The sequence below is a fragment of the Lepisma saccharinum genome, chromosome 16, assembly GCF_977018435.1.
Source record: "Lepisma saccharinum chromosome 16, izLepSacc3.1, whole genome shotgun sequence".
NCBI lineage: Eukaryota > Metazoa > Arthropoda > Insecta > Zygentoma > Lepismatidae > Lepisma > Lepisma saccharinum.
This window is the reverse complement of record NC_139244.1, coordinates 22,938,400-23,082,578: the sequence shown is the minus strand read 5'-3', so window position 1 is coordinate 23,082,578 and position 144,179 is coordinate 22,938,400. Positions and strand designations below refer to the sequence as shown.

The window sequence follows — 144,179 nt, the reverse complement described above, 5'->3', positions numbered from 1 at the left end:
TATAGGTGGTTTCAGAGATATAAAAAAAACAAATATAAGATTTCGCTTTTTTTTTGCTTCTGAGGCTAATCGCGACGCTAAGGGTAAATGGCGAGGAAATGTAACGGAGGACAAACAGTCCCAAAAGTTATGGGCTGCATGTAAGTTAATACCACAGAGATATTACAGTAGGTGTAGGTTCTACCACCAGAACTTTTCTATCATAATAATACTGGTTATGCTGTACTGTTAGCTAAAGATGCTGATATTTGAGAAACTTAAAACTTTACTCACGACTTACTGTTGCACAAGATCCGATGACAAAATTTAAAAATTGTAATCGGCCAGACAGGGATTCGAACCCTGGACAGATAGGTTAAAAGCCTAACGCTATACCAACTAAGCTCTCTGGCACAAGGTATTATTTTTTTGAAAAGTTAGTTATGTTAAGAAATATATTGAAACACTTGAGAACACTCTTGGTCTGGTTCGACAGAGAAGGAGACAACATTTCCAAATTTTTACAGACTGGGTGTATTTTTCCACTATAGAGGCCTTCACTATATGTAATTCGAAACGCTAAAGTTCAGCTAGCTTCCAAAATTGAGGTAAAGATTGTGTTTGGCGAGATTAACAAGTTACAATTATATCCAGTTACGGACAAATAAAGCTAAAACTCTCAGATTTACTGTACTAGGCAAGTTTTAGTAACATTTTCTTCACTTTAGTACAAATACCAAAGAAATAGGTATATTTTATTTATAATTTGACAAAATGTACTAGTATTTAATTCACAAAGTTAGGTAAAAAACAGTATTTTTAAAAAATATTGTTACTGCCTTCAAATTTTATGTTATTTAGCCACTAACAACTGGTTTACACTGTTTGGCATCCTTTAAATAGGAAAAGAAGGAATTATTTGTTTAGTATTTTACTACTTTATATTTATTTAAGAAAACAATTCTACAGTTTAACTTAATTTTAACAAATTGTTACTAATTTATATATCAAAGTTATGTTATTTAGAGTGTATGAAGGCGTATAAAGTTAATATTTGTACTTATCAGTGCAACTAACAATTATATTTTACACACAAAAGATGATGTTTACAGTTAAATTATTTGAATCAGAGAATAATATTTTACAGTAATTGATTCATTCAGCACTAGTCAGTACCTTTATGCATCAGAAAGTTTTCTTAATTTTCTATTACGCATGCTATTTTGGGCTATTTTTAAAATGTATTTCTAAGGCAAACTGGTTTAATTTTCTGCTTATAATGCAAAGTTGACATAGTTTTCGCACAATGCATTGTACATTTGTTATATTCTCTACTTACAATCCAAATATTATGCTTATTTAATGTATAACTAACTAACTCTCTAGCCTTCTTAAACCCGAAGGTTCATGGCTGCAGCAACACATGCCTTTCATCTGTCCCTGTCCTGAGGAAGATCTATATACTCCTTTCCTTCCCTACCAATTTCCTTTAGGTCCATCTCTACATTATCCCTCCATCTTTGTTTTGGTCTTCCTATTGGTCTTTTACCATCAGGTTTCCCATCAAGAATCCTGTATATTTTTCTTTCCTCTCCCATTTGTACCATATGATCTACACACCTAAGTCTTCTTGATTTAATCATTCTAATAATATCTGGACATGAATACAAATTATGTACTTCTAAATTATGTAACCTTCTCCATTCATCTGTCCCCTCATCTGTTTTAGGCCCAAATATTTTCCTAAGGATCTTATTTTCAAATACTCTCAATTTATGTTTTTTTTTTCAATGTAAGGGACCAAGTTTGTTTACTGTATCTAACTTTTATTTTTTGTAATTAACAAAAATTAAAAGCTTATACTGTAGTTATTATATTTTTTTCTATCAGCTTATTTTGAAATTAATATTATTAGGTATAGTCTTTGATTTATAACTATATTGCTTTTTTATCAATTTATCTAAGAGTACACGCAGACAAACATATGTGTACACAATTTTATGTACATAGATATGCCTTTTTTCAATATTTTAGTATGAATATTGCACTTTAGCTATTCAAGCAAGGGTAGGAAAGGTAGGATTTCTGATAATTTGTTGCAGGATTTTGTTTTCCAAGTATAGATGAGAACTGAGCTGGGAGACTGTTTTGAACCTTTTCATTAGAGTTTGCATGTAAACTGTATGCAAATTGAGCACTATTGACTGTGCATGCTTCTAAGTTTTGCTGTTATTTTACATCAAGTCTGTGAGTCTGTAGACAGTTTTCCCTTTTCAAGTAGTTTTTATTGATTGTATTTGTATATGTTTTGGGGACTTAGCAGTTTTATGTTATGAGGCAGTTTGTTGTAGAATATTTTTACCGGATTGTTTTGAGATATTGAGTGTCTGCTGTTTTACTTGTAATTATTTTCCTTCCTGTGTTGTGTATTTGACTATATTTTGTCCAACTTCGTAGTATTTAGAATAATTGTTATTGACTTGTAGATGTAGGGAGTAATAAACCTTTGCAAGATGCCCTATACTTTAGTCTGAACATTATTCTTAGTGTTCACTTTTAAAGCCTTAGTATTCTGGTAGTATTATTAATGTAGAGGTAAATTAGGCTAAAATGTAGGCATTTTCTGATAAATTATACTCACTTAGTTGTTTCAGCAGGTAGAAGTTGCATGATGGTTTACTGCTGATGATGTTAATTTGCTCTTCTTATGTACTACGTATGATGTAGCTTACTTGAGTAATTGGTATTTTCTACTGAAAAAAGGATTGCTTGTCTATTTTATTTCTATGTTGTTGAGTTTGTCCATAAGCAAGCCATGTTTTTACTCTATCCTATGTCTTGGAAGAATCTAGATATATTGTTTTTGCAGTTTTATGTTTCTCTAAGGTTTCACCTATGTAGTTTTTTAAACTGTGCTATGGGTGTGACTATTGATTTCTCTTTCTGTATCCCATGTTGGTTTCTGTGTATTCCTCTTGCTGCTTGAATTTGACTTAGGTTGTTTGCTTTTTTTTCTTAGATCTTTTATTCTTAGACCAACATGGGATACAGAAAGAGAAATCAATAGTCACACCCATAGCACAGTTTAAAAAACTACATAGGTGAAACCTTAGAGAAACATAAAACTGCAAAAACAATATATCTAGATTCTTCCAAGACATAGGATAGAGTAAAAACATGGCTTGCTTATGGACAAACTCAACAACATAGAAATAAAATAGACAAGCAATCCTTTTTTCAGTAGAAAATACCAATTACTCAAGTAAGCTACATCATACGTAGTACATAAGAAGAGCAAATTAACATCATCAGCAGTAAACCATCATGCAACTTCTACCTGCTGAAACAACTAAGTGAGTATAATTTATCAGAAAATGCCTACATTTTAGCCTAATTTACCTCTACATTAATAATACTACCAGAATACTAAGGCTTTAAAAGTGAACACTAAGAATAATGTTCAGACTAAAGTATAGGGCATCTTGCAAAGGTTTATTACTCCCTACATCTACAAGTCAATAACAATTATTCTAAATACTACGAAGTTGGACAAAATATAGTCAAATACACAACACAGGAAGGAAAATAATTACAAGTAAAACAGCAGACACTCAATATCTCAAAACAATCCGGTAAAAATATTCTACAACAAACTGCCTCATAACATAAAACTGCTAAGTCCCCAAAACATATACAAATACAATCAATAAAAACTACTTGAAAAGGGAAAACTGTCTACAGACTCACAGACTTGATGTAAAATAACAGCAAAACTTAGAAGCATGCACAGTCAATAGTGCTCAATTTGCATACAGTTTACATGCAAACTCTAATGAAAAGGTTCAAAACAGTCTCCCAGCTCAGTTCTCATCTATACTTGGAAAACAAAATCCTGCAACAAATTATCAGAAATCCTACCTTTCCTACCCTTGCTTGAATAGCTAAAGTGCAATATTCATACTAAAATATTGAAAAAAGGCATATCTATGTACATAAAATTGTGTACACATATGTTTGTCTGCGTGTACTCTTAGATAAATTGATAAAAAAGCAATATAGTTATAAATCAAAGACTATACCTAATAATATTAATTTCAAAATAAGCTGATAGAAAAAAATATAATAACTACAGTATAAGCTTTTAATTTTTGTTAATTACAAAAAATAAAAGTTAGATACAGTAAACAAACTTGGTCCCTTACATTGAAAAAAAAAACATAAATTGAGAGTATTTGAAAATAAGATCCTTAGGAAAATATTTGGGCCTAAAACAGATGAGGGGACAGATGAATGGAGAAGGTTACATAATTTAGAAGTACATAATTTGTATTCATGTCCAGATATTATTAGAATGATTAAATCAAGAAGACTTAGGTGTGTAGATCATATGGTACAAATGGGAGAGGAAAGAAAAATATACAGGATTCTTGATGGGAAACCTGATGGTAAAAGACCAATAGGAAGACCAAAACAAAGATGGAGGGATAATGTAGAGATGGACCTAAAGGAAATTGGTAGGGAAGGAAAGGAGTATATAGATCTTCCTCAGGACAGGGACAGATGAAAGGCATGTGTTGCTGCAGCCATGAACCTTCGGGTTTAAGAAGGCTAGAGAGTTAGTTAGTTATACATTAAATAAGCATAATATTTGGATTGTAAGTAGAGAATATAACAAATGTACAATGCATTGTGCGAAAACTATGTCAACTTTGCATTATAAGCAGAAAATTAAACCAGTTTGCCTTAGAAATACATTTTAAAAATAGCCCAAAATAGCATGCGTAATAGAAAATTAAGAAAACTTTCTGATGCATAAAGGTACTGACTAGTGCTGAATGAATCAATTACTGTAAAATATTATTCTCTGATTCAAATAATTTAACTGTAAACATCATCTTTTGTGTGTAAAATATAATTGTTAGTTGCACTGATAAGTACAAATATTAACTTTATACGCCTTCATACACTCTAAATAACATAACTTTGATATATAAATTAGTAACAATTTGTTAAAATTAAGTTAAACTGTAGAATTGTTTTCTTAAATAAATATAAAGTAGTAAAATACTAAACAAATAATTCCTTCTTTTCCTATTTAAAGGATGCCAAACAGTGTAAACCAGTTGTTAGTGGCTAAATAACATAAAATTTGAAGGCAGTAACAATATTTTTTAAAAATACTGTTTTTTACCTAACTTTGTGAATTAAATACTAGTACATTTTGTCAAATTATAAATAAAATATACCTATTTCTTTGGTATTTGTACTAAAGTGAAGAAAATGTTACTAAAACTTGCCTAGTACAGTAAATCTGAGAGTTTTAGCTTTATTTGTCCGTAACTGGATATAATTGTAACTTGTTAATCTCGCCAAACACAATCTTTACCTCAATTTTGGAAGCTAGCTGAACTTTAGCGTTTCGAATTACATATAGTGAAGGCCTCTATAGTGGAAAAATACACCCAGTCTGTAAAAATTTGGAAATGTTGTCTCCTTCTCTGTCGAACCAGACCAAGAGTGTTCTCAAGTGTTTCAATATATTTCTTAACATAACTAACTTTTCAAAAAAATAATACCTTGTGCCAGAGAGCTTAGTTGGTATAGCGTTAGGCTTTTAACCTATCTGTCCAGGGTTCGAATCCCTGTCTGGCCGATTACAATTTTTAAATTTTGTCATCGGATCTTGTGCAACAGTAAGTCGTGAGTAAAGTTTTAAGTTTCTCAAATATCAGCATCTTTAGCTAACAGTACAGCATAACCAGTATTATTATGATAGAAAAGTTCTGGTGGTAGAACCTACACCTACTGTAATATCTCTGTGGTATTAACTTACATGCAGCCCATAACTTTTGGGACTGTTTGTCCTCCGTTACATTTCCTCGCCATTTACCCTTAGCGTCGCGATTAGCCTCAGAAGCAAAAAAAAAGCGAAATCTTATATTTGTTTTTTTTATATCTCTGAAACCACCTATACTATAGAACTACATTTAATGAATTTTGCAGTCCTCCTGTTTGATCTGTTAAATAATCCAGTCAATAAAAAATATACTTACATAGAAAAATCTGTTTTTCAGATACTTTAATCGGGTAATCTGCTTTTGCGTACTTCCTCAGAAATATAGTTCTTGCCACATTTATATAAATCGAAGTCTAGTTAGAGTTGGCCTGTAAGTACTTCTGGTACATGTAGTTACTTGAAAAAGCAAATATTGGGTGTATAGAAAATAGCATTCTTGTGAAACAGTAAAAAATCAACCTCATTTCCTCGTAATATTAGCTGTAAATGCTTCTTGAAGATTAACAAACCTCTGGCGTGTGGTCCTACGTCACCTATAATCCTTTATAAAATTCGTGTTGTCCTATAAATTATCGATAATCATACTAAGTCCCTAGTTACAGCCTGAGCTTTTAGTTTCAATCATAGAATTTCAGTGTTCAGATAGTGATTGTAGCCTCGTATAATAAACCAAATGGAAATAACCCAACTGTTGATGCACCCAAAAAACCAGTAATACTTCAAAAATACGTTGAAAAAGGCTATAAGGCTAAATTATTCTTCTAGCATAGAAAAAATTTAGCAAGTGGACCTATGGTCCATATAGTCAGTTGTCTTTGAACTTCGTCTTGTCCTGTGAATTGTCAATATATTGATAAATGGTTATATTTAAAAAAGAAACAATGTTGGTAAGCGTCCAGTTATGGACCCATCGGTAAAGGGATTTCAGTCTTTATAGACACATCATAATTTTCGTTACACTAAAAAATTGCCCTCGTATAAAAGCAAATAGTTGAAATGTTAAACATTTCGTGTACTTTATCCAGTAAGCCTTAGCTAGAAATACAATAAATGCGTTACAGACATAAAAATTAAGCAAGCTTTGATATTCTAGTGGCACATAATAAGTATAAAATATCCTTTAAAATACTCTGACAAATAGTTGTGGGTTGTCTGAGATCAAAATTTTCAAGTCCTCTCTCCTGCATAAATAGGCTCTAGAATTCACTAAGCCTCAAAATAATATTGGGTACATAAAATAAAAAGCAGATGGAGAGTGATGCTGATCGCATCATCTCCAAACAGCAAAAACAAAAATATATGGATGGAGCCCTTCCTGATATATTTAGAAAACTTTACCTAGTATAAAAGTAACAAAATACTCAGCAAACTCTAAAATAAACAAACTTTCCTACGTAGCAGACGTAACCTGACCTAAATAAATACATATAGAAATACAGAACCAAAAATAGCATAGTGGAAATCAGTAAACCCTAATAATAATAATAATATATTCTGTGGCTTACATTTTAGCTAAAAGTACTTTTTCTTTAGTGTTTTTGAAAAAAATTAAATAAATACTAAACTCTAAATTAAAAATTTGTAAATGTATATATGATACGAAACAAAATAAATACAAATTAATACATACCCTGCAAAAAATCAGTAAAATAGTTGAAAACATCTCTTTGTGCATCCAAAATATAATAACAAATCCTTCCTGACTGGATTAAATTGTGTTATTTGAGTAATAATAAGCCTAAACTTGTAAAATAAAAAGGTAGAACTTGTCAAAACATACTTTTGCATCCAAAATATAATTCAAAACACATCTAAATTGTGTTATTTGAGTAAACTAGAGAATAATCCTGTAAACTTGGAAAAAATCTCTCTCTCTCTCTCTCTCTCTCTCTCTCTCTCTCTCTCTCTGTGTGTGTGTGTGTGTGTGTGGGTGTGTGTGTGTGTGTGTGTGTCTTTGAGAGTCCAAAATGTAATAAAAAATGGTGCCTGAATAATATAAATAGTGTCATTTGAGTAAATATTAGGCTAAACTTGTAAAATAAACAAATAAAAGTTGAGAACACACACTTTGTGTGTCGAAAATGTAACTAAAAATCTTTCCTGAACAGATAGAATTGTGTTATTTGAGTAATAATAAGCCTAAACTTGTGAAATAAACAGATAGAAGTTGAGAACACACACTTTGTGTGTCGAAAATGTGACTAAAAGTCTTTTCTGAACAGATTGAATTGTATTATTTTGGTAATAATAAGCCTAAACTTGTGAAATAAACAGATAGAAGTTGAGATCACACACTCTGTGTGTCGAAAATGTAACTAAAAGTCTTTCCTGAACAGATAGAATTGTGTTATTTGAGTAAAAAATAGGCATAAACTTGTAAATAATAAATTAAAAATTGAAAAAATCTCTTTGTAAATACAAAATTTAATAAAAAATGTTGCCTGAATAGTACAAATAGTGTTATTTTGGTAAAAATTAACATAAAGTTGTAAAATAATAAGTTAAAAGTTGAAGAAATGTCTTTGTGAGTCCAAAATTTAATAAAAAATGTTGCCTGATTAGTACAAATAGTGTTATTTTGGTAAAAAATTAATATAAAGTTGTAAAATAATAAGTTAAACGTAGAAAAAAATGTCTTTGTGAGTCCAAAATTTAATAAAAAATGTTGCTTGAATAGTACAAATAGTGTTATTTTGGTAAAAAATTAACTTAAAGTTGTAAAATAATAAGTTAAAAGTTGAAAAAATGTCTTTGTGAGTCCAAAATTTAATAAAAAATGTTGCTGATTAGTACAAATAGTGTTCTTTTGGTAAAAATTAACATAAAGTTGTAAAATAATAAGTTAAAAGTTTAGAAAATGTCTTTTTGTGAGTCCAAAATTTAATAAAAAATGTTGCCTAAATAGTATAAATAGTGTTATTTTGGTAAAAATAAGAATAAGCTGTGAAAATGTTTGACATAAAGTCAAAGTTTGGTAAAAAATAAACTCAAAATTAAGTTAAATAGCACACAGTAACATACATTTACTACCTAAATCAATAATCAAAGGGTCCTAGGTTCGTTACCCCGTGATAAAAGCAAATGGTGAAAACTGTAGGCCCCGTCCCTAATAGCTCTCCCTTCCTCATAGTACAGATAAAAAAAAACCTGCGCTAAAGCGTCCTGTGCCTTGGAGGCAAACCTGAGCGGAATATTAATTGGCGGCGGAAACCGCATAGCTTCAGAGATTTGACCCTTGCTGCGCATTCTCAGACATCCTTTGTTGTCTGGTTCAATCCCTCCCCTGCCCTACAGTATTGCATAGCTTTCCTCTGTTCTTGCGTACTGGTTAACCTTGAAAAAACCGGTTCTAAAAACCTACCGACGCGATCTCTGATTGGTCAATTGGGTTCCTTCTTTGTCCTAGCGTTCTGACGTCATTTGACCTTGAACGCAGTTCCCCCAAATTCCTTTCTCCTCTACCTGCGCTGAATATTAATTCATTCTCTCTGTCTGGCATCAGAGCGGAGTCGAGATTCTGAGACAGTATTCTGTCTAGCGTGTGAGATCATCGTGTTTCATACCATAATAACATACATTATTACATAGTACTAATTAATAATATTACATATCGTGGGTTCGAGTACCGGGACCGTCCCCAATCGTAATTGAACCTGTACTTACACCCATTACCACCGTTCATAGCGGTTCATAAACCATAGAAAACTTATTTTCAATATTATAAACATTAATATTATCGATTTATACATTACATACTTTGCAGTAATGAATATAAAACCATATGCATAGCGTTTAGTACCTCTAATTACCTTCTATATACATATTTCTCATAAAATAAATAATTATATATTCATAAAAAGTTATAAACAAGCAAACACATAAATGTAAAGTACTCTAAGTACATGCAAATTAGTTCTAAGTACATGCGAATTAATTAAAACCCGTGCAAATTAGTTATAAGTACGTGCAAATTAAAGACCACCCATGCAGCGACCGACGTTAGCGCGTTCCTCTACTACTTGTGCCTCCACCGGGCATCGACCACGGAACCCCTTGATTATAAGGCCGAAAGAGTGGACGTAACGAGTTACTTTTAACGCAACTACTTTTTCGAGTAACAGTAACTGAGTTGCTTCTTTGCGTTAACTGTAGCGGAATCTGTTTTCAAATGCATGGAATTTTCTTCTCTCAGAATTTGCTTACAAGTAAATCATTTTCTGAAAGAGGACATTTTCAGGTATTTGGAGACACGACAGATTAAGCCGTGTTGGCTACTCTTTACGAGTGAATAAGAAGGCGATTTTCATGTTATTCCTTTACAAGAGCTTAGTGGCCGCCCAAACAACCCCGCAATCTTCACTCGGTGCTCCTGTATTATCCCAGAAAAATGCATTGGATAGAAATTCCCGCTCTTTTTTTTATCAGTGATCTAAGAACAGGTATCAAAAATCAGAGCAAGCTGCATTCTACAAGTCAACAGGCACCACAAATAACTTCTCTATTCAGTATTCGTTATTATTTTTTAATATGTGGGAGGTGCTTGAGTGGATTCCCAGTAGCATGTCTTAAGACTATGTCTGCGATAATGATCAGGGATATAGTGGCTTAGGCCAAAGGGGTCCGGGCAACTTGACATGTGGTTCCCCTCCGAAATACCGAAGGAACTTACTATTGGGGGGGGTACCTTTATACACCATTTATCGGAACTTACTGAGTATAAAGTGCCTACAGTCGGATTCATAACAATCAAACTTGGTAATTCAAGTAAACTTTTATTACTAATATTAGTTTTGCGTGTGGTATTTAAAATGTAACTTACCACCGAATATTATCATGGAAGTCAAGGCTTTTCATATTGAAATAAGAGCCATAATACATTTCCCACATTGCTTACATCTGTTGTGTGTTTGACTCAGAGGTGGCGATTTGGTTCCAAACTTGCAGGGGCAAGGTGCCAAAACTGGGGGAACAAGGACAGTTTACTTTCCATTTATACATAAGGTTTAGCATAGTGCAAAAGTATCAAAAAGTGTGGGGAGGGCAAGAGCACCCCACGTCCCCCATAATCACCGCAACTGGTTACACGTGACAAGGAAGTTGATTCTCTTAACTGTTAAACGCTTCAAAGGGGCCCAAAACTTAGTAGGAAGTGGGACCCAGGGGTTACCAGACGTCCTCTTAAACCCGGACGTGTCCTCTTGTTCGGGTCCTAAAAATGGTCCCAGCGGGTTTTTAGGAAAATGAGGAAATGTTCTCTTTATGGGGTTATACACAACTGCTTCAACTTCAAGATTCGTAACAAATTATAACACCATTAAGCCTTGTTTCCATAATATGAAAAACTAAATATGCTGACCAAGGCAGTAATTTATTTTATTAAAAACATAAACTAAACGTAACGTTTCAACCTTCTAGCAAGGTCTTCCTCAGACTCTGTATCAAGTACAAATGTAACAAGAAAGTTCCAGATCAACTTTCGAATAGTCTGGAGGGAGTAATGTTTGTGTATATATAATGCCCTGTTTTTGTATCTTGTTACATTTGTACTTGATACAGAGTCTGAAGAAGACCTTGCTAGAAGGTTGATACGTTACGTTTAGTTTATGTTTTTAATAAAATAAATTACTGCCTTGGTCAGCATATTTAGTTTTTCGTACCAAAATTTTATAATTGTAAATCGTTGTTAATATTGACATTGTTTCCGTGTTCAATTTCAAAGTAAGGAAATACAACACTCTCAGTTTCAAGCGAAAAGACAAGAAACTTTTCTTCCAACAAAGAATGAATATAGTATATGCAGTTAATTATTATGTAATATTCTCCATTTCCGTGTTTCTTCATATCTTTTAGGTTCTCCTAAGTACTTTATTTTCAAAAACTCTCAATTTATGTTCTTCATTTAAGCTAGAGACCAATTTGCACAACCGTACCGGCATAGTAAATATTAGAATATTGAAACATTTGCCTGAAACAGTGTAAAATTATTTTACAGGTGTGTGTGATCTACAAGCTCATCAAAACAGTAGTAAACACAAAACTTTCGAAGTGCTGCATTTAAAAATGTCCTCTTTTTTTTAGATTATGAAATCTAAAACTGTGATCTTTTTTAAATTTTGCCACCTGGTAACCCCAGGGGGAAATTCTCACCGTATCCACTGATAATAAGTCGTTCATTCTACATTTCTCTTCTGTCGCACAAGGTACCGTAGCATATAAGTTAAATGTTATTATTATTTTTGTGAAGTTTTTCTTCTAACTGAACTTTTTTTGGACATTTCTGTAGAACCAATTCTTCTTTTCCAGTGTGTTTTGAAGTGTTTTTATCATGATCTAGTAAAGTAAAACCATGTTTCATGAAAAGTCTAAGATATCTATGTTCGGTGGTATATATCAAGGAAATAGCATCATAAAAATTATGATTGATAATGTCGAGGACCACTAATGTTAAAAGTAAATACCGCGTCCGTAAAGAAGCAGCTTTTTGAGGGACAACTCCATCCAACCTGAAATTTAAAGTTGGATTCGAATTACTGTGGAATGAGGACCTCTTGTCTATTAGGCGTCCAATGCTTCCGAAACCAAAGTGGGGAGCAGAGTGGACTTGAGCTCCCCCGAATTTTCAGGAGTTACTCATCCCTCTCCTTTCTTTTAACCTGCAGACATTTGAGTTCTAATTTACCGTATACGTCCAAAATTTTCAGCTTGTATAGTTTCTTGATCTCTACCTACATTGTGAACTCAGGCGAATCAGATCACCAGCCCAACTTTTGTAAGGTTCGGTAATATTTTGCCTAAAATTACTGCGCTAGAGGGCAGATGTGCAGGTCAACAATTGACGATAAGCATAACAATTATTTGGTTTAAGGACATTTTAGTGAGGACCCAAACCCAGTGCCCCTCCAAAAATGCGTCTCTGACGTCAGTCTCCATCTGGATTGTCATTTCCTATTGTTGCATTCTCTTCCTGCCTTCCGGTTCAAATCTGATACAGCAACTTCCGATTGTAATATAATTCTACATCATATATCATAATGGCGTCACTTCCTGTTATATCATGGCTGGCAAATTGTGTCTCTGTGAACATTTTATGGTGGTTTTCATGGAAAATGCATATTTCTTACACTCTGAGTCATTACGTAAGACAATGTGCACATCTATATCACTTAAATCCAAGGTATAGGATTGTACGTACTTTAACATCAGTGTAGACCTTGAGGGGTATATTCTCAGTTCTTCTAATTTTGTGTCGCTCTTTAGGTTATTGGCGGCGGAGAGCCAGAATTACCATAAAATAAAACTGAGGAAGGAACGGAACACTCAACAAGGAACATTCACGTTCATCTCGGAACTCAAACCCAGAACCTCCGATAGTCGCAACTCGATGTTGCCACTAGAAGTATCATCTGCAACTGCATGTTGAGCTATCATGCGATTTCTGTATAAAGCTTATCTCAAGTTGTAAACCAATAGTCAAGCGCGACGAGGTCCCGGGTTCGATACCCGGCGGAGGCAGAAGTGGTTCGGATCCCACTTTAAACTGTAGGTCCAGTCCTGATTAGCCATAATGTGCATAAAGTGGACTTAAAGCAACAAAACAACCAATCGATCAAAAATCAAGCACGACGAGATTAAAGAGAAACTAAATTTTTAAAATGCACAAATTTTAGAAGGAAAGGTCTAATGTCTAGTGGTCGACTAATTTTAAAAATGCATTGATAGTTCACGAATTATTATTATTATTATTATTTTTGATACGATTGGTGAAGAGTCGAAGTTTGGTTTATGGATGTAGTATGTTATTTTTGTAGGCACTGAAAGGATATTTTCTTAATCGGAAAGCAATAAGATTAAGCGACGCGGGTGGAAAGTCCTATCCGAAAAAAATAGTCTGGAGGGGAGTATTTTCGTGTATATATATATCGTCCTGTTTTGTACCTTGTTACATTTGTACTTGGTGCAGAGTCTGAAGAAGACCTTGCTAGAAGGTTGAAACGTTACGTTTAGTTTATGTTTTATAATAAAATAAATTTCTGCCTTGGTCAGCATATTTAGTTTTTCATATCATGGCAGCAAGGCTTAATGGTGTTAGTAAAAATAATTGTCGTATTTCTCACATGAAACATTTACGCAAAAATTGACGATAACTTGCTTGTACATTTTTATCCCTTTACTATTGTCATATTTTCGGACCTAGTATATTTTTATTTTTATGATATTTGTTTGATGAAGGGAGGGAGGAATTAGAGGATCAATCCTGTATGCGAGTGTAAAACTCATATACATTAGAAATAGTACTGCTGATCTAGGCTAGCGTACGAAATAGTTATTTAAACTGGATCGTGTACCCTTTACTGTGAGTATTTTTTTCCGTATGTAATAAATCATCGAAAAAATGAATTTATATTGTTTAAACTGAACGTCTGAGGAATGAACTGTTTTGCCAATATTCATGGTGCCTGGTATAGTATTTTGGTAGATATCGTTCTACTTTTAATTCTATAGAACCATATTTTATTTACATGCCCGATAATCACCTTAGAGGTAATAAATAGTAGTGGAGATAACCTATGGAACATTCAGCACAGTAATTATGGTTCAGTAAACGTACTTATATGTATTTTACACATGTCGGGACAATTGTTTGCAATATTTATAAAAAGGAATGGTGACTAGTCCGTTGGAAATTTCAATTCAATTTCATCTAATCATTATTCATTATCATAGTCGCGGTTAGCCAACAATGGAAAAATGTGGCAGGAAATGAGAAATCATAAAATTAATGTTCTTAGTCTTGGAGCTCAAACATTGAGCTCAAGCGTTTTAGTTAACATAAATTTTAAGCATCTACATTGGCAGCCCAAAATTATCAAATGAATATTAAGAAAAATATATGTCCATTTCTGTCGATATATATAATTGAACTACCTGCTAAGGGATGCCTTGGAGGGAATGGTTGAAGGAGGAAAAGTCCATGGAAGAAAGAGATATCAGCTTATGGATGATATTAAATTAACTGGGTCGTATGCTATTATGAAGCGTAAGGCAGAGAATAGGGAAAGCTGGAGATTGCAGTGAAAAACCTGCCAATTAGGCAGAAAACAAGGAATGAATGAATATAATTGACGTCCAGTGGATATCCAGAAATGGATATCTTAATTCGGATATCTAGTGGATGTCGAATGGATATCCAAAAATGTATATCATGAACTGGATACCTAATACCGTGCGTCCATTTCGATCTGCAGCCGAGAGATCGGGAGAAGCGTGGCGGGCGGCGCTGACGGAGAAGCCGACATTTGCGGCCTGTAATGCCCGCTTATTTTTATAGACATATGCAGACATTTATATAAATATTGCAAAACGATCACTAACCTGTGTTATAACACGCAAAAGTTCTTCTGTAATTCATCCAAGTTCTGCTCTTATATACACAAATAAATACGCTATAGAAACGATGTTAAGAGCCACAGATAAAAAAGCATTTTAATCATGGTTTTGATCAGTAACGTCCTGCTTAAGTTTATATCCTTGAAAGAGTTTTGTGGCGATTGGAATCGTTTGGAGGTTTCGAATGTGCAACACTGTATCAGGATTACACTGCAGACGAAACCGATAAAAGTGAATGGTTTTCGTGAGCTTCCTCGCAATCCGAAATATCCGAGCTCGACGCCGTGTTTCACAGGAGATGGGAGTGTCAAAATCATCGGCACATACAGCCACTAAGCTACTAAAATTAAAACCATACTCTTATAACACAGGTTAGTGCTCGTTTTGCAATATTTATATAAATGTCTGCATATGTCCATAAAAATAAGCGGGCATTTCAGGCCGCAAATGTCGGCATCTCCGTCAGTGCCGCCCGCCACGCTTCTCCCGATCTCTCGGCTGCAGATCGAAATGGACGCACGGTAGATGTCCAACGGATATCCAAAATTGATATCTTCAACCGGAAATCTAATATATGTCCAGTGGATATTCAAAAATTGATATCTTGGACCGGATGTCTAATGGATGTTCAATGAATTTTAAAAAAAATGGATATCTTGAACCGGATATCTAATGGTTGACCAATGGATATCCAAAAATGAATTTCTTGAACCGTACATCTATTGGATGTCCAATGGATATCCATATCATCCATCCATCCATTCAAGAGGTGTCCTGTATGGGGAGTACCACAATACGTCATTAAACTCAACGTGAATCATCGCCGGAGACGCTCTCTCGAGGCAATGTCCTTTGGGGAAGCAGGTTCTTTTCCCTAGCGGCCTAACAGTGCATATTTGCCGTGGCCTTCAGGGAATTGTTGTGATTTGCATGCAGCTGTCGGCAGGAAGGAGAAAGGAGTGGGTGGGCACGTGTAACAACGACCGGTCGCTTAAAGACATTTTACTTCCCAAGGCAATGATGAATGCAAAATTCCTCCACAGTTGACGTCGTAGAAGCAGAGAGAGGGAGGTGACTAATAGATGGCTAATGAGTAAAAGTTCTATTTTAAAATTATTTTCTTTAAATTATGCACGTGCAGCAGACCTTAATTGGGTCAATGTCAACTCTTGTGTTGTTTCCTTGGGTTTTCATAGATTTCTATTGGTCAGTGCTCAAAGTTAGGGGGGTGCGAGGGGAAATTGTCACAAAGCATCACCTCGTTGTCGCATTGTCTCCATGTTAAATCATAGGAGCATCCCCCAGCTAAGCCCAAGGCTCGACAACCCCGCCCTCCTTTTTCCAGTTAACATTTTCCACTTCAGGCGATGTTGGTTCAACAAGACAGCATTCAACAACGAAAAACTTTGACAGTGTATGGAGGACATCAAGGCGATCAACTTTTCTTATTAACGCCTTCCCTCTTTTTTTTTTCACTGTTTCCTTTCTTCTTCTCTATTATTTGATTTGCGGACCTCGGAGTGGTTAGTACAGCGTGCTGAGACACCAGGCGTCCCCACTATTCTAATTTTTGCGATTAGCCAAAAGTGGCAGAAAATATACCCAATTAATCGTTCCACTGTATTTGTAGTTTTTACGTTGCTATTCTACTTATCTAGGTCAATCACGACAATCAGGATGATTGCTGAAGCAGGCACGTAGCCAGGGGGAAGGCCTACAAATATCTAATTTAAATAGTGTAAATTAATTTTGTGTCTTAGAAGGATTAAACGTCTTGTTACTTGATTTGCTTTATTTTACTTCGCTTTTGTACCACTTTTGGCTAATTGCGAAGATGAGTATGAGTGATGATATGATGAAATTGATGGACACTCACAAACATCCATTCCCCGGCGGCGCAGCGCGGTGTGATAACCACTCCGTCACGAGCGCCGGCCGTAAACATCTTGCATAATAAGTTGTAATATACTGAGAAATTCATCTTCAGGGCTTCTACCCCCATACTTTCTCGCATTTAGATGGTGGCTGCTTATAAGGGATGAGTCCCCCCAGAAATAATTCTGGCTACAGGTCAGTGACACTCTGAAATAAATGAAGGAATATACAAAATGAATTGCTATGGTCTTTCAGAGGATTCGAACCCTTGACCTTCATAACATCCCCCACCAATCGTAACAACTTCATAAATAGACTCAAAAATTTACTGTTAGATAAGAAATATGTGTTCAAGCACTCACAAGTAGCAGGTAACATATTTTGACCTCTAGTCTAACTTGATGATTACAAGTAGTCATGTTTTCCTCTTTATTCTTGCCCCCTCACATCTCGCCAATCCTTGACTCTATTTTGTCCCTATCCATGTACATATTTTTCATATCACCCCAATTTGTATCATGTTATCCTTTCTAAATGGCCCCAAGTGTAATCGTGTCTATTCATATGTATATCCCTTTGTGTAAGTTTGATGTGCGAGTCTTTTTTCTAGGATTATTTGTGTCTATTTCGTGTTGTGTGTGTGTGTGTGTGTGTGTGTGTGTGTGTGTGTGTGTGTGTGTGTGTGTGTGTGTGTTTCTTTCAGTATGTACGAAGTAGTATTGAGGTGGTAGAACAGTCAGAGGCTGTACCTCATCCTTTGATAAAGTACCTCACCGACAGTACGCCACTGTGGAGGCAGTAAACATATACAATAACTCGCTCGAAAATGAACGCAGAGATATGGAACTTGATTTCCCGTGACGGGCACGTGATACTCTACCAAGTTATGGCCAGTTGTTATAGGTCATCTGGGAAGGGTCACAAATTAATTGAATATTGCCACTCAAATGTTGACTTCCTCCTCGTTATATATCCAATGCAGTTAGTGTAAGCAAAACACAGTACACGAATCAGATTTTTTGGATTAAATAAACTACCCTTCTATTGACTTCAGCCTTAAATATTTATTGAGAAGACATAGTTACATAAAAGAACTGGTTACAATTCAAGGAATATCAGGTAGTTTTGGCCGACAGCTGTCTGAATATTTTATTAATAAAGTTTGGATGGGAAATTCTCGATGCCTTGAACAGCATCGCCCTCCGTCGTGCTACAGCGGCCCTGTTCACAACATGGTCTTCCAATCCGTTCCTATGAGGCACGGGAACAGTTTGCTCATCTGTAAACAAATTAGTATTTCCTACCATTAGAATTTCTTTGCTTAAACACACTTCGTTAAATTCCCAATTTGTAGAGAACTTCTGTGAGATTTTTGCGATTTTCTGAAGACTGTTTCAAATCGAAAATAAGAGTATTTGCAAATTTGTTTACCTTAAAATCTATGCAAAGAAACTAATCAGGGGCTATTGTCAAGGACGTATTTAGGGGTCCATGGGGTCCGGACCCCACCCCCGAAAAACTTACTAAGTACAAAAATTAAATAATGAAAAATGAAATAATAAAATAACTAATATTAAATAATGAAAATATTATTTATTTCCGCCAAACTCATTGGAAGGTAAGGATCATACAACTTTGAATGACAGTACCAAAGAAGATTTATGCAAGATTTATTTATTAATACTTATATTGTAACATTCATAAAATATCACCAGGAATTTTACTTTTCGTCAACTAACATCCTTTTTTATATTCAATAAATATTCAATTCTTTATCTATTTGATATTAATTTGCCATGATTATTATTATTATTTTTTTATATACAAATTAACTACCATAACCATAACCCTTGGCCTATCTCTCGACTGCCAGTCTCCCTCCCACAATCCTACCTAGAGGTGTGGAGATCTTCAACCGGTACTTCGAAACCGGGTTACGCTACTCACTCGTACCTCCCCAATTTCCTCACGATGGTAGGTTGCCACCGGTCCTATACACAGGCCGAAAACCCAGACTTGAACCCATGCCGTCCCGCAGTCGGAGTCAAAAGCACAGCGCCTTAGACCGCACGACCACGGAAGAGGACTACAAATTAACTACACGTAAGCTAAGTAGTGAATACGTGGTGTTATATCAACATTCTTGTACCGTCCTTTTACCTATTCATGTAATAAAAACATAATATTAATTAATTTGCATATTTTAATTAATACTATTTTAATTAATAAAAATAATATTAATTAATTTGCATATTTTAATTAATACTATTTTGATTAATAAAAATAATATTAATTAATTTGCATATTTTAATTAATATTATTTTAATTGATTGAAACTGTCCTTGCCCCCCGTTCTCAGTTTTGGCAGCCAATCGTCTCTACTGCCTGCACAGTCCCAAGTGCAAACTTCTGATCTGTGCGGCCATGCCCACTTTCGTGTTAGTTTGGTCTTTTTTGGCATTCACGCCTTGCGAAGTAATGTTCCAGCATTCAAATTTGCTTTGATTGATTGATTAATTGATTTGGTGTTTTAAGTCCACTTTACGCACAGTAAGGCTAATCGGGACTGGACCTACAGTTTAAAGTGGGATCCGAACCACTTGTGCCTCCACCGGGTATCGAACCCGGGACCCCTTGATTACAAGGCGACGACGCTAGCACTGCGCCATCTGGGAGGCCCTGTTTACTATTTTAATTAATTCAATTATAATTAGTTTAGTTTAAACATTATTATTATTATAATGTTTAAACTAATTTTTAATGTTTAATATACAGGGCGATGAGGTTACCATTACGCTATTCAGAGATGGCCCATTCCAGAATGTAAAAAAAAGAATCAGCGTGACTTACCATCTTTGTCGAGTGGACTGCTAAGCGATGCCACGCTACAAGGAACAGTCTGTGGTGAAGGCGACTTGGACGGCTTTCGGAGGCCGGGAGTGGAGGGCACCTCTTGCCCAGGGGACTCGCCAATGTCAGAAGTGTGCCTAGAGGGGTAACAGATACACTGTAGTCCAATTATGATTACTTTGTTAATGTTACTGCAGTTTGTACTAGAAAATCATTAAGGTGGTAATGTGGTAATAAGTAACAGTATTGTGCGCATTGATTTTCTTGCTGTCCATTCAGGTGTAAACAGGTATAGTAATGCATATACTTGCCAGGACCTCTCTATTTCTGAGGATAGACAATGCGCATTAATAGTATTATTATTAGTAGTAGTAGTCAAAAGTTTATTTTAAGTCCTCTTTATGTTCGGAAGGCTAATCGATACTGGACCTGCAGATTAAATGAAATCAGAACCAGTGTGCAATCTGCTTTTATCGGGATCGAACCCGACACCGTTCGATTGTAAGGTAAAATAGCGTTATTGCTACACTACACTTCACTATTTACAATCTATTTTGAATTGTTATTTTTCACGAATTCTTTACTGTATTGGCCTTACAGTAGAAACAACACTAACAAAGAATTTCATGAACTTCACTTTCTCAGAAAATGAATTGAAGGCACAATGAATACCCACAAGAGGGCTAAGGTAAGTCAACATCTTAGGGGAAAATTGCTTCCTTAGTATTAACGTATTTCTTATATTGGTATTCCTTATATTTCTATTTCTCTTTACTTCTCTAAATGTTCGCCTTGCTTCATGCTTGCTCTCTCTCTCTCTCTCTCTATCTCTTTCTCTCTCTCTTTCTCTCTCTCTCTCTCTCTCTCACACACACACACACACACACACACACATATATATTATTTTATATCTTTCGTGTCTCTATCTTATATCTTTTATTTCTCTCCTCTTCTCTATCTCGTTTCTTTTATTTTCCTCTCTCTCTCTTCCTATCTTGCGATTCTCTCATTCCGATTGTTTTTGTATTATTTTTTCCTCGCTCTCTCTCTCGCTTGTTCGTTTATTTTCTTTCTATCCTCCTCGTTCCTTATCCTTGGGCCTCCTCGATGGCATGATGGTAACGTCGCCGCCTTATAATCAAGGGGTCCCGGGTTCGGTACCCGGTGGAGATACATAGTGGTTCGGATACCACTTTAAATTGTGGGTCCAGTCTCAATTAGCCTTTCTGTGCATAAAGTTGACTTAAAACCAAACTCAAACAAGACCAAGCGTACAGTGGGATCCACGAGTATTACCGTGGAAATTGTCCATCACTATGTTCGTGCACTTTATTTGATCCAATAAGAGGTTCAATTATTAAAAGAGAACTCAAAACAAGCTGTTGACAACTTCTGCACCAGCATACATAAAAATCCATCGCTTAAAAACACAAAGGATATAATAGATAAATTAATGAAAATAGTCATGGACAATTTGCACTATAATACTCGTGGATCCCACTCTACATTAGATATCAAACTCTTCTCCAAGTAGTACACCCTGGACAGTTTTTTGCAGAGATCTGAACTCACAACCAGTGTAACCCTCTATGGGACCTGTGTGCTGTCCACGTGTTTGCGATTGTCCTTTCATTAATTTCATCTGATCACCATATATTTTCATATTTGCGATTAGACAAAACTGGCAGAAAAGCGAAGTAAAATAAAACAAAACGAGTCAAAATACTCGTTACTATTCTACACAAGTTGTTTATTTGCTTTGTCGTATTTATAAATTGTTATACAAGGGGGATTAAATTCACACTCATATATGATCCTTACTAAAATTATAAGCATAAAATGATTTTTTTTAAAAATTGAACCGAAGTGAGGACATGTCAACAAAAAATTGAACTCAGAATTTTTGATGGTGTGATGTTAGTACTCAACGTCCTGATCCACAGTAGCACGTATTTACATCACATGAACGTATATTTTTACACAAAAGTATATAAATTTATATTCTATGTCAAGAATACAGCAGAAAAGGTATCGTAGATCATGAACAGAAAATTCGTTTACCAAGAAATTGTTCGCATGTTGCTTATAAATTTATAAATCTTAAACTAATGCAAGGAACAAACCTTATCATTGGATAAATGTTCACTTCCAATCCAGAAATTAGGCTATAAAACAGGCTTGAAATTACGTTGAAACACTACGCCAGATAAATAATTATTTAAAATGTCAACTCTGTATTTTACTTCTATTTGGATCCAAGACGTTAGTTCAAACCAAAGAGTATATTTATCTCTGTGGTTCAAGTGTGCAGATGGCTGCTTCTATCGTTAAAGTGAATGTGGATCATAGCGCCATCCGTTGTCACCTCAACGAAATATAGCTACATATTATGGGTCTTCTTCTTCTTCTTCTTTTTTCTGACCCTGTCAGACAAAACACTGTCGACTTCGGCCAACGTTCCTGTATTTGTAGTATGGGAATGAAGTAATCTGTGGTATGGGATTTCCGTTACACAACTTTTCCAGTTCCCGTGTAATACCATATGGTAATACGAATACGATACACGACAGATGACACTAATAAATCTTCATGTTTGCACTTTTACATTCTATGTTCTGTTTATATTTCGATTTGGCATTTTCGTGCATATCTATATAAAATCCAAATAATTGGTATTGATAAATCATAAAGTAAAGATATAGGTAATGGAATTTTTAATCTTATCAGATTTTTATATAATATATTTCGTTGGTGTGAGAATTGATCACATTCTAAAAATAAATGTTGGGCATCTGGATTATCTTTACCACATGTACAATTTTGTTGATGTATAATACCTATTTTCGCTAAATGTGCTGGTGTGCGTACGTGACCAGTTCGTAATCTATTAATAAAAACTATAACCTGTCTTGGAAGAGGACATCTGTTGAACCATGGTTGTCTTGCATCAAATATCCAATGATTTTTATTTTAATTTTAACTCTAGGTAATAGATCTGTATAAGGGAGTCTGATGAAAGATATTTGAGGTAAATCCCTTGCTCTTTTAGCGTACATATCTACCATAATATTACTCTCGTTAATAAGATGTGCCTTGACATATGTAAACTGAACAGTTATATTTTTGGATTGTGCTTGTTGAGTTAGTTGTATAATCAATAAAATGAAAATAGATTGACGACATAAATGGGGATATGATGATGTTAGTGCCTGTAAGACACTTAACGCATCTGTTAGAATGAGTATTTTTTTATAGTTATTTTGTATGGAATAAGTTAATGCACGGTAAATCGCATAGCACTCTGCTGTAAAAATAGATCTTATATGGAAGGAATCTTGGAGGGAAAATATATGGTACCAAAACTCCTTCGTATGATATGGCTTAAGGTGAAATCATACAATTTGAGAGGAAATAGCGAATTATTATGTCTTGATAAGAACTACAAAAATAACAAGTATGTTCTGTATCTCATAAACAGTTATAATTCGAATACCGTGAGATAGATATTGATAATGTTGTTAAAACAATTTTCAACTTCATATATAAGGATAATTATTTAAGAACTCTTTTATAGATCTATAGTTGAAATGTAACAATTGTATATTTTAATGCATTTTTAAAATTTCTGTAGTCTTCGGTTATGTTTGCTAACATTTTGGAATGTTCTCTTGTTCAATACTATGGTTTTGGATACCTTGTAACATGTAACCTTGTAACATGTAATACTGTTGTATTAAGGCTGAAAAGCTGTTCTCGGCAGTTTAAAAATACTTTTAAATAAAAATAAAATAAAAAACAAATCCCAAGACTTAGTAGACATCTACGCAAAACAAGCTCGAACACACAAACACGTCATCCCATTACGATTACCTTACACAGGCTTGCTCCCTCGAGTAAAAATGAAAATCCAACACGAATGGAATTAATGGTGTGCACATGAAATCCAAAACACAACCACCTACAAGTGGAAAGCGCAAACCGGCAAAATACAACCGTGGTATCAATCTTTGAAAATACCTCGTGCAGTGATTGTGTTCATCTTGAGAATGCGCACTGGTCACGTTCTCGTGAATCAACATTTGGCAAGAATACACGCGGTACAGTGGGATCCATGAGTATTACCGTGCAAATTGTCCATCACCATGTTTGTGCGCTTTATTTGACGCAATAAGAGCTTCAAAATTAAAAGAAATCTCAAAACAAGCTGTTGACAACTTCTGCACCAGCATACATAAAATCCATCATTTAAAAACATATAGGATGCAAGAGAAAAATTAATGAAAATAGTCGTGGACAATTTGCCGTGCAATACTAGTGGATCCCACTGTACCTACAACTTTCTGTGAATGCGGAGAACCCAGTCAAACAATAACGCATCTGTTCTTTCAATGTCCCTTACGACAAGTCCATCGGGAAACGTTATATAAAACCCTACTTCGCCTAGATGTTCCATTTCCGGTGTCAATCCAAACCCTGATAAGTCAGCGTCGAACACCCATCATGTGGGCGCTGTATAGCTTCGCACGAAAACACATTTCCATGTAAACAAAAACAACAAGGAAGCACAAAGTTTAACATACCCACCAGGATACCCTCCCATAGTGAAAATCACGAGTTAAAGTGAAAGTGTATAGTGCAAGTGCCATAAGGAACAATGAGAAAGACAACAAGCAGAAGTAGGATCACATAAAGCAGTACCGATGACTAGAAACCGCAAAGGATAGGCGGTGTAAGCCAATATAAAGCAACAACAACATTGGCATGCAGAATTTGAGATTTTCCGTAATGTCGGTAAATTTCAAATATATCCCCTCGTCCCGAATATTTCCCGTTCCGACCAAAGAAAAACTGTCCCATTCTCCCCTTAGTTTCTTCATTAAATAATAATCAGTCATGGAAATACGTTTTCTGCTATAGAGAAATGGGGCTGTTCATTGCCAAACTTTTCCGGTGGCGGCGCCACTCCCGTTGCGTCCCTAAATAATTTCGTTCGTCATTTGATTGCGTTAAGCTTTACATTGGAGCTCGATAGGATGGCTATTCAAACGTTATTTTCAATGAAGGTAAGAATTTGTCGTGTAAATCGATAATAAAAATGAGTTTAGCAAAGCCTTAAGATAATGTAGCCAGTCATAAGTTTCCGAAAATTACATTCTCCTGAACCTAAGAATTCATATATTAAAGCGCAACGTAATGGTTGCGAAAACGAGCTAAATATAGTACGTTTATGCACAAAGAACACTAAACCTGACGTCATTTGGGTCGTCTCTAACTGCCATGGGTCGATAATACAAAAATTTAGATTTTTACATTATGCTTTGCTTTCTTTCTGGTTGCGAGCATGTGTAATTCAACGGCGGGTAGGAATCAAAGACACTCCCAACATTATAAAGAAAAAATGTATTAAGTGTATAAATGCATGATATATATTATTATACACTATGACTGACATTATGCCCTATCCGATAATTTAATATTAACGTATGTTTTCATTGTATTAAGCAGATATTCTCGCCTCGAATTTTCGTCCTCCTTTTTCTTTGTAACATCAATCTTAAAATCACGTGAAAAATAGTCAGTTATTAGAAACAACCATTATGCATTATTCTTGACCGGATTCTCAACAATAGATCACTTAAATTGTGAAAATTGCAAGTGACGTAAAAAAATGTTGTACAAATTTTAAGGCTTCTTTGAGTTCCAAAATCATTTCTGTTGTTGACGATCGTATTTTCAAAAGTCTGATTATTCAACTATCATGTTCAGACATCATTTCTGAGGTTAAGATGATATTAAACTTGCAATTTAATGTAATAGCAGCACGTTCGGCATCAAATTCCCCATGTATTTAAATGGGAGAACAATTGCCGATCAAAAGCGTGGGGACGCAACAATGGTGCTGCCACCCCATACTTTGCTTTGACCAGGCCCATTCGTCTGCTTTTCATCCTTGTGCCAAAACACTGCCATCGCCACATCCAGTTTCTGCAGTTTCTTATCGCAGAAATTCCGAAACTATCAGGAAATTGCAGACATTTGGTCTACAGTCCCATCTGGTATGTGGAATTATGTAATTTCCTTCCCATCCGTATCCCGTCCTACGTCTCTAATTTAAGAGAATAAAATAAGTCCGAAGAAATTTTTATGAACAAGCGGATAGAACAGGTAGGTAACTCTGGTAATTTTACTGAACCAAAGAGGGGTGGACCTTTTGAACACCCCTTAAATACGCCCTTGGTTATACACATTATTTCCTTGTAATAATTATACATAAACTAAGTATTAATATGTACTGTGCAACTGATGTAATCTTCTCAGTGTATTTTCTCTTAATTGCCCAAAAATATTTGATCATAACTTGCGCAACAGAAATGAAACACAAGCTGAAATTGCTTTATGGAAAAAAGGCTTTATAAATAAAGTGAAGAATGTGGAAATTCTTATTTTGCACTACATAGGTTACGGTAAATTTCGATAAATATAAGTTTAAAAAATATTTTTGAAAGTTTGGTCAGCAACCAATTTTACAAGTAATATTTTTCGCATGACCTGAAAACACGCACGCAGCAGAACCCTTTCATTTATCTTGCACGTGAAGAGCAGGGATATTTTATGGAAGAATGATCATTACAAAGCATAGCTTTCCTTTCCACTATCGCTCCTTCTTCCATTATTTAAATCTGTACAGATTTGTAAAACTGCCGCACATGTTCGCTCACCATGGGCTACCCGCAGTAAACTGGACGTTCGAAGCAGACGACATACGAGCTCTCTCTAAGTCGTGACGTATTAACATGGCGGGGCGTGTTTTCAGCGCAACGCAAGCCTTGCAACTTTGGAAGTCTCGTTTCTGCCTTAAACTGGACGCAGAGAAATGCGAGAACTTGCAGGGGTCATTTTCCCAGAGTGTAGTTTTTAAAATTGTTGTAAAAAAAAATGAGTGGAAATGTCCATTGCATGTGGTAAGGAATAACCATTTTTAGATTTAATAAAAATATATATATTTTACTGCATTTGGTTAACAAAACATGGCCCGATGAGGAGGAATGCGTATATTTTTGTCCCCCTTTAGTCATGGACATCTAAATATATACCGATTATACAGAAACGAACGTGGGTTTCTCATTCTTTCAGACAGATTTCGAATACGTTGATTGGATGATGGATGTGAGAGAAGAAGAAGCCCCATGGTGCCGATAGCCTTGCTCACAGAATATGATCTGTGCCTCCCTCCCAGGCGCTTACCGCTGACGTATGTGATAATCTGTGCCACTGCAGACCACAGATTACTACTTGTGTAGTCTGCCTATTGAATCAGTTATTAAAAGATATTTATTTTTACGTTAAAGAAAGTAAGAAAATGTCTTTTGAAATAAGAGTAAAGTTTTGCGACAAGCAAATTTTGTTGCGCAGCGATACATCAGTTACAGGGAATGAAATCATACGCCATTTACAAGATGTAGAGGTAAGTTTCAAACCAATGTATATTGATTCGTTGTTCCAAATAAAATATATAACGTAGTTTGTGTGTGAAAGTGATTCATTTTACCTCCTCTGCTTGTTTGTCATAAATATGATAGTGGCTTAAGCATGAAATGAAATTGGTTAGGGATAAAGGGCCCGAGTTCCAATTGTTTCATCCGTATTCATCATGACGCACGGGCATTTTTTACATGATTCGATTTCCAATTATACTTCACAGAGTCCTAGTGATTAGCTACGCCTTTTTTGGAGAGCAATTTTTCCCTTCCAATATACTCCTATACGAGTATTTTTTTTTACCACGAGTTTACAATACCGGCCCACTCTCCAATTTCGGTACTACTTTATTATACCGGAGACACCTATCAATGATTTATTTCGCAATTTTTTACATAGCTAAAGTACTATTCTGCATTGCGGAACATTTCTTTAAGTGAAATAATGAATTTCTAACGAAAATAATGTCTATTTCATACATTAACGAGTACATACTGTTGTTCCTTACTCCCCACAAACCATCCACGGGTAGCCCCAAAAACCATTGACGTTAGCCCAAAAATTCACGATAGCCCCACAAACCATCACAGGGATGAGGTATGCCTACTATGTTAGATTAGGCCTGTTATGTTAGGTTCCATTAGCATTCCTTTCGTTCAATTTAGCATATACGGACAACATCGGCTTGTAGCAGCAGCAATAGCGCGTCGGAAATAGATTTTCGTAGAAAATCACATGCATTCACATTAAAATGGATCAAAACTACATTCCGGAACATCAACAACGCTACAGAAAATGATTTGCGGAAGTACTTTCTCCTGTAAATTTGAAGAGATCCGTCTCCGGTATAGTAAAGTGTTACCGTCACTTGTTAAAATTGTACATTACGTGTAGAACTTGTAAAATAACCTTGCAATTTACCACGGTGATTGTCCATACAACAATTCGGAACCATCTTTCTTTCACAATTTGTTAATGGTCTTCCGGTAAATGTTTACTATCCTTCGGACACCTGTGGGGCTATGCGTCAATGGTTCATGGGGCTATGCGAGAATGGTGTGTGGGGCTACGAATATTTTTTTCGAAACCAATTTTTAACTATTGTAACCTATGCGTGGCCCTACCTAACCTAACCTTACCAGAAATGGTTCGTGGGGCTATGTACGAAATCTGTCCGAAGGATAGTAAACAAGTACCAGTCTTCCTTTACGCACAATAATCTTGCTGACGTCAGACGAGGAATGCCTACGAGGTTAGGTTAGGTTCCATTAGCATAAATACAAAGAAAAATTAATATTTTAGCTAAGAGAACTATACCTTGTCTTGCCTGTTGATTTCTTCATGTTGGGAAAATGGCGTCTTCTGTGGAGCTATTGTTCTTATGGTAGGGTTACGTTACGTTAAGGAAACATAGTTTATTTCTTTATTTTATTTTTTTTTTTTTTTCGATTTTCATACTTGACCGCCAATTTGATTAGGAGTTCACAAATTGTGAGTAGGCGAAATTTTATAGAAATTGGAGAGTGGTCCAGTATAGTAAACTCGTTCCTATTTTTTCAGCAGCCATTCGTTGATTGTCTTAGATGTGGACTAATATTGCCATCTTCATATGCATGGGGTTCGAAGGGGCTTTCGTGAGTCCATGGTCATGTCATCCACCCTCGATTTTGCAAGGAATTTTTTTGTTTTTTGTGAATATTATGTTGCAAATTGTGAAGAACAAAATTCTGGAGCCCGGTAAGAAGCATTTATGACTGTAGAGCCGTTTGAAGTTGCGAGGTGGAAGTCTACTTGTGACCATGTTAGTTTCGTAGCAACCGTACCGATGTTATGTATGTAAAAGCCGGTTTGGTAACAGTTTGTTATATCGGAGACACATTTCTTCATTTTTACAGAAGAAACTACTTACGGAAATGAGTTTCTCTAAGGTTTCCAACATTCATCTAGGTATTTTCTTTCATCGTGGAATCTATTTCTCCAGGAAATCGTGTATTTTTCAAGAGAAATATCTCACCGACGCACAAGTGCCATTGCTTTCGCTATGTGAACCGGATGACGTAACCCCCTGTCAGTGTTTCCAACCCCCCTTTTTTTTAACTATGCTTGCCTAACCTAACCTTATCGGAAATGGTTCGTGGCGCTATCCGTCAGCTACCCGTGCATAATGTACAATTTGCACATGTGACGAACACGATAGTAGGTATTTTTCGGTGAAGAAGGTTGGAAACACTGCATACCTACAACCCTAGTCAACCTCTACCCGCCATATTGTGTGTTACGGAAGCGAAAAAAGGAATAACAAAAACTACTCTCTATGTGAAAAATTGTTTGTTTCCATGTAAAAACCATAATGGCACCTTGAACTATGTTCCGCAATACACAATTGATAAGTACGAACCATGCAAAACACAAAATATCTGATTTTAATGTGTCTCCGATATAACGAACTATTACCGCTGGTTTTTCAGGGCTATACCCCAAGAAATGTCATGAAAATTGCTGTCCAAATTTCCCGCCGATTCTGGGCTCCGGCCCTGGGGTAATTAACCTACCACCCACTACCACGGCCCTGCCTTTCTCTGTAGAATCTCTTTCGAAGGCAAGTTAGAAACTGCCCGGAGCCACCTGCCCAACACATTTTCCGCACTGAAACATTAGCAAGGTACCAAAAAATTAAACCTCAGAAGGTAACTTACCTCTTTACCCCAAGGCCAGGCACTGAACGAATAGTGGGTCGTGCGCCTGTAACTTGAATCCATGATGGAAGCCCTGAGAAACCGTATTGACGTTACGTAGGTAAAGAATTTTAATGTTATAAAAATGTAAGTTTCGTAGTACGTAGAACTCTAAAAATTACTTTCCGCGCTTGTTTGGAACTCCTTTTCTTAGAGGAAACTTCATTTTGGACGAAATTTTAAAATGTGCTAGAAATCGAGGGTGGGCGATATGACCACGGAGCCATTTACCCACTGTAGTCCCTCGAGAATTATGTCGAATTTTCTTTTAATCAACAGATTTCAGTGTTTTACGTAATGTAATGTAAAAGTGGTTCCAGCTTTAGGAAAGTACAAATAACGGAGATATTTGATGTTAAAGAATGGCCCACGTAAGTTAAAACCTGCAATTTCAGAGTATTTTCGCCGTTTTTTGTTAGTAAAAATGGTTTGTATGCACACTAAAATAGCGAAAGGACACGTCCAAAATAACTATCAGTACGAAACCCAACAATCCTAACCTAACTACGTAAAATTATAGCTGCTGTTGTGGGAAGTAGTTTTGGATGCTATATTCACTTGCGCAAAGCCTTTGCGCTGTTCTGCTACATGGTAAAATAACACGCTAAGGTAACAGATGTACTTTACTTCACAAGAACACATTTCTGAGAGCCAAAATCAACTGAAAACGTTCATGAACAACAAAATCTTCATAAACCATGCAAAATATTTCACATTCTCCAGGGGGTACAGAGGGTCAAGGGTACCAAATAAAGTCCCTAAATGCATTCTACTAAGGGTCCGATTTACTTCTACAATAATTCCCACTAGTCTATGATACTTACAGTCACTTGTCCATGGGAAGCGCACATGCTTGCATAAAGTAATTTTTAAGTTGTTTTTTTTTTCAACATAAATAATTTTTTTTGAAATCCAAACAGTGCTCAATACTTTAATGAAGGTTCAAATTTCGTGTGACAATGATTGCCAAAATTCTATGATAGCCTTCCTGCTAAGAGAATTTGAAAAAATTCATAAAACAATTGGAACCGTTAACTGAACTGTGTGTGGTGTGTATGATGATCGGAATTACACATTTGTAATTGCCTAATGTATAGACACACAATTCCTATATGATATACAGTACCAGCATGTCTATAAGCACATATTGAAGAGATGTACTGAATACTTATTTGGTCTTTTGCACAGAATGCTTTTTACCATCAAATATATGAACATGTATATAGGTCTCATTGAGCAACCACATGTTTGTCATTGCTCAGGAACCTATGCTTATGTGAGTAAGTTAGGCAAGTCAGGTGTGTTTTTAGTAGTATTTTCCCAATTTAAAAAGATCATAAACATGCTCTTGTGTTTCTTTAAGCAGGTTAGGCCAGTCAGGTGTGATGCATTTCAAATAGGTTAGGCTGACAAATTTTGTCATGTTAATGTTCTATTTTGTTCTTACTTTTCTGTAATAATAATGATATCTTGAACTTTGTTCATGTTATTTTCAGGGCCTGTCATCAAGTGTGTATCTTATCCGAAATGGAAGACTTTGTGGAAAGGAAGACTTCGTTCCAGGAGGTGAAGTGCATGTTTTTCCTCGTCTTCTTGGTGGAAAAGGAGGTAAGAGCTTTCAATAAGAGTATAAGTAATAATCTACCTATGTAAATAATTTCTCTTGCACAGTTGTGATTGTACTTTATAGTAGAGAAATAAACTGTTAAGTAGGTCATGGGATGTTATGTTTCTTATGGGGCCGTTTACCTACTGTACCCCCTTGAGAATTATGTTGAATTTCTTTGACAGGCCCGACCCTGTGGCCGAGTGGTTAGCACATCGCGCTGGGGTCCCGGGTTCGAATCCCGGTTGGGCTTCGTTGTTTGTGAATGTCCATTCATCAATTTCATCATTTCATCACTCATCCCCATCTTCGCAATTAGCCAAGAGGCACAAAACGCGAAGTAAAATAAACTAAATCAATCAATCAATCTTTAATTGACAGATTTCGATGTTTTGCATAATATAAAATTGGTTACAGCATGCCTAAGACATAAATAACTGAGATATTTGATACCAAATTATGGCCTGCATAAGTGAAAACCTGCCATCTCAGAGTATTTTTGTAGCTTTCTTATTAGTAGCCATTTGCATGCACACTAAAATCGTGAAACAACACGTTGGAAATTGCTTCAGAAAGAACAAAAAGGTTCAAGAATGCAACCTGCAGCTTGACCATATAAGCAAGTGTAAATAACAAAACAGAAAGACATCTAAAAGAAGAAATGAAATACAAAAGTAAATGAAAATGAATTTTGAAATCTTTTATTTTTACACGAGTACTTGGTAAACTTTACATCATGACAAAGTGAAAATGAGGCAAACATAATAAGAAAAAGACAATTTATTTTTTGTACAACGAACAATCAGCCATATTTTATACATATAAGTGCAAGATCTTGTCAGACTTCCAGTTGCTTCTCATTACTTCATTAGGTCTGATGGGACATGTCACCAATTGTTATTTGTTATATGATGTGCTCTTTGTGGTTAGAAATAAAAAAACAGAAAGATTATATTCATAACCAGTGCTCGAAGTGAAGGGGAGTGGTATCTTCCAGCTAGCAAAATGTTCATAAAGCATCCCCCAGCTGTCTCATTGTTACCATGTTAAACCATAGGAGCTACCCCCCCCCCCCCAGCTAACTCCAAGGCTTGACTAAACATTCCCCCAGCCAAAATGTTCACATCAAGCACACCGTTCACAACTAATTAAATATAGTAAGTGTGACCAAATGTTACTTGCTAATAAAAATATATATCTCTTATGCATTTTGTTATAGGGTTTGGATCTATGTTGCGAGCAATTGGTGCCCAAATTGAAAAGACAACAAATAGAGAAGCATGCAGGGACCTTAGTGGGCGTAGACTGCGTGATATCAACGAAGAGAAAAGGTAAATTATAACCTGCCACAATGTATTTTCGTGAACACATTTTTACAGTTATTTTTTAGTACATAAAAGTATAGAGTTATTTCTTTTACAAGATACTGCCCCTCCCTTCTCCACATTTGTCAATAACTGTGTCTTACTTAAGTTCAACTTTCTTTCAGAATAAGTTAAGATGGTGTTAGTTATTATCAAAGCAAAATGCAGTAATGAAGAGTATACTGAAGAAGGAAATTTCATGCTGATGCTAGGCAACAAAAAGTAGCTTTTCGCATTCTCATTAAAAGAAAAAGGAATACCTTTTACTTTTAATTCAATAATGTATGCTTCACTGTGTTTAATTTAATATTCTGTACGATGTTTGTAGGAGTGTCAGTAATTTCATTATTTATAATTGTCCTAATTTCTTTATTGTACAGAAACATTTGTTTCAATCACTTTATGACATTGGAGTTTATTTTCAGTTATGAATAGGAATTGTTATTTTTATTAATATTGCAAAGAATCCTTCTGTTTTGCAGTGAGATGAGAGAAGCTTGTAAATAATTCATAAATATGATTTCTAACTGTACAAAAATGTAATTAAAATGAATTTTGACAGTAGGTAGGCTTTAATTAGCATAAGCTTTTTGCACTAAACCTGCTTCACTTAGTGGAAGATTATCTGAAGATTTGCCAATCTTAGTATCTACGAAAATTGCCAAACCCTTGAACAAAGTTCACTGCAACTGTGGGGGCAAAATATTGGTTTAGAGTGTTTCAAGGAGTTTGCAGACCGAAATGATACTGTCGCTTGGAAACGAATCTTCAGTAATAAAGTTACCTTTTGTATGTGAATGATACAACAAACTGCACGTGTTACTCATCATTTGTAATAAGTTATATTGTATTTAGGGTGTAATTCTTAAACAGTTTTATATCAGTAGTTGTATTTGCTATAATACCAGGACCGGAAAGTATGAACCCCCCTCAAGCAGATTTGGCTACACTTAAAACAAGCTCAACATGCCCATATGAGCTTTTTGCTCAAGTGTGGAATCTTGTCTAATCCAAGATTTTTGTAAAAAATGCCCTCGGGAATTTCTCGGAAAGTATGAACCCCCTCAGATTGATTTGCCTATACTTATAAAAGGCACTTTTGTGAGATTGTTGTCCATAAATTTGTTAAAAATATGCCCCTCTTGATATTTTTTTTGGCCACACTTAAAACTAGGCCACCCACACCCATACACACCCACCTATACACACCTACACCCACTCACACCCACCCACACATACTTACTTCCGGTCCACTTCCGGTTTGCCTACTTCCGGTCCACTTGTGGCCAAGTTGTGGCCTATTTCTGCTTTTTTTATCCAGCATAGAGTTTTGATTTGAACCCCAAGAAATTGTATATAAATACCAATGCCAAAAATATCAACACACATACACACATACACATACACACACACACACATACACATACACATACACACACACACACATACACATACACACATACACACACACACAAAGCACAGTGCTGAACCCAGCTGATATTTTTATCCAGCATAGAGTTTTGATTTGAACCCCAAGAAATTGTATATAAATACCAAAGCCAAAAATATTAAGTGTATACACACATACACACACACACAAAGCACAGTGCTGAACCCAGCTGATATTTTTATCCAGCATAGAGTTTTGATTTAAACCCCAAGAAATTGTATATAATAAACAACAACAAAAATGCCGAATCAAAAACATTGTAATCAATGCAATAAGAATATATCCAGCCCCAATTGGGCTAAGCACCAAAAGATTTGTAACCCAGACAAATACAGAACTCCCACAAAAATATGCCCCAAATGCCATAAAAAATATAGCATGCAATACTTCACATATACACATAAAGATACTTGCTCTGCACAGTCATCAACATTGCCCTCACAACCTTCTACATCTGGTCTGAAAAGAAAGCATGAAGCACCTGTTAATGCTGGACCTGCAAAGCAGCCACGCCATGCACCCATCCATAGCAGTTTTAATGCCCAACTTAGGGATTACCGGTTTGTATCAGAGCCAAGATGTGACATTAAGAATTTTTTGAACAGTATAAATTCTGATCTGCAGGCAATTCTTAATGCACAAAATGGCTCTTATAAACTGTCCCTTAAATTGTTTGCACAATATAAGAAACCAAATGGCACAAAATTTACACAGCCCCACATAACAGAAACTGTACCGGTATATTCAAACGCAAATTCAGACACAATAATAAGCAGCTTGATAAATCAATTGAATATTAAACACTCTGAATTTGCAGCAAAAGAGTCTGGATGGAGCCTATGCGGCTCTCCACACAAGTTATATGTTAATATTTCTGAATTCAGCCCATTACAAGGATCTACATATTTGCCATTACCTGCCAATATTAAAAACAAACAAGCCGTGGTTAATATAAAAAATAATGATGAGAAATGCTTTTTGTGGTGTATTTTAGCTGCTTTGTATCCAGTTTCAAGGCATCCTGAGAGAATAAATTATTACAAACAACATGAACATGATTTTGATGAGGCAATGGAGGGTTTAGAATATCCAATGTCTGTTCAGAATATTGATAAATTTGAAAAAAGGGCCAAGCATATCAATGGCAAACAATTATCTATTAATGTATTTATTTGTTCCACTGGCAATTGCTCGATAGAACCTCTCAGAATCAGTACATTTGATGATGATTCTGCTGTTCCGATTGATCTGCTCTTAATTGAAGGGGATGGCACATATCATTACACTCTGATACATAATCTTGAAGCTTTAGTCAGAAAACAACTAGACAAATCTAAGACAATATTCAAGTTGTGCAGAAGATGTTTAACTGTATTTGATGGCAGGAAAATGGTAAATAGGGTTCCTGAATGTAACACAGAAATTGCTAAAAACAAGTTAATTGAGCATCTGAAATATTGTGGCAACCATAAACCTGTTCATATGGTGATGCCTAATCCAAGTGAAAATTGCAAATTCAAAAAGTTTGAAGCCTTGTTGGAACACCCAGCATATATTGTCTGTGATTTTGAATCGAACCTCAAACCTCTTGCATTCTGCAATCCAGATCCTAAGAATCTTCAATTACACCATACCAGCTACATGAACCTTCCAGCTTTTGTTATATAGTTATACGGGATGGTGTAGCTAGTGAGCCACACTTATACATGGGACCAGATGCCATCAAAATATTTGCACATAGAATAGAAAATGAGTGCCGTGACATAGCATCTAATATCTTATTAAAATCAAAACCCATGTTGCCTTTAACAGAGGAACAGATTGAAGATTTCAACAATGCAGAAAAATGCCCGGTATGTGATTGTGAATTTTCAGATACAAATATCAAGGTTCATCACCATTCTCATACAGATGGTAAATACAAAATGGCCCTGTGTAATAGCTGTAATATTAAGATCAAGAGACCAAAATTTGTCCCCATATTTTGCCATGGTGCATCCAATTATGATTTCCATCATCTGATCAGATACGAGGGGTTTGACAAGCAGAATTTAAATATTTTAGCTGAAAATGATGAGAAATATATATCTATTAGCAAGATAATTAAAGTTAATGGTGTTCCTATTCAATTAAGATTTCTTGATTCTTACAGAATTTTATCTGCTAGCCTGGCTACACTGGCCACTCAATTATCTGATGATCAATTCAAAATCACACGTGCCTTGTTTCCAAATCAGGACCTGAAATTAATTAGGCGGAAGGGTGTATATCCATATGACTATGTTACAGATTTTTCTAAATTTGATGAGTGTTCTCTGCCACCACAAGAAGAGTTTTACAGCAAAATCAGAGGATCTGGAATCACTGATGAAGATTATCACCATGCTCAGTTGATGTGGAACAATTTAAAATGCCAGACATTTGGTGATTATCACATGGCATATTTGAAACTTGATGTGACCCTCTTAGCTGATATAATACAGGCATTCAGAAAATCTTCTATGCAAAATTATAGACTGGATCCAATATATTTTTTCAGTGCCCCAGGTCTAGCATGGTCTGCAACGTTTTTGAACACTAACATGCATTTGGATCTGATCCACGATCAAGATAAGTATCTGTTTATGGAGAAATGTATAAGAGGGGGGATGGTGCAATGTTCCCAGAGATATGCCAGAGCAAATAACAAATATATGCCTGATTATGATCCAGCACGGCCATCAAATTATATAGTGTATGTAGATGCCAACAGCCTCTATGGTCACGCTATGATGCAAAAACTGCCATATGCAGGGCTTGAATGGGTTGAAGATTTCAATATTGAAGATCTTCAGGACTTTGATGACAGTGACTATGGCCTCTTCTTAGAGGTTGATCTGACAATTCCTGATGATTTGCACAATAAATTTTCTGATCTGCCCCCAATTCCTGAGGTTAAGTGCTCACATGGCTCTAAACAGAAGAAGCTCATGATGACACTGGAGCCAAAACAGGGTTATGTCATATATTACAAAAACCTCCAGTTCCTGATGAAACATGGTGTTCAAGTGACCAAAATTGGAAAAGTTTTGAGGTTCAGGCACTCAGAATGGTTGAAACCATACATTGATACAAATACAGAGCTTCGAACATCTGCAAAGAGCCAATTTGATAAGAGCTTGTTTAAATTGATGGTCAATTCTGTATATGGCAAAACTATTGAAAATGTCAGAAAACGTACCGATGTTAAAATAATTACTGACCCCAGCCTGAGCAAAAAATTGGTTGCAAAGCCTAATTTCAATTACAGAAGAATTTATGATGAAAATATGGCACTTTTCAACATGAAAAAAACAAAGATTAAGTTTGATAAACCTATTTATGTAGGGGCTGTGATATTGGAATTGGCCAAATTACATATGTTAATATTGTATTATGATGTGTTGAAACCTTTTTATGGTGATAATATAAAATTGATGTACATGGACACGGATAGTTTTATTCTTGATATTAAAACAGAAGATGTTTATCAAGATATGTCACAGCCTGAATTGTTTAAATATTTTGATACCAGTGAACATACAATAATTCAACCCCACAACAAAAAGGTGCCTGGCAAGTTAAAAGATGAGACACTTGGTGATGTTATTGTGAAATTTGCTGGGTTAAGTGCCAAGATGTACACTTTTGAAACATGTAGTGGTGTTGCTGCCAAAAAGGCCAAGGGTATTGGCAAAGTAACTGTTGAAAAAGAGCTTGTATTTGAAGATTATAAAAATTGCCTCAAATCCCAGAATTTAATCAAAACATCAGAATCCAGAATTCAGAGTGTGGATCACTTGTTGACTAGCAATATTGTAAGAAAAGTGGCCCTGGACCCACATGATGATAAGAGATGCATTTTATCATGTGGCATACATACTCTACCATGGGGTCATTGTGATTTGAAAAATGGGAATCAATGCCCAATTACAGAGCATGATTTGAAATAAATAAACATGCCTATGAACTTATTTGGGTTCAAAAAACAGGCTATTATGGAGCTGCCAACACCACAACCCTCTTCTGATATGCTGTCTAAACTGAGTGGCTTGTTAATTATTCATCTGAACAGCATACTTACAGATGTTGATGATAAAACAGGTAAAACATTGTACATATTTAACAATAATTTAAATCATTACCAATTACCTGTAGGTGGGCAATTGCAATTTATTACAACCCCTGAGGGCGATGTCAAGATTTCAGTAGGGAGAAATATTTATAGAATTAAGCACTCAAACATGATTTCTGGCACTGTTTATACTGTTTCTGCTGGTGACTGCTTATATATTGAGGTCCCTGGATCTTATGACAAGCTTATACCCTTTTTTATAGAATTAAGAATCAGATACTCTATAATAAATAACCACTAAAACAAAAATGCCTAATGATATATTTGGCCATACAAGACATGAAGATCACAGTGATGAGATTCTTATGCTTGATGTCAGAGTCAAGAAATTAAGAAGTGATTTACAAGCTTTACAAACCACACTCAATGCCAGTCTTCAATTAGAAATTACAAATTTACAATCACAATGCATGGACCCTCTTCTTAAAATTGATTCTGAACTCAAATTGCTGCTTCAGAAATATACTGATCTGGCCACATTAGATAATTTTCAAAGTTTAGAAGAAGCTGTAGCAGCTCTTCAAGCCAAATTTAAGACCCAGGCCACCAACTCTGAGCAATTGAAACAACAATTGGAAGAGCAGATAAATAATGTCCAGGCACAGCTCCAAACAATTGTCAAAAGCATAAAATCACAAGAAGATTTTGATCTAGTGATTTCCACTCTAAAAGAACAGATTCAATCACTCCAAATACCTAATCTGGATCCTCTGCACAATGCCATAGCCGAGGTTAAAGAAAAAATTGAGACACTTGAAAATTTTATGAACAATTTGCCATCTTCTGATGCTTTGAATGCAATAACTCGGAGTGTAGCAAATATTAAGCTGCAACTTGAAACATATGAAGATTTTGGAAAAATTCAAAGTACCATAACCCATCTTGAAGGTACAATAGCAGCAGTGCAAAATGATTGGCAAATGTACAAGAAACTCTAGAATCCCGATTGCCTGGGATTGTAGATACTCTTGTCAGTGTCCAGCACCAAATCACAAAGCTTGAAAACCTCAACACTGAATCTGAACTATCTCATTTTCATCACTTGATCGATGATATCCAAACAAAACTTGAAATTTTACAACAATCAACACCCACTCAGGCAGATATAGCCCTGCTCCAAAATGCTATGCAAAATGTGGCTGATGCTTCTGAATTAAACAATGTGAAATTGGCACTTGAATTTTTGCAAAATACAGTATCAAATCTTCCCACATCACAGGAACTTAAAAATATTAAGAGAGCAGTGAATCGCATATTGAAATCAGAAGATATCAAGAATATCCAGGCAGAGATCAAACATCTCACTCAGACAGTGGCCACTCTTCCAACCAATCAACATATTAATGAACTGCATGCCCTGTTTGAGGATATCAGAAGACAGGTCCATGATCTTACTGCTCAAAATTCAAAATTGGCAGTTGTTGAAAATTTGCAACAAATTGTAGCTAATATCAAGCAACAGCTAGGAACCATGGAATCCAATCAAGCAAATGCTCTGTCTGTTTTTGCCACCCAGCTTCAAGAGATTGTGCAACAATACAAGAAACTTATTGTGGACATAAAAATCAAGCCAGGCCATGATGATGTTGTTAGGACCATCAATGAGCACCTTGAATCTGTAACAAGCAGATTGCTTACAGCAGAAAAGGAAATAACAGGCATAATCGAGAATCCAAAACATTCAGTAATTCTTGAATTGTACAGCATCCCCAACAAAGAATATGATTCACCATTTACACCAGGTGGCAAAATATATATGCTGTCCCCTGCACAATTTTATTACCAGTTTTTTGTTGGGGGCACATTGAGACCAATCAAGATCAAATATTGGCATCAGCCACAGGCACACCACTACCCTATCTTATCAATAACAAATGCTGAGAACAAAGTGAAAATCACCAGTGTAGAGTTAGAGGATTTTACAGACCCCAATACATTAGAAACAGCCTATACTGAAGATGATGGCACTTTGGAATTTAAAATACAAATAGGAGACAAATTATATTTAGAAAATCCTGCAGTCTCAGCTGCTGAACACCCCATAGTTGCAATATTTTTGTTTACATATTATGTCTAGACAAATTATTGTTGATGAATTACACAGACAAGCCAGACATAATTATAAGAGACTCCCAGTAGTCACAAAGGGCATAGATGATTTATGGCAGAGCGACTTGATTGAAATGGCAAGTGGACAGTTGAAAAACTTAGACAAAATCAACAAGGGCTACAAGTATCTACTCACTGTAATAGACACATTTTCAAAATTTGCATGGGCTGTGCCACTCAAATCCAAGACTGGAAAATGTGTTACAGAAGCCTTCAGGACAATCATCAATCAGAGTGGAAGATCCCCGCGCTATTTGCAAACAGATAATGGCAAAGAATTTTATAATTCAGTGTTTCAACAATTTATTAAAAGCCAGGCAATAAAACATTACTCGAGTTACAGTGACCTCAAGGCCTCAATTGTAGAGAGATTCAACAGAACCCTAAAAAATCTTATGTATAAACAATTTACACTTCAAGGTAATTATAAATGGCTTAATATTCTTCCAGATCTTCTACATAAATATAACAACTCTGTCCATTCCACAATCAACATGAAACCCTCTGAAGTAACTTCATCTGATGAGCAAAAATTGATCAGGACTGTTTATTATCCTAGATACCAGCCAACAAGAAGAAAGGCCAAATACAGGGTGGGTGATCAAGTAAGAATCAGCAAATATAAGCACTTATTCAAAAGAGGCTTTACAAGAAACTGGAGTACTGAATTATTTACAGTGGTTCAAGTTAAACCCGGGACTCTTAACACATATATAATAAAAGATCACCGAGGAGAAATTCTCAAAGGCAGGTTCTATGAACAAGAGCTCAGCAAAACTAAACAGCCTGACACATATCTCATAGAAAAAATCAACCGCAGAAAAGGCAACAAGTTACTTGTCAAATGGCTAGGACTCCCAGAACACAGCTGGATCGATGCAAACAAAGTGATAATATGAGCACCTGGGATGTTATAAAAAGGCTGCCAGAACCTGAACAGCAGAATAAAAGAAATGGCAAATTGCTGCCTGATAATATTAGGTGTCTTATTGTTGGGCCATCTGCTTGTGGTAAAACTACACTAATGGTTGATAATTTTTTATTGGCACCCAACTGGTTAGACTGGAAAAACAGGCACTTGTATATCTTTTCTAAGAGCTTGGAACAATTAAAATATCAGCAGCTGATGAAGCTATATGATGGATTGGATATTGCCACTTTTGAACCAGATGTTAAGCCACTCCATGAATGTCTCGATAATTCTGTTGTTGTGTTTGATGACATTATACTGGATAATCAAAACAAGGTTAGAAATTTCTTTACACAGGGCCGGCACAAAAACATTGATTGTTTCTACCTGGCACAGACTTTTTCTAAAATACCGAAGCAACTGATCCGAGACAACAGCAATTTTATATGTGTGTTTCATCAAGATCATACCAACCTCAAACACATACATGATGAATATGTAGGTGGGGACTTGAGCTACAATGATTTTTCCAAGTTTTGCAGTAGGTGCTGGAACCAGGACAGTTATGGGTTTGTCACAATTGATATGACAAGAACACCCAATAGTGGCAAATACAGAAATAAAATCAACAATTTTCTAGACATTGAAATATAAATAAATAAACATGAAAAGGCCAATAATTGATGATCTTAAGTTAAGAGATTATCTTGTAAAAAGATTTAAGGGATGGAAATCACAGAACCGAGGAATTTATGAACAACACAAACAAACAGAACAGCCTATCATTGATGCTATTAGTGAATTAGGTAAGAATATCAAAACTGTTACAGAGCAAAATCAAAATTTGATCACAGAGCTTGTACCTGTAGCTGCAAGAAACATATTAGATTATCCATTCACCCCACTTTCCAGTATTCATACACCTAGTCCTATTGCTCCTAGAAGAATTGAAGCTACTCAGGATCCTATTGAATTGGGTCTTCTTGCACAAAAATATTTAACCACACCTAAAGACAATAAAGATGAGGTGTTTGGCTTATATGCTGACACAGAGCTTGATGGCAGCATCATACATAGAATTGGCAATTTCAGAGTAACATTTATGGGAGATGATCTGATTGTATATTCAGAATCTCGTCTCGGAGAAAAAGGTGCTTTTGTTAAGTACCCCGGAACACCTGGGTTGTGGGAACTGATGACTAGGAAAAGGCCTGGCAGCTATACAGATCAAGATTATGAATATTACAAAGAAATATTAATAAAATCAGATGCTCTATACCAGAACAATGATCCCACACAAAAAAGAGTCAAGTCTAGCAGTGGGGCAAAATACAATAATTTAATCAAGCCCATATGGTCACAGATCAAGACTGGCAGTGGAATCAAACAATACAACACCCTGCCTAAAGAATTTGTGTGGGTTGATGATGTCAGGAAACTTGTAGATAGGTTATTGGTGATAGCTGGGGAGGAAAATGCTGGCAACCACAATTTTTACAATGAAAAGGTTGGAATTATGGACATGATAAGCATCAAATTGTCTAATTTTATAGTTAATGACACTAAGGGGATTGGATATCTTATAAAAATTATTAATACTCTACCCCCCAAATTTTGGAATATTTCTGAGGGTCGGGGCCTGGTTAATGACATTATAAACAAGCTGCCATTTGAACTACATATTCCAGGCTATCAGTATTGTGGTCCAGGCACAAAATTGGATCATAGATTAAACAGAGGGGATCCTGGTGTAAATCCCCTAGATGCTGCTTGTAGAGACCATGACATAGCATACAACACACATTCTGATCTTGACAAGAGACATGTTGCAGACAAGAAATTAGAAGAGGCTGCATTTGGTAGATTTGTAAGCAAAGATGCTTCTTTGAGTGAAAAAATAGCAGCATTGGGAACCACCATAGCTATGAACACCAAACAAAAACTGGGGTGGGGGTTGTGAATATGTATATAATAAACCTACAATGAAGGCCAAGGGTGTTATGTATCAAATACCTTATGCAGGTCTCAAATCTCTTGGGCCTATTGATAGCCTTTTGACCAAAAAGCAGCGCAAGAAAAAAAAATCATGTATTGCAAAGGGCCATGGTATGAAATTGTTGCTTAGTACCCCCCAATTAAAAAAATTACAGCAATCAAGAAAAAAATCACATGTGGGGGGTTTCATATTTACTATCCCTGCCATCTTAGCTGCTCTCGGGGCTGTTGGGAGCTTGGCTGGGGGATCAGCTGCCATAGCAAAAACAGTAATAGATGCCAAGAAAAATAAGGCAGAATTAGATGAGCAGAGGCGCCATAACCTGGCCATAGAGAAACAAGGCAAAGGTGTTAAGAGAGCCATGAATAAGTTTAAAAAAAACAAGAGCCGCTTACAAACCAAGATATTGAAGCTTTAATCAAGCCACTGGGCATCAAAAATTTTAGAGGTGTGTACATGTCTGATTCTTTACCAGAACAACCACTCAACAAAGAGTGTGGCATTGTTAATTTGGATGAGTACAAAAATCAGGGCACTCACTGGATTTGTTATCTTAAATATTTAAAAGATGAGGCATTTGTGTTTGATTCATTTGGAGGTGTTCCACCTGAAAATTTAATAAAATATCTAAAATCGGCTAATCTTTATTACAATAATGCCCGTGTTCAAAATTTCAAAGATGTTAATTGCGGACATTTGTGTTTATCTGTTCTGAGATATATGTCTCAAATAAATAAACCATCAATTGAAGATTTTCAAAAGGCCTTGTGGTATTTAAAACATCATGGGGGTATTCCATCTCACCAGCCAAAATTCAATATTGAAACTCAAATTGCATGATGATATAGTGTATCCCAAAACAATAGCTCTCAGAGCATTTTACGGCATGTACTTGATCCCTAATATTACACACCACAACAACAAAATTGCAGTAGGGGATCAAAAAATTGTCATCACTCCAGGGCAATATAATCTATCCACTCTAAATGCTCAATTACCCAGAGGTGTAGTGTTAAGTCAAAATTCTGTCACTCACAGAGTAGAGATTGTATCTGCTACAGAAACAGTGGATCTGGGTACTATAGGAGAGCTGTTAGGCTTTGAGAACAACACAAAACTTGAACCGGCCATCAAACACACTGCTATGAATATACCCAAATTCTTAGCCATAGAGACTCTGAATATTCACTGTAATGTGGCTGAGGGTATGATCACCAAATCAAATGGCATGGGCACTCACAAACAAACTGGCATCATTGCAACATTCAAACCTAATTCTGAATTTATGGAGCCAATCATCTACAATCCATCCCCAACATTATATTTTCCTGTGTGCCATAATAGAATAGATAATATTGAATTGATGGTCACTAATGAAAAAGAAGAATTAGTTGATTTTGCTGGAGCCACAACAACTGCAATCATAGAGATTAATATTTAAATAAAAATACATACAATGGAAAATATTGAGAGTTATGAGCTACAATCATTCCCCCCAAACAGGAGGACATTTGCAAATTTAAATCAACCCAACACAGAGATTGAGGTTGATCTTGATGTAGGGGATGGATTTATACACCCCCACAGAGCAGATCTATACATCAAATTTGATGTTGTAAAGCTCGATGGAACAGATTATCCGGCAAATTCAAATATAAGATTGGTGGACAATTTTGTGCCGCATCTGTTCTCTGAAATTGAGATCAGAAAGCATGGTGTTGTTATAAACAGAATAGATTATCCCGGCATTACCTCCACAGCTTTGGCCACTCTAAAATTATCCAAAACCGAGGCTTCTTACTACAAAATAGGTGGATTTGAGGCTGGTGATAAGATATTATCTAAGAACCACACTGTGCTGTTCCCCATGCGCCTGTTGCCAGGATTCTTCTCAGATTACAAAGATATTATGTGGAAGGGTGGTTTAAGAATTACATTTAGAAGAGCTGCAAATGATAATAATGCTTTGATGAGGTACAGTACATTAAACTCTACAGGAGAAGCTCTGCCTAATACCTTACCAGATGCAGGCAAATGCATTATTCAGACTATGGAGCTAAGAATCCCTGTTGTTGAATATGAGGCCAGTTATGCTCTTAAATACAAAGCTGATATAATAAAAAATCCACAGATTCCTCTGCAATTTTATACATATCAATGTGTACAGAAGCCCGCAACTGGTTCTTATTATGAGTTTGATGCTACAAATTCATTCTCCAGTATTCAATATTACATGCCTGATTTTGTGGTGGTACTGTTTCAGACTGGAAGACACAATAATCAGGAAAAAAATTCAAGTAGATTTGATAACTGCAACATCAAGAACATATATCTTAAAAATGGCAGAAATGAGGTATTCCCTAGAGAAAATTACAATTTAGACATGTCCAAGAATGATTTCCTCAAATTATATGAGGCATTTACGGCATTCAAAAGGGTCACTACTGGCAATACTGACATGTATTACACACCAGATGAATTCAAGGCACAGAGACCCATGTTTGTCATCAACACTTCAAAAAGAAAACAGGTTGTGGTGAATGACAGGACAAACATTAAAATTATCTGTGAATTCCATGAGGCTTTACCTGATGACACCATTTGTAGTGTTATTCTCATAGGGGAAAAATCATATGTTTATGATGTAAGAAATGAGAGAGTCACGGAGCAATTCTAGAGGGTCTCTGCATATTGCATTGTCTTAGTACTAGATATGCAAGATGAGCCTGGTGTCCAATTGAACTTAAACCGGAAGTGGACCGGAAGTAAATATGTGTGGGTGGGTGTGGGTGGGTGTAGGTGTGTATAGGTGGGTGTGTATGGGTGTGGGTGGCCTAGTTTTAAGTGTGGCCAAAAAAAATATCAAGAGGGGCATATTTTTAACAAATTTATGGACAACAATCTCACAGAAGTGCCTTTTATAAGTATAGGCAAATCAATCTGAGGGGGTTCATACTTTCCGAGAAATTCCCGAGGGCATTTTTTACAAAAATCTTGGATTAGACAAGATTCCACACTTGAGCAAAAAGCTCATATGGGCATGTTGAGCTTGTTTTAAGTGTAGCCAAATCTGCTTGAGGGGGGTTCATACTTTCCGGTCCTGGTATTATAGCAAATACAACTACTTATATCATTTGGAATTTTTGGTTGGCTGGAAATATATGTTCTACATAATACCTATATTCCTGTAACTCAGTGAAAAAATTGTTAGGGCTGAGCCAATACCACTTTGAACTGATGCCGATGCTCTTGCTGATTCCCACCGATACGTGAAAATTGTAATAATTATAAGTTATTCAAAATACTGGGTAACATTTGTGTGTAAGTATTCCACTCGAGAGTTTGCTTTAAAATATTCAGGATTTACACCAAAATATTAAATTACATGTTGTTATTTTTTAAAAAAAATCATCTTTACATTCAGAAATGGTGCAAAATAAAAAACCGAATTTTGCATAATTTTCAGGATAATTAGACTCAGCGAAAGTGTCCTTCAACATTTTGGAGTCCGTGAAAGATCAAAATGCCAGGAGTATTGGTAAATAAATTCCAAGCCATACTTTCCGATACATCGGTATCAGTTCAGCCTGAATTAAGTGTACTGTGTGATTATAATGCTAGGTCTGTGTAATACATTCCCTCTCTCCCCAGGCTAAAGAAGTGGATAGCCCAGCAGGCAGAGAGAGAGAAAGAAGCAGCCGAGAGGAGGAGGCAGAAGCTTGAGCGTCTTGTGGCAGAACCGAAACATGACTTCAAAGATGAAGAGTACGACCAAGCTAGAACTGAACTCACAGAGAAAGTTTATGATGCTGTTGAGCAAGGTATTTGTCATGCTTTTCTTGTTATGTGCAAAGCATGTTAAAGCTGGTCGCAATTGACTTTTGAGAGCCTTGTACACTAGTGATCGATCTACTGTCACATTTTCTTTTTTAAAAAAAGTTGAAAAAAGAAGATTGAACTTCATGCCACGTGTTATTGGTAGTAACGACTAGATATGGTTCGATCTTGCCACCAAAGTTTCTGCATTCTTGCAAGTGTCCGATCATCGATTTTATCTACTCATCACTCATCCTCATAATTACAATTAGCCAAACAGTGACAGAATTGTGATGCTAAATAAAATTTAAAAGAGCAAATGTTGCATATTGTTAAAACATTAAAAACCCAAAGAAACCAGGAAGTCGAAGCCAGCAAGACTGCACATGTTTTATGTCATTGCATAACTATTTTTTGTGCACTTTGGCATAATTACTAAACAAGAGTTCGGAGATAATACAGGGTTTGTCCAATTAGTATCAGGACTGAAGTCGTGAAAAGAAATTTATTGAAGATATATGTACAGTGTGTTAACATTCTTCAATGACCCTCCTGCCAGCACTTTTTCCACTCTTCATACACCCCTGGAAGTCTGCAACCTCAAGGCTGTTCAGGCACCCTGTTGAAGCTGCTTCGACCACCTCTATCGTCCCAAAACGATGTCCTTTCAGGCTCCTTTTGATCCGAGGGAAAAAAAGAAGTCGGGGGAGCCATATCTGGACTGTAGGGTATTGTGCACAATGTTGGCCAGTGCCTCCCTCACAATTAGCCACGTGTGACTGGGCGCATTGTCGTGATGCAGCAGCCAGGAATCGGCGATCTTCCTTCGGACGCGGCGGACCCTAATCATCATCGGTCACAATTGAATGCACAGTGGATTTCAGTAAATTTAACTCCTGTGCTATCTAACGAACACTTAACTGTTCACTGTTCAGAAGTTCTCGCATTTTGGCCAGATTTTCAGCATTTCGGATCGATGTCGGACGTCCAGCACGTTGTTAGTCTTCGACATCTTCCTGGCCATCTTTGAATTTTTTATGCTACTCAAAAACATGCGTTCCCGACATGGCTTCGTCCTTGTAAGCCTTACGGATCATATCAAAAGTCTCCGTAGCAGATTTGTTCAGTTTAACACAAAATTTGATTCCACAACACTGCTTGATGGTTCGCTGCATCTTGACTCTCGACGCGAGCACTAAACACACTTTCCCTTCAGGCGCGACCTACACACTCAAAAGGCTCGGAAGCAACTGAGCTGTCTCTCCTAGCTCAGGTGACATCCCGCAACACCGATCCCACCCACAGTGACTGCCCTCCTCCCCTTCCCATTGGCCGGACAAAATCAATCCTGATACTTATTGGACAAATCCTGTATATTTTCACCTGTTGTAGCTTGTAAAACTTAAGCTTTCCCTTCACATTGCAATAGGCGATGGAGACTCATAGGGAGTTTGAAGGTATGGGCTCCACAAAGTAACGACCACAGGCATTGTGGAGGTGTTGTGATGAACACCATGCTCTGGCTGCCTTCACTCCTCCTCCAGCTACTCATTTTATGAGGAACTGCATAAACAGAGCTACCTTGAACAGGAACAAATAGATACAGTCTCAAAAATAGGTACCGTATTGAGTGGACCACTCAGTTCCTGTTGTAACTCTTACTTTTTGTAATTTTACTTAGCTTTTTTCTCTCATTATGTTAATCTTGATGATGATGAAATTGATGAAGGGACACAATTGAAGGTATGTCCATAACTGGAACCTGGGACCTGTTTGTTAGTGAAACTGTGTATCAGTACTCAACGTGCTCAGCTACTAAGATGACTGACTGTTTTGATTTGGGTGATAATGCAAGTATTGGCATAATAAAAAAAATGTGCACGTATTATTTTTTTAGTACATTTTGCTCGTTGATCAACGCAAGCTTTCAAGTAAAAATTCTTTACGATCAGCGGGCAAAAATCCTGCTTGAACACTTCAATCTCTGCACTTTTCGTAGCTACAATAGTTCCAGATTTCATTCTCACATATTAATAAGAATGTTAATACACATTTTTTGATTGATTTTGTTGTATTTCAGGATTCAAAGCTTCAACATCGGGAGTTTCAGTGGGGGACAAACGTAAGGCGACAAGTACAGATGACCCAAAGAAGAAAAAGAAACGTTGCTTGTGGTTGGTAGATTTAATAATTCTCTACGTCACGTGAAACTGTTTGGCAGATTGGATTAGTTTCAGATCGATTCTTCAAGATTTGAAGGCTTCAGAAATTAATCCGAAGCAGGAATAAAGAAGTAGCATGTATTACATTTTAAACATTTATTTATAAATTTATAATTATTTGTGATTATGTGGTCAACAATGGACAAAATTAAAATTACATGTAAATAAAAGGTGAAAGTTAAGTGCTCCCCTGTGCTTCCACCATGCCATGAAGGCATATAGGGGGTGTGGAGTTAGGGCCTCACACTTTCTTGTGGCCGAAGTTGGGAGTGATGTGATCAGCACCATCTGACTTTAACCCCCAGAGTTTCCTCCAGGTACACACCTTATACGATGCTGAGTGTGCACGGAGCTGCCTGAACTGGGGAAAAAATTGCATGAGGCACAAAAAACAGAATTTGAAAAGTACCTTAACTTGCTTCAATTGAACAAAATAAATCTGTGTGGATATGATGTAGCCCAATATGAAATTTTTACCAATATTGATACACTGGTTGATATGCATATACACATAATGTACTGATACCAATGTGGTACAAAAATTGTACATGTTCCGTGAAGTCTTAAATGCATGTACTGTAACCAGGTGACTGGTTGATTTTTGCCATTTATAAAGATAGATGTGTTCAGACATTTACTTTATAGAACACGAATTACACCTTTATAATCATTAAAAGAAAGTATGACAAGAATTTTACACTAAACTGCAGGTTATTTTTAGAAACATCAGATTAGTAATATTATTAACATTCTTACTTGCCTACCAGTGGATACTAATGAATCCCTGGTTTAATTATCACACAAAAACATTCATTTTATTTATCTTAAGCAGTAAGAATTAATTTTCAGACCACATACTCACAGATAATTCTATTCATTAAAAAAAATGTGCAAAATGTAATTATATGCAAGTCCGCTTTTCTTGCTTTAAATAAGTTTCTGAAGTCTTCAGTCACTTGAAGAAAGGTTCTGAAAGGAATCCAAATCGTCAAATTTATTATTTTTCATTTTTTTAAGATGCTTCAGTTGTGCTGCAGTGGTCAATCATTTGCTTATGTGAATTACATGTGATAAATGAAAGTAAAACTATTACGTCTCAGTGATCATGGAATATATTTGCTAATTTGTGTAATACGCCAAGTGAGATGAGAGGAGATTTCACACTTTATAAATTTAATTTCTAACTTAAATGTGATTAAAATGCCTTTCAACAGCAGGAAGACTTTAATCTTTTTGTTCTAAAACCCCTTCACCAAGTGAAAGATCACATGACAATTTTCCAATCTTAGTATTCTGGAAAATTTCCAAACACTTGGACAAAGTTCACTGCACCTTTAGGGACAAATTATTGGTTTACAACGTTTAGGAGTTTTCAGACCGAAGTGACACTCAGATTGGACGTATTCCGTGTTCTGGTGTGTGCAGTTTGAGGTCACTTGTTGCTTTGGTTGGGAAGTTGCCTCTGATAATCTTCCTGCTTTCGTTGTTTTCAGTGTTTGTAGAGAAAAATTCACATTCTCTTCCTACATAATTCAAGGAATTCCTTGTTAGTAAATCACTATAATATCGCATTTGTACAGATGTCTATGTACACTGTAGCTGGTATCTTAGCTGTTTTATTTTTTCTACTGTTCACTCCTTAATCACCTGATATTTTGCTTCATATTTGTTGTTTAATTAACCCTAGCTGCAGATTTTTCATAGCACCCAAGTCAGAATGTAGACCTATATAACACTTGCAATGCTCAGTGTGGTTAGGTTGCTTGGCTTAAGTTAAAAATAAACACATATTTGAAGTTCAGAAACATTGTATGTGTAAAAAACATTGTCATTTCAGTGAAAATATTGGAACATTTCACAGCACCTCTGTAAGCCAGCCACAGCACACTTTGTGAACCACTGCCCTAGGTTTGAGTTGGTGTTTTAAGTCCACTTTATGCGCAGTAAGGCTAATCGGGACTGGACCTACAGTTTAAAGTGGAATCCGAACCACTTGTGCCTCCACCGGGTATCGAACCCGGGACCCCTTGATTACAAGGCAATGACGCAACCACTGCGCCATGGGGGTGGCTCCACTGCCCTAGGGTATTCTCAATATTTCTGTATTACTTTTGTTCATAAAAATATAAATGTCATGTAATTGGCAAAATGCACTTTGTGACCCTATCATGCACCATCTTTGAATGTGTGTTATTTTACACTCGTGCCAGTGACAGTGTACAATTGGTTGGCAATGGTGGTAATTTTTGTAGTTTGGTTTTGTGAGTTTTAGCAACTGATTAGCCCTCGCATTACCAAGCGGGGTATTCTAACTACCCCAGGTTGATTTTTCCCTATAATAATTTTATCTGAAGAGCTACATACTTGTGGTTTAATGACTTTGTCTTAAAATGATTGAAATTGTATTTACACTCGTGACTGACCCAATTTTTTTTGTTTTTAGTTATTATTGATGGGATATATTGGTGGGGTTGTGAGACTACCCTGCTTGGTATGAATGTCTTATCTTCTTATTTGTCAAAAATGAAGGTTTTACGAAATATGTCTCTCATTCATCTTCGTTATTTAATTTTTCCATGGTTGAGTTTTACCATACATCCATTGTTTAGCTCAAATTACATATATTGTTCTCTATTGTTTCAGGTTACTATTGTTGAGTTGAATTAGAGCACGCATACATGGCAATGCTGCACTAGTGGTACCATACAGTGTTTATGTTCAGTTTAAATACTTTTAATAATTTGAAAAACTGAATTTCAATACTAAATAAAGCTATTCATTGAAAATAACAGAATCTAAAAACAAATAATACACTAAATCACAAAATTGTATTGTGGTAGTCAAAATACCCAGTTTGGTAAAATAAAGGTGTCGAAAAGCTTGGAAACGGGAGGGTTAAATATGTGTAGCACTCGTGCAATACTTGTTTTTTTTTAATTATTATAAACCATGCCAGAATAAAACTTTCATTTAAATTAAAAGGAGAGGTTCATATTATTACATAAGATGAGTTATATTAAATTGAATTATAATTAGAAACAATATCACGAAAATCCCCCCCCCCAATAATCTTTCTCTCCCATATTATATAGAACACATTTTTTCTCCCTTTAAAATTGGGAGAGAGAGAAAGATTATTGGGGGGAAATTTTCATGATATTGTTTCTAATTATAATTTAATTTAATATAATCAACAAAGGAAGCAGTGGTTCGATAACAAAATTGTTTCTTGAATTTTAGTGACAATAAAAAGTGTGGGCTGTGAGCCTCCCTCCCTCAGGTAAGTTTCTCGTATGGCACGGGTAAGTTAGGGTTGAGAAAAATTCCACACAGACACTGATTCAATGATAAATTCATATGTTTTCTAATATTTTTCCAGGATCGATGACATAGAAGATGATCTTAGCTCCGATGAGTTGTCTGACGAGGAGGGTGCTCAGCCTGTTGCAGCAGAGAGCAGGAGTTCGGAAGATTCCAGTGAAGATAAAAAAACAGATATTAGATTACTTCCAGATCCTCTTCCTGATTCGGGTGAAAGCAAAGAAAGTTCAACACCTGATGTCGAACCCAAGATAAAAGAAGAGTTTCCATTGCCAAGGTAAGAGTTGCAACAAGAATTCTTGTCAGGTTCATGCAATAAATACAGTACCTGCCCAAATTATATCATATTTTAGTTTTTAGAGGACAACTTATTTGAACCTACTTCAACTCATCTGCTAATTTCGACATATTATTAGTGAGGTATATCACAGTTGAAACGGTATACAGCATCGAAAACTCATCTTCAAATTTTACAGAATTTATTTTGTCATTTTGGGCAAAGCAGCAAAATACTAGTCATCATTATTACACTCAAAATTATCCTACTATATCTATTCTCCTGTGCTCTAACAACTTCAACGTGAACAACCAGTTAATACTTCGTAGGAAATCCCTTGCTATCAATCACAGCTTGGCATCTACGTGGCATGGAATCGAGGAGAATATCGATGACAGACTGTTCGATCTTCTCCCACTCCTCCTTCAGCTGTCTGAACTTGTCATCCGCAGAAGTGGCTCTGGTGCCTCGGAGACGTCGGCTGAGCTCCTACCAGAGGTGTTCTATTGGGTTCAGATCAGGACTCTGGCTCGGCTACTCCATAACCGGCACACTGTGCTGCACAAACCACCCTGTGACATCCTTCGATCGGTGCTTAGGGTCATTGTCTTGTTGGACAACCCATTTTCTGCCCATGCTGCGACGTGCCCACGGCAGCATGGTATTTTCCAGGATGTTCTTGTAGACATGCCGATCCATGATTCCATTGATGCTTTCCAGGCAGCCAGTGCCGAGGGTAGAGAAGCACCCCACACCATGACCGATCCACCACCGTGCTTGACTGTAGGAAGCTGATACTTATGGTGGAATCTGGTGCCTGTAGGACGTCGTACCCACTGTATGCCGTCAGTCCCGAACAGTAGATACTTCGATTCGTCACTCCAGATTACGGTATTCCACTCACGACGAGTCCAGTTCAGATGTGCCTTGGCCCACTAGACATGTGCCTTCTTATTCTTCTCGGAGACAAGTGGTTTCTTAACTGGCCAATGTCCATTCAATCCGGCTGCCTTCAGCCTCTTCTGTATCGTCCGTATGGATGGCTGGCGATGTGCTGCACTCGCTAATTCCCATCCAATATGCACTGCAGTAAATAGGGGATTTTCCCGAGACAAGCGCAGTATGTTCCTATCTGCGACACGGTCTGTGATGCGTGGTCTCCCAGTCTTCTCCTTCTTCACGTATTCTCCATGGACCCGCCACCCCTTCAGAAGTTTGCTCACAGCCGACTGGCTGATTGAAAACTGCTCTGCCAGCTTCTTCTGAGTCCTCCCTTGGCGATGGCCTGCCACAATCGCATCTTGTTGCGCCTTGGTGAGATCGAGCGTTTGCTTTGTTTTACTCATCAATGAAATGATTATTATAATACACTTCAACAAAACAGTTACAGATTGAGATCTTCTAAAATGAAGATTAAAAAAATACGGAAAATCACAATTTTCGAAAATCTGCGAAAAAAATCAATTCTGGTTTTTCCCATTACACACCACGCTGGCTACAGTAACATAATAGAGTGTTCAAAGTGCTGTGAAAATTTCATAGAGATCGGGTAAGTCCCTAAAAAGTTATCCTCAGAAAACCTGAATATGATATAATTTGGGTGGGTATTGTATGTGCGAGTTGATCATGAATTTTTAAATTGATTTTTTAATTCTGACACTCCACTTTAATTGGTGAAAGTAATATGTTCCAAATACCATTACGCAAGTCCTGCATGTCAGCCTATCAACTGTGTCCATTTAAACCATCTTTGTATGGACCAGAAAGTTTTTCAGCTCCCCTGTTGACAGAGAATAGACAGTAATTACGTTTTTGGTGGGAGGAGAACCAGGTTAAACCTTCTGATCCCTCTCCCCAATTTTGACAGATGAAGCAGTCATAGCTTTTAAACTTTTCCATTCCAGCAAGACAACAATAGATTTACAAAACCTGTTGCTAAATGGTTCAGAAACGCACACATGCTTCTGCAATGCCTAACAAGGTACTGAGAACTAGCAAATATTAAGTTTACTACAATATCCTGCATGGCCACTTCATTCAAGAATCAATGGAATGTCAATTTGCCAGATTTTAATCAATGCTCCAGGAACTTAAGTGTAGCTCAAACTTCTAATTAACATTACATCCATCATTTGGATAGTAATACTGAAATTTTAATGATGGTAGTACCCTCAATTTTATTTTTCCTACAAGCAAATATCTGGGCTTCTAAGTTTAATTAATCCAATCATCACTATGGAAAAGCAATCAACATGGAAAGAAATCAAATTTAGTTTACAAGTGAATGCAGTGTTTATTATAATGTGACACTAATAACATATTTCTCCATTTTCAGCTCTGTTTCCTGCTGATAACTGTTGGCATAATGGATAATTTAAAGAAATTATTTTTGTATATTTTTACTACTGGTAGATTGTAAAATGTTAACAGTACAAATATGATTTTTCTCTTGAGACAAATGTGCTTGTGTATATTATTATTGGAAGTAAATAATTGATTCCTCATAATAATGTATTTCCTTTCAAGTTCTATGTATAGACACACATAATTTTGGTAAATAAAAACAAAATTTCGGTACAAAAACAGTCTATTTCAGGTTCAAAAGTGGTAAATAATATATAATTTTTTTGTTATACATAATCACATCAAAAGTGCTATGTACGATGACATTTTGGTTTTAAAATTCTGAATATAATCCTAAATTTGATTTAAAAACTGCACTTATTACAAATAAACTTATCCCTTCTAATTGCACATTTATGTAGTTACCATAGTATTAAATTTATTCCTGTATAAAGGGGTCCATTTTTGCTTCTCAAATATTTACAGAATAATTAATCAATTTTCCGTGAATTGCATAATTCGCAGGATATTTCAGACTTCAGAAAGTGTCACGTTGGTACATAAACCGAAAATTTCATGTTTGAGTATATTTCGCATTTTGCAGTTCATTTCACATTATTTCGTGACAAAACAGAGTAGGAAAATGCCTCGCACCTTTCAGAAAAATTAACATTAAAGCATGTTATTTCATATTTCGTGTTTTCATCAAAAACGAAATTTGCATACCTCTATGCAATTTAGTTATACTTGACTGGTTGCAAATCAAAATGTTGAACACATCCTGAATTAGGGATGGAATCTGGATTTTGGAGGGGATTTATTTTTGTCTACTCAAGCAAATTCCTGAAGAGTTTGTGGATTCAATTGCACTGTTTACTGGCTCTTGTGGGATGGAGAGTATGAGGGATTGATTATTTATTAGTCATTTTTCTATACTTCCCCACAGTAAACTACGAAATTAATTACAGCACGACAATGAAGTATGTTCAAGTAAATAACTTTGTCTTCAAAGACTCATCCTTGTACAACATAAGAAATAAGTCGTCAGAACAATAACATTTGCTTCACGTCTGAAAACTGATGCTGCGACTTGGTTACAAAGTCTCTTGCTGGTGTGCATGACTTGCATGTATCTGCAAAAAGCGACGCAATGTTGCCGAGACTTCATGGAATCAAAATTTTGGCCCACCTCTGTGGAGTTGAATAAAGGCATTGCGGATACGAAGGGTGAACTCCACAAAAACTTTGGAAATCATGTATGAAACATTCCGATCTACAGTCACCAAGTTTTTTGTGGAGTTCACACTGTGCCTGGCAACTTGAAACGCATTTCCCTCACAACGTACGTGTTGAGTTCGAGCTTCATATCTGCAACGCCTCAATTGTTCTAACTCTGTGATGGCTGAAAATGATTAGATTAGGCAAAAATAATACATTGAAATCGCAAGTAAAATATCACATGCTAAAGGTATAGCTTGTTCCAGGCTTGAATTTAAATGCATACTCTGGTAAAACAAAAAACCTAATATACGTAGTCACAGGCAATAAAAATGGGACACCTATATCCTGAAGTACTTGCTTCCCTGCAAGGTGTTATGTGTGTTGCCTAACTCTACTGCAGTGGTAGAAGTTGCCATTGAAATCCTCCTATCGCCATAAAGTTACACAACACACACCACCTTGCAGGGAAGCTAGTATTTCAGGATATAGGTGTCCCATTTTTACTGCTGGTGGCTGTACATGATCGTGGAATGAGGAGACAATTGTTATAATAAAGCACATTAAGAGCTTCATTAACAAGTTAGACTTGAAAAATACCTGGAAAAATTATGAATCCTGAGTACCTTCAAAATCAGTTTTGCCTTCATTGTAAAAGAGTTCAATGTTCCTTCACTATGTACAATCCTGTTCACATAAAGTGGCACATTGTATACAGTTGGAAGTATGTGCAACTTTCTGAACAGGAGTGTACATGCAGTGCAAAAACAGCAAGAGGACTAAAATTCTAAATTTGGAAAGGAAATGGTGCTCATAAGCACACGCTCCATTTTAGCATGAATAAAGTCTACGGTTTTCAATCTAGCAAACTGTCACAGACGCATCAATTTCTATGACCTGGTGACATACACACACACACACATCTGTTCTTGATTCAAACTACAGCGCCTTGAATAACTTAGTGTGGAAAACGGCACGGTTCTGCGCTCTCTGGCTGGTTCCACTCGAAAATGATCCGCTAGAGGCACTGGAAGTAAATGGAGTTTTTGCTGCAACGTCTGATTCTTTTACATGAAGCATTTCTATGAATGTGATAATTGCTATGATATTTGGTACAGTGGTCGCGAAGATATTAACGAACATTCTAGACAGTCGACCACGTCCTATTATCGTCATACTTTTGTTAGTAATACGGGAGAAAAAATATGCATGGAATGCTCTTGGCAACTAAATTTTTGTGTATGAATTAGGTTCATTATTATTATTATCATCATCATCATTTCTTTTAAAGATATACACACTGAAGCATTTGTATTTTTGATATTTACTCTCTCTTTTCTTCTGCTTTAAACTAATCGCGGTGATGATGATAATGATGATTCCATGAAACGACAAGGGGAACCCCACAAAACTTTCTTAGTGCCATCGACATGAGTGTAAGGAAACTTTCAAACCAATGGGACAAGCGACATGGGATGTTCATACTGTCACACTAGTGACATACACTTCCAGACTGTAAAATAGCATTCATTGCACATGAGGGTCCAAACAGCAAACAACACGTTCATATGGCGTATTCGCATGCTACTTGTTACTTCAGTCGGAAAGCTCCTTAAAGGAAGGGTGCTCAGACCGAAGCGACGCACTACAAGGGGAGTTCCCAACTAAGTGACAAGCGACATGGTACCTTCAGTTTATTGACAAGCGTTAGCTGCTAATTGTGCGAACAACAGATAGGCGACACGAAAAACCGCACATTACAACAACAGATCTAGGCGACACAATAAGTCACACGTGTCACTTTGTCGCTTGTGCGTCGCTCAAACTGGACCATTTCCTCAATAGCTTGCAACATGTTGCCGTGGTTTGTTGTTCGCACATACGCGATGCAATGAGTGTCTTGCTTTAGGGAGATTGCGCACCAAAGCGACAAGGGGCACGCGACACTTATCGCTTGAGGATTTCACCAACCGAACGCTGGCCTGTGCTTCCCGTCATGGCACTACGATGTGAAATGTTGCTCTTGATTGGCTCGTTTCCAAGCAACATGTGTCGCGTCGCTTTGGGGTAAAATCTCCTTGAGGAAACTGTGCAGTCAGAGCTTGTGTCCCTACGGTTCGAAAGGCTGCATTGATTACGGACTGCTCGCTTCCAAGCGACACTTGTGGTTTGTCGCCTCGGTATGAAATATCTCTCAGGATACTATTTATATTCTAATAACATAGAAAAATAAAACTCTAGTACACAATCCAACACCTGACGTCCGGAATCACTTTGCGATGTTTCTTCTTGTGTTATGCATGCTATTTATTTATTAATTTTATTTTAATTTTCTTTCCAAATTATTGTCATTTCGTGACTGCAAATCACTCCACAAATATAACTGTTTCCATGAATTCACTTACCGCCTTTCTAGACAAACAAATATACACAATATATTCCATAAACTAACTAAGCCGCATTACTTTCATAACAAAATTAGCACCTGGTTCGATCGCACTGCCATCTGTGTTTGTCATCCATCTGGGGAACTAGTTTCTTGGGTCGTTTTCCACACTACGTTATTCAAGGCACTGTAATTCAAACCAAAATGTGAGCACATGCAGCAGGTACTGGAGGGATTGGTGCTGCGCAAGCAGGTTCCCAGTTTTATTCACATGACCAAATATGAATAATTTAATATATGGCTGAATTTCACATATTTTTTCCTCAAAAACTAACATGTGGACCACTAAAATATATTTTTACTTGTAGTCTAATTAATGCTTTCCTTTGCATATCATTATGCTAGGGTTTTACCCCTAAAAACCTTTTTAACACATTCAGTGGCAAAAACACTTACATGCATGGACATCCGCAGGATTTTTTCCAGGGGGGGGGGGGGGGGCAAAAAGGCACATTTTCCCCAAAAGTAGTGTTGTTCCCTAAAGAAATATTGCTTAAATTTGAATTTATGTTGTTCATGCAATAATTAACACACATCATTGTGGCTAAAATGAAATTATATGTGATATACATAATTTTTGGTTGACTTTCATTTTCCAAGGGGGGCCATCCCCCCCTCCTTCTGTCTGGACGCCCATGCTTACATTCACTTCTGATATAAATATACAATAATATTGTGTTGTGAAAAACAATTTGTCTATGGATTTCAGACTACAACTTTTTGTGAATGGTGACAGTCACAAAAATCTACAGGCAAATTGTTTTTCATCATGCAGGCCAGTGTCTCTCTGTTCTTTTATCAGACTAGTTTTTATACAAATTCCGATGCTAGGTGCTGAAACAGTTCAGATGTTTAGATCAACTTTTATGAAAGTTACTCCTTGATGAGAAAATACTTTTATTTACATAGCACAAATTTATAATAATCCATTTCAATGTTTGTATAAAAAAATATGAAGAATCTTAAGATAAAACGTTTTTTACACAACAAAAATAAATCTGTTCTTCTGTTCCCACAAATACATACTACATGGTACGGTCCATAAAATACTATATGAAATAAAATTATCACAGAACAAAAAAACAGAATGACAATTTTACAAAAAGAAAGTTATAGGCATATTCACACCTGTCTAGCCCATTCAACCATGATTTTGTTACAGCAATTCAAAATTACATTCTGCTACAGACTTTCATATATATAGGTATAACACATAATGCACTCCTTGTGCACATAGGTGATTTTTAAGGAACAAATTTTCTTCATCACTATAAAACTTTTAATAATTAACAGTTTATGCTAAATTAAGAAGTATTTTAAACTAATTCTTACTTCACTTACTATAAACTAAAAATATATTTAAACGACATTTTAAAAGAAATAAATTATAATATCTGCACATGTGCAACTAGATTTGTTTGTTAATAAATCTCAGAATACTATATGTTCCTTCATGGAATGAGCTCTAGGATATCTGAAATGAATAAACAGTGAAAAGTGAGAGATTATATTTTAGAAAGTTAAGTAATAACAAAGAACATTTCATGTTTGATTTGCATACCTACTTTAATCACGAAATGGAGAAAGCAAATCTAAAGAAAGATAAATTCAACATTAAATATGAGGGCCATTTGTAAAGTAAAAATTGCTTTTGACTGATACTTTCACCCTTTCTCATTCATTAATCTACCCAAAATGAGTACTTACTTTATGTGTCAGTCTAATCCTTCTATTAACCACTCTGGCATTGCTAGTTTTCTGGGGGGTTCACTGAAGTAATATGAAACCAGTGGCATGCCCAGGATTTTTGAAAAGGGGGGGGGGGTACTTATACATTTTTTACTTGACAGTTCTCATTTTGCCATATTTTCCCACATAACCTCCCCCTTTGGCCAAGACACTATACGAGATATATTCAGTTTCCTCAAGTAAGACTTTCTCTGCTAAACAAGTAGGATGGGAGGCTTGTCCAGAATGTTTTTATGTGTGAGTATAAGGTTTTGTAATAGGGATATGCAAAAAAAAAATTAGGTGCTGAAACAGCAGGGTGTCTTACCAGTCAAGAAATTATGCTTGTGGTCTTGTATGCATGAAGATTTGTAAAAATATTAAATAAAGTAATGTGGCCATTCCCCATCCAGGATGAAGTCTGAAGCATTATTTTTACATGCATTAATAATTAAAGCAACTCTAAATCTCTTATTAAAGTACAGCTTCAGTTTTCATCTGCCTTGTGGTAGGGGTTTTTCATTGAATAAAAATATCTATTTCCTTAATTTCGTCAAGAAAAATCAAGAATTTTGGATTTATTATTTTGGTAGACACCCTAGACAATAAATTGTGCCTTTTTCAAAATTTTGGGGTTGCATGGGAAAAGAATGAGAAACTGTTATGAAGATGTTGGGAATGTGTTTATGAATCACTGGCCTAAATTATTTCATACAGCCGAAATTATAATGAATAACAAATTAATTGCATGCTATACCTACAATTTAAAAAACGACCCATCAGAAGTGGTCTTACCTTCCTTTCATCACACGGGGATGTTTGTTTACGTTAATTTATACATTTCTAGCAGTCATTGCTTACGTGCGCAGACAGCACCACCTACACTGCAGTCCACCCCTCATTTTTTAACAAGTATCCAAGCACTTCAAAAACTAAAAAATTTGAGACACTGACAGGGTCAGTCATGTCTTCTAATGGCGCCATTCTTTTACTTTTGCGTCCATGAAGTGTTTTCACCTTCAAGGGAAAACGTCTCAATGCATGCACGAATTATTTTGCTTAATTTAATTCATCTTCTGTAATTCCAGCTTTCATTCATTGCTACTCATACATCTCTGTCACAAGCTTGCAGTTAGTGTAAGAAATTTGTCACAAAAGTGTTTCAAAGATAAGATCAAATATGTTACGTATCGGTTTTGAACTCGACGGCCACAGGGCAACACTGCAAGGGAGAAGGCAGCGAGGATGGTGCGTTCTGCGAGAGCATGAACTGCGCATGTCCGTTTTTCTGAAACGAAGGCTCACCAGTATCTGTTTCCATGTATTTTGCCAAGTACCCATCTTCAGCTTCTGCTTGCATCACTATGCTTTTGCCAGGGCAGGAGTTGTTCTGTGGGAGTTCAACCGAGAAACTGCACCAGCTCGGCTGACTTGTAGTATCTCTTTCACAGCAAAAGAATTCATTATGTTGCAGCCTCAAAGACGTTATGTATTATGTAGGAGATTTTGTGAATGAAGTGAATACCGTACGTTACTGGGGGTTCACTGCTCCTGTGCGCTATAGGGCCAAATGTACCTGTAACTACTTCCCTTATTATCCTAAGTTATTTCAGACAGGTACCACGTGCACTTTTTATTATGGGTGGACAAATATGAAATTTTACTGATATTGATAGAGTACCAATATAAAATTTACTGATATTCCACTGATCCAATATAATGATAGCAAATATCCCATGAATAACCTGAACTGTATGTTAACATCCTTAAATAATGTATTTCACCTGAGTGTAATAGGTTTTGTTTGAAAAAGATATCTCGAGGTTTCGACATTCACATTAGAAAACAGGCCTATATAAATTACGTATTTGTAAAAACAATAACAAAATCAGAATATTGCACTGTTACAGAACAGAAATATCAGCAGTCGCAGTGGTATAGTCGGTAAGACATTTGGCTGCCATGTCGGAGACCCTGGTTCGATTCCTGGGGTGGGTGGCCTACCCAGCCTCAAATAAATGGGTTACCTGTGGGAAACTCTGGGCATTTGGGATAATTGTGTGCAGCAGGAATGTACCCCCCACTGGATATGAAATTCAGGGTCATTAGAAAGCTTTGACGTAAGTGGATCTACAAACACTGAAACAAGTATATAAAATGAATATTAAATACCTTGAGGGATATCATCTTGAGGTTCTGGAAATTCTCTTGCTACATGTTTGTACTTCTTTCTCTCACAAAACATGGATTCTTCTAAAATGTCATCCGCCACTTCCTCACTTTTATGCATCTGTAAAGATTATGTGCACGTGTAACAAGTGCTTTCACAGAACATTAACACTTTAAAGAGTAGTAACAGGTTGCTGTAGTGAAAGTATAGTAGTGTTGGCTGATGTGTTGTTATGGGGGCAACCCCGGAAAAGAGGGAAGGGGGGTTAAAGGCTGCTGGAGAATGGTGCTGATCACCACCTCTAAAATGGTCAAGATAAAGAATATGTGGGGGCCCCTATCGTTACATCCCCTAAATGTGCCTCCATGGCACGGTGCTATATGCTATATCTTTACCTTACCAATAAAGTACTAGTGTAAAATTTACAGACACCGATATTCTACCAATCAGATATAAAATTCCAAATGGTTCACTGACCTCCTTTATAAATGTACCTTACCAGATAAACCAACCTTTTGCAATGTTAAAAAAAAAAGTGTATATTCAGACATTTACTTAAAAAAAGGTATGGGATATATATTTATGTCCATAAAAATTAAGTACTTCCCTGATGGCACAGTGAGTGTGTCATTGCCTTGTCATCAAGGGGTCCCTGGTTTGATACCCGGTGGAGGCACATAGCGGTTCGGATCCCACTTTAAACTGCAGGTCCAGTCCCGATTAGCCTTACTGTGCATAAAGTGGACTTAAAACACCAATTCAATCAAAAACAATAAAAATTAAAACAAAATGGCACAATATTGCATTAAATTTTAAGATATTTACAGATATATCGGATCGGTAAAATAATCGGTAATTTAACCGATACGCCTATATTTGCCGATACCGATAGAGAACTGATTTATCTGTCACATCCATAAAATATAGTGATATTTTTAAATGCATAAGGTATGTTTTGATAACACCAATTGAGCCAAATAATTTGCAGATAGTAATTGTGCTGAAAAGATTATACCTAGGGCCGAGCCTGTACAACTTTGAACTGATACCGATACAGATATTGAAAATTCTTATAATTAAAATTTGTTCAAAATACTGATCATTATTACTGTGTACGTGACATCTGCAGGTTCAAGATTCCTGGAGGAACTATTAACAACTTTTCTCCTGAGATTTCGGCTTGTGTATGAGACTGGTAGCCATCCAGGGTGGATACAGACAAGCAGAAATGAAATTCCGACTTTTCCAGGACAAATTTTTATTTTTCCCTGACAATGATAAACTAAATCCATGCTTTTGTAAATGGAAATAATAAACTCATGCAGCTCCAGGTATGGATTGTATTAAGTACCCATATTAACTTACAAGGAATTGACTTCATTTCTCTACGATTTGAAATTAAACTGCAAAATAGTGAATATGGAAAATTATTACAATTCATAAGCTAGGGAGGGATTTTAACAGGAGTTATTTCATATGCAGGTGGTTTTAAATAAAATATTACATAATTTTTAAAGTTACTGCCTGGGTTCTCGGCCTACGTATAGGACCGGTGGCAACCCACCATAATGAGGAAATTGGGGAGATACGAGTGAGCAGCGTAACCTGGTCTCAGAAATCTCCTTTAACAGCTGGGGGTTCGACATGCCAACCCCACGTCACCCTATTACCGGTTGAAGATCTCCACACCTCTAGGTAGGATTGTGAGAGGGAGACTGGCAGTCGGGAGATTGGCCTAGGCCCTTCAAGGGCTGTCAAGCCACGGGTTATTTTATAAATGAGATTAGAATGAATTAGTTGTGAAACAGATTACAGTGAAATGATTGATGAAAAACGAAATGTAATTTATCAAATCTCCCTAGCCTTTCTTGTTATTATACAAGGGGAAGTAAAAAATTATCCACACTTTCACCGTAACTTTCTTTAGGTTGGCCACTCTGCCTTCAGAGCTCGCGTGCTGAAAGGTGGTACTGTTGTGGTTACGTAGCCGAGGTTTCATATTTAATCGCTCCATTTTTCTTTCTTTATAACGGAGTAAACATGGCCACTCTGCTCGCAGTGTGCACCAACGCAGAATAGAGAACAATGATTCGTTTCTCTGCTCCGAAGGTGTGTCAGGGGCAGATTTTCACCTAAGGCTTTCAGTACAATACGGGGACCATGCTCTACTGCGTAGAAGTGTATATGAGTGGATCGAGAGGTTTAAAAATGACCTGAGAAGCACGAAGCGGGAGCAGGATGCCCATCAACCTCCACCACTGATGGGAAGATTCAACAAGCTCAAGAGATGATTCTGACGAACAGATGGGTCACAGTTTGGCAGCCGACGAGGTGGCAGCTCTCTGCAAATTGGTCATCAGTGGCATGCCTGAGGGGGAGGGTTGGTTGGGGTTATAATCCCTCCCCTTTGGCCCAGTATTCTTAAACAAAAAGGACATCAATGGCAGGATAACATGGCAAAATGAGGACAGACTACTAAAACAGTGTACATAACCCCTTCCCCTTTCGAAAATTCTGGGCACGCTACTGCTAGTCATGGTTCTGTATGCGAAATCGTCCACGACAAGCTTCAGATCACTGATCTCCGTTTTTGCCTTGGTGCACATTACCAGCAGCACGGACATGTTTACTCTATTACAAAAGAAAGAAAAATGGAGCAAATAATATGAAACCTCGGCCACATAACCACAAGAGTACCACTTATCAGCATGCGAGAGCTGTGGACAGTGTGGCCAACCTAAAGAAAGTTATGGTGAAAAGTGTAGACAATTTTTGACTCACCCACGTATCTTGATATTTCCACTGAGGTTTGTAAACCCTCTGCTTGCAACAACCATGGCTGCAGAATCATTTTTAGATGTATTAATACTTTTATTTTACTTCTCTATTCTCTATAAACCAAACAACTTAAACCTTGCACACATGAACAAGATTGACAGGGTGAATTCCCAACTCTTTCAAACAAATAATAATAATAAATAAATAAATAAATTAAATCCCTTAAACTTTCTAATACCCATACATCGGTATTGGCTCAGCCTTAGCTACAACTCTATTCCAATATTCTTGTTTAAAACCTCACAAAACAAATAAACAGCATGACAAAAGACACTTTAGATGTCTATTTGAGCTTTCGACTTCATCCCAGAGTCGAAGGATGTTGCCGGCACATGACGTAAGAAGTTTTTTAATGTCTATTCCAATACTCGCATACATTTTGACAGAATTGACAAAAATGTGCACCTCATGCAAAACTGTGCCTCATCACCTTGAACATTTGTTTTACTACACTGATTATACACTAACCAAGACCAAAAAAATCATAATTAAAAAATTACAACCTTACCTGCACATTATGAGATGACTTCCTCTTCATTCCAGGTAATCCATATCTCGTCCTCTTGTTTTTCAAGTTTCTTGAAGTCTTTTCCTTATCAGTCTTCTTTTGTTTTGAGCTCGTATTGCTAATATGAGAGTTTGTAATGTCATTTGCAGCAACACCATGTGCTTCAGCTTCATTTGCAGCAACACCATGCGCTTCAGCTTCAACTGGATGACGTGTTGCAGAAACTTCACTTTGCATCGCTACGCAATCTGGAATATGTTTTGACAAATAATCTCTAACATCTGGAAGTATGCTGGCTTTTGTGTTAGTACTTTGGCATGGTTTTGATAAATTCATTTTCTCCTCAGTTTCCTTGATCACAGAAACTTCTTGCTGAGGACTTTTAGTTTCGGCAGGCAATGAAAGTGATTTGCCACAACCACTTTCACTTCCAGAGTCGTCACTTTTCAATTCATCCTTTGTACTGTCACTTTCATCTAAATTGTATGGCAAAACTTTAAAACTACTTTCACTTCCAGTGTCGACACTTTTTGATTCATCCTTTGTACTGTCACTTTCATCTAAACCGTATGGCAGAACTTTATGTCTTGATAATAGAGGACAGTAGCTGTTCAACTTGCAACAATGATCATTTTCATGAAACTGAACATGGATACCTGAATCTGCTATTGGCAAATTATGTACTGGTCTGTTGTCTTCCGCATTATCATTAAATGAGTCACCCTCATCTATCACCTCTATTTCCTTCTGTATTTCTACATTTTTCTGCTTCAAACTTTGAACACAATGAGCAACTACAGTACTCTTTATATTACTTCTGGTTATAAAATTGTGGTTACAATCAGTAACCTGTGCCATAGATAAAGACCGCTGCACATGTACTGTATATTCTGCATCAGTTTTATTAAATGCATTCATCAGATTTCGAAAAACACTTTTTACATTTCCAGTGTCGTGTTTTGCACATTGCTCAACTAATTGAGTGCTTTTCAACATATCTGACGCAGTGTACTTTTCTTGTGCATTTTCATGATTTTGGTTGACATTTTTTGGGAGATTCCATGAGATTGGTACAATGCCCTCTCCTATTTCATTCATCACGTTAATTATGGGAGCATCTTCACTGTCTCTGGATTCCACACTGATGTTCGATAAGGAAATCTGAAAATAAATTGCGCGAAGTCAGTTTGAAGGGGTTATGTATGTTTTGCTTCAAGAATATAAAATTTTGTAACACCACCATAAGAGTACCATCAAAAAAGTATAAAATGGTACATACAATTTGGAGCATTGTTAATGAGTGGTTGTTAATGTGTCTAAAAATTCATATTTCTCAAAGCACTGTTGTGTCTTGTCTTTACCATACAAGCTGTCTCACAACAAGTTCCATGAGAAAGAAAGCAGGAGTGTTCAAATCGTTGGCAAATACCTGTCAAATCATTTTTTAACTAACTCTCTAGCCTTCTTAAACCCGAAGGTTTATGGCTGCAGCAACACAAGCCTTTCAGCTGTCCCTATTCCGGGCAAGATCAATCCAATCTTTTCAGATGTCCTTTACATCCAACTCAACGTTATCCCTCAATCTTCGTCTTGGCCTTCCTACAGGTCTCTTACCATCAGGTTTTCCAACAAGAATACTGTAAACTCATCAAATCATTGCTACAAACTCCAAATTGTAAGTACATTATATATACACAGTAGTCTTGTTTATCCGACCTTCGCTTATCCGACCCTCGCTTATCCGACATTCCGTATTATCAGACATACCACCAAAAAAAAAAAAAAATCATCCATCGGCAACAAGAACTGCAAGCAGCGGTGGCACCAGAATTAATCATCAAGGGGGAGGGGATTCGGAAAGAAATTTAGGGGGTGCGATGCTGAAAATAAGGAAAACCATGAAACACACAGCAAACCTTTCAAAACTGGGGAGCAAGGTGGCAAAATTGGGGGTGGGAGGACAGTTTACTTTCCCTTAATATATAAGGTTTAGCATAGTGCGGGGGCAACTGCACCCCTAATCGGCACAACTGATTAACAAAAATTACTGACTGAAATAAAATTGTATGTATGAAATATAATAACTTTAGACTCACATTCATTTTCCAGGCAAGCCGTGCCCGCCTTGCCTTCCCCCTGGACTTACATGATGATATGTATTAAGTCTTATACTCCAAGAAAGTAGTCGTACAGTGTAAACATTCAGATACACATTGTAGTCTTATTGAACTATATAGTGAAAAAAATGAAATTATCCTAGTCTTTAAAAACACAATTTTTGAACCTTTTCAATGTAACCAATGGAGGTACCAAATACATAGTACATTCCGTCTGTCACTTCAGGACAAAACGCGAAGTGCAGAGCAACTTCGTCTTTGTTAAAATCCCTTCTACCGCACTATCCTAAACAACAAACTGTAAAATTTCTTCGTGAACATTGGGCCTCTTTCTAACGACTTTTGAAAAAGCCTGAAATGGTACGTTTACTAGACGTGTTACATGGAACAAATACACAGAATGTATTAACAAGAAAACTACCCTTCACGTTACAACTCGCATCTCGTAAAATGAAGGGCTCGAGTGTAAAACATGGTGACTTTTTGTTGATTTGAGTTCATTAAGAAAAATTTTATTAGAAGCTATACTGTAGATAAATTGTTTTCGTGTTGTGTTTACAGATTTCAGAAGGTTTAACTGAGTCCAATGCAAATTGTATGGCATGGCAATTTCACTCGAAAATTGAAGGATGGAACATTTTACTTTGTATCTCAAAAATAACCAAAATGTCAATCTTATGTACAAAGAGAAATGTATCTCCCTGGCGCCGCCCCCCACTGCAAGTTGTGAGCGTAGTCTATTTTTAGTTTCTCCCAACTCTACCATGGTGAAACTCTACCAGTTATTTTTTTCTGTATTGTTGTAAAACATGATTACTGTATTAGGTTTCGTAATGTGTAAAATTATAGCATTAGTTTGACGTTTAATAGGCTTTTTCTTAACACCTCCCTATTATCCAACATTTTCGCTTATCCGATGTTCTGTTGGCCCGTTTACGTCGGATAAGAGAGACTCTACTGTATTTTAAGTGTCTCCAAACACCACAGCCTTGTGTATATTCGGCATTTTTTTTTTGTGGGTGTGTGTGTGTGTGGAAGCAGGCTATGTCATTTGGAGAGAGGGAACTTTTTTTTTCAAATTCCTTCAACTAAGAGTTCTAAACGAAGATTCCAAATCTGTAATTACTTTTGGATTGGATAACATTTAGCTTGATAAATCTACATTTGATTAAAAAGCCAAAGTTATCAGAATATTCACAAAAACATTAAAAAGTCACATGCATTTTAAGTTGTTATTTATCCAGCTCTAAAGGATTGAGTAATTGATTGAATTGTTGTTTAAAGTGCACTTTATGCAGAGATAGGCTAATGGGGACTGGACCTAGTTTAAAGTTGGATCCGAATCACTGTGCCATGTGCCTTCAACCAGGTATCGAACCCAGGACCCCTAGATTACAAAGGGACAATGTTACCACTGTGCCATCAAGAAGGCCCAGCTATAAAGGAAATTAAGAAAATGAAAATTAGAACTAAACGAAAATAAACTCCATGGCACTACAGCCCTCACGCCTGCCTAGCACCTCTTGCATAGGGTGACACGTGGTCAACGCATCGAGTCTCATCGCAGCTGTTTTGCCTTTTGAGACCAGAGCCTGCTCCCCAAATGGCCTCACGAATGAGTCAACACTAGAGTTTTGGTAGACTCCAACCAGGAATCTAACCAAGAGCTGCGCTGCTTACACCAAAGGTGAGAACATTTATCACTTGGGGTTGAGCCATAATTTTCACATAACTTCAAGGGTTCCAACATCAAGGAGAAGTTGCAGTATGCAGGAAATTGACATTTTAAACTTACCCAGTATAAAATTCATGCTTTTAGTAAACTATGGAAAGGAAGAAACAAATAAAATACACATAATGTGACAAAAGTAGAAGCATTTATTGAACTGAATAGGGAAAGGTTAAGTATGAAGCCTGTCCGAAAAACTCTATATACATATAGAGTAACAATTAATTTGTCCCATTCATAATTATAAAAATGGTTTCTTTTTACACATGGACTCTTATCGGGAAATATGGCATTTTCACAAATAACTGTATCAGCAAGAAAGTGTACATTAACTGGACCTTTGGCCAACTTGAGGGCTGCTTTTTTAAAATTGCCTTCTCCTTTCGAAAAACTGCTATGATATTCCAAAATCCCAAAAAAATACAAAACTATTGAGAATATCTAGGCAATAGCGAAAGCAAACCACATGAAGATTTATGTGAATGCTCTAGAAAGTATTCTAAGCATATTTTGGAATATCATAGCGGTGTTTCGAAAGGAGAGGAAAATTTTGAAAAAACTGCCCTTGTGTCAGCTAAAGCTCCAGCCGAGCCTTAACCTCAAAATGACACATATTTGTGTGCATCATAAATTTACAAAATAAATACAAGTTTTAAGTATTTTGATTTGATTTGATTTTGATTTTAAAATTTTGGGTGCATCAGCACTAAGGCTACTTTGCACCCGTCACACTATACGGGGTCCAGCCCCTTACAGTTTCACATAACAACTCTAACGTTGCTTAATTAAAATCATAAAATATTAAAATGTTCTGACTTTTGTTAAAAGCCGAGGCTGCAAAGAACACTCAGCACAAATAATTACAAAACACAGGACAACACAAACAAAATTATACTGGCCATGGGGCCAGTCGCCAGAGCCTCGTTAGTCTTCAGTCCAGGGTGTACTGACGTGGAAGTGAGGTTGATATTTGGGTGTACTACATGGAAGGTCACCCCTTACACCCCAAGTTTTAAGTATTTAAAAGACAGTCAGCATGTATCTAAAATATAAGTGAAAAAATAAACTTACATCAAACTCCTTTGGGCTGGATGATAGAGGAGTACTTGTTACAGGATAATTTTTGATCCTTGGACCTTCAAACTGATCATCTCCTGAAACAAGATAAAGCATTATAAATAAAGAGGACACTTTTGAATAAACAAAAACAATCTCTTCTTTATAAGGCTAATATTGTCAGGTTACATATTCCATTATTCTTCCAAAGGCTCACATGGGTGGCAAGTAGAGCTGAAGCAGGGTGGCTACTCTAGAACCATTATAAAATTCAAGTATAATTCCCGGTTTTCAAGGCGAACATTCCAAAAATTCATGGGTAGAAGCAGATATTTTCTCTAATTCAGCCTTATGTATTACCGCCTCTCACCACCCTCACACATACACACCAGGCGTGTATATTCTAGGCTACCTAGGCTATTGCCGAAGCCCAGAATAAATACAGAAAATAATGGACTATCAAATGTGACTGATGCTTCACTCTCAAACAACGATCGGGGGAGAAAATGATAGTATAAAACCCACGACTCCTGTGCACCGTACTCCCGCGAGGAGAGGGGGGGGGGAGAGTAGACCATGCTTCCTTATGGCCCGAGCTGAACGGAAGAAAAGTCTGCGAAGGGATTTTTCGTCCAAGGTTTGTTTTCCTTGTGCTTGCTCTATAAATGGGGATGGACTCCTTTCTTTTAAAACTACCACCAGACTTCAGCGGTTAAATTCTTCCCCGACCAGTGCCTGGAGGCAGTTGGTGACGTATTTGTAGTGGCTTCCTAGACAGGGAACTCTTCGTTTTACAACGGCAGTAAAACCTTACAGCGATGCCAATGCGCTAACCAGCATGAGATTTTCCCAGGTAAGGGAAATTTTGAAACTAAACTACTACTACAGGAACGGGAAAAGAGTGGCTGGCATGTGATAGGGAATTTGTCCTCTAGGCCAAAAGAACACTGTCTCATCGAACACATCCAGAACTCGCAGGCTGCTGAATTTCAACCAAACACGCTTTACGATGTTTTCAACCCCTCTGCTGCTTTGTTTATGACTGGCTGGGGTAGACTGACTGGCCGGAAAATGCAAAGGGTATTTTGCGAGTGGAAATCGCGTTGAAGGGAGTTTAAGAAAATTAGGTATCTTACTGCATGGAATTTCTTAAGTGTATTGAGTGATTGAATTACGTCGTATGTTTTGAATGATCTGGGCTGCATCGTATAGTGAACGAAAATGACTGACATAATTAACGAACTATTGACGAAACAATTTTCTCTGCTTTTGCATGAGGATAAACTTCAAATCGTGAAGATATGCTAGCCTCAGGCATCGCAAAGAAGAGAAGAATGGATTTGATTTGTTATTTTGCGTTGCTTTTCTGCCAGTTAGCTAATTGCGACGATACGATTAAATTCATGAAGAGACATTCTCAAAGAATATCCATGTCCATGCCTGGATTTGAACCCGAGTCCCCTGGCATCGTACTGCGCTGTGCTAATAACCATTTTACCACAGAGGTTGCCAAGAGAAGAATGGAGTTCCTGTCCAAATTAAATATTCAAGGCAACAAGTTTATTATACGCGTATATTTTATTCTCGCAATGTAGGCCTACATAAACATTTCACAATATGGGCCTCTATATTTTATAAATAACCATTAAATATTTGAAATGTTTTCCTTATTGTTTTTATATTAATGAAACAGTGATATTTTTATAACTATTAGTAAATTGTAATGCATGTATTTTAATTGCAATGTCACATCACCTTAAAATCCAAGAAATTGAACGGAAAAGAGCCTCCCGTTTGAACATTATGATAAAAAGAGATAGCCCAGGTTTTAAACCCAGCATACGCCATTGATACACACACAAATATATTAGCAATGTAACATTGTGAAGGTTATGTCTGATTCCAACGTATCCAAAAATTCTAAATTCAATTGAATAAACATTGTATAAATGTAATATATATATTTAAATAGAATAAATAAAAATTAATATATATTTATAATATTTAATTTAAGGTGCAGAGTTTACATTTGCCATTTCACATACTCAGGCTCAAATCTCCAAACACAAGTCACACGGGATATACTTATCTACGAAAAATTGTTAATTGTACAAGAATTTCAAACTCAAATTTACCCAATCAACTTCAAGATATCTTATCTTGCAATAATCTTCCATCCGTTAAATAGACGGTTCTGCAAAGGACACTAACGAAGTAAACGAACTGAGAGAATTGTGTTTTATTTTTCATGCAGCTTTCTTTTTCTTCCTCGACAAAAAGTAAAAACTGTGAAATGTTATAAATATATATAAATTGAATGGAATTTGGATCAATAAAAGTTGCAATTTTTCACATCTACAGAGAAAAATTCAAGCAAAATTCCTGGAGCCAATAATTCACGCATAATTCCCAGAATTTCCGATGAGTAGCCAGCCTGTGAAGTAATACTGATGTTTCAGAAAATGTAATCAGAGATGCCTGATGATAGTTTTATAGATTCTGGACATAGCACAGATTCTGTACAACACTTTTGAAAAGTCTAAATATGCTGGAAATTAAAAATTTGCAATTTGTTTCTTTTGTACATTTCTGTTCGCATGAAGTGGCAGTCTCTATAGGCTTGAATAGATGAAGTATGTGCCACTTTATTCAAACAGAAGTGTGCATGCATTCTGATTTTAAAGTTGAAACTTCTAATCACATTTTGCAGCATGTTTCTTGGCATGGCGGCTACATCGTGTTGTTACCTGCCCTCCCACAACACGATGCAATAACAAAACAATCTGCAGGTTTTTTCTTCCCAAACATCATGAAGTGTTTGCATACAAACGAGGATCAGCGTAGCACACGCACTGGGAGAACTGTACATATGTCCACAGCCATTCAGGGTCAGACAGGGTCTGACAGTCTGACGTAAGCAGCACTGAAGAAGTATTACAATTTTGAGGTTGATTCTCACAATATCAATCCTTTGACAAGGTGGAGCCTGGGCCACCGCAAATTAATCCTCCGTGACAGCCTACATAGAAAAACTGTCTTGACGTGACCACCAGACAAAGTGGATCCTGGGCCACTCATAACTCTCCATGGCAACTTCATGTACTAGACTGTCTTCATGTTGTGACTGACAGACAAGGTGGAGCCTTGGCCACAGAGAATAATCCTACAAGGCAACAATTTGTTCTCAATAGACACCATCCCCAAACACATAATGTGTCCAGGGATTGCAATGTGATTTAGTAGATCACACACTACCCTGAAGACGAAGGCAGATTCAGCCTCCGAAACGTTGGTATTTTTTAAAAAATTAACACAGTGGTTAAAAGTCCAAAACTAAGAATGAATGAATCACCACTGATCAGCTGCAAAGAAGAAGAAATAAATACAAACTTCATATGAAATACTGCCCCCGTAACTTACGTAAGAAAGGTCCATTAAACTATTCCATTGACTTCTATAATAAACTACCACAGTATATGAGGAAAGAACCAAAGTTGATCATATTCAAGCACAAGATATAATCCATGCTTCTGAAGCATGTTTTTTATTCTGTAGCTGAATACATGGAAGCAGCTCTTACATAAATCAAAATGTATGTAACTCTATGTAACATAGTATAATCACATATTCTTCTTGTAAACTTACATATGAAAGGAACTCTGATAATTAGCGTCACCTAGTAGTAGGCTGTAGTGTATCTCCTCATGTTATGCTTTTTTTTGTGACTGATAATACCCGAGTAAGGCCCAATTTTTATAATTTTTGGTATTGTATTTGGGTTAGTTTGTGTAAGATCTATTAATGTAATATTGTATTGTAATGTATTGACATGTCCTATATTAACATGAACTGTTATTTGTACACACACGGTAGTCCTCATAAAAACACCCAGCTTCATGTCTGAGGGAGCAAAGTGAATCATCGAATCATAAGCTTGCCACCGATGGTTCAGGATTCAAGTACAAATCTGAGCATGGATCCTTTCAGCAATTTCTTTTAATCGTCATTTATTCTCCATCATTCTGATTAGCCTAGCTGCAGAAAAGCACCACAAAATAAGAATAATACAAATACCACATTCCAATATCGGATTCTAACGTGAATCCTTCAGTGGTAAGGTGGCACATTCCATTTGTAGTTATGTTTCTTTTGTACTATGTAGAGATGGGACAGATTAATCAGTATCGGCCAACATAGGCATATCGGTGTATTGGTAAAATTACAGACTATTTTACCGATCCGATATATCTATAAATAGCTTTTAATTTAGTGCAAAATTCAGCCATTTTGTTATAATTCTTATGGGTAATCTCCATGCTCTACTTTTTAAAAAATTTCTAATATGCAACTTTTTTTGCACTACAGTTACCTTGGAACACACCGTTACTAAGGAGGTCAATGAACTATTCGGGTTCTTCAAGGACCATTTGGAATTTTATATTGGATCGGTAGAATATTGGTTCGGTATCGGTATTAACCAAAATTTTGTATTGGTCCATTCCTGGCAATATGCTAAAAGAATTAAACAATAGGTACATGGTAGAGTGGTTAGCACATCATGGCACGACTCCAGGGTTCAAATCCCGGCCTGGGCATGGATGTTTGTGAGTGTCCATTCATCAATTTCATCATGTCATCACTCATCCCCATCTTCACAAATTAGCCAAAAGTGGCACAAAAAGCGAAGTAAAATGAAGCAAATCAAGCAATTAATGAATTACAAGCTGAGTCAATATAACATGGATTTGTGCCAGTACATATTTGAATTTCATCACCGATCCACCAAAAAAAAATACATTATTTTTTGTTTTTATATATTTTTTAATTACTAGAATATTTCAATATCACTAACAACATAAAGAGTTTCAAAGTAATATCAGCACCACCCTAATATGGGTTCTAAGAAAACAAAATTGGCAATTTACAAGATAATTTAAACATGGCATTTATTCTACTTACTGTTGTTAGGAGAACCTTGCACGTTATACTGGGGAGAGGATGTTAATGGTTCCTTACACCTCATTCTGAAATGGAAAAATTGAGATATTTACCACGAGTATATTTCTACAAAGAAATTGTTTAAATCAGAATTTTGAAAACAAGCCTATGTACCGTATTTACTCATGTATAATGGCCATTTTTTCCAAAATTTTTGCCCCCCCAAAATTGTTTTGTGTATTATGCACAGAATAATTTGGACAGCAGTCATGAAACCGTACAGGGTCATTCCATGATTTTTTGGCACTTACATTGACTTTTCATGTTTACGGAATCCTGTCATGTTATATATCGTTGTAATGCTTAAATTCTACAGTTTCTGAAATGGCAACAGTATTCCATTCAAGATGGTGACACTAATGTGCAATGCAGTTGAAATAAGCTCATCACAAAATGTAGGAATTGTTATATATTAGTGGAAGTTGAGTTATGAAGCCATGGGCTGAAACAGCCATAAATTTCCAATGATAATATATATTGTTGTTATAGTCACTTGTTGATTTTACATACATGTGTTATGGAGTTAATAAAAAAAATGTTCGAACCCAAGTGTTTCATTGAATAAGTTCTTCGAATCAATACACGATAAGTGGCGACGATGGATTGGATCCATTTGTGAGTTTAACAAGTAATAATATTATTGTAGTTGAAGAGAAGATTCAAATCTAAGAAGTTTGAAAAATGAATACGTTGCCATTCTTCGAGTCCTATGAGGTAGGAAGTAATATTAAAGCTTACGTACAAAGATTTGATTCATTTTTAAAAGCACAAGAAGTTAAAGAAGATAAAAAGGTTCATTTATTGTTATCAGTTATTGGAAATAATGCTTATGAGGCATTGTATATTAAATTAGCTCCAAATGATCCTAGTAGTTTTCCTGTCGAAGTTTTGCTGACAGAACTCGTTGATATTTATGAACCTAAAACAAACAAGTTGCTTGAGATATATAAATTTAAAAGTGCTAAAAAAGAGCATGGTGAATCAATGGATGGTTATATATCACGAATTAAAAAGTTGTCGTTAACATGTGGGTTTAAGCCAGAAGATTTTGATGAAGAATTAAAGCAGCAAACCATTTTTGGACTTGAGGAAGGTACATTAAAAAGGAAGTTAATTATGGAAACTCCAAAGACGTACAAAGATGTTTGTGACTACATTAGGAATCATGAAGTACTAGACAGATTTGGTAGCCATATTCAGCAAGACTCAAACATCCACAAAGTTAATACATACACTCCAAGAAATATGTACAAGGGAAAATTAGAGGTAAAGAAATGTTATAAAGGACAATTGCAACAGGACAGTCCAAGGAATGTTAACTGGATTTGCTATAGATGTGGTTCGAAAACAAAACACGGAGCTGAAGGTTGTCCAGCTATGGGGAAAGCTTGCAGATTTTGTGGCAAGATAAATCATTTTTCTTATGTTTGTAGATACAAGAACGAAATAAAGGATGTAGATAAAAGATCATCTGGGAAGAAGGCAGATTTCATGCATCAAAAACAACGTAACTACACCTCAAGGGCTGTGCAATATTTAAATAAGACTACATCAAATGTAAGATCTTCTTCTACACCCTCTGAGAAGGAAGATGCGATAAACAAAACCAGAGGTAATAATTTTCACTACAGTGGAAGCCAGCACAATATATTCAGTATAAATGTAATAAATACTGTACAGCATATAAGTGAAGAAAGTAGCAAGGATGTTGAGGAGTTATTATGCAATGAGATCCAATCCTTACATGTTCAGCTATATATCTGCAATAAACCAGTAAAATTCATAATGGATACAGGAAGTTATGCTAATATTCTACCTAAAAGTAGTGTATGGAAAAGCAGCGACGTTTTACGATTGAATCCACTCAAAAATGGCTATGGTACTATCACAGGAGAAAAGTTGAAGTTTGAGGGTCAAATTTCCTTACCTGTAAAGTATAACTCACTGAGTTATGAAATGCCGTTTATAGTAGGAGATTTAAATGATTTAAAACCTATACTTGGTCGAGTAGGATTGCGTATTCTCTTTGGCGATTGGAGAAGAAGTTTGGTAATTGATACTGTGCAAGGGCAAATGGAAGAAAAAATTTGGAATAATATTACAAGGAGCTTGTACACAAACACATCAAATGGGGAATCAGCGAAGTTGAAATCTGATATTTTAGTAAAATTTAAAATTTTGTTCAATAATGACATTTCAGAACCCATAAGAAATATTAATGTTAGAATTCCATTGAAGCCTGGATTTGTACCTGTGAAAAGGAAAGGTTACAATCTACCTTACTTTATGCATGATGAAGTAGGCAAGGCAATAAAAGATTTGTGCCAGCAAGGAATCTTAGAAGAAATAGGAAGTTCTGATTGGAGTAGTCCTGTAGTTCCTGTGCGAAAAGCAGATGGAAGTATTCGTGTATGTGCTGACTATAGCGAAACTGTAAATCCAAATGTAGATACTTTACAATATCAAATTCCAACTTTTGACGAACTTTATCATAAGTTAGGTTCACATAAGTGGTATACGAAGATTGATCTACGTTCAGCTTTATCAATTATTAATCAAAGAAAAATCTCAACGTGTTCTTACCATTGTAAATGAAGGTCATTTATATGTACATAAACGTTTACATTTGGAACTAAAATAAGTTCTCAAGTATTTCAAAGAGCCATGGACACAATACTTGGTGGTATTGATGGAGTGGTATCATTTATTGATGACATTCTTTTAGGAGCAGATACATTGTATGACTGTTACAAACTGACTGTATTAGTTTTGGAAAGATTGATGCAGTACAATGTGAAAGTAAATTTACAGAAGTCTGAATTTTTTGTTCATGAAGTAAATTTTCTAGGAAGGAAATTCACGGAACATGGAATTTTACCTACAAATGAACATGTTCAGGCAGTGTTAAAATGTAAGGTGCCTGAGAATAAAAAGGAATTGGCGACATTCATGGGTTTAGTGGCGTATCATGCACGGTTTTTGCCTAATTTGAGTTCTAGGATACCTACTCTTTATTTATTGCAAAAGAAGAGTGTACAATGGTTTTGGAACGAAGAATGTGAGAGGGAGTTTCAGCTAGTTAAGCAGCTATTAGTTTCTGCACCTTTTTTAGTATCGTTTAATACTCGATTGCCATTAGTTTTAGTCACGGATGCAAGTGGATATGGGATAGGTTGTCAGTTGACACATGAAATAGAAGGAGTGTTGAAACCTATTGCATGATTTTCAGCTACTTTAACAGATAGTCAAAAAAGTTACTCTCAAGCTGACAAGGAAAGTTTGGCAGTAGTGGAAGGTATAAAACATTTTCATATATATTTGGCAGGAAACAAATTTAAAATTCTAACAGATTCTTCAACAGGTAAATCGATATTAGATCCGGACAAAGCAATTTCTCCTACAGTATCTATGAGATGGCAAAGATGGAGGTTACTTCTAGCAAATTATGATTATTCCATTCATTACACGAAGAATGTAGGGATAGCTGATGTCTTGTCCAGATTACCTGTGTCACGTTTAGTGAATGAAGAAGAGGATTTACTTGTATTTTTGGATAATGAGACATTGATGAGTGAAGATCCTTTAAGAGTTGAAGTAATTGAAGCAATGAAACAAGATGAAACATTGTTACTAGCATATGAATACACAGTGAAGGATTGGAGGAATGTAGCACGTAAAGAAGATGATGGAGAATTGAAAATTTATTCTCAGAATAAAAATGTCTTAAATTGCAATAATGGAATGTTATGCCATGGTGAGCGAATTGTAGTGCCAAAATTATTGAGAAATAAGGTTCTACAAGACTTGCACAAATTTCATTCTGGAGTTGTGAAGTCCAAACATGTTGCAAGAAAGTACTTTTGGTGGCCGAGCATGAACCAGGATATAGAGAATTATGTTCTGTCGTGCGATGTGGGCAGAAGACATTCAAGAGCACCAAATAAACAAGAGTATGTTTCATGGAAGCCCGAAAATGAACCATTTCACAGAGTACACATAGATCATTTTTTCTTCCATGGATATAAATTTCTTATTTTAGTGGATGCATTTAGTAAATACGTAAATGTTTGGCAAGTCGTTCATTTAACAGCTGAAGAAACTGTTGAGAAGTTGACAAATCATTTTTCCATGTTTGGAATACCAAATACCATACGTTCTGATGGTGGCCCTCCATTTGCCAGCAGGGATTTCCAGAGATTTTGTAACAATCATGGAATAAAATAAATTCACAGTCCACCGTATAGACCATGTGCAAATGGAGAAGTTGAAAGGAATGTACAAATCATCAAAAGGTACATGACTTTAACAGGAGAGATAACAAAAGGCAACGTCAACAGACGCAATGCTTCTGTGGATAAATTCTTAAAGAGAATGTTGTTCTATCACAACAATACTGTAAATGTGATTATGGGGAAATCACCAAATGAAATTTTATTTTCATACAAAGTAAACACCAATAAATTAATTCATAATGATAGAACAAGGGTTATTTATGAGGCAGAGCATTATAAGAAAGGATCTGGAGTATATTATTATTGTCCAGAAAGAAAGCAGTATGAAAAAGGCGAGATAGTAGGACAATTATCGCACTTGATCTTCAAAGTTAAGAGGGACAATTACACAAGAAATGTTCATTTTTCGTTTTTGAAGCCAGAGATTCCCAGAAGGAACGAGAGTGGAAGATATGGAAATGGTGAACGCTCGACACGATGTACAGAAGAGTTTGGTGGTGAGCAAAATCAATTTGCTAACTTGGACTATATGGAATTTCCTTCTGTGGCTCACAATGAAGAAATGAAGCAGCAGAGACAAGGAGGTATGAAGGGCCTGGAGAAGCCAGGATGTTCGAAACAAGAGTCCACTGCAGCAGCAGCATTTCAACGAAGGTCTGCAAGGATACATAAACCACCTTGCAGATACGAACCAGATTAGAAATGTTATGATTGTTGTTATTATTATGTTTCATTTTGCAACAAAGGGGAATATTGTTATATATTAGTGGAAGTTGAGTTATGAAGGCATGGGCTGAAACAGCCATAAATTTCAAATGATATATATATTGTTGTTATAGTTACTTGTTGTTGATTTTACATACATGTGTTATGGAGTTAATATAAAAATGTTCGAACCCAAGTGTTTCATTGAATAAGTTCTTCAAATCAATACACGATAGGAATGTTCTGATTTTTATGGTATTTTGGATTGAAGAAAATATAATGATAAAAGAAAATAATTAAAATATATTACTGGCCAAATAATATGATATATATGGAGTGTGTAAATGCCTTAATGGTAGAAATCTTGTGCTGCTAACTGCTAGTTTGAGGGTCCAGAATGTGCCTTGTATAAATGTTATGTTATGTCAAAAGGATGTTGACTCAGACCTTAAAAAAAAAGTATAAATCTATAAATGTAGACCGATGTAAATAGTTACCTGTTAAAATTATCAACGATGAGCTGCAATGGGCCCAATCCAGACTCTGCGCAGGGCTCTGAAAAAGAAAAGTACATTTACTGTATGGAAATGCTACCTCCTTAATTATTTTTCACTGTTTGTTAAATTTTACTTAAAAATGTTACCAGGGCTTGAAATGAAAGGTGGACAGCAGGCGCATATCTAGAAATATATTTCATTCATACAGGGAGGAAAGGGGGGAGGGGGCAGGATCTAAACAAAAGTGTCTCAGAAAAAAATAAATTTAAATGATTAAATTAATATAGTCCCGCACCGTTGCCATGCGGTCTAAGGCATCATGCTTTAGGCTCCAAATATCCAAATGCTCTGGATATTCAGATTATCTAAATGAACAAAATCTCTGAATATTCAGATTCTCTGGATATTCGGATACCCGAATTATTACTTGATTCCAAAATGGATAAAGGATAATTTGAAATCCGGATATCCGTTATCTCGATTTTTTTGGCCATCCCTACCCCCACCTCCTTTGTCCACCTGTCGTGCCTTCTGCTATTATCAAGGATTATATATATGAGGATAACCCAGCCCCATAAGCCATGGTGAACACAGAGATCACTAAGAGGATACGGAAGTTGCTATAAGACATTTCCGTTGGAGACGGAAGTTGTTAGCGCCATCTAACCGCTTGGACAAAAACTAACAGTCCTAAACTGATTGACAATTAATGGGATCTGCCCTGTCAAGGTTGTCATTAGTCCATGACCAGAAGCTAACTCATAAAACGATTGTATAAATTCAGGGGATGTACATTATAAAGTATATTTGTATTGAGTTTTGTGTAGTACTGCATTACATCGTGTATATTCAAGCACTTGCAACTTTTTTATAAAGCTGTTGTAAAGATTCTAGACTTTCATGGAAGATTGTGATGCATTTCACTACTCTCACAATTGGTTCTTGACTAACCTGTAATAACGCACCAGAGAGCAAGGACAGATTTTTTGTCATAAGTACATTTCGATTTAGTGTGGCTATATTTTACTTTCTGAACAAAATTTGGGTTCATTGTGGAGAATTTTAAAGTTTCTGCGTTACCCCTTATGCTATTCTTGGTACGAGGCGTGGCTAGAAAAACTGTTGGTACAAATTTTTTTATTGGGTATTTTGTACAATACGACCATTATCTCCTTCATAGTACTCCCCTGAACTATTGATACACCACTCCATACGAATCTTCCATTGCTGGAAATCATTTTCTGGAACCATGTTCATGACCTCAGTCGTATTTGTTTTCACATATTCTATGGTCGTAAATCTGGTTCCTTTCAGTGCTGATTTGACCTTTGGGGGGGGGGGAAAAAAAGTTGCACGTAGTGATATCCGATGAATAGGGTGGATGTTCTAACACTGGGATCCTATGCTTGGCCAAAAAAGCCTTGACTGACAATACCGTGTGGGCAGGAGCATTGTACTGATGAAGAATCCATGACTTGCTTTTCCACAAATCAGGTCGTCGTCTTTATACTCGCTTACGAAGGGTCGTCAGCAGCGTAATGTAATAATGTTGGTTGTTTTGCAATAGCTCGAATACTCAAGCAACGATCTTTTCAAATCAATTCACCGACATTTGCATTGTTTGATTCAGTTTTTGACGTGCAAGGCCGTCTAGGATGCGAGTCGCCCTCGATCACTTCTCGTCCACCTTTAACCTTTGAAACCACTCAAACACTTGCGTGTGTGATAAACACTAATCTCCGTGCACTTCCTTCAACAAACCGTAAGTTTCTGTTGCAGATTTTCCGGGTTTCATAAGAAACTTCACATTGCTACGCTATTCCACTTTCAAAGTTAGCATTTTTCCGATGGTGCACAGACGTACGGTTCACTTCGTCCTCAAGCTACACCGGAAATCACACTGTTGATAGGCAGGATATTACGTTATACACTCATACCTCGCTTGTCCTTAACGCGTTTGCCGTTTGTCGACAGCAACATCAAACCGGTTTTTTTCTAGCCACACCTCTTATGTTTAGGAAATCAGTGGTTATTGGTTTTGTGATTAAGCCTGTGCTGTGAAAGATGTGTTCTTATGTCAAGCATAGTATAGAAGAGACTAGGAATTGGGTATTCGTGTTTAACATAAAACATCTCATTACAAAACTTTTACATCCGTCGTGGACTAAGTATCGTGGAAGATTACGCTAGTTTATCTCTCTACCTTTTATATTGATTAAATATCATCCTCTAAGAAGTTTCAAAGCAGACAGGTTGAGTTTGGATGCTCTAAGCTCTACATTTGTGTGTGTGTGTGTGTGTAATTTAAGTTGATGTAGAATGAAAAATCTCCCTTATATCCTACAAAGTAGTTTTGCCTGCATACATGAATAGTTTTTATTTTTTATGGAAAACCTACGTTTTGGAATAGTAAATGATTTATAATTAATGTCAGGTGGGCAGAAGACAATGTGCAAGGTAAACTTTGACGAATCAAATTAAAAAAAGAAGCGTGTGTATTCAACGTTACAAATTCTTACAGTTTAATATATGTGCATGCGATGAATTTTCATTGTAACTCCACAGTACAATATTTCTTCTGTGGCAAATGTCCTGTGTTACAGGTACTTTGTTATGTTAGTGCAAGGGGAAGATATTCCGGTCCCTTTGTTAATCTCATTGCATATCATGGGATTTCAATAATCAAACTTCAATGTAAATAAAAAAATCCAGATATCAATTACAATATTGAAGTATTAAGTAAGATTTTTAGTGTAAGAATTAAATTCTTTTACGAAAACCAAAAAATGACCCAATATCATATATATTTAGTAAATATATAAGAAATTAGAATATTTTCTAGGCATTTCCTTTGGACAATCCAAGACTAGAATCAACAATTTTAATTATTCCCTTCTTAAATTTATTACATTCCAATGAAAAAAGTCAATTTGCTTTCCAAGTATCGAGCTCAAACGTCGATAGTTCCTCCCTGTTCGAGTGTGTTGTCTTCCCCCGCTAGATGGTTCTGCTTGTACTGGGTATGTATAGTCTGTGGTTTATAAGGCCTTAGAAAAGTGTCCGCACAGGTCAGTGGAGAATATGCTCAGTGTCCCATCCTGTAATAGATAATCCTTGCTATTTTGTTCATGTCCACTAGTATGCACAGGATTTTTTTTGGAGGAGGCTGTAATTGTAAAGATGGATATTTTTTAAGTACACTGCCTTCCAAAAGTTAAGCACACAATGCAAACTTTTCGAAAGCCTATGTGAATTTGAGTGGCTGAAAATCGCTTCGGATGTAGATGTCAGTTTCTATGTGTAGCTTCCTTTTTGTAAGTAGAGAGTGAATCATCTGTACCTAGGTGCTTAATCTGTGCTCTTGAAATAGCAAAAAAGCAAGGATTTTGTGCAAGAATCATCACACTTTCATTGAAGATGCCAGCATTCGGAAGGGTTTGAGGTGCATTTAAAAGCTGATACGAAGTGTTATCGCCAACATCGTTGACGAGTACCTGGAAAGTGTGTTTCTAGTAAGGAGTGGCCGGCATATTCACCGGACCTTAATCCCATTGAAAACCTGTGGGATGCCCTCGGGCATGCTGTCTTTGCACTTTTACCTCCACCAGCCAGTCTCAGAGACTCCTGCCCTAATGGAGGAATGGCCATTGCTCACATCTGCGATGGTTGATCACCTCATTGAAAGCATGGAAAATCTTTGTAAAATTTGTGTGAAGGTCTGGGGTGGTCACATACCATATTACTGTAAGTTTGGTTTGGTTTGTTTCCCTTTAAACATCATTATGTTAATGACCCAAATGTGATGTCATCATATAACTTACGAAAAGTAAATATTTTTCCATCTTTGTACACAATTCTTGTTTTCTTTAATGAATAAACACATTTGCTACCTGCAAATTTGTGTTAATCAAAGCTTTACTTTTCAATTATTGTTGATTTTACCATCGCGTGATTAACTTTTGTTTACTTTGAAAAAATGATAATCAGGAATTATTTTGGTTTTCCCTCCGAAGTTCTTTCTGCTTTCACTGTGAAATTGTGGTTTTCTCAAAATTTCATCAGCTCCTCCTACATATGCCAGTATTCATGTCAGTGAAAAGCTTTCTAAGAAATGTGAATGCAGACATGAACTTTGCTCCAATAGTTTTAATGATTTCACGTTTGCAACTCTTTCCCACAAAGAATTATGAAATTTTGATAACTTGAAAGTAAAGGGACAGAAAGTTTTCTAAAATAGTAACAAACCTTCATGCTCAAGATCATCACGGCAAACTTCCACTTCCCGTAACTTTTCGATTTTAGCTTTTGGGTTATTACATGGTTCTGCAAGAAAAAAAATGTCAATTATCATCAAAAATTGGGAGCAAAATATCATACAGAATCTATGTACCAAGAATAAAAGCATCCATATCGAAAATAAACAAGCTTCAATGAAACACAATCAAGTTTTTAAGAATAAGTTCTGTGATAAAACAAACTAACTATACATGGTGGTCTGAATGTCTTGTTAGCAAATGAATGATTCAAGCATCTACAGGCTGGTAAAACAATACAGAAAATGCAACGTGACTTCACTTGCCAAATTTCAAAGACGCTCTGGATGGGGGTCCAGACCCCCCCCCCCCTAAGACTTACCAAGTACAAAAATTCAATAATGAAAATGTGTGTTGTTTAACATTTGTATATAATTGAAGGACATTTAATTCAATTTATTTGAAGGCAGTAAATATTTAGTTTTTATAATTCCTTTATTTAACATTAATTTCAGGTGTGTGTGTGTCTAAACAAAAGCTAACGTAGTACAATGACTCCTTTCTTGCATAACAACAACATAATAATTTTATTGGGAGACGCTTGACACAAAACTGTTCTACTGCACTGTCAAGGATGTATTTAGGGAGAAAGTCCAAGGTTCCGGAACCCCCTTCACCCCGAAAGACTTACGAAGTACCAATGAAAATATACTTGTCCAGTATTTGCTGTATAATCGAGGGTTATTTATTTACGCCGAACTTTGAATCACAGTACCAAAGATATTAATCTGAAACTTTAATTTTCGTCAACTTGATCTAACATTATTTCTTGTTCTTTAATAAATATTCTATTCTTTATCTATTTGGCACCGATTTCCTTGCCAGGGCAGTTGCATTAATACAAATTTTAACTTTCTTAACTACACGCTAGATAATGAATACATGCTTTTACATCTCTATTGTTGTTACACCATTTTTTACCTGTTAATGTAATAATAGCAATACAAAATTACATTAATATTAATTCATTATTATTATTTTAATTTAAACATTTATATTATAATTTATTATTATTATTATTTCTGGGACACTTGGTTCGGACCCCCCCCCCCACCCGTAATAAATTTCTAAATATGTGGAAGCTGTGCACAACTGAATGATAAGAACATGACTAAGACCACATTGAAGACAAGAAAAATGTGCAGCAATCACAAAATCAGTGTTGATATCTCCCCTGCCCAAAAAAAAGTCTGAGGGAAAGATCAGTGGAACTTTGAAAACGAAAGGTCACTATGCTTACTCACATGAAAATAGATCTGTGCAAAACAAGAAACAAAAGCATAAAAAAAGCTTTACAAAGAAAGTACTCATTTTGATGCACTGGTTTATCTCCACTAGAATGCTGCAGGGAGAGGATTGTGTACAAGTGCCAAATAGTTGGCACGGACGATGCAAGATAGTGTATAGAACTGAGAGCATCTTCGCTCGAGTGAAGAATAACGCTCTAACAGACAAAATGAGCAGTATACACTTGAAGAGGTGGTGGGTTCTCAAATATGGATCGTGAAAGACACAGTGAAACTGAAACTTGAGTGAACATAGTCATCACCTCCATGTTGAAATTAAGTTTAGTCTATCTTATGGTCATGCATTAGATAATTGATAATGTCCAGTTAACATTGCATGCTAATGTAGAACCATTGTCCTAACATTCAGACAATAACAAGAAAATCTAAATTTTACAAAAAAAAAATCCAATTTGAAGAGGCCCGCCAATACACCAATGTGAATAAAAAATCTCAAATTTAGTACACTTAGAATGCACACAACAATGCAACCACCAAAACTTCTTCCTTCCAACGACTGATGCAGCACCATACATGGGCAAAGTTGAAGATACTTTGCAGGTTTTCTATCCAAAAATTATTACTCTTTTTTGTATTGGTATGTGGAAGAACTGGTTCGATGTACTCAATTTCAAATACAAAGAAACTATACCTGAAGGCTCACAGCAGGCTTCATACATTCAAAGAACTGTTTCATGAATTGCCTCTTCCTCCTGCGTCAACCTGAACAAGGTGGAGAAGCTAAGCTGGCTTAACTATTTTAAAATACAGGGTGGTGCATATTTATCAACCAATATCAGTTTGCAACCTATCGGAATGCAGATGCACACATACAGAATTTTCCCATGGTTAGGCAGCTGCAAGTTTCGCAATGAGCCTGCCATGGAACCTTTTTCTGTTCAGACACAAAACAAGGCAGTGGAGGCGTTCATTCAAACAAGTTCCGCTCAGAAAATGCAGAAGGCATTGCACTTAGAAGCATCAGAGAATACGCCTCCTCCGACCTGAAGACTTCACTTTCTGCACGCTACCATTGGTTCTCTTCTCTATTGAACCATCACCACAGCTCCCGCTGCATCTCCTGAATGGGACCTGTTCGGATGATTGCCTTGACTGTCACAATTTGTGTCCGAACATACAAACATTTCATGGCAGACTGATTGCAAGATTTACAACTGCCCAAGCATGAGGTAGTTCTCTGTCTTTTGACAGGGTTGCCAAATGATGTTGGTAGATACAATATGTGTTACCCTATATAATAAAAATCTGTCTCTTTGGCCAGAGGAGGTTGTAATGGCCTTGAATTAAAAGTTACTTGCTATTAACCAATACCAGGTTAATGAGTTTTTATATACTTATACCCCTCCTGGTTCGATACCCAGTGGAGGCACATAGTGATCCGGGTCCTGCTTTAAACTATGGATCCAGTCCCGATTGGCCTTTCTCTGCATAAGGTGGACTTACAAGAAAAACTCAAACTATACTTACCAACTTCATTGGAAATGTTGAAGAATATCATTTTGTAAGTATTTACTTTACAAATCTTTCTCTGCCTCAATCAGGTGTATTTAGAAATCGAACAAAATCAGAAAACTAGTTAAAAGTAAATAACTTACTTGCTACTGAACTGGGAATGGATGCCATGGTGGATGCTGCAGCTCTTCGAGGCTTTCTACAATATATCAAATAACAATATTTAAAGAACAAATTATAGTTCACATAGGACTCACATTTTTAAACAATAATAGTTAATAACTTCAATCAAACTTAATTCTGTATACAATTTAATTGCTATAACACTCCTCATGATAAAAGCTAAAAACTTAAAAGCTACAGTGTATATTGTTTAAAAGCTACAGTGTATATTGTTTAAATGGAAGATTGTAATCAATGCATTTTCAGGTAACCTGAAATGCAGGCTGACAAAGATGTACTGTGTTCTGAAGATGATAAAGTTAATATTCAGAATCCAGTTCATTCTGACAAACCAAATTCATTAAATTTTCTGGGCTCCATTATGGTGTAGTGGTAACATTGTTGCCTTGAAATCAAGCTTGACTCCAATTTATGACTGCACTATTCTTTTATTTTGATGCCTAACCGATCAATAAATATATGCTATGTTAGACAAAATGAAGTGTAAACTAATGTAAACAGTTTGTTTTAGAAATTTTAGCCAAATGAATGAAATAATGCACACACCTCTCTCTCTCACTATCATTTGAAATATAGCATAAGTCTAATTTGCAATTTTTTTTTTCTGCAAAGAGGTTAGTCATGACATCCTAACAGATACATATTTTAATTCTCCCAGAAGTGTTTTCTGAATCACTGTGATTGCTAATTTAGTTAAGTCTCTCCTGAATCAGTGTACTATGGAGAAAACATCAGGATCAACCTCAACCCCTTTAATTTGGCAGAAGTAAAATGTGCTGCAGGTGCATTCTAATCACAACGAAGCAGTTGCAAAATTAATACTCATGTACATGTCAAGTTATATGTTACATTATCGTATATATTTGTATTTTTGTTACTTTATCTGCTACGAAACGCTCACAACGAACACTCATGCCCACACCACAATTTGAACCATGAAACTTTGGTAGCAAGGCAGAGATGTATTAATATGACATATTTACCCATACTAATCCTTCCTTTTGATCCTAACATAAGAGTCAAATATATTTGATGATGTAATCACTATTTTTATCAGCACAACACAGATACTGCTTTGAACCAATGCCTATACCAGTTCCCACCAACGATTGGACATCGTAACAAATGTAAACTGTTCATATATATATAAATATAAAATAGTTAAGTATTCCATTGCAATAATATACATTAGTCTAGAAAGTGCTTCTTATGGTACAGAAGACAATTTGTTGGAGGACTCTCAATCTGAGTTAGAATAGGTTTCGAGTGACTTCATTTAGCTCTGGAAATGAATGCCTGGCTTTTGACAGAGAAAATAAAAATGTATTCTTTCCTAATTAGTTTAGCTAAGTTATTTGTTGACAATAGATCTACATATTACTTAATATTTGAAATACTGTAAATTAATTATAATATTCAGTGATAAAGCTGCTTCCTCAAAAACGTGTGCAACTTATACACTGCAAATACAGTACATAAGAGATAATCGGAACATTAAAAATAGCTGTAGCTTATTATGTCATTCACTTTTGCCACACAGTATTAATGCAACATAAAATAAACTTACATGTTTTGCATAATTTACAAGAGACCATATTTGCCGGCATATAAGATGCACTCTCTTTTTTGTACAAGTTTCTTTTTTAGGAAGAAGCTTTCGCCCTTATTTTATATTTATAATTAGTTTACAGTATTTGAAGTATAAAGTAATATGTAGGACTACTTTCAACAAGTAACTTACCTACTCTAACTAGGTAAGAGTGTATTTTACTTCTTTGCCACACGCCACAAGGAAACAAGTAACAAATTGCCTAATTCAGAACAGAAAATTTCCAGAAATGAATGTAATCAAAAACTGAGTATCGACATATAATGTACTGTGTTTGCACCCTGTTTCTCATTTCTAAAGAAAAAAAATGCATCTTATACACCGGCAAATAAGGTAATTAGACTTTACAAAAGTTACATGGCAATTTTGTGGACCTCAGCTGATATTCAAACTCTGGAAAGGTATCAGATAGTTATGGTGATGAAATTCAAACCAACACTTATAAACACAAGCACAATTCTAATATTACAAAATAATACAATAAATGTTAGCATATTTTTTTTTTATTCGTGTTGTTTCTAATATACAACAGCGATTATGTGAACTTTTAATAACAGCACTTATTAAACAGAATTCCAACTGGCAGAAGACCGTCTTCTAACGAGATTGAGCTCATTGAGCACGATATTCTGATGTATTGTAGCTTGTATTCACTAGCTACCTGCAAAAGGCTAACTACTGGTTTCTCAAAGCATGGAGTGATGGCAGTGGCGGCGAGGGGAGGCGGTATCCCCCCCCCCCCAAATTCTCGCCACTTTTGCTTCCACACTATGCTAAATCTTATCCACAAAGGAAACTATACTGTGTTTGCCCCCTCCCAGTCTTGGTACTTCCCCCCTTCAGTTTTGGAACCCAATGGCCACCACTGAGTGATGGGCTACTTTCTTATGACACACTGAATAATTAAAATATATTTGTTTTGTAAACTAAATGTTAATATACACAGTTTCTTTTTCTAAGGTAACATTAAAAAGGTGAATGAACCATTCAGGTTCCTTGTGGAACAATCACACTTTTATGTAGGATTTGTTGGAAAGTGGATATCAGCAGTGATAACTAGGACATGATAGATAAACACTTGATTCTCTTAATTTTCATGAACTATTAGGTTTTGATTAATAATATGTCAATGAAACAATTGTGACAATTGCTAAGTGGGATCCTAAATTTGAAATATGAGCACAATCGCAAACTGTAAGAAACATTTCGTTTTACAGCAAATTTTGTATGCTGAAAGTAATTTTTTAAACATATTTAACACTTATAGTACAAGGGTCGTTCAAGGTTGACCAGGATTTTCATACGTAAAAAATCGATGAATAGCCGGATCATGATGAAACGTGCGGGTGACGTAATGTATTCCTTCGCGAGTAACTAGCGCCTGGCATGACGTATTTCGCGCATGCGCAGCAGTTGCAGCGAACATGGCGGCAAGCAGTGTGTCTGTGTCTGTGGAGCAGCGGTGTGTAATCAAATTTCTCATGAAGGAGAAAGTGAAACCAGCCGAGATTTTCAGACAATTGCAAGCACAGTATGGTGAACAAACGATGTCGCGGACAAGAGCGTACGAATGGTGTGAGCAGTTTTGCGAAGGACGGGAGCTGGTGACAAATGAAGCGCATGGACACATTCGCCCGACTGCAGTCACACCAGTGAATATCGCACGTGTTCAGCAAATGATTCTTGAGAACCGGCGAGTAACAGTGCGGAATATTGCTGCCGAGGTGAATATCAGTGTCGGGAGTGTTGAGACAATCATTCACGACCACTTACGTTTCCACAAAATCTGTGCAAGGTGGGTTCCCCGCCAGCTGACATTCGATCAGAAGTGGACACGCAGGATGGTCTGTGAACAGCTTCTGAATCGGTTTCGAGCAGAAGGTGATGAATTGTTGCAATCCATCATCACGTGTGATGAAACATGGTTGCACAATTCAACCCCAGAAACCAAAAGACGCAGCATGGAGTGGCGGCATAAAGGTTCCCAGCCCCCCAAGAAAAGCAAAACGCAGCCGTCCACTGGAAAGATCATGGCAAGTGTCTTCTGGGACATGAAGGGCGTTATCCATGTGGATTTTCTGGACAAAGGGAGCACGATTAATGCCCAGTATTACTCCACATTGTTGAGTGGTGCTGTACGAAAGTCCATTCGCAAGAAAAGACCTGGGATGTTGTCTGGAAATGTCATTCTTCTCCATGACAATGCCCGCCCTCACACGGCCAATGTGACAACAACAACTCTGGCCGACATGCGCTGGGAAGTTCTGCCCCATCCCCCCTACAGTCCGGATTTAGCCCCCAGTGATTATCATTTGTTTGCACCACTTAAAGACCATCTGGGAGGGAAGAAATTCACGACAGACGAAGCACTGTGGAGCGATGTCCTCCAGTGGCTACAACAACAACCAAGTTCTTTCTACGCCAAAGGAATTCGGGAGCTGCCAGAACGATGGCAACGGTGCCTCGGCGCGCACGGAGAATACTTTGAAAAACTGACATAGTTTGGTGTTTCTTTTACTACCTATTTCCTTTGCAGAAATAAAAGTCTCGGTCAACCTTGAACGACCCTTGTATCTTGAAAAATCAAATTAAAAATGGGAATGTAGATGTTGCAGAAGATTTAACGCTTCTAAATCATAAAAATCTAACATTTACCAAATTTCCTACCTTGTGTATGCAAACCAGTGTCTAATGCAGACTCTGAAAGATTTCTTTGTAACGGTTCAGATTGTTTTATGATTTTTTTTTTCAAATTCTCCTAGCAGGAAGACTGATTATCGTAGAATTTTGACAATCATTGTTTTACGAAATTTCAACCTTCTGCTTAAAGTAATAAGCACTGTTTGGATTTTTTAAAAAAAAGAAAAAGTTATTTATGTTGAAAAAAACAAAAATTACCTTATGCCACTATGCACACTTCCCATGGACAATGTTTTTTCCATTGACAAGCTGTAAGTATCGTAGACTAGTGGGAATTAATGTAGAAGTAAATCGGAACCTTAGTAGAATGCATTTAGGGACTTTCTTTTATTGCTAAGAGAACCAAACCTGGCCTGCCTAACCTAACTGCGAAAGCATATAGCGAACAAAATCTTAAGTAATCACTAAAACTCTGTGCAGTAGGTGTCAACGGAAGCATATCGAAATCAAACCATGTTAAAACTGCATTCGTAGCATGATGAAATTGCAAAAAGAAACGGAACTTGGGCCGATATTTTCAATATATAATTTGATTCAATGCTTCAGTTTGGGGACGTAATTTAAGAGAAAATGCAAGAAGAAATACACTGAATTAGTAAAGTGATAAATATAAATTAATTGAACTAAACTCCATGACAAAAGAGCTCTCTGGGGCAGGACCGGCCACGTAGATTTTTCATTGGGTGATGCATGGCCAGTGCATCTAGCTCCATCACTGCTGCTTTCTAGCTTTTGAGACCAGAGCTTGATACTTCAACTTATCAAGTAACTCCCTAATTGTCCTCATGATGCTGGGTCAGTGATGAAACTTTGGTGACTCCCACTGGGAAAGGAACCCAGGACCATTCACACCAAAGGTAGGAAGGAGAGTGCTAACCACTTGGATATGCAGGAGCCAATTTATAAATTCAATACTCTGTCACATTAAAAAAACAATAATTTTATATTAGATGACATCTCAATTATTATTATTTTTTTATTTGTAGTTATTTACACTACCAGCACGAAAGAAGTTGTATTCAAACTTCAGTACGAACAGAAACACAAACAATATTGTCAGAAATAAAACAGTTAATTGAAGGGCTTGGGTGTCATACAATTTACATTGAACTCAGTGAAGCCTTCTGAAATTGATAAACACAACACGAAAACAATTTATCTACATTATAGCTTCTAATAATATTTTTTCTTAATGGATTCGGAAATGACCAAAATGTCACTTACCATGTCTTACACCCGAGCCCTTCAATTTATAGTAGTGGTTTTCAGTCACCAGAACGTAATATATTTTAAGCAGTGTAGGCAAACATTTTAATTCAACACAACACACATTTACCATCTGGATGTATTGAATCTTTAGTATTAAATACTGTATTAGTAAAGTAAAAAAAAAAATGAAGTGCTCCCCTGTGCTATGCACCACACCATGAAGGCATATAGGGGGAGTGGAGTTAGGGCCTCACACTTTCTTGATCACAACCGAAGGTAGGGGTGATGTGATCAGCATCATACCCCTGCTCGCCTTAACCCCAAAGAGTTTCCTCCAGGTACCCACTTTATACGACGATGGGTGGGTGCCGGAGCATACATCAACTGTAAGACCTAACATCAGCAATGTCCATGAATCCCCACCAGGAGTATGTAAAACAATCTCCAACATCTTTATTTGCAGCAATATTAAAAAAACACTAAATTAATATCCATAAATCCCTGCCTCTGGATCAGGGCAGTGTAAGTAAATTTTACACTGGTACTTTAACAGCATTAGCAAATCGTATTTAGCAATATCAAGGTAAGAATGGTGAAGAAAAGCTTATACAATATAACTTTCATACATGTTTAAATGATACTGACACTGTGGATTTTAGTAGCCAAAAATGAAAAACTCTTCGAATAGTCTAAAGCAAAATTCATACATACCTCCTATGACTCACTGGCTTATGAGTAACTTGCGTCTTTACAAGATGCAATTTGCCTCTAGTAGGCAGAGGTGAATCTCTTCGTTTTTTGTTTCCCAACATTGTGTCTTGCACCTGAAATATTAACGCGTATGACAAAGAATGAAAAGATAGATACATACGTACCCTACATACATACACATATACAGGGTGTTTCTGTGACCGTGTTACAGACTTGCAGGGATGATGGATAGGAACAAACGCAAAAAAATGAGATAGTGAAATCTGGTCAGGAAATGCCACAGTCAAAAGTTACAAGCCAAAACCCTTGAAGGGCAGGCAACCATGCACAACACGGAGGGGAACCATAAAAGATGTCTGGGGAAGTGGAAAACAAACACAGAAGAATCACTGTAGTGACTTTAATGAGTAGTAAGTGCAGCCATTATTACAGCAGTTGTTCAAAGTGACGCCCCCCTTGCCTCGAGACAGGCATGGCAGCATCGCAATAAGCTCTGTTGCATCCACTCTAATATCCCAGCAGTCGTTCAGACCAGATCACAGGCTGCAAGGATTCTTGCAAAGAGTTCCTCTACATTACTCACAGGTATCTCGTAGACAACACTTTTGGTATTAATCTGATATTCCCCGGACAGATTTCTTCATTTTTACAGAAAAAACTACTTACGGTAATAAGTTCCTGTAGCATTGTCTAACATCTGGAAGGTGTTTTGTATGATGTAACGGATTTCTTCAAATTTAAAAGTTTGGGGCTCATTCGGGGGCAGGTGACTCCGGACAATTACTAACATGCCTTTAACAGGGACTCTACAGATAAAGCCGGGGAGCCGGAGCGGAGGCGGGGCCACGTTAGCCATTAGGTGTGGTAGGTCAATTACCCCAGGAGCAGAGCCCGGAATCGGTGGGAAATTTGGACTCAGAAATTTCAAAACAAAAATATTTTTTTAGTTTAAATTTCCCACAGATTCAGGGACGAAAAACGTGAATACACCTTAAAGAATGTTCCGCGAAGCAGATAGGTAAGTGCAAATGTCAAAAATTGACAAAACGAAGAAGTTATAGGTGTCCGGGGAATATCAGATTTTTACCACACTTTTTACATGACCCCACAAAAAAAATCAAGTGGGGTCAGATCAGGTGAATGGGCAGGCCAAGCAATAGGTCCGCCTCTCCCTGTCCACCGCTGAGGAAAGGTCTGAGTCAGAATATCACGAGCACCAGATACGAAGTGGGCTGGGGCCCCATCATGCTGAAACCACATGCGTTGATGAACGAGAAGTGGGACCTGTTCCAATAACTCAGGGAGGATGTATCTCAAAAACACAGTGTACACTGGTCCAGTTAATCGTGGCGATAAAATATACAGATCTATTAAATGTTCGCCGACAATGCCCACCCACATGTTTACAGCAAATCTGACGATTGTGACATGGGGATTTTCATCGGCTCATACATGGCTATTGCGACTATTCAGCATCCAGTCTCTCGTGAAACAGGCCTAATCAGTGAAAAGCACACAGGCATGGAACTGGTGGTCGACCACACAGCGCTGCAGTAACCATTCACTAAACACAACGTGGGATGCGAAATCAGCTGGACCCAAGGCATGGACACGCCGATATAAGGGTAAGGGTGCAGCTGCTGCTTCCTCACAACTTTCCGAACAGTACTATGGGCCACAACCAACTTCACGTGCTACGGCCCATGTACTAATGGATGGTTGTCCTTCCACCTGATCCAGAACTGCTTCTTCAAGGTCGGGTGTCCCTGCAGTTCTTCGCCCTCCTTGCTTGTGGAATTGAGGTTGCACTTGCCCATTTCCTGTAATCGTTGGAAAAGTCTGGGAAAAAGTGTAAGCTGGATGTCTGCACCATGAATACATGGTCAGATACAACCTTTCAGCTTCCCTACAGTTCCCATTTGCTTGTCCATACAAAAACACGATATCAGCCAGTTCCTCTACCCTATACTCCATTGCACTGATTGCAGCCGCAACACTCGTGCTTCCAGACTACACCCGTTGAGTTTGACGTTACGTCTTCTCCAGGGCAAGCGAGGTGGATTATTTTTCCTTTCTTTTATGGTTCTCCTCCGCATTGTGCGTGGTTACCTGCCCTTCAAAGGTTTTCGCTTGTACCAGGGTTCCCTATTTCATTTTGTTGTGTTTGTTCCCTTCCATCATCCCTGCAAGTCTGTAACACGGTCACAGAAACACACTGTATATGTGTGTGTATGTATGGATTTGTTTGTGTATATATATTATATGTATGTATGTGTGTGTGTGTGTGTGTACCCTTGTGGCTGCTAGAGGAGAGGGATTGCAAGGGGAGGGGGTATCTTGATAGTTGTAAATGGGGTCACTCCATACTTCGTTTTATGTCAAACAACGTTTTTAAAAAAAGCTCTTTACAAAACATATTTTTAATAACTGATGAAAAATTGCCGATGTAAATTAGTATCTTGATAGAAAGAAATGGCCAAGTCCACTGTATGAACAGCTAATCAGGACTGAGCCTACAGTTCTTAAAGTGAGATTTTGACACCCACCCCCAGAACTCTAGTCTGGGCCTAACATTTGGGGATCTACATCAAATTTGGGCATAACTCTTGGGGGGAGGCAGAATCAAAAAGTTTTCAACCACATAAAAATTGCACCCAAGACTACTGTGCTAAATTACTGTTACATTTGCGAAACCATAAGAATTACTCATTAACTTGCTTCTCAGGTCCCAGGAGGTAAACACAAGTTCTATTAGCTTGTTAATTCTGAAAATTTGTTAGGTGGACAATGTAACTTCATCACTAGATACATCAAGCCATCCATGGCAGTAATCCGCGTAATTTAACATTCGTTAAATTTTTTTTGAGCAAGCAACAAAGCAACTCAACACTTTACTAGTACCTCCTTCTTGTATAGATGCACTTGCAAATTTTCAGAACCGATCCTTTGATCAACACTGCCTTCACTGCCACTAGCTTTATCAGATTTTGTTCATTTTGAAGGTAGATTCCTGATATTGCAGAGTCTGGAACTCATAATGCTCACTTCTTTCACTAACATTATAGCTTCACAAAGAAATCTAGCTCATTGTTCTAAAAAAAAAGCACACTATTCTTTATAAATTACTTTGTAAAAGGCTATCACACTAACATTATAGCTTCACAAAGAAATCTAGCTCATTGTTCTAAAAAAAAAGCACACTATTCTTTATAAATTACTTTGTAAAAGGCTATCACACTCATGTCAAAAATTCCATGTAGGCTGTCTTCGTGCACTATCGTTCCAGTCATACAAATAGAGACGTTCTGAGGTGACAAGTTTGAGTCACGTGACAACTTTGGAACTTTCACAAGCATTTTCCTGTCAAATTCCGTGGACAAAGAAGAAGGGAAGAGGGATGTGATCTTCAACACAGGCCACTTGTTTGACTGTTCCAGGAACTGACAGTGACAGTGCTCGAGGTCACATCTGTGTTTGTCAAATGGAGCTTCGGTAAAACTGTCATATGCGGGAAATCGCTCTAACTCGTTCATTCTCTACTTTTTTACATTCGTACTTACCTATTCTGTATTGCGAAACATTGTTTAACAAGGGATTTTGCTTTTTTTAACAAAATTAGTATCAATTGTCGACATATCGAGTAATTATTGTTCGTTCTTTTCTCGCTTCCTGAACACGCAAAAAGGTGGGCAAATCTTGACTAGCGATGTGTTTCAAACTGCAAAGCAGTGTTTCAACCTTCTTAACAGAAAAATTCCCGCATAGTCCCAAAAACCATTCCCACATAGCCCTAAAAACCATTCACGCATAGCCCCAAAAACCATTCACGCATAGCCCCAAAAACCATTCCTGCATAGCTCCAAAAACCATTCACACATAGCCCCAAAAACCATTCTGGATTGTATAACCATTCACAGATAGCCCCAAAAACCATTCACGATAGCCCCACGCACAATCACGATAAGGTTAGGTTAGGTTGCTTCAGGCTGGGCAATATAGTGAAAAAACTGAGAGTTTGGAAACACTTGGCAGGGATTACGTCATCAGATGCTCGTAACATCCTGTTCAAGTACATGGATGGAAATGCAAGCAACAGCTTTCGTGCATCGGACGGACATTATAATAGAAAAATACATGATTTAGCGGCCAAATACATTGAAAAATACGAGAAAACACTTCCACAACCTTCCGAAATTACACAGAAACTCAATTCCGTAAGTACTTTCTCCTGTAAATTTGAAGAAATCCATTTCCTGCATATGACATTTTTACCAGAGCTTCTTCCAGTTGTCCGACAGAAAATGTTGCAATTGAATGGAGAAGTGGGAAAAAGTAACTAAATTGCCAATCATTTCTTGTCCCCCCCAAATATCATTCCCACCAGGGTTAAAATTTATCAAGCAGAGGGGGGAACTCACCCCCCATCCCCCTACAAATACCACACTGCATATATGTAAGTAGGTACTGCACTGTGGCATTGCAGCCTTTCACTACAGAACAAGGTTTCTGTAGTTGGTAAACAATTTCTTCTGCATATAATATTCAACACAAACTAGTCGAGTAAATGTAAATATTCTATAATTTATCTTTCGTCATCTATGAAGGAGAGTACACCACTTACAGTAGATCCAAAAAGTCTCATCAGACAGCATAGAAAATAAATGAAATTAGAAATAATATCCACATTATCTGCAGAAGAGAAAGTATTGCATAATGTCAATGAATTGCAATAAATCATACCAAAATCAACCGGTACCTACTTTCTGGAAAATATTATTGTCACTGGTTGTTTAAAACGTATCAAGAATACCGGTTGAAAACTCGTGCCTACTACAAAGAGCTAATCTCGTTTGATTGAAATTGGTCTGCATAAGCACGGACATTTACCTGACAAACTTAATCAACCATTTATCTGAAAATTCAAATATGACAGATTGATGTACACAACATTATCTCTCACTACCTTCTTCTTCTACACATGTTATCTCGAATGTTTTAACTCTGAATTAACATAGAACAACAGGTACACATCCTACATTCTAACTCTCATCTTCTGCTACTCCCCTTCTATACTCGCGCGCGAAATACGGAAGCAGAGTTGCAACTATATAAGAAAATTATCTCCCTTTTCTCCGAGCAAAATGTCCCTTTTTCGCATAATGTTTCCCTTCACTTGTAGTCGTAAGGACGTTGATATGGATAAAAATAAAAATTACCCATTCTCGATCGTTTCCAATGTGTGCCTGAGGGGCAGTTTTTCAATGTGAGATTAAAGTTCGGGTTGGGCAAATAACTAAAAAAAATAACTAGAGGTTACTGCAATTTTTGGGTTTTTCATCAGCGGTCAACTGCTCAACTGGAGGCTAAGTGGCACTTAACTTGATCCGTGCTTCATCTGGGGGTCAGCAGAGACCTATGTAAAATATTACACTGTTCCTTTTATCCCTCGAAAATGTGTCAAGAATCGACAATGTGGTGGTGTAAATTAAAGAAAAAATCATCTATTTGGAATCCCTCACAGATCAAAATTAAAATTATAATTGTTATATCTTTATGTAGCCTATAGCCTATTTACAAAGTCGTTAGTCAACGTAAAAAAAACATATCATAATTAACATTGAATTATTTGAAATAAACAAACCGGAAAATAAAACAAAAGTATATAAATATAAAAATTGCATTTGGCCTGTATATCAAAATGAATTATGATTTTTGCCTGAAGAAAGATTTTATATTAAAAAAACTACTTTTCTTACTACTTTCTATAAGAACATGAAAAAAATTGACCAAAAACTTTGCTTGCTTACTCATCAACGTAAACCTTAAAAACTACAAATCCCACAAGTGGTAATATCGAGGAGAAAAAATATATATATATTTACAACAAAGTTCAGTTGTTCAGTCAGTTCATCGACTTGTAAAAATGAGAGTCGTCAAATTTGACAATAAAAGAAATGTGGTAGAGTATTACTTACAAATTTACTTTCCTGAGTTTCTTTGACGCAAAACTACTTATAAGGTCTTCAAACTCTAACTTTTGCAGAACGTCATTTTCACTGGCCATAATAGCGAGTGATGCAAGTTTGTTTTGCACCATTGTAGACCTATGGCAGTTTTTAATAATCTTCATTTTTGAGAATGATCTTTCGCCGGTACCATTGGTGATCATCAGTGACAAACATATCTTCAATGCTGTTGTTACAAAATAATGATTTTACATTAAGGACAACATTTAATAAGCAAGCGACCAAAGCTGTTATCGATATCAATCGTTTATTATATCAAACTTTTGTTTTTTTCTGTCCAAGATAGCTCTCACACAGGCCCCTGGCGGGACCGCTAAAGCTTCGGGGTCCTAAAGCGGCTGCTTTCTTTGCTTTATGGTTAATCCGGCACTGCACTGTGTAAGAGATTCTTAGCCAAGACGATCTTGGGAAGGTAATCTCGTCTTGACGACACTGTCGTTTCATAGTCGTATCTTGAGAAAACTCTAGGCTAAGATCCTCTCTTCCCAAGGAAAGTAGCCTTCTCTTCGCCAAGATCTCGATAATGAGATGCGATTGCTTGAAGTGCTGCCAACATTTAAGAAATGCAAGGGAAAGTGTCAAAAGAAACAACAAAACACATTTTTAAATACATTAATAAATTACGTTAAGTTATGAACAGAGTCGTAAAAGTTCATTTGTTTCGATAACTGATGATTTTGTTACATAAGAGAAATTAATTTCCTGTCTTTGTATCAGGGACGGCGACAGGGGTGGGCAAGCGCCCACCCAACAAATCCTGTGCCCACCCAATCAAATTCTCTAAGTACATATAGTTGGGGATATATGAATGTTTCAATAAATAATTGTATTCTGGTATTCAATACATGTATATTTTACTCATGAATATTATCTATACTAGAAATGTTCACATATCATCATCCCATAAAAATCTGTCTTAACTTTGTCATTAGAAACCAAAAAGAATTACTGGAGATCTTGCAACAAAATAAACTGTCATCAATTGAATAACTTCTATGGTTAGAAGCAGCAGTGGAGGAAATAACGCAGAGGGACATGGATCCACCAACGATATCCGACGTAAAGGTACCACTTTTGTTGTACGCAGACGACCTGGTACTGATTTCGAACACAACAGCAGGTCTACAGAACGGTCTAGACACGTTACACGGATATTGGAAATGGGCCATGCGAGTAAATATGAAGAAGACCAAAATAATGGTATTTAATAATTGGTACGTATTTGGGAAGGATGAACAATGGAAATACGGAGAGACAAGTGTCGATAGGGTGAAACAGTACGATTATTTAGGCATGGTGATGACAATGACGGCTAGGTGGGCAAGGCACGTACACAGGAATAAATGTAAAGCAATTTTTGCGTTAGAAAAAACAAGAAAAATAAAATACAAAGTACCAAATATTCCAATCAAAATTCTGGAGGGGGTCTACGAGGCCACAGTTAAGGCAACACTATTCTATGGCATCGAACTATGGGTCTGGGAGGGACGGGAAACCGTAAACGTCGTACAGTCTAGATTCCTAAAACAAGGGCTAGGAGTAGGGAGGGGTACGGCAACATGTGGGGCACTTAGGGAAATGGGAAAATTAAGAGTGGAAGTGGATGCCAAAATGAGGAGCATTAAATACTGGGCAAAACTGATCACCATGGAGGGGGTAAATTTGAAGAAACTCTGTGTACAACAGATAAGGGGGGTAATGGGAGGCAATGGGTAGCAAAAATAAAGACGGAATTATACAGTATAGGGCTAGGATGGTTGTGGGAAGAGGGAATAGAAAGGAGAATTGATATGCAGATGCTAGGGGCCATACGTGCCAGACTGGAAGATATTACCAAACAGAACATTTTGGCAGAATGCGACGCAAAAATATCGTTAACATCGGTGAAAATGGTGGATACGGATCGAGAATGGGGAAGGAGGAACTACGTAGATATGTGTGGATCAAAAGAAAGGTCAGGATTGGCCTGGTTCAGACTGGGGGATGGGCACAAGTTAGACTTAAACGGGAGGACGGGAGCGTAGAATGCCCGTTATGCGACGAAGACGAGACGAAATTTCACATTCTCCTCCAGTGCAAAGAAACAGGGGAGGCAAGACAAAAATATATCAGGGAAATAAATGAAGATAACATTGAGAATATAATGACAAGCATTACTAGGAGAGAGAGACCAAGAGGGGGGGGAGGCGCAAATAAGGAATCTGGGAACTTTCCTACATTACGCCTGGGTAAAGAGAGCAAAGAAACTCAGTGGGGATAGCGAACATGTGTGAAAGGGGGGAGGGGTACTAAATAAATAAATTAATAAATAAATTTGAGAAAATTTAAGAACCACTCAGGTAACAGTGCAAGTATAGGGAAAGATTTGAAATGAAATAGTGTTTGTGAACTCCAAGCAGTGGTGAAGGTGGAAGCAGAATAAAAAGGAGGAAGGGTGTAGCGAAAGTGCACGAAATTTTTTTCACTTGTATGGTATGTATAGCTGTAAAGGTAAAGGCTCATACTGGAAATAAATTCTATTCTATTCTATTCTATTCTATTCTAGTAGACTTAGGAGGTGCAAAATTATGCAGGGTATGGTCAAGATGAGATCAGGATTTAGGGTGACCTTGAGGGCTGCAGCTCTGGGCTTGCACTGGGGAAAACTGCTTGGAAAAGTACTGCATAACGAAAAAAAGGAGGTACTTCGGATGTGATGAAGAAATGTAGAAATACGTATAACTAACCACCTCATGTAGCTTAGCGAAAAGATATAAGTTAAACTGTGAAGGGGACTGGGGTGGGATCTTGGGCCTTCACATATATTAATCCCGGCGTGCGCATATCATCTCTAAATAAACAAATAGAAATCCCATCTTAGCGTTGCTTCCTCCAGCAACACAATAAATTATTTCGACTTTATATTTAGGTCTACATTGAAATTCCAGAAGTGTCTCTTTCTTTATTTCATTACAATTTTTACATATATGTCACCTTCAAATAACTATGTGGTATACAAACAACGACTTTGTATTTGTCCTACTAATAAATACTAATAAGAAGTAATCACAATAATCACTACAATACCGAGGTGTATAAATTTTGATGTAACAGTTATGTGGGTTTGGTAGAAGCTACAGAATTATTGAATTGATAATAGCTTATCAGTTACGTAATCATGCAATTTTTCTTGTGATTAACTTACGTAGAATTAAAAGAAGAAAGGGGTTGGTAGGAAAGCTTTGTTTTGAGGGCGTCAGAGAACTAATCAATCACGATGAGAATGGTTTAAACTTTAGAAGCATCAGAGGTTCAGCCGAAAAGGTCAACGGAATCTGTAGATGCAGATGAAGTAAAGAAAAATGGTGTCACGAAGTATCCATTAGAAAACTTTGTTTGTTTGTTTGTTTTAAATCCACTTTTATGCTCAGATAGGCTAATCGGGACTAAACCTACAGTTTAAAGTGGAGTCCGAACCAGTGTGCATTGTGCTTCCACCAGGGGAGGGGCAGTAGAAGTCAGAACCTCTTCATTATAAGGCGACAACGTTATATCATTGGAGAAAAAAATATACAGAAAGAACTCATAGGAAACGTGTCATTTTATCACCACAGAAGATGCGTTCATTTAAGAGCGTGTATTGCGAGAGACAAATATTTGAGACTTTCGGAAAACAACGTTATTGTTCACGGAGTTAGCTGCCTTGATACATCAATGAAACAATGTGAATTTGAAGGGGTATGAACTAATGAAACTCCACTTTTGGAAGAGTAAGTTGTTGCTGATTCGACTGATTTGTTCTATGTGAAGTAACTTTTCTGCTAATTTGGCTAATGGCGACGATGAGGTTCGATGGTGATTAGGTGAAAGTGACGAAGGGCGAAAACAAATACACGCAGATACTGAAAATACAACCTCCCACAAATTATTATTTTGACTGTGGTTCCAGGCGTCAGAGATTCGTTCACCTGCAACATTAAAGTTTCCAGGGTAAACTGGGCAGGATAGAGTTGTATAGTATGAAGCCTCCTTCCTCCTACAAAAAAGAATCCTGGCTGTGCCACTGCTTTGAACTAAGAAAAAAAAATTTCTTCTTTCAGCTATTTATCAAAGATTCACACTACCCTGACTTAGTTTCGAGAAACTACTACACTGATATACCAAGTCGAGGACAAAAATTGATACGAAGTTACATACTTACCCTGTATTTTACATTATGCTTGCTGGCTGATATTCTCACCTTGCCCCGAGGGGTGTAAGGGCTGACCATAGACAGTGGTGCAACCACAGGGGGGCGGGGGGTCATTGCCCCCAACGTTGGTCGAAAATGAGTCCTAGGGGGGGCAAGGGGGGCAAACATTGACGGTCAAGTGTACTTGCAGAGGACAATTACCGCCCATACCGCCCAGAACTTCAAATTTAATGCAAATAAAAATTACTTTTCGTAAAATTTTCTTGATCGCTTCGCTCGCAATGCCTGCTTTTCTTAGTCTTATCAAGTTCAGAACCGGTGGGACGGTGGGAGACGACTCTGGGTGCCGAACGATCTAAATGAAGAAAGTTGTAACATTGATTGATTTTTTTAAACGTTTACTTTATGAACAGAAAGGCTAATTCAGACTGGGCCTATAGCTTAAAGTGGGTTCCGAACCACTATGTGCCTCCACCGGGTATCGAACTCGGGACCCTTTGATCACAAGGCGACGATGTTACCGCTACACCATCGGGGAGGCAACAAAGTTGTAAATGATATAATGCATGGCGTTCAGTGAAATTATTTGCGCCCTATTAAATTAATATTGATTTCAGCCTGCAAAAAAAATTGAATCCAAATATTTTCTTGCTCGCTTCGCTCGCATTTTATGTTTCTTCGCTGTAATGCATTGTAAATCACCAGACAGAGAAATAAGACTTGTCTTAATTGATTTTGTTTTAAATGCATGAACACTTGTTTCGAGGAAAGGGAGCGTGCACATTTCAGAGACAATTTATGTAATTTTTGCTGTTGGTTTATTGTGAAATGGATGAATTTGTTGTGTAATGTATTTAAATAATATATGCTGTATAAAATATTTATTAAAGAAACTTTGAATACGTACATAATTTAGTGTCCACGTCACTGCACGTTTAATATATGTGTATATATCGTACATGAAAGTTATGTTAATGTAAAAAAGAATAATATATGGAATGCATTTATCAAGCATTTTCTGTCTTTCAATAAATGTTTATGTGCTTGTTTTCCGTTATTAATGTGAAATTGAACGTGTTAAAAAATAATTCAAATCGTTCGTTCGACCAAAAATTCTGTAGTACAAACTTCTACTACCTTTTTGCGTAATTTACGAGGATAATAACGTCTTTAATACTACCACTACTAATACTGTAGCAATAATAATGTTGGTCCTGGGTTCGAATCCCGGCTTGGGCGTATCCGTATCCGTTCATCATTTGCATCATGCCATCACTTATCCCCATCTTCGCAAATTAGCCAAAAGTGGCACAAGAAGCGAAGTAAAATAAGGCAAATCAATAATAATAATAATAATGTTATAATAACATAATTAGTAACATTATTATTATTAACATTATTTTTTTACATTATATTTATTAAAATTATTATTATTGGTACGTTTATCCTGGTACTTGCTCCCCTAGACAAAAATTCGTGGTTGCGCCTCTGACCATAGACATACTGGGGTGACCCCTTCGGAAGACACCCAAGTTCTAAATGTCAACCTCACTTCCATGTAGTACACGCTAGACTGCATTTTGCAAACTAACGAGGATCTGGCGACTGAATCCTCTCTGGGAGGGGGCTGTGTTGTGTGCTGTCTATTTGTTGGTCATTGCACTTTCATTAATTTAACCTTATCACAATTCATCCTCATCTTCGCGATTAGCCAAAAGTGGCAGAACAGAGAAGTAACATAAATTAAATTAATAGTAGTACAAACTCGTAGTAGTAGTTAGTAGTAGGCTACTCGTTGTTAAAGATATTCTTCAGACACTATAACTGAAATATTCTTAAATATGCCAAACTTTTTATTAAGCTCAGAATACGCCTTTCCTTGTTTCCTCATTTCAAAATTTGCAGGATGTAAATATCACAAACCATGGTATAAGAAGGAAATATATATATTTTAACGCACATCAAGTGTCGGTGAGGGCCTCCCCCATGGCGCAGTGGTAGCGTCATTGCCTTGTAATAAAGGGGTCCCGGGTTCGATACCCGGTGGAGGCACAAGTGGTTCGGATTCTACTTTAAACTGTAGGTCCAGTCCCGATTAGCCTTACTGTGCATAAAGTGGACTTAAAACAGAAACTCAAATCAAATCAAATCAAGTAGCGGTGCTTGGTAGTGCGGAGCACCCACAGTCCTGCCTAGGGCGCTAAAATATATAACTACGGGACTGAACACGTTCTTTTTTTCCCCCTGATTTTTATGAATTGAACAAAAATGTTCGGTATTTGTGCGAAAATAGTCGACAGATTTACCATTAAGGCGTGGACTTACCTGATTTGGTCTGTGACGGTTATTTGTCGCCACCAGTTGTCGATTGATTATCTTACTTCGCTTTTCTGGCACTTTTGGCTAACCTAATCGTGAAGATGGAGATGATATGATGAATGGACATTCGCAAACATCCATGCCCAAGCCAGGATACGAACCCGGGACCCCTGGCATCGTAGCGCGATGTACTAACCACTCCGACATGGATGCCAGTTGTTGTACGTACATGCAGACAGACATAGAAGCGTACACGATGAACGTCATTCATGTGATCGAAGAAGAAATGAAGAAGGCAGGTTCATGCCCTTCAGCAAGAGAGAGATTTCTCGAATTAAGCGTGTGACTTGGCTGAGCACTTGAAAATACATCAGTTCAATAAGAATTGCAGCCTCCCTGATGGCGCAGTGGTAGCGTCGTCGCCTTGTAATCAAGGGGTTCCGGGCAGGGGTTTATCCAGGATTTTTCTCTTGGGGGGGTGTTGGAAACTTTTGGGGGGTGTAAGTTTGGGGATGTTAAGTGAATATTTTCGACCGTTTCTAATTCAATTTGTTCATAGATGTTTCCAGAGATTAACCCCCCCCCCCTTCGCTTCACGTAACATTCCAGTAGAAAAGATGTGTCAAATGCAGGAAAAGATGGAATATAGATTTTTGTGATAATGTTAACATTTCAGTCTAACATTTCGAGTATTGCTTCCGATAATGTTCACTACTTGATTTAATCAATCGTTAGACAAAAGACAAGAGATGACATTGAAAAACACAAAATTTAAACATATTATTACCAGAAATCATTTCATGCAATTCTTAAGCTAGTTATAAAGAAATTAGGAACACTTGCGCAATATTCTCGAACTGTGTTTGTATGGTTCTTGTCATAGGTGTAAGTCAGAGTTAATCTTAGAGGGTGCCCAAATCATTGATGAAATATCAGTGAGAATGCATTGCATGGGTGCGAGCGCGATTGCATCTTTGAATACAGATATAATATAACTCTTAAATAAATGAACATACTGCGAGCGAAGCGAGCAAGAAAAATTCTAGAACCATTTTTTTTTGCAAACTGATAATGCATATTATTAATTAAACATAGCGACAATACTTTTATTTCACAGTATCCCACGATGTTTACTCTTTACAATCTTGCTTTGCTCGTTCGGTGTCCTCTTTACCTAAGCACATGCCCCCTGCCCCCTCCTGTTCTAGCTTCAGTTAGAAAATATGCATATATATAATTTTAATAGTTCTATGTTGCGAGTGAGTTACAAATACTGCTGTTGTTTTCAAATCTCTATTTAAACAATGATTCACAAACTGAAAAACGTAATGAAAGTATATATTCAGAGCATGGTTATGAAGACTTTAAAATATAGTGGGAAGTTGGGATGCAAGTTGATAGATGCCTGGTATTGCTTTCGAACGAAATCGGTCAAGCAATTTCATATTGAAGTCCTATACCCTTACAAAACTTTGGAAAATACTCTTCACGCTGTTGAGACTTTATCTTTCAAACACTATGGAATTAGGAGTCATGTGTATCTTTGCCTTAAAAGAAAATGATAAAACATGTGCAAATAAACATATGGCATGTTAGCTGCAAAGGGAAGGCAAGGAATTTTCACTTCTAAATTGAGGTAATGTTTTATTTTCAATTATTTAAAAATTGAATAGCATTTATTTCACTTTCCAGCACAAGGAACACAATGAACCAAACAAAATTTTTATCTCCACGTTTTCCAGCAGGCAGGGAGTGGCAAGTGCCGTCGTGCCCCCACTGGTGCGCCTATGGTCAGATATAAATTTGGGACTTAATGTAAATTAAATTTATTTTTATGTTTAATTCCTTATACTTCCTTTGCTTATTCTTAAAAGTTGCAAAAAATTATATATGTCATTATGTCAGGGAACCGACTACATAAAAAGAAGACAATTTTTACTAAATCTATATTTTTGCAAACTGACAATAACTTTAATTTAATAGGATGCCAGTAATTTCACAGGACACCACGACATTAACGCTTTTCTATTTTTATGTCTTGCTTGTTAGACACCCCATTTGTCCTTAGCTCCAAGGCAACCACCTCGTGCGAACCCTCCCTTTTTTTACAACTCTCTTTCTAATATATAATTTCATTTACAAAGGTAAAAAATCTTAGAGCCACAAAAATGGTCACATACATCAACTATAGACGTGAATGAATCACTTCGGTTCTTCATGAAATACTTGCAGTTTTATATCGAATACTCTGTCAGTAAATTTTATATTGGTACTTTATGAATCCGTTGGAAAAAATTATACCTACATATAGTGTCACTGCTTCTCTACTCACCCCTTTCAGTTTCTTTCTGTCTGATTCCATTCTCTTTTTCAAAATCCCGTATCTTCTTTAACCACTTTTGTAGTAAAGTTTCAGACATTGTTACACTAAGCAGAATGACAACACACAAACTGAGATGCTACACTAAGATTCTGACCTAAGGCCCAAGGCATTTGACCGTTCTCTTCTCTACCACTCCAAAATTATTCATCTCGCCCAAGTTACAGAAAATAGTGTTGCTAACCATAGTAACACAATTCACTAAGAAGTCAAACCTGTATCTTTGAATATCTTCCCTTACTTTTATCCTACATTTTTCACATGAAAGAATCGAAAGGAAAATGCAACGAAATGAAAATTTCATTGGTTCAATTTACAAATCTGTAACGTATTTAAGAAATATTTATTTAGGTATTCAAACGCTGAACTGTCAACACTGTGTGCGGTATGTGCTCCCTGGAAGGAGGGCAAGAGGTCAGTTTGACATTTTCCAGATGGCAGTGTTCCTTCCAAAGCCTTGTCAAGGAAGCTCGTGTTTCCAAGAAATGACCATGCTGAAAATTCCACCCTCCTTCTTTGACACTTTGGTTGTAGTTGATCGAAAGGTCCATTGGACTATGCTTCTTGTAGAGCTACAAATGGTTCCTTTATGTTAAAGTATTGTTATTCTATTGTTGGTATAAAAATCCATACTTACACCCCCCTACAGGGGGGGTGTTCCAATTTTTCTGCTTGGGGGGTGTTGGTCAAAATTTGGGAGGGTGTTGGGGGGTGTTAGGGGGGTGTGGATAAATCACTGATTCCGGGTTCGATACCCGATGGAGGCACATAGTGGTTCCATTCGGGTCCAACTTTAAACTGAAGGTCCAGTCCCGATTAGCCTTACTGTGCACAAAGTGGACTTTAAATACCAACTCAATCAATAATAAGGATTGCAGGCAAACTTTTTCTTATTACTTCATGGCGCGCCATCCAGAGCCTTTTCAGAAGACTTACGGAGTCCACAGGCCTTGAATGAACTGTAGCACAAGCAAACAGCAAGTAGATCGACGTAGAGCTTCTAACAAAGTTTTAGTTCTCGGGAAACAGAATATACAGCTGCGATGGAACTGGAATTTATGTTCAGTAATTTTTGTTTTAATTCCAGTTTATGCACATATAGGCTCATTGGAACTGAACGTACAAATTTTTAAAGTTGGATCTGAACCACTGTGCAATGTGCCTCTACTGAGGAGGCCCATATCGTTCATGACAATGATTGCAAGATGACATCACGAAAGGGGAAAAAAAGTAGATAAACAAAATCAATCAGGCAGGAGAGGGCATAATGTGAGTTGTGTTGCTCACAGTGGCGTACGCAAGGGAGGTTACGGGGTTTAACCCCCCCTTGAGCTTGTGAAATATTATGAAAAATGTTGTGGAAAAAAATTTGAATGGAAAATTTAATTTATCACAGTCAAATATCTGGGACAATACTATTACTACTTCTACTACTAATAATAATAATAATTTGAATTATTATTTCCATGCAGCATGGAGAAAAGCACAGCATTCTCAACACACGCATCTTTCAGTGTGATGCCTTGAAAATAAAATATGAGGGTAACTATGATTTAAAAGAGAAAAAAAATGTTTTGTATCTCAGTTGCAACAATGTTCAATACATTGGCGTACGCAGGAATTTTTCCGGGAGGGGCTTGAATAGTAAATGTTGATAGCACATATGGCTTCGTTTTGGAGGGCAGGATGCATAATAAAATATTTCGTACTTTTGGAGCTTTTCGGTCTATTAAAATTGTATTCAAAGACAAAAATGGTAATCGGGGCTCACTTTAAAAGAGGTTTCGCATTTACACATTTTGATTTTTTTAAGTTCTTAACGAATGTTTATTTGAAAATTCTGATTTTCTCAAAATTTCGGTAGGGGCTGTAACACCATCGGCCACCCCCTCTACGCACGACAGTGTTCAACGAACATGTATTTTTTTTGTATGTGAACAATTAGAATTAACTAAATAAAGATCTTGGTTCCTTGTAAGAGGCTAATGTGTAGACAAAGGCTAGGCGTACAAGAATACAGTCACCAGTCTGCCTTCCCATCATTGCATTGTTTAACGCAGCACGTTTGAATCTCTCTCTTTAAAATGTCTCACCTTGTTGACTAGACAATTATTCAAAGGACAATAAGCTTAACTATTGTAAAATGTTTTGTTGGTACGAACAGTTAGACAATCCAGATGTGTATTATCGGGGACATTTGTGCGGTGAAGAAGACTGAAAAATTCCAACCAATTTCGGGTATCGAATCCAGATCTGCTGTGTGTTTGTCACACGCTCTACCGACCAGACCACCACAGACCCTTAGATGAGTTCCATACTTTGATTATTTCAATTTATTTTAATATATTTTCTTCGCCCTTAAAATGTCTCACCTCGTTGACCAGACAATTATTTCGTAACAAAGAAAAAAATGCTCCCAGGATTTGATAAAAATCGAATGACCAGAAAGTAATTTCGTTCTATTCTTTTCATAAATACTATATTTATGTAGATTCCTACTACTTAATAGTAGTAGTGGTATTAGTAGTATTACAGCTAATTAATTAATTATAAGTATTATAGTGATTATTAATATTTAATTAAAGTATAATAAAACAATGGTAATGTGAATTTGGAGAAAGTTTTAGAAAAAAAAACCCATCCTTTATGAAATCCTGCGTACGCTACTGGTTGCTCAGCATCAAAACTGCTGGGGACATTCCTTTTCCTTAATAAAAAAATAGTGGATGCCATTCTGAAAAAAAGCGCTCCTCCGAGAAGTATTTTCGCAGTTGAGGAAAGTGGGTGGATAACTGTCAAGTTTTTCTTGAAATGGTTGGTACTGTTTGCTGGGATGACTCATCACACTAAGGAAGCACCAATCCTTCTCACACTTGACGAGGACAGTAGTCACACACATCTTGATGTCATCTTGTTTGTAAAACAACATGTACATATGATAAGCCTACCTCTGCACACTACTCACATGATGCAGCCTTTGTAGGGTTGTCACATGGCCTTTTAAAGTAGCTTACAACCAAGTGTGCAGTGCCTGGATGGGAAAGTATAAGCCCTTGAAAATTGCATATATATATATTGCTGGTCTCTTCAATACTACCTACACTTAGGTTTGCAGAATCGGTTTGTCACAGTTATAATGCTGGAGGCCTTAGAAAGAGCGTTTCGCGGGCTAACAGTAGATGTCGCTCGCACACTATTGCCGATACTCTCGTGTCGTCTGCTCCTCAGCCAAACAAACAGGCCGAGGTAGCGAGAGGCAGAGGTCACTCACCCTTCCAGAAGGGTGCAACGAGCTAGCTGTGGCAACCAGGCTTGCTCATTCGCGGACCTGATTGGTTCTCGCAGACACACCCCCATATTATCGTCTGCTGTAAGCCCGCGATACGATCTTTCTAAGGCCTCCTGCACTATAGCTTTTGTCATGTAGACAAATCTGGCTCCAAAAGAGCTAAGTTGGCCACACTGACTTGGAGGGAAGAGCCTGGCGGAAACTGTTTGGCATGTCATTAATTAACTGTATCTTTGGAAAAAAGATATACTGAGAAGACTGAAACACCCGTTTGAGAGCAGAATCCTGCTTAATTTTCCACAGAGCCCTGAAATAATATGAAATTTCCATCACATAAATAATAGTTCGTTACAAAATTAAATTGTGTTGAAAGTTATACATTGTTACACAGGAAATGTAATACATTGCAGGAAAAAATGCAGTTTTTAAAATTAACAGATCCTGTTGCGGTAGCACTGAGAGAGCAATCGTATTGAAGAGACCCAGGTTCGAGACCAGGTTAAGCTTGCATTCTTTGCTGATAATTCATCATATTACATCTCCTGGGTGGTGTTGAGTTTGTTTCAAAGTCCACTTTATGCACAGGAAGGTTAATTGGAACTGGACCTACAGTTTGTGCGAACTGAACCTCTAGGTGCCTTCACCAGATATCAAACAAGGGAACGACGTTACCATTATGCCATCCCAAAGGCTGCCTTCCTGAGTTTGCCAAAGTAACATAACACACAAAAAAAAAACGGGTGTAAAACATGGTGATATTTTGGTCATTTCTGAGTTCATTAAGAAAAAATATTATTAGAAGCTATACTATAGATAAATTGTTCTCGTGTTGTGTTTACCAGTTTCAGAAGGCTTCACTGAGTTCAATCCAAATTGAATGACATGGCAATTTCACTCAATAATTGAAGGATGACACATTTTGCTTTGTAACTAAAAAATGACCAAAATGTATTTTTTATTTTTAAAAATTCAACTTCTTATGTAATTTTTCACAAGCATAGCCAGCTGGTTAAAAGATTTTTTTGGTGGAGGCCCTTCAGAGCTTCCTTCTGGTGGGGGCTACGGGGCAATTGCCCCAGTTGCCCATAGGTTAGTCCGGCCCTGACTGGCAGAGAAGTTAAATGTTAGTCACCAAACCATATCTGGTCATCTTCATGCCATGGGAAAGATCCAGAAGACAGGAAAATGGGTCCCACATTATCTGAACGACAGACAAATGGAAAAGCAAAAAACGGTGTGTGAAATGTTGCTTTCTCAGGATGAAAGAAAGTCTTTCTTGCATCGGATAGTGACTGGGGACGAAAAATGGATCTACTTCGAGAAACCAAAATGCAAAAAGTCATGGGTTGACCCAGGACAACTTTCAACATTGACAGCAAAACCGAATCGCTTCAGAAGGAAGACAATGCTGTGCATTTGGTAGGAACAGAAGGGTGTGATGTACCATGAGCTTCTGAAACCAGGTTGAACAGTGAATGCCGTTCGCTACCGTCAACAACTCATCAATTTGAACCATGCGTTGATCGAAAAGTGCCCAGATTGGACGACAAGACACGGAAAAGTGATTTTGCAGCACGACAACGCTTCATCACACACAGCGAAAGGCGTCACACACACCATTTCTACACTTGGCTGGGAATTCTTGCCCCACCTGCCATACTCACCAGACTTAGCCCCTTCGGACTACCACTTGTTTTCATTGATGTTTCACTCACTTTCCCAGCAACACTTCAACAATTACGAAGATGTCGAACAATGGCTTGCTGACTGGATCACCTCAAAATGTGAACAATTTTTCTGGAAGGGCATCCACAATTTGACGGACAGATGGGCACAATGTATAGCTAGCGATTGCACATACTTTGAATAAAGCATTTGTTACCTTTCTCCCCAGATACACTTGTTTTCTTTCAGATCAATTAAGAATTATTAATCGGCACACCTGGTACACCCAAGCCCTTCAAATATCAAGCAGCTACTATTAGTCATGAATAGGGAAATAAAACAACTACAAACTGATATTACAATGAACATTTGAGGAATACACAACTGTAATTTCATTACATGCTCAAAAAAGAAAAAAAACATTACGGTGGTTTTCATGTTTTATTGACAAACAAGGAAACAGGAAATAAATATTGATGGGATATTTGTCTCACATAATTAAATATACATTCACACAAGTACACATGTACATTATCACAGCTAAAATATATACATATTGTTACAATGAGCAGAAATGTTGAGCACTCTCGAACTGAACACTGCCTACCAAAGGCTTTACCTTGTATGAAAAAAATAATAAAAAACAGCACATTTTTGGACCACATACTAAAGCTCTCGTAAATTTTCTTCAGTACCAAATACCTTACATGTGAAGAAAAAACACTGGGCTATCCAACCTACAACTTCAAGATAAATACACAAAAATGAGGTAGCTTACATGACATCACCTACTGTTATAAAGTAAGCAAAAAACACCAGCACACTATTTTTCTCATTACACTCATTTCTATATTTTGCAGAATATGCTTCAAATATAGCATTGTTTGTTAAACCCCCCCAATGAAATGTTGAACTATTATATGACAGGACACACACACACACACACACTATCAAAATAGAGAAATACTTTCTACTTTGGAAAGCAATTACATTCAATGTCTAATTATCCATTGAATTACATGATTCATCTGAATAACCTGTAGAAAATTTTCAAATACAAACAAAATATGGCAGAAACATAGTACAAGAAGCAAAGACTTATTCATGACTAATAACCAGAACATCCCATCCCCCTATACAATTTTATAAGTGAAAAAACTTATTAATTTTGTTGAAAAATATTCTGAAATTCAAAACTATTATTATCTCCAACCTGTATGAGTGCTGACTAAATAAAAAGCTGCTTTGTGGGCCTTGACCCCTCAAACAATTCTTGCACCCGACATTTTCCCGAAGGCATTTTCTTTATAGTTCATGCTCCATACACGACAGAAGCATTCCAAACTGTATGAAACTTGGAAACTGCCACATGCTATTGCTCATATATTGACACTTTCTATCAAATTAAGGTTTATAAACCACATGTAAGAGTTTCACCACAAGATTTGTTTACTAATTTTTAATTAATTTGTTACTAATGTTTTCCCTGCATGTAAAGTTCATGATCAGTAATGGTAATTCTGCCACAAGAAAGAAGTTCTCAACCTTGGAATTAATGTACGTACACAAACACAGATGAGGAAAATACTGACACCAGTATTAACTGCGCTTACGTGCATCTGCAGCATTGGACTAAATTAAGTGACTATATCAAGGACACTTTTTACATTACCTGATATGTAACAAAAGTACACACACATCTTGCATGACAAATTTCTTCCATACAAATTTTCAACTGATATACACGGATATTATTTTAAAACTAGTTACAGCATAACACCAGAAAAAATGTACAGAATCACCCTAACACTGATTACTCTCAATGCACATCCATAATCTGGATTATACACTTATTTATACATATGTATAAAAAAGGTAATTTAAACAATCACATCTTGAGCTCAAAAAGGTTTTCACTACAATCAATGAAAAAGAACCAGCACAGACACCACAACCATACTGAGTATTTCATTATTAAAGAACAAAACAGACTATCTAGAACGTTAGGAAAAAGCAACTTCCATTGGCTGCATCTAATCTGCTACTTAGAGCTAGCCTTGTGTTTCAGCTCAACCTTTCCTCAATTCTATTGCAATTTCAGCCAATGGGCATTTGAGCTCTCTTTTGAAGTAGCCAATAGTGGAAGTACTCTAGTAGGTCTTTTGTTTCACAAAATCACGTTCTGTCCAACGTCAGCCATGAATCACAATGTGAACTTGAACAAGCTTCAATAGAGTTTTTAAATGTATTTTCAAAATTCTATTCAGTCCATTTATATTATTGACTTATATGCCTCATAATGGAAACTTTTAACCATCCATGTTCTGCTGCTAGACCTTTCAGCAGTGCAAGTGAAAAAAAAAATTACATTAGGCATGTTGAGTTAATTCAAACATAAGAGATATTAATTAGGAAATAAAAAGAGAGAGATTAAGCACTGTATCCACATTTCATACTGAAGGGTGTAGTAGAGTTAAATACTAAATGCAATACATAGCCTTAATAGAAACATAAAAGGTTAATACTGGATGCAACAACAAATATTTCATTTGGACATACGAAATGACATTTTCAACCATCTATGAGCCTAGAGACTCTTAATGTTACACAAGCTTCATTAATAGATGACTTGGTAAAGAATCTAACTTAAAGTATTGATATGACTTCATGGACTTGTATACATTTCACGCATTATACTGTATAAACATTAACCCTTAATTGAACATTGTTTCAAAACATATCCTAATATCCTTGATTTATTATATGTTAAGTGTAACACAAGTAAATGTACCGTTTTATTTGATGCTTCAAAGTATTCATGACCATCGAGTTCAAATCTCTATGCCAACTCATGGGACCACACATACCTAAGATCAAGAAGTGACACTTACATGATAAAAGGTGTTCAAAATCAGTTACTTCCAGATCTTGCAAAACAATAATAAAAAAAGCTTTAAAAAAATCAATATCTTATATTAGCACGTGTGTTGCATACATTAACCATACAATTGCAAAAAGACAATGATCTAACCATCAATGAGCAATTCTATTAATGAATGACTATTTAAAATTGTAGCTATGAGGATTAATGAGCATTCATAAGCCAAAGTTCAAAGATCCATTTCACAGCAAAACAAAAATTAACGTGTGTGTTATTATTTTTTTTATACAAGTACTTCTTGCTCGAATGTTGAAAACTATTACATACCCAATATAATTCAGTTTTAAAAAACAGCAATAGAGCATTAACTTTCTTTTTCTCTAAATTGGATGATACAACCAATGCAAATAAGAAATGTAACTCATATTTTCTCTACAGACCTTAAGAATCCTCTTCAACGAAAGGTTAAAAGTGCATAAAAAAGTAACTTTGCTACAAATTTCAACAAGAAGTAACAGAAGATAAGGAGGAATTCTACGCACATCCTTTCCAAGGACTGGGCACGAATAATAGAAAGAATCCTAATTGTAAAACATAGAAGCAATCTGAAAGAAAAATTTCTCTCAAACATTGGCACATTCACAATTTCAATGTTATTCCATTATCTTATTCCATACTGAAATTACCAATTCTATCATAAATCAAACACATTTGCCATTAGTTTAGAAAAATGTCTACAAATAAAACTTTAATATAAACAAACAGTCATTATGGCTGAGTTGGAATTTAACATGATTACCAGCAGATACTTTACAGTGCCAAGCAGCACTTTCATGGTGTCTAAATGTTCTGGAAATTATGCAAAATGCATAATTTTAGTTTTTGCAACATTGTGGGGAGAAACGGGTTTTGCGATAATGGTAGATTACCATGACGGCTCCAATAAAACATTTATGCATTAAAATTTATAAATATTCTGTACTACTTTCAATTGTTGCAATTTTCAAGTTATCATTATCTCACGTTTGAAACTACAGGTAAGATGTATCTTCTTGTACTAACCAGTAAATCTAATTACATGTTGAAGAATATGTATTTACGGATCCATTGGATCTAAAGATACTAAACAAAAAGTGTAAGAAACGTCAGCTGATTTGTAAAATGTGCATTTTATAAATAATATGCAAACTTCAATGTACATATACATGTTCATGAATATATTTTTCACTCAAATCAAGTATAACATCATCCATTTCTTAGTATACAATATTTCCCTACACCTAAATTCACTGAAGAAATTTGGAACAGAATTTTTTTCTTCTCTGAAACAAAATAGTTATTACAATAAACACTGCAGATTTTTTTAGCAAGTTAAATCATTTTTCTAGTGTTTGCAGAAATAAGAACTAAATAAATGATGTAGATAAAATATCACCTGTGAAGGAGACAGACTTCATGTAGCAAAGATAATTGCTTGAACTTCTGAGCAATATTTAAATAATCTTCTACATTCTCTGAGGAGGAAGGTGCAATAAAGGAAACCAACCTATTCTAGAGAAAAATATTGTGAATGAAGGAGAAAATGACTGTCAATGATTCAAATGTGGAGAACTGGGAACCCAAATAAAAAAAGCTGGTACACTTCCACTGGCAAACAAAAATGTTGTGAAGAAAGGTGAACATAGCAGTGAAGCTCCAAGATTACAAAAGGGCAACGAAAAATAGAAGTAAGCTAGTAGACCTTCACTGGCAGAGAAAAAAATATTGTGTATTATTAACACAATCTGTATAATACCAAGTAGAAAATCATTCAAATGACTGGGGCCTGAGTCTGCACTGTGCAAAGTATTATATCCACTGCATAAAAAAATGACATTATTGACAAAGATAACGGTCCAATGATCTTACTGTATTTCCAGCATTTATTTGCAAAGTAATCTCTCGTCAATTGTTTGTTACTATGTATACTGAAGTTCACCTGTCAAATGAAATAAAATCGCAAATTTTGCACTAACGTTTATGGTACTAAGTTAAAAAGAAAATCCTCGTAAGTTCAAAATATACTCAAATGTTCTAACAGATCTAATATTTACATTCAACTTGCTCTAAATCCACTCCCATATGTTTGGTTATACTATTAGTTGTTGCATGAAAGTCACATCAAGTGAACATGGTTTAAAAATGCCTAACAAACTCCACTGCTGGGGTCTTGTGGAAGATGCCGATTTGAAAAACTACATTCTGAAGGGGGTTGGAAATTGGTCACTTTAAACTCTTCGTTGAAATTCTACGTAAGTAGATGCGGCCTCAAAGTTACTCCCCTAGTATACTCAACACAAGTTACAATGATGATGTATGGATGGTGCAGTGATTTTTCCTGTAAAGTCAAAAATAATAACACACCAACTAAAGAAAAGCTTCACACAGATCACACACAAAAAAAATCATAATTGTTGCACAACTCAATACAAGAAGAACATATCTTTCCTGTAATACTGATATAAATAACATGATTTTCACATTAACATGCCTATAAATGCACACAGTGATTCAAGTCTTGTCCAGAATGAACAAAATTACATAAGTAAATGTTGGTATAACCATTACATGATTGTAGCTTATATACTATACATTCTGCCATTATATTTCATAAGTATATATAAATACAATATACAATCAACATCATATTGTATTTGGATGCAGTTCATGGTTGAAAATAGCACAGGTAAATTAATTTTTTGAGGACATGACTTCTTGTATTGGTAATCAACTACTCCTATTTAATTTGCAATAGCTTTCTATCAATGGCTAAATTTGCTTTTCTTCCATACTCTGTATCCAGTGTGAGTATTACTCACTTGCAGATGAATTTCATCTGTACATACTTAACAAACAAACAAGAAATAAAACTGAATTTGCTCTTGTTAGAAGTTGCCAATACAGTATGCAGAAATTCCTAAGCTCTTGCTCATTTTTGCGAAACCTAAATACTTCAAGAATGGAAACCAATGACATATTTGAACAGAAACGTATACAAAGTACATGAAATTTTAAAGATTTGTGCACAAAAAGAGAGGGGGAGGAGGATATTAACTAGTAAAATAATTGCCATAATCTTCCTCACTATCTCTTTTCCAAATTATATCTTATTTGAAAGATAATTTAAATTGAAGAAACCTTGTGAGGTTAGTTTTTTGTGTGCAATTTGGAAATATAAAACAGAAAAAGCTGGTATGGGCATCTCCAAAACAAAAGCAAGCCGGTATAGTTTAATTATCCTAATATACATGTTTATTTTTTAAAAAAGGTAAATAATCTCTATCACCAAATAATATGGTAAGTTTTTAAGTTTTATTTAGTTAGCCCCAAAATATTTGTTGAGAACTTTCTATAACCAACATAAACAAATAATTGTAAAAATTCTTGTTAACCTGTAAAAATTCCTAGCAAATAATCCTTAATATATATCACAAATCTTTTCCCTCTTGCCTGTTACAATGCACATGTTGAAAATACTCAACACAAAAATAAATCAATTCTGACATTTGTAAATAGAAATAGAATTTCTTTTCAGGACAAAAATATGACGAGAAACCAGGATAGTGTTGTATCAAAAGAGAAATGATGTCACCCAGAAAATGTATCTTCAAAATAGAATATACCAAGTTTTGTAACACAAGAACACAACACAAACATTGGAATCATAAAAAAAAAATCTATGAATCAAATCTCTTGATTAGCATTGTTATCACTCGTACATCATTTTTGTTCATTAATTGCTTCTTTGACTACTTATATTACACAATACACACAAAATGACTTTAAAATAGCACCAGTGATTAAATTCTTATTGCAACCCAAATCAGTCTTCTTCTTATTTCTCCGTTTACCTTATTTCTATATAATTTCTTGACAGGAACATAAGAGTACAGATAGGTTACTTTTTTTTAGTCCCACACCTATATATAATACATATAGATATTTCTACAATGAATACCTTTAGTATACACACACAGTGCATACCAACATCCGTGTGTATGGTAAAAGAAATTACTCTACCATTGGCTGTATGTGGCTGCCTTGGAAAGATGTACCCGCCAACTTGTATCCTTTCGGGGACCCTTTCTTTTTTGATTTTGAGGATTTTTCACATTTCTTGGAAGATGATGACATACTGGTGGATGTGGAATCAGCAGGAGAGGAGTTACTCGAGTGTTCCTGCTCCCAAGTCTTTCCCAAAGATTCCCGAACAACCTGCCCGTCTCCTTCTTCGTACGTGTCCACGTCCACCTGTACATTCTCAGTCATACTGGTATTGCTGCAAGCACTCTCGTCAAGCACACTTGTGGAGTCACTGAGAAGCGTATACCTAACGGCACGACGTTGGTCGTCGGTGTGCTGAGGGCACCTGAGCGACCTCGTGCAAAGTTTCTTGGTGTGTTTGGAAATAACACCGCATATTTGCGTCAGCAATTGTTTCTTATCTTCGTTGGACATGTTCTCGTAGTTTAGCGTTGCATTGCTGAGAGAATTTGCATCGTGCGACGCTACATCTCCGTTCTTCACTTTCTGATTTTTTGACTTTTTCGATCCGTTGCGATTACGTTTCTTACATCGCTTATCAGACCCATCTGCATCATCATCATCATCACTCAACAACCCACTATACGCATTTTCCTTGCTACTGTTCGCTATTCTTCTGCTAGCTATTCTGTAACTGGTTCTTCCCATACCCAAGCACTTCGCCAAATGGGGAGCAAATCTAGATGCAGCTAGATTACAATTACAGCTAGGACAACTACAATAATCTTCTTGTTTCTTAATTGGCGATTGGCCGAAAATATCCAGGTTAGGATCATCTACTATCTTATATCCTCCTTCCTGCTCTAACCCTTCTTCCAAAGAGAGGTAACCTAACTTTGCACTACGATGAACTTCAAAAATAACCCCCAAAATAGCATCATCAATGAGATCTACAGCAGCATTTTGCGCAGCGACATCAGCATTTCCTGGAACACTCAGAAAGCATCTCAATTTCTCTTGCATTTCTGCCAACCGCTGTTCTTTTGTTAGTTCCATATTTTTATTCCCCAGACTGGAAAGAGAGTCAAAGAACAACAAAATGAGTTCACATCAATAAAATAAGGAATATCTATAACGTTTTCAAAAGTACAATTGTCATTGTCTTTAAACTATACTCCATGACATGCCAGAGCAGCTTTTTCCCACTGGGTAGGGTGACCAGACACATACATGTAAAAAAGAGGACAGAGCATGGTGAAAAAGGAGGACAAAGTCATAATAAAGATGCCGCCGCAAAAAGTTGCAACTCATTTCTATTACTCATAATTAGGGACGTGAAGTTTTCGTTTTATTTTCAACTGAATTTCGATGTTATTTTTTACTGCAATTCGGTGTTATTCTTACATGCATATTTACTGTGATTAATGTTTTCACATTGCTTTAGTTCTGGAAAAATGAGGAAAATTTTAGTTTTAATGACAAAAAAAAAAAAGGCTGGCCTTTGTTAGGAATGACCAAATTTCTTCCATTTGGAAAACTATTTCGTCTCATCAGCCAGTAAATATGAAATGTTTATAGAATGATATCACCCAAATCTTTGAAAATAGTCATACATATCACTTTCTCCAACAATGCCAAGAAAATCCCTCTGCGACCTCAAAATAGGCACTTTGTGTACACACATAACCTCTCCCCCTTCCCCCCGAAACTGTTACAAACAGTATTTGTTTACTGTATCTTTTTTTTTTTGTGTTTTGTGTATAACTCTGTATGCTTGGGTTTCTTCCATGGTTCTATGTAGTTTAAAAGAGCATCCCGAGGCGGTTCCGCCGATGCCTAGCTTCCACTTGGCAGTTCTGCCGTGGGGCTCAAGTTAGAGGAATGTAAATAAATGTATAAAGCCGATTTCTGCAAGTTTTCAGCAATCACCCTGCAACTTTAATTCAGTAAGTTCTTGCCTGTGATTGATTCTTTGGTTCCGCGCACTCTGGTGTTTTGCGACGTTTTTCATTTTAAAGTGCAAAATTCGGTGTTTTTCTGAAAAATGGAATAATTCGCGTTATTTCGCGATTCCGAAACATCGAAAACTTGCCTCCTTAATTTACCCAAATCCATTTAGACACTTTATTGTGCTTTCTTCAACTTTTCGGTGTTATCGGTAAAACGAAAACTTCACGTCCCTACTCATAATTTAATCAATATAAATCTGATTACTTTTTAAATAATTTCCTCTTACCTTTAAGCAACGAAAACAATCTCCTAATAGTATTATTTAACACATGACAATCATAACTAAGAATATCTATAGTTTGAAGCACAGAATTTTATTCTTTTTACAATTCTTGGATATTACATACAGGGTGGCTCAATAAGTCACTTAACACCCTCAGTACAAGGCCACTGCGGCATGGAATGTGAAAATGGCGATGACCAATCATTGCCTGGCCAAGGGGGAACCACATTGACGCCACCCACATGGTCGGCGGCCATCTTGATATCCGCCATCATGAATTCAAATTCAGAATTTGAAATGGGAAGGGGGTCGTGCGACATATCAAAATGGGCTAGAATTTCACGAGAAATGCAATGGTGAAGGTTTTTTCGACGTATCTTTAACCAGTAAAAAGTTATGACTGAATTCTTGTACCAATTTGCTCCTTTTCGAGGTGTTAGAAAAATGCCTTAAAATTTGTTTAGCGCTTCGGTAATGAATCGAGATCAGAGTGACGTCTATGGAGAGACGTTCGCATGCAATTGCACATTATTTTAATCGGATACATCCATGAAGAGCTGTGCATTATGAATGGTTGTCGCGAACAATTTACAGTGTGACGCTTCCATTGAATTAAAAGTCCTTCACAGTGACAAGGCTAATGTTTATGTTCATAAGGAAGTTTATAAACAGAATATGCGACCCTTGTCATCTGATAACTAACTTTGGACAAAAACAGGTTCATAACGTTCCCATAAGTGTTCTGGTGTTCTTCCCTATTGAAAAAACTCTAAAAAGTACCTTCTTCCATAAGCAAGGATGAAAAAAACTGTTTATTTAACAAATCCAAGTAGCCCTAAGCATTTAAGGTTCCGCTGATGGAAAATTGACTAACCAATCGTGTTCCACACCGCATGCCACACCATTAACTTACCAACACTAACCATTCAGCTTTGATCTGTCGAAAATGGGTTATCAGATAAAAAGCATAGAATATTCTGTTTATGAAGTTCCTTCTGAACATAAACATTACCCTTGTCACTGTGAAGGACTTTTCATTTAATGGAAGCGTCACAGTGTAAATTGTTCGCAACAACCATTTATAATGCGCAGCTCTTCATGGATGTATCCGATTAAAATCGTGTGCAATGGCATGCGAACTTCTCTCCCTAGACGTCACTTTGATCTCGATGCATTACCGAAGCGCTAAATTAATTTTAAGGCATTTTTCTAACACCTCGAAAAGAAGCAAATTGGTACAAGAATTCAGTCATAACTTTTTACTGGTTAAAGATACGTCGAAAAAACCTTCACCATTGCATTTCTCGTGAAATTCTAGCCCATTTTGATATGTCGCATGACCCCCTTCCCATTTAAAATTCTGAAGTTGAATTCAAGATGGCAGACATCAAGATGGCCGCCGACTGTGTGGGTGGCGTCAATGTGGTTCCCCCTTGGCCAGGCAATGATTGGTCATCGCCATTTTCACATTCCATGCCGCAGTGGCCTTGTACTGAGGGTGTTAAGTGACTTATTGAGCCACCCTGTAGAATGCAATATCACCATAAGTGAATGCAAATGTGACAAGTAAGCTTCGCTTTAACTTATTTCCAAAAACAGAACTTAAATTTTAGGTAGTTTAGATTGTGTCAGGAAATATGATTTTAATGCCACAAACATTTTTGCAACAGGAGGGGAAAGTGACAGCCACCTTAGACTTTACCTCATATTCGTTTCTTCCATCCTCTAAGAGCTGGATATTTTCTTGCAAGATCATTGTGGAATTTAAACTTTCGCTTCGTTATTTCATAAAAGTAAATATGACTTAATAATAAAAATTCTCACTACGCGTTTCTGTATTGCGTATACTTGACTCTAAAATGAACTAGCCGACCTCTGTGGTGGAGTGGTTAGCCCACTGTGCCACAACGCCAGAGGTTCTGGGTTCGAAAACCAGCCTGAGCATGAGTGTTCTTTGTGAGTGTCCCTTCATCAAAATCATCATATCATCGCTCATCCTCATCTTCGCGATTATCAAAAGTGGCAGAAAAGGGAATTAAAATAAACCATATCAGTCAATCAAAATCGAACTGCTCAAATTACATGTGTTTCACAAGTCTCAGATTGCGAAGCAAAGAGTTACAATAATACATACTAATGACTAGGGGTGTGCGGGACAGAACCTTTTTTGGTCAGGATGGGGAATTTTTTTTAAATCCCGATGTTCGGGATGGGTAAAATCTGCAATTTCCGACCAAGCTGGGAAATTTTCAGGAACGGGCAATGATAAAAAATTCCCGACGCTGTGGAAATCGAGAATTTGACGTCATTCCCCTTTTTTTTTTCCATTTCTGAAATAAAAGCTAAGAATTTCCGAGAAGTCTCAAGATGCTTATAATGCATAAAACATCAAGAATTAACCACTTTTATCGTTCTGGATCTTGCACACCCCTACTAATGACTCAGTCGGGAAAGTGACCATGTTCAGCTCCCAGATGCTAGGTGAACATTGCTCTCATATTTAACGTGGCCCAAGTGATATGAATATCATTGTGTGGAAGCATTCTCTATGCAGAACTTTAGCTACGGTCGATGCTATAGCGTACTCTTTCTAAAGGAGGACATTTACCGATTTCTAAAAAACCCGCCCGGATGCTGGACAGACACCTAAAAAGGAGGACCTGTCCGGACAAAAGAGGACGTCTGGTCACCCTACCACTGGGTGATGCGTGGTCGGCACATAGAGAGTCCCATTGCCGCTGTTTTCTGGCTTTTACGACCAGAGATGGTACTACTTCTTTTCACAACACTCAGTCAATGTCAAAATTTTAGGGGGTCCAACCGAGAATCGAACCCAGGACTGCTTGCACCAAAGGCAAGAGCACTAACCACTTGGCTACATGAGAGCCCTCAGCATCTTTATAAACATACACAAACGTAAGTTTTTAAACATGCGCAACATTAGAGCACAAGTAATATATATATAAAAAATTGAGCTCCTGCAATCAACTAGGAAGGTGGGAAACATTCCTGCAAAAGTGCATGGAAAATAAGCACTTGTTGTATTTTTGTTTTAAGTCCACTGGACCTACAGTTTAAAGTGGGATCCAAACCACTATGTACCGCCAGTGGGTATTGAATTTGGGACCCCTTGATTACAAGGCATTCCCGCTAACATACACCATCTGGGAGGCAAGGAAACAAGCACATACAAGTCTGACAAGTTCACACACTTGCCTCTGTATTCTTGTTGTAGGAGCACTACACTGAAACCTCAGTAAGCTTTCATGACACTGACATGTCAAAGCTGTGACACTTTCGACCTGTGATTATTATTTTTTACGTGTGTTTTTGTGTGCCATTGTGACAAAGTCGGATATTGAAATAGAGCAATATAAAACATTAAATTCCCCAATAGCAGAAGTGAAATCAGAGCGATGTTAGTGATAATTTACACTGTAGCTATTTGTAAGTTTTTACAACATTTTTTTAAGGGAAGAGACACTCTTACTAATGACACGAGATTAGGATGTACATCATGGGCAGATGTAAACATATAGAAGTTTATCAACAGTTGGAAACAACACTTATCATTTTCTATCCTGCAAACACAGCATGATGGCAGCGGTGCGATTCAAACCCATGCCTCTGAAGAGACTGGTGCCTCATTCAAGGAGCAGGAAATTAAGATCTGATTTACCTATGGTACCTAAAAATCTGCTACCTAAAGTATTGAATTGACAAATTGTGTATAAGAATAAGGTTATGAAGAACAAACAAGCTGATAATTATAACAAAAGACATAATATTAGACATTTACGAGACCTTAAGGTTGGTGAGAGGATTTGGGCTAAAGATTTAAAACCATATGGTACTGTTAAGGTTAAATTAGAATATCCTAGATCATACATGATAAAAACAAATGATACTATACTGGATCTGCGCTTAGAAGGAACTGTACGGTAAACAAATGCACGTGTATGAATACAGTGTTGCCAACCAATAACTGCAGAATATAGCGAAAAGTGAATTTTCACAGTGTGTAGGGTTCTACATTATATTGTAGAAATTCTTTTTATGACTTAGAAGGAACTGTACTGTAAATAAATGCACGTTTATGAATACAGTGTTGCCAACCAATAACTGCAGAATATAGCGAAAAGCGAATTCTCAGAGTGTGTAGGGTTCTACATTATATTGTAGAAATGTTTTTTATGGATAATCACCATAATCACAATGTGGACATGTCATACCCTATTTGTTGCTAGTTTTCATAGAATAAAGAATACAAATTTTCCTCCTCACTTCCCTCACAATAAAAGCCATTTCTTGAATGGCCAGTTCTTTCCGAGTTTTATCTTTGTATATCCGTAGGTTTATTAAATATATTGGCTGATTTTTTTAACCTGAATCATTTGAATATCTTGAAAAAAAATCATCCTACAAAAAAATGTTCCAAATAAAAAGTTGATAGTTTGGAGGGGGAAGTTTAGTGGTGCAACAAAAGAACACTCCTGCCCCTCTTGTAGGTGGGGCGGGGGGCAACTTTGAAATTTCAAATAGAAACCCCTATTTTTTATTACAGATTCGGATTTTACGGAAAAAAATACATAAGTTTTGTCTGAAACATTTTTTTCGATTCGTGATAGATGGCGCTATAATCGACAAATTTTCATTTCTTGAATGTTTACACTTTAAAACCAATGTATTTCATTTCGCAATTCATTTAAATTCAAAAAATAAAACATTCTCGTGCATGAACTTTGTACTAATTCTTGACAAATCTTTTGAGATTTCATTAAGCTGGTAATTCGCCTATTTACAACATTTAAAAGTTAAATTCGATATTTGTTTAATTTTTTTTATTGTTGTGTCAAAGATGCTTAACAAAGCTACAACAGAAAAAATAAATAAAAAAATAAAACAATGTCAAGAAACAGTTCCTTTTTAGACTTTTCCTGTTAAATCATTGTTTTTTTAGATGACAAGAATTATCTTAGCGATTAATTGGACTAAGCTGTTGATACTTTTTAATATCAATGGATGTATTAACTGTAGAAGATAAAATTGAAATGGTTCTCGTGTATGGAGAATCTGGCCGGAATCTCCGTCAAGCTGTCGTTGTTTATGCTCAGCGTTTTCCAGACAGGGTGCGTTCTTTCGCTTCGTTTCAACGTACAGTCAATCAATTTACTACTGAAGGAAGTGTTAAACCTAAACAAAGGACCCGTCGAAGAACAGTTACTGGAGAAGAAAATGAAATTAATGTGTTAGCTGCTGTGGCCCATGATCCTCATGTCAGCTCGCGAGAAGTAGCTCGAAATTCGGGATTGTCCCAGAGCAGTGTTTTGAAGATTTTACAGCGTCATAAATATCATCCATATCATGTGTCATTGCATCAAGAACTTCATGGGATGATTTTCAAAATCTAGTGATGTTTTCTCAGTGGGCACGTGAACAAATACAAATAAACCCAAATTTCTTTCGTCTGGTATTGTTCTCTGATGAGTCATCTTTTACAAACCACGGAACGGTCAATCGGCATAATATGCATTACTGGAGTGTCGAAAATCCACACTGGCTGCGCCAAGTTGAGCATCAGCGTCCATGGACTGTAAATGTGTGGTGTGGAATTATTGATGACAAACTCATCGGTCCCTACTTCATTGATGGAAATTTGAATGGTTAACAGTACCGCGATATTCTTCAAAATGAACTGCCAATATTACTTGAAGATCTTAACCTGGAACTGAGACAGAACATGTGGTTTCAGCAGGATGGATGTCCAGCTCACTATTCGAGAGCAGCACGTGAAGTACTCGACCGTGACTTCAATGGCCAATGGATCGGCAGAGCTGGTCCTGTAAATTGGCCTGTCAGACCACCAGATCTTACTACACCAGATTTCTTTTTGTGGGGCTACCTAAAAGATAAAGTGTATCGAGAATTGCCAACTACTCGTGAAAATATGATAGAGCGAATCCAAAACGCTTGTGCCATAATTGAACCAGAGGTACTTTTGAGTTGTGTACATTCATTCGAAGCGCGGATCAATAAATGTATTGAAGTTGAAGGTCACCATTTTGAACACTTAATGTAATTGAGAAGTGAATGTAGTTTACTAGCCATCGTGATATCTAGAGCTAAGAATTGTCGAGTAATTTTGTATTTTCAAAATAAATTTATTTGTTTTACAACAATTTCAAATCCTGGAACAAAAATGTTTTATTTTCTTAATTTAAATGAATTGTGAAATGAAATACATTGGTTTTAAAGTGTAAACATTCAAGAAATGAAAATTTGTCGATTATAGCGCCATCTATCACGAATCGAAAAAATGTTTCAGACAAAACTTATGTATTTTTTTCCGTAAAATCCGAATCTGTAAAAAAAAATAGGGGTTTCTATTTGAAATTTCAAAGTTGCACCCCCCGCCCCACCTACAAGAGGGGGAGGGGGATGTTCTTTTGTTGCACCACTAAACTTCCCCCTCCAAACTATCAACTTTTTATTTGGAACATTGTTTTGTAGGATGATTTTTTTTTTTCAAGATATTCAAATGATTCAGGTTAAAAAAATCCCCCAGTATATATGTAGTACAGTAGCGAAGCGTAGTCTTACGAAGGAGGCAAGCAATGTTTCAGTACAACAAAACATGTAGTACAACGACATGCCGAGGGGAAAGACTCAAGGTTTATAGCCTCATTTACCCAGTCGCTGGATTTGTCAAAATATCGTAATAAAGTGACTGTACTAAAAATAAACCATATGATCCGCAAACGTCACATTTACTTTTTAAAAAAATCCAGGTAACGTTATTCATATGATATTAAACGTTTTGCATATGCGAACTTTCCGCATACGACTAAAGGGAGACGGAATTTCTTACTTACTTATTAGTACCTTTATTTGTTCATTATTATTTAATATGGTCAAACGGTGACCAAACCGATTTAGATAAAAAAAAAAAATGGGAATCATTTGTTTATTTTACGCTGCATGATGTAATTTAGTATTTTTGGGCACCCTAAAAACCGCATTGGAGTAACTTAAACACTAAATAAAAAGTTAAACACAAACAATAAAAAATTCATTTCAAAGCAAAGAAACACATGCATAGACGATGTACTCACCACAATAAATTTCAAACTCTTGGTGTTGGTCGACCCCCTTCCACGATTTTCATTTTAACACTTATCTCTCTCGAGCTAAACGAAGCAATTTTCAATTGCTCAATAATACACCCGCACTTCACATCAACCGTTCCTAAATACGCGTTCATTCCGATAAATTCACAGCACAAAACACGAAGAAACAAACACTCACACTATCCCACGCGCTTTCCACAACTGCAAATGCAAGCATCCACACAAGATCACTTTGAAAATCTCTGAAACAACAGAAAGTGATACCAACCTATTTCCTTAATTTTATCCGTCACAAAGGAAAGATATATCAGTTTGGAGATAAAAATTACGCGGAGGAATCAGAATTATTTCAGCAGAACGAGTATGTACATTAATATTTAAGTAACAAAGTGTCATTCAATGGCGTGCCCGGGGCGAAGGGGGGGTGGATGGTAGACATAACCCCCTTTTGGCCCAGTATATCTAAGAAAAAACGTCAAAGGAAGGAAAAGATGACAAAATGGGGACCGTAAAAACACCCTGGGAACACCACTTGCATCATAATAATAGAACTTAAAACATATTCGGGCCTCCCCGATGGCGCAGTGGTAGTGTCGTCGCCTTGTAATCAAGGGGTTCCGGGTTCGATACCCGGTGGAGGCACAAGTGTTTTAGATCCCATTTTAAACTGTAGGTCCAGTCCCGATTAGCCTTACTGTGCATAAAGTGGACTTAAAACAACAAATCAATCAATCAATCATTAAAACATATTCTTGTGCTCATAATATGCAGAATGTATACGATTTACTTCTATGCCATGTACAAATATCAGTAGATAGTTCTTTCTCAGATAGCTTTATTTTCACCCCAAGTTTTATTCAAAAGCAGTCAATTTATTGATTGTAAAATTTGTGAAAGAGCTCACTTGAATTACTGCGTAAATAATTTGGCAATTGCATACACTGGTAGTGGTCAACACTTCTGGCGTAATTTGAGCTGGACCGACCAGGAAGCAGGGTGCAGGACCAAGGTCCGTCCAATCTTCCCTCCCTCCCTGAGAAAACTCTTCACGGGGGTGCAGAATTCCACTGCCCCAACTCCCAATGTCAACTTTTTTTACGTGTTTTACATTTCGCGAAATCTAAAATAATTTGTAATATAATATGATATGTATGGAATTTAGAACAGTGATAATAACTTCTTTTAGTTATTTTATGACTAACAATTATTATTATATTTGCGATCTTGTTTACGTGTTCATGAAGACAAATATTCGTTACTAGTTTTTGCTGGCAACGTACCCATAGATGAATCCTTCTGCTTTCGGTTGAACTCGGCTATTTTCGGGAATCACGCAAGCTCGGAAAGCACAGCTTTTTGTAGAAGCTTTGTGGACGGGTTCCACCAGAATTTCACGCTTCGCCATGTGACTCCTTCGGAGGCCTTATTTTCCCGCAGAACGGCTGCAAGCATTGAGGCTGGTGCTTGCTACAGAGCTGCTGGGGGAGTTTGCGGCCGCATTTTTTCGCGAAATCGAGTGCGATGGAAACTAAATACGGTTAGAACATTAAGTACATTAAATGATATTCGAATTATGCAAGCAGTGCTTGCATTGCTTGTACTATATCTTCGCCTCTGATGTAGTATAAACATATTCACATAACTAGAGTAGTTTTGCATACATTTTTAGAGTTTTCCAAATTTCACGCAAATTGGACAAAAATTGTAAGAGAATTTGAAAAAAAAATCCAATATCGTAGATCCGCAATTTTCTTTTTTTATGCTATCAAAAAATGAAGTAGACCCTGTCTTGCAATGGACGTAGAGAATAGATGTGCAGATTAATACTACTGTTACAGAAAATAAATAAACAAACGAAAAATAGGTCACTTCCGTGTCTATTTTTGAATGAAGTCATATAAGTATGATACTACTGTGCAAATATCTGAAAGTCATTATTGTCACCAATGCAGGACCAAAAAGTTCAAAACAGCTAATTTTAGCAAAAGAATATGCGGATTGCCAACACTTCTCGTTGAGTCTGCTTGAACAACAGACCCTGCCATGTGCAACAAAATATAGTCCACTTTCTAACTTGCAAGAATAGAACATTCCTTCAACACAATTGTAATTATCGTACTCTAGAATTATCATAACCAATATTTAGTATGTAAATGAACTCCAGGCTGGCATAAATACACAAGACGTGACAATTTTTACTCTGGGTACAACACGCATGCGTAAAGGCTGGGCAGGCGGGAGGGAATTTCAATTTGTGCGAGATGGATGTTCGCGTTGGCTACGTTAAACACTGCAGTGGGAAACCGTTGAAAAGCGGCGAGAAACAAATTGTATTGATTGTGTTCGCAAAGTTTTGCGAGAAATATCCAGCTATGGTTATCCAGGACATTATGAAATTGGCATCTGAGTTTACTGGTGTATAGTGTAAAATCTGCACGCAGCGAGGTTCTAAATAAGGGCATTTTAACAACACCAGGGAAAAAGCGTCAATGTCAAAAGCCTGTGTTACAAGTTCAGTGCGATGAGTTTGCGAGAAGTGCCATCCGTCGTAAGGTTCATCACCTTTTGGAGAGGAATGAAGCGCCAACAATAAATAAAGTGTTGGTGAGTGTGAATAGTGATCCGGATCTGCCGAACCTTAAGAAAACAAGTTTCCACACACTTCTGAAAGAAATCAGCTTCGAGTTTGTGCAACGCAACAGAAAAAAAATATTATTGTTGACCGAGAAGACATATTGTTGTAGCGCCGGAACTAGCTGAGGAAAATACGCGAATACAGGCGGGAGGGGCGAAAGTTGTATTTCCTTGATGAAACGTGGGTGAATGAAGGTCATACTGTTTCTAAGGTGTGGGTAGATTCTGTCGTAGAATCTAAAAAACAGGCTTTCCTCTCAGGATTAACCACAGGGCTACGAAACCTGACCGGCAAAGCCAGATGCCTTATTGTATTGCATAGTGGAGAAAGAAGAGGAACGCTTCTGGGAATCAGATTACATGTGCTACACGGTTGTTGACCGACTTGTTATCAATCCAACTGATAGCAGTAGCGGCGGCACCAGCAGTGAAGGGGAGGAATCTATGGAAGGAATCGACTTTCTATCTGACTCTGCTTAGGCAAGTAAAACACTTTTATATTTTCAAATTAAATTCTTAAGTACAGAAGTTCAGCTTATTTTGTGAATAGTTATAGTTTTCCTTTATATTTAATTTCTCGTAACTTGTAACATTGCTTTCGCGCCAACTTTCTCTCATACGTGGTGGAAGCAGCAGAAGCTTTATGATCATCCAATCGCTGAAGCCTGGTGGATTAATACCTTTGCCCTTGTGTTTACAGTGCAGTCCCTTCTAAGCACGGAAAAAGTATAGGACAATTAATCCTGGAACTATGTTTTTTGTATGTGTGTGTGTGTGTGTTTATCGTGGCAAGTTTGAAAAGCACATGATTGAAAAGTTTCCTTCCAGAGAGGCTAGACACTCATGCAAGGATGTCCCCTAAAGGTTCAGTGGCGATAGTCCACAGATGTGGCAAAATCACATTCTTTAGTCCAACTTTAAACAATAAATAGCTCTATTTTGTCTTCATTTCAAACTTCTATGTAGTCCTTCAGTTGTATTAACCCCTTAACCGCGGCGCAACTATATATAGACTCTCGAAAAATGGGACTATTTTGCGGCGTGACTATATACAGACGGTGTTTGAAAATTAACGGCTGTGGTATTGCGGCAAGTCATATATATATAGACCCCTCTTTTTAATGCTTTTACAGGTCTGTGCAAGCAGTTTGCAAGCAAACAGGCCATCTTTTACGCATTGTTGGTACCGAAAAAAAACAACTTTGTATTGTGTGTTTCCCTGCATTTTACCAGTTTTTTTTTACTATTGTTACTATGTTACAATATGGACTCTATTGATTATCGTATACTGCTTTGTGTTCGGTGGCTTTTAGTTCGAGAGCTGCTTCCCAAAAGGAAGTTTTGTTAGCTAGTAGTGTGCATTACGCAACAGTACATTTTTATTTTGTGTATTGCACACAGAATTTTTGCAATGGCGGGGAGAAACCTCAGGCGTACTGATATTCAACATCTACTGGAGCATGAATTAGATGATGATTTTCTGGATGAAATCTCTGATGTTGAAAGAAGGTACCTGCAGTGAAGACATTGTTTCAAGTGATGAAGATGCTCAAGATGATAGGACAGGAATTGAAGAAGATGATGATGAAACTAGCAGGAGTGAGTTGGAAGATGAAACTGCATCTGATACATGGACTGAATCTTCAATGGTAAGCAGAGACCCTTTCCCCATTCACAGGTGACAGTGGTCTGAAGTTAGTGCTTTCGAATCCACAAAGTCCATTGGATATATTTCAGTCTTTTTCTTGATAAAGTGCTGATGGAATATATTGTGAGCGAAACAAATCAATATGCTAGTAAAGTAGGAGATGACAAAAGAAGATCAGGTAAAATGAGACGGAAAAGCAGAGACCTCTTATGGAAGGACACAAGTGTTTGTGAGATGTACGTCTTCCTAGCTCTCATTATTCTGCAAGGGATTGTCAGAAAGCCGACAATCATATCTTACCACTCTACTAATCCTATGATATCCACTCCTTTCTTCTCAAAGTGCATTAGTAGGGACAGGTTCAGCTTACTTATGAAATATATGCACTTGTCTGATAAAGTAGAACAAGATGTGCCAACCATAACATTTCAAGATGTACTAGACTTTCTTCTTGGAAAGCTCAAATCCCATTACATTCCAGCGAAAAATATGTGTGTTCATGAATCATTGCTCTTGTGGAAAGGAAAACTGAAGTGGAAAAGATACATCCCTCTCAAGAGAGCCAGGTTTGGCACTGAATGTTACATATTGGCAGAAGCAGAAAGTGGCTATGTTTGGAATCTTCTAGTATACACGGGTAAAAAAATGACTTATCCCTGTAATATTCCAGGAATATCTGCAGAAATTAGCAAAGGATTCACCAAGCCAACGAAGATAGTTTTGAGTCTCATTGAACCATTATTGAATAAAGGATATACTTTTCGAATAGACAATTTCTATGCCTCTCCTGATCTTTATGAGATTCTTGTCACTAACAAAACAGATGCCACAGGAACAGTGTGTTTCACGAGGAAGAACCTTTGCAAGGAAGTAAATGGCAAAGTGTTGAAAAAAGGCGAAACTATTGTTAGATTCAAGAGTAAGCTCATGCACATGAAGTGGACCGACAAGAAATACGTACATATGCTGAGCACAATTTATGATGACACGAAGAAAGAAGTCCAGGTTGCAAGAAAACCCATTAGCAAACCCACAGTATGTGTACAGTATAAAAGGTGTCACATGGGAGGAATAGATCTAATGGACCATATTACATCTGCTTCCTTGCCTACAAGAAAAGGAGTTAAGAAATACTGCAAGAAGATATTTTTCAGATTGCTTGAGATAACTCTTCTCAACAGCCACATCATTTACAAGCGCAATGGAGGTAGAAAGAAATTTCTTGATTTCAAAATGGATCTCGTTGAGCAGCTTATCAGTGCTTATGGAAAAGATGTGTACTGGATTAGAAAACCAACAGGTCCCCTCAACTTAGGAACATGTCCCACAAGGCTTACAGGAAGACATTTCCCAGTCGAAATTCTTACAGGTGATGCACCTGGTCCCAAGTAGAAGCTTCAAATAAGATGTGTGTATTGCACACTACAAAACAAAGTTAGAAGAAGTATCTATTGCTGTGACGTATGTGAGTTGCCATTGTGCATCATACCATGTTTTAAAGAGTATCATACAGTGGAGAACTTACCAAAGTAAATATGAGCCTGAGAAAAAAAGAAAGACTATTGAAAGTGACATTATATATTGAATGTAGATCACAATTGCAATTGTTAGTTTTTTTTTTATTGTAAGTTAGGTATATCCTGACTCTATAGCAACAGAAGTTTTTGTGGCATTATATATTGTAATCAAAATATATAAAATTAATTTTGTAATTACGTGTATTTTGTTTGTTACTGAAGAAACAAACAAAAATTTCGATAAACAAAAAAACTATTTCACATTTTACCTTATGAAAAGTAATTAAAAGTACAAATTAAAAATATGTGCATTTTAAAACTATAAAAATAATTTATGAATCCAAAAATTAATATATAATGGTAAATTGCGGCAGAGTCTACATATAGTTATTATTTATGATGAATTTATTTTGCGGTGGCGTCTATATGTAGACGATCATTTTTTTGTCGAACTTCTCTTCAAGGCGGCCGCAGTAAAGGGGTTAAGGTATTTAATTTTTAAAAAAAATTTCTGAACCTTAATTTTCATACACAAAACCAGAAACACGAATTCCTGATTTCTCTGAGAACGACCAATATACGATACATTGACACCACTGTAAAAGTAATTGCAGGATGAGCCAATATGAATTTAGTGTAGCCATAAACCTAAGAAAACATGGTTCATAATCAAGTTTACATTGTCCAATACTTTAAATGTTCAACCTCGGTCCCCGGGAAACAAACTCAAGTGTCCACCACTTATGCCCAATTAGTGGTAATATTTATATCTCTCAGTGTTTAACCAGCGCAGCAAAGTGATTCCAATGTGTCAAAATGTAACATAAGTGATATTAACCATTTGCATATGCAAAGGTTAGGCTTCCATGCATTCACTGGATAGTAAAGTCTGTTGCCCAAATGTGAAGCAAAAAATACTAATTGACCCGATTCCTATACTCACTTGCACATGATTCCATTTAACGGCAAATGGCAATCTTCTTCACTCATTCTTGATAAATGTGCAGCTCTAAAACTTCCTCCGTTGCAAGGAACCTATAAAATAAGTCAACAAGAAATATTTAGACTAAATACAGCAGAACCGTCATTTTGCATCTAAGGTCGGAATTTTTCCAGAGCCTTGTTCTCACATAAAGGGGTTCGGGGTACCTGGGGGCAACCCTGAGGGGTGAAAGGTGTCTGGAGCATGGTGCTGATCACATCACCTCCAAAATGGCTGAGATCAAGAATGTATGGGGCGCTACTTCCCACATCCCCTAAATGTGCCTTCCTGGTATGGTGCTATACGAATGGGGTGTTTTACCTTATCAAGAATAACAAACTTAACCCATCCGCTTACCATTTAAATGCCAATTTTTTTGCCATGAAATACCATTTAAATTTGGCTATCTCCCGTGAAGGTTGCACAGCAAGACAAGATGTCAAATATTGTTTAAACTATCCAAGCAATTTACGTGAAAATTTTATATATTGAAGTGGAAGTATAGTAATAAGTATGCACATATGCAGTTTACTTGAAAGATAATTAGAAACTCACCTAATAAATTTGATCACACACATCGTTGCATTCCATTTCAATTCCTCAACCTTTTATATTTTTCCTACCACAGCCACCTCTTCCTCACTTTCACTACATTCTTCAATTTCACTAACATAAAATGAACCCCCGTGTTCATCTCCCCTTCCAAAATCCACATTTTCCTTTTCATCGCTATCGAAAAGCAAATTTTCAATCGCAGAATCATCTACAACATTCTTATGCAACATGTTTGCAAGACGTAACAAATGAAGGTTTGTTTACATGAGAAATTACTGAACAAAACACGCTTGAAATGGTATGAAAAACTTAGCAGCACAAACATACACGTCATAGATTTGAAAGATCATACAACCTCTGCCATCTATTGAATGAAAAAGGAACTACATGATGAAAATCGGGAACACGTCGATTCGACGACTAGGTATGGGAACAGAATGTCCAGTCAGGCCGTCGATTCGACGACTAGGTAAGCGGATGGGTTAAAATGGAAAAAAAAAAAAAAAATTAAAGCTTGGAATGTGAGAAAATTTTATATTTTACTGCACTAAGACCATGAGAATTGAAGATATAATGCTGAGAAATGTAAAAATCGAGGTTCCACTATACATGTTGAAATTTTTAACCAATTATAAAAGTAGTACATGAACATTTCAATTTTTTATTATTAATAATAATAATGCTAAACATGTGTGGTGTAAGTGAGCAATTAATGTATACTCTGATAAATGAGTATCAAAAAACAAGCACAAATTGCCTTCAATGGTTCTCATGTAGCAACTTTAACATACAAGGCATTGAATACAAATATGTTAATTTTTTTTTTTCAATCTGAACTGTGTTTAATTTCGGAGTTGTAAATGATTCAAATATAAATATACATCATCTGACATGCAGACAGTTCCACATGATCTTAAAGATAGAAAACATGTTTTTTATACTACGTAGGCAAGCCAGTAGCCAGAATTTTATTTTTGGGGAGAGGGCTCTTCCATTTATCGGCAGCTGCGCTGCAGTTACATAACGATTATAAAAAGTGGAAGGTTTATACACCAATAAAACATTTGTAGGATTTCAGTCCCCTGGCTACATGTCTGTACCTAGGCGACATTTGAAGAACTCAAACAAAAAGTTTCTATGTGATTAAATGCCTTATAGGATACATGGGAAAAGGTAAACTAAGTTTTTTTTTTTAAAAAAAGGTAAAGTGCTCCGCTGTGCTTAGCACCATGCCATGAAGGCATATAGGAGGTGTGGGGTAACGCCTGTCATGTACCAGTGTCCAGCTCCCTTGGACATCCACAGGTATCGTTACCCATTGACTCGGACTCTCAGTAAGGCAGGAGTAACACCTAGTCCGTTGCCGACGATACATGTCGGAATTTACTTGTTCTATCCTCAAACAGTTTTTATATCATCTGTTTATTTACTGAGATGATTTAGCTGTCTTCATAAACGGTTTTGTGTGTCATCAGCCCTAGTTATACCCCTATTCCAAGAAGAGATTTGCGTTGATCTTCTTTCCTTCATTAATCCTAAAAAATACTAACGGCTCGTTAGCGGTGAGAATCAGGTACCCCTGGGCCATCTTATTATTACTGACTCGCTGATGATTATCACACAAAAGCTCTTGGTTGGGTTTAGGTGAAGACCTCGTCCCCCTTCCAAGTTTCCGCAATGATCCTCAGGCAGCTCCGTCTACGTGTCAAGGGTGAAGACCCTGTTGACGGGACTATTGGGCAGAGTACACATGGGGTGAAGACCCTATATGTCTCTAACTGGCTGTCGAAATTGGCCCGCTTTTATACCCGAGTTTGTTAACTCTGTAACTAGGCATTTTTTATCTGTCAGAGGGTTGCTATGCTTTCAATTTAGCCTTTTGCCTTTCTATAATTTGCAAGTAAGACATAAATATCATTTCTTATTTTTTATCAATCTTCTGAAATAATCCTTTTCTTTAATATCAATAGTTTTATTTAAATAACAAAATATAAATCTCCAACAAAGTCCTCACGACCTAAGTTGAGTTTATACAGAGGTACCTGTCACGCCCCACACTTTCTTGAACCGGTCGTGAGTGGGAGTGATGTGATCAGCATCATGACCCTGACCGCATTTTAAAAAGCAAAAGACAAAGGCAACTATATTTTATCACAACAATTGACTAATATAACATTTTACAAAAAAAAAAAAACTATTTCACCCTATGTGTAAAAGAAAAGAAAATTATTAGCCTGCAACTAGGCAAAGCAGACTAAACTAATTTAAACATTTGTATCACTATAGTCACTAATCATTTATTTTGTAATTGCTATGAATCAATTTACAATTGTTACGTACTTGGGTCACTTGCCCCACTAGAGTTTTACAGTTGACCGCACCCCCAATACGGCAAATGGGCTATCCAATTATATCAAAAACTACCAACATTATATATTTCATGACCATCTCAATACATGCTATGTAGTATGTAGTTTATGAACTTGTAAGTCTATCTTTTGGTACTACACATCGGTTTCTGTAATACAAAAATAATAAAAATATTTGATTTCAAAGGACAAATTATGGTCTTGCTGCATTTTTAGGTTTGTCAAAACCTCTGAAAAACAAGTTGTTGATTTGCTTTATTTTACTTCGCATTTTTTCCACTTTTGGCTAATTTGCGAAGATGGGGATGAGTGATGATATTGATGAATGGACACTCACGAACATCCATGCCAATGCCAGGATTCGAATCCGGGACCCCTGGCATCGTAGCACGATGTGCCAACCATTCTACAATGGGGGCCGGCTCTCTGAAAAACATGCATTGAAATGGTGCCAGAATGTTTTCGAGATGTAGTGTCACAAGATGCATAAAAATATGTTGCGAGTGCAACAATGACCAAGTACAGAGGGAGCAGTGGCCCACTTATCTCACGTCATCCTAGGAACCAACTGACACATTAGCATTAACACACACTACAGGACTCTGAAAACAGGTCTAAAAGTGCATTCTTTAAGTATGCATATCTCACAGTTAGAAATCATACAAAATCTATCAACTGCACAGAAACTTAATAATTCATGCAAATTTGCCAAAGTAATAACTTTTACCATTTTGACAATAAAGCAAACAGATAGCTGAAGATAAAAAGTTATCTGATGATTAAAAATTACTCACAAATGAAACAATATTACAAAATAATAATATATAAAACTTACTCAAATCCTTGCTTTGACTCAAAATCCTTCAATTCATTCTACTTAAATTTTTAAGTACAGAATAACAAAACTTCTACCATATGTTTCAAAATCCCAAGTTTCTGCAAAAAATAAACATATCAATTATCATTCTGTCAAGTAATAAAATGTAGAAATTGGGTATTGCAAAGCCATATTTTTAATAATCTTATGCCCAAAGTGCATTACCTTTACACATACATATTACTAATTAAATTACAGCATTTATCTCTGAAGTAACAAAGCTGCAAATAATGGATGAATACTTGCAATAGAAAACATAAAATCTGTTGGCTACAAGACAAAAGCATTGCTCCTTCTCTAAACATGTGGATTTTCCCTACGAGTTAAGTTCGTAACTGTTTATAACAAATGTAGAGTAATAACCACTATGCTGATCAAGATTTTTTTTTAGTCACCACCTCAATAAACAGGTTCAGTAAAGAAAATATATCACACACCTGCTTCGTAAACAGTATACAGAGTAATTCAGGCTAAACGATGCAGAAATGTGGACTTTTATTAGTGTTAAAAAAATAAAAGGACACAAACTTTCATGGTTATTATAAACTAGATAGATCTACTTCATTAAGTTGCATAATATTCATTCCCAGAACACTGTAACGTCTCAATGTACATGGTATTATTGAATTTCAACATGTAATGAAGTGAAAGTGTTATTGACAACAAAATTAAGAATCTCCAGTGTATTGAGTTTACTGCCAAATCGAATCTTAATGAAAACGTTGTATTTGATAGGCGATTTCTCCCCTTCTGGTTCAATCCCATCGACACTTCAGGGAAGATAGCTCGTAATTTCTACACACTATTTATTGTGAAAACTAGTTACATTTAGTTTCAACAAACAATCCAACGCAGTAGAAATACTGTGTGTTTTAACTGGATTAGTTACTTACTTTCGTGCTCACTCTGAAATTATTCTCGGTTAACTTTAATCCACTTTCATTAGCCTATCGTCATGAAGTCGGCAAACATGTACTTCAGTTTTATTATTCATAAATTCGTTATAAAGGGAAACTTACTGAAGTAGACGCAGCATGCACCAATTTTAAGTTCGCATTATTTGCTCCGCAATTCTTGTTACTGATATCGCGCATACGTCAGCGACCATCAGGTAGTTGCTATTTCTTGACGTCACGTAATCAATGATAATTTTCTATCTTGCCCTTAGGACAATTTATACATAAGGTAATCTTTATTTATTTAAACTATTACTCTGATGAAATCTAAGCAACAAAGCATTAGGGAATGGGGACATACATGTTATGTTCCTTGGTGTATGTCGAAAGAAAGCAATTTATCAATTTTAGTATCAATACTTTCTCACGGTTACCGTGGCAACAAAATCTTACTTTGTGAACTGTCACTCATAAACTGAACTATGCATATTATCGAAACACTTCATTCATAATTTTATTGATTTCTGACATACCTCTTACCGTCACGTGCAGTAAAAGTTCATTTAATTCACGAAAATTATAGCACGCCGGAAGGCGAAATTTCTTTTTCCACATATCCCAGGACCCGCACCGGAAGTGATAATGAAATCCAGATTCCGGGGCCTCACAAAATCAGAGTAGCCAACCCAGAAAAATAAATAGCTTTAGAAAGAAGCTACGAACGTATGCGAATATGCCGTTTTCTTTAAACAAAAATGAGAGTTGTTAGTTAGCAACATTGCGACTGAAAGGCACCAGCACAGATTATGACGGATTAGGGACACAAGCAAACGTAAATACAAACTTCGTGGCAAAGATGTCGCATTTGCTTCTGGAAATTTTTCTCTGCGACATTTGTGCAAAAACCTACAAATAAATATAAAGGGCCATTAAATGCACATGTTAAATGAGCTCATAAATGTACAACAAATTAAGGTAATATTACATGTCAGTGGATTGCTGCAGCTTGAAATGACACCAGTATAAAGTGCTTGGAAATTTGGAGGAAGTTATTCACGTAAGAAAGATTTGGTGAATTCGATTCTTTGGAAGGGAAGTTATTTCATGAAACTCACGATCTTGTTGCCGAAAGTCTGGGCTTCGAACCCTAGCCAAGGCAAGGGCAGTTTTACCGTTCTATGCTTAGAGAAAC

The 144,179-nt window shown here is 36.7% G+C and overlaps 3 protein-coding genes and 1 pseudogene across 6 annotated transcripts; 2 read left to right on the top strand and 2 right to left on the bottom strand.

The window, feature by feature from the left end:
• Positions 1–27,148: 27,148 nt before the first annotated feature.
• On the top strand, positions 27,149–55,830 carry LOC145999977 (splicing regulator SDE2). The gene is made up of 7 exons (XM_083137272.1): positions 27,149–27,353; positions 31,599–31,710; positions 32,928–33,039; positions 47,342–47,511; positions 49,587–49,680; positions 53,108–53,326; positions 55,662–55,830. Exons 1-7 carry the CDS (start codon positions 27,249–27,251, stop codon positions 55,675–55,677), a joined length of 828 nt encoding a protein of 275 aa, XP_082993398.1. The 5' UTR covers positions 27,149–27,248; the 3' UTR covers positions 55,678–55,830.
• A 4,139-nt stretch (positions 55,831–59,969) lies between these two features.
• On the bottom strand, positions 59,970–98,368 carry LOC145999976 (uncharacterized). Its single transcript, XM_083137270.1, has 10 exons — positions 98,297–98,368; positions 95,396–95,508; positions 89,127–89,182; positions 86,157–86,234; positions 81,912–81,969; positions 76,439–76,503; positions 71,495–71,577; positions 66,578–67,738; positions 63,234–63,351; positions 59,970–60,807 (listed from the first exon to the last, which is right to left on the bottom strand). The coding sequence occupies exons 2-10, from the start codon at positions 95,494–95,496 to the stop codon at positions 60,785–60,787; spliced, it is 1,743 nt and encodes a 580-aa protein (XP_082993396.1). The 5' UTR covers positions 95,497–95,508; positions 98,297–98,368; the 3' UTR covers positions 59,970–60,784.
• A 17,305-nt stretch (positions 98,369–115,673) lies between these two features.
• On the bottom strand, positions 115,674–143,581 carry Sgf11 (SAGA associated factor 11kDa). 4 transcript variants are annotated; one of them, XM_083137864.1, is made up of 4 exons: positions 143,521–143,581; positions 142,050–142,150; positions 138,252–138,343; positions 115,674–123,221 (listed from the first exon to the last, which is right to left on the bottom strand). In XM_083137864.1, exons 3-4 carry the CDS (start codon positions 138,296–138,298, stop codon positions 122,177–122,179), a joined length of 1,092 nt encoding a protein of 363 aa, XP_082993990.1. In that variant the 5' UTR covers positions 138,299–138,343; positions 142,050–142,150; positions 143,521–143,581; the 3' UTR covers positions 115,674–122,176. The 4 variants fall into 4 exon arrangements, with proteins under 4 accessions (XP_082993990.1, XP_082993993.1, XP_082993991.1 ...); XM_083137867.1 differs by having other exon boundaries at positions 143,528–143,556; XM_083137865.1 differs by lacking the exon at positions 143,521–143,581 and adding an exon at positions 143,111–143,182.
• Positions 129,796–134,858, top strand: LOC146000128 (uncharacterized; annotated as a pseudogene).
• Positions 143,582–144,179: the final 598 nt, after the last annotated feature.

Bases quoted from the DNA above. Each gene is read 5' to 3' on its own strand.
- LOC145999976 (XM_083137270.1), bottom strand. From the start codon at position 95,496: ATGTTGGGAAACAAAAAACGAAGAGATTCACCTCTGCCTACTAGAGGC. The intron at 71,578-76,438 runs GTAAGTAGAATA...ATCTTGTTTCAG, and splicing joins GCAAGGTTCTCCTAACAACA to GAGATGATCAGTTTGAAGGT. The intron at 67,739-71,494 runs GTAAGTTTATTT...ATTTATTTTCAG, and splicing joins CCAGCCCAAAGGAGTTTGAT to ATTTCCTTATCGAACATCAG.
- LOC145999977 (XM_083137272.1), top strand. From the start codon at position 27,249: ATGTCTTTTGAAATAAGAGTAAAGTTTTGCGACAAGCAAATTTTGTTG. The intron at 27,354-31,598 runs GTAAGTTTCAAA...TGTTATTTTCAG, and splicing joins GCCATTTACAAGATGTAGAG to GGCCTGTCATCAAGTGTGTA. The intron at 49,681-53,107 runs GTTGGTAGATTT...ATATTTTTCCAG, and splicing joins AAAAAGAAACGTTGCTTGTG to GATCGATGACATAGAAGATG.
- Sgf11 (XM_083137864.1), bottom strand. From the start codon at position 138,298: ATGAGTGAAGAAGATTGCCATTTGCCGTTAAATGGAATCATGTGCAA. The intron at 123,222-138,251 runs GTGAGTATAGGA...CTCTCTTTCCAG, and splicing joins TTAAATGGAATCATGTGCAA to TCTGGGGAATAAAAATATGG.